This window comes from Ictidomys tridecemlineatus, chromosome 6 (assembly GCF_052094955.1).
Source record: "Ictidomys tridecemlineatus isolate mIctTri1 chromosome 6, mIctTri1.hap1, whole genome shotgun sequence".
Taxonomy (NCBI): domain Eukaryota; kingdom Metazoa; phylum Chordata; class Mammalia; order Rodentia; family Sciuridae; genus Ictidomys; species Ictidomys tridecemlineatus.
The window spans coordinates 125,928,127-126,072,305 of record NC_135482.1 but is presented as its reverse complement, the minus strand read 5'-3'; the positions used below and the strand labels follow the sequence as shown (position 1 = coordinate 126,072,305).

General features: G+C 34.3%; 1 protein-coding gene across 3 annotated transcripts; it reads right to left on the bottom strand.

The window, feature by feature from the left end:
• Positions 1 to 42,177: 42,177 nt before the first annotated feature.
• Positions 42,178 to 106,600, bottom strand: LOC120888413 (ankyrin repeat domain-containing protein 26-like). Of its 3 annotated transcripts, none has more exons than XM_040281357.2 (18): positions 106,469 to 106,599; positions 103,127 to 103,163; positions 98,525 to 98,593; positions 94,046 to 94,127; positions 86,633 to 86,706; positions 83,114 to 83,219; positions 78,746 to 78,816; positions 76,638 to 76,774; positions 72,036 to 72,069; positions 71,564 to 71,702; positions 66,607 to 66,829; positions 63,874 to 64,057; positions 60,629 to 61,471; positions 59,013 to 59,165; positions 58,201 to 58,473; positions 57,291 to 57,433; positions 46,643 to 46,718; positions 42,178 to 43,233 (listed from the first exon to the last, which is right to left on the bottom strand). In XM_040281357.2, exons 3-18 carry the CDS (start codon positions 98,543 to 98,545, stop codon positions 43,198 to 43,200), a joined length of 2,595 nt encoding a protein of 864 aa, XP_040137291.1. In that variant the 5' UTR covers positions 98,546 to 98,593; positions 103,127 to 103,163; positions 106,469 to 106,599; the 3' UTR covers positions 42,178 to 43,197. The 3 variants fall into 3 exon arrangements, with proteins under 3 accessions (XP_040137291.1, XP_040137293.1, XP_040137294.1); XM_040281359.2 differs by having other exon boundaries at positions 86,633 to 86,703; XM_040281360.2 differs by lacking the exon at positions 46,643 to 46,718 and having other exon boundaries at positions 106,469 to 106,600.
• Positions 106,601 to 144,179: the final 37,579 nt, after the last annotated feature.

The following is a 144,179-nucleotide window of genomic DNA, read 5'->3' as shown; positions in this document are numbered from 1 at the left end:
TAATTTAGCATTTTTCAATATGAGGAGAAAATGAGCAGACAGAATAAAAGAATGAATGGAAGAAAGGAGGAAAGGAAGGGAAAATATACAGAAAAAAAGTTTTATATTTTCTAATACTTTGGATTATAATTTACCCACTCAGAGAATGTGTTCAGTCATGCATATGGAGAAAGATAATATAAATTCTTCTTGTGCGATTTCTTGTTGATTATTTAGTTCTCTAGGATAAGACTGATTTTTTTTCTTAATAATTATAGTTCTTTAAAACTCAGAAACATAGTTTTCATTAAATAAGTTTGAGGAAGTTTCTTCTAAAGTGAGAAAGATATAAAGAATAATTTTCATTATATCTATAATGGAGAAAATCTATTTATTTAAATTAGAACATGTGCTGACCTTGACTCACAAGAAATGATGTTATATCAAGTGTCAAAACATTGTAGCTGCTTATTGAATTTTCTAGTTTTTTTAGTCATATTTAAAATAGTTCAGACCAATTAATAGCAACAACTTTAATTTATATGAAACTATAGACTTCTCTTGACATGTTACATTTGATGAGTTAAAAAAAAAAGTACTTGACATTTTGTCACAGAAAAGTTAATTGCTCTCCAGTTCCAATTAGGGTGACACATAATTTGAATTAAATTCCTTAATGTGTTGTTCTAGGATTAAAAAAGAAGATATATAAACTAAAGTGACCATGATTTAGAAGTTTAGTTCCTCAGTCTACATGGAAAGCAGTAAAGCCGGAAATTTCCTGCCTGATGATGACTACAAATATATTACAGGGTAAATTATCAATTTCACTTGGTGTTTAAGTTCAAAAATACTGAATAGTATTACCTTTAGGGTAAGATTTCTAAATAAAGGTTCATGACTGTGAGTCTTAACATTTTGTAATAGTAATAGTGAAAAATCCAAGAAAGAAGAAAAATCATGTGAAGTAAAAGAAAATGTAAACTAAAATTTCATAATGTTTCACATTTTTTTGAATGATTCTTACCTCAGCTCAACTAATTATAGCATATGCTGAGATTCTAACAAAACATAATCAGCAAAGACTTTAGGAGTCATGAAAGAGCAGTGCAGGCTAACACAGCAAGAGAAAAGGAGGGTTTTTACTGGACATTACATTATGGGGAAAATATATATGGCAAAACTGTGAATAACAATTAAAAAATGGCAAACAGAATACAACAATAGTACATTGACGTTGAGAATCCATCAGTTATAAAAATAATTACGTAAGAAGCCTCAGTATTGGGCTGGGGTTGTGGCTCAGTGGCAGAGTGCTAGCCTCAAATATGTGAAGCACTGGGTCGATCCTCAGCACCACATAAAAATAAATAAGCAAAATTAAGATATTGTGCCCACATATAACGTAAAGAATATTTAAAATAAAAATAGAAGGCTCAGTGTCATAATCCAGCTTTTACCTTCACATAAAAACTTTGATAATATTACATTAAAACTAATAATGGTCCTTTTGTTTTTAAAATATATGTTTGTATATTTGTCTTTATGTTATCTCTTCACATTAACTATTCAGATATAAAATTAAGTAAAACAACTAGTAAGATGGAAGGGTGAGGTAGATATTTTGGGAAATGGGAACACAGATTGTGTTAGACTTTAACTGGTGGAAAGAGATAGGACAGGTGGCCTTGGAATCTGGTAGGATACAGGCCCCTTTGCTTAAGACCCCAGGGAGCAGAGGGTAATCTTGAAAGGAGGAAGCCTCCATCTCCCCATCTCATTTTAGAAAGGTAGTATTGTTGTTTCCACTCAATCCATGACAGAATATTTACCTGAATATTAAAAAAACTTGGAAATTCTGAAAACAACTCAAATAACTTTCCCCCAAAGAGCATGTGAGTGGTCAGATGCCATGGCAAACACCTAGAGATCCTGGAGGCTGAGGCAGGAGGATGACAAGTTTCAGGCCAGACTCAGCAACTTAGCAAGGCTTGTCTCAAAAAATAATAAATTAAAAAGGCTGAGGATGTAGCAATGTAGCTCAAAGGTACAGTACTCCTGGGGTCAAGGCTCAGTAACAGACAGAGAGAATTTTTGTGCAGGAACCTGCAACAAGTTCTATCAGGAAAAGATATTCCCTAAGATAAGTATGGAACCACATTGAGTTGAATGATAGTATTGATCTGCTTTTGAAATTTGTATTTTGTCTTTTGTTGAGCCCCACATCAACAAAAAACAGAGGCAGAATTAGCAAAAGAAGAGTGAGTATAAACAGGAATCACTGGTGAGCTGTTAAGTTGGTAATCTGGTTGAGATAATGTGTGTCAGATTTCTGAACAATGAGTTTACTTTCTTTAGAAAGAGAATTTAATTTAACATACTGGCTCCTCACTCTCTCATTATCTGCCTCCTGCAGACCATAAACATATATGAAATGAAAACTTGTCTTTAGTCAGCTTTCCATCATTATAACAAATATCTGACATAATGTTCTTGTAAGGGAAAAAAAAAGGTTTATTTTGGCTCACAATTTTGGAAGTTCTAGTCCACAATGAGGTGAATCTGGTTTCTTTAGATCTTTGATGGGAAGATAGCACACCATGGCAGGAGTGTGTGGTGGAGCAAAATTACTCACCTTGTGATGGGAGTTAAAGAGAGAAAGAAGAGTCAGGGGTTCCACAATCTTCTTATAGAGCATACTCCCAATGACCTAAATCCTTTTTCTAGGTTCCATGTCTTAAAGTATTCATCACCTCCCAACAACACTAAGCTAGGGAGTAAGCCTTTGCCACAGAGGCCATAGTAGAACACTTAAAATATAAATTACAAAAAATGGAAATAATAAATAAAAAGTGATAGTATCCTGTTAGAAGCCTGTATAAATTGTGAGTTTGTTTGAGCCATCATAAGCAGAGAGGCTACTCTACTGGAAAAACCTGGGTGAAATTTCCCCATTCAAGAAACCCCGGATCATGCTGATGTCCTGACTTAGCTCAAACCCAGCCACCTGGAAATGGTGTAACCTGCCAAGCCCCAACTTGTTTTCCCCATTCTTACCCTGTTTCCTCAAGAAACCTGCTACACAGAAACCTTTTGGTGCATTTCCCCTTAAATAAAGGATTTGGGCCTTTTTCCTTTTCAGTTCCAGTTCCCATCAGGGCTGGACCCAGCAGGTGCCCCATTTTTAAAACTAGTCTTCTATTCCTTATTGATTATTTTCAGACTTTTTATTTTCCCAGCCAGTTCACACCTCCAAGAAGGGATCTGCTCTTCTGGGGTTCTGGCAACCCCAACACTATCCCTGTGTTTGTTTGCCACAGTAGTGGAACAGATTTATCAACACTGGTGTGTTTTGTATTAACAATTTTTTATACAGAACTTAATTTTTATTAGAGTTTATTTTATTAAATAAAGCCCAATTAATTTTTATCTCTGTTAAGTAATGAAACTAATCTTAGAAAAAAGAAATTTATTATATATAAAAAGTATAATTTTTTTGCTTCATACAAAGTGGAATATTGCAACCAGAAAAGTGCATTTAACATAAAGATAATATGTTCAGTAATGTTAACCATTTCATATTGTCTTTGGAGTTATTGTTCATGGCAATAACTTTACAGTAAGGAAATTGTCCATGACAATTAAATTTACAGATAATGAATTAATTTTTATTTAAAAAGAAATTTTGCTTATAATTTCTTATATTTTTCAGGATGTAAGCTTTCAAAAAAGAGATGTGAAATACTGTCAAAAGATAGTTCTGATTAATTTATCAGTTAAATATCTTCTAACAAATGTCACAAATGAATAGTTAATATTCTGAACCAATAATAGCAATTATTTATTAGAGGAATAAGTTCCCTGGCCTGCAAATCACATTTCAAAGAGCATGGCACAGAAACATCTCTACTCAACTTTTCTGTTCCTTTTTTTCCTTTTGTAAGCACTTATTTAAAGAGAAAAAACACAATGCTGTATATTTAATTATATTCAAATCAATAAACATGCAAATTATTATTAAGTTTAATTTTCTGCTAGAAAATAAAATATGGAAATTTCTAAGTGGTAAACTTAGTCTCTTTTTTTTAAAATATTTTTTTAGTTGTTGATAGACCTTTATTTTACATATTTATTTTTATTTGGTTCTGAGAATCAAACCCAATTACCTCACAGACGCCAGGCAAGTGTATTACTGATGAGCCACAACCCCAGCCCAAGTCTCTACTTTTGAAAAAAAGTAATATCTTAATATTGATAAAATAGAACTCATTCTTAAATATTAACCATAGGAGAGTAGATAAATAAGTTTCAAAAGAACTTTATAGCTTGCTTTACAAATATGCTTAATTTCAGTGTTTGAATCATTATTCCTCTGTGGTATCATTTTTAAGAGAACACCAACCTCTTCAGGCCATAATATTTTAATTGTCTGCTATTAAATTATATGCATGAAATGAAAATTTTCATGGCTGTCACTTGTTTATACCTCTTTTTAAACTCACTTCTTCTAATAAAATTGATTAGTACAGACAGAACATAAAATGTACAGTATGTAATCATTTACACATATTCAGATTCTAAATTAACCAAGGATGATGAAACAGATTTATTGAAAGAAAAAACAATAGAAGTCCAGGTAATTTGCAGTTAAAGTACACACTTTACATCAATCTTTTTCAATATTGAAAGAAAATCTTAAAATTTGTTAAGTGCTAACATATGCAAAGTGAATGAGTACAGATAATTTTTTTTGTTTTTTTGTCCTATATATGAACATTTCACATTGAGCTTAATAATCTTGTCTATACAAATTTACATTCGTATATAGAAGCATAGAGTCACTGTGTGAGACTGAAATTATATAGGTCTCATAATCCATCAAATTACTGCCCATGGTTAAAGAGGTAATTTTCCAAACATGATTAATGAGAAGGGAAAGAAGAAGAGAAGAGTTGGGAAAGTGAAAAAACATCAGAGCACATCTTAGAGAGTATTGTGTGTGTGTGTGTGTATGTGTGTGTGTGTGTGTGTGTGTGTGAGTGTGTGTGTGTGTGTGTGTGTGTGAGAGAGAGAGAGAGAGAGAGAGAGAGAGAGAGAGAGAGAGAGAGAGAGAAAGAGGAAGAGAAAGAGAGAAAGAGGGAAAGAGGGAAAGAGGGAGAGGGAAGGTTATAAAATCAGGACAGAGACAGGGAGAAGAAACTGGTTTATGATTTTTGATGTGTCATGTTGTGATATGTATGTCATATTTTTGTTTGTTTTTATTTTGATCTGTTATATTTTGTGTCTTGGTAAAAATATTTTGAAAGCCCATGATATAAATTGGATTAGAGAGAATTTTTTTAGGAATTGTACTTAATAATTATGTTTGTTTATGTAATATTCTTTTCTGAACATGTTTTCTTTAGAGAATATGGGTAATTGTGTACCCAGATTGTAGAAAGACCATGTTCTTTGAAATAGGCAGGTAAGTTTGGTGATCTCTCAAAGGTTGTTTTTTTTGTAAGTTTAAATTCTTTTTAAAAAATTTTTAATTTGTTATATATGACAGCAGAATGCATTACAATTCATATTACACATATCGAACACAATTTATCATATCTCTGGTTGTACACAAAGTAGAGACACACCATTCCTGTCTTCATACATGTACTTAGGGCAATGATGTCCATCTTATTCTACCATTATTCCTATCCCCATGTCCCCTCACTTCCTCTCCCTCCCATTTGCCCTATCTAATCCTCCCATGACCCTTCCCACCACTACATTATGAACTAGCATCCTTAAATCAGAGAAAACATTCAGCATTTGTTTTTTGGGATTGGCTTAACTTCACTTAGCATTATATTCTCCAATTCCATTCATTTAACAGCAAATGCTATGATTTTATTCTCTTTTAATGCTGAGTAATATTCCATTGTGTGTGTATACCACAGTTTCTTTATCCATTATTCTTCTGAAGGACATCTAGGTTGGTTCCACAGCGTAGCTATGTTGAATTGTGCTGCTATAAATATTGATGTGGCTGTGTACCTGTAATATTCTGTTTTTAAGTCTTTTGGGTATAAACCAAGGAGTGGGATAGCTGGGTCAAACAGTGATTTCATTCCCTTTTTTTCCAGTGAATCTCCATACTACTTTTCATATTGGCTGCACCAATTTGTAGTCCCACCAGCAATGTTTGACTGCCATTTTCCCTTACATCCTCGACATCATTTATTGTTGTTTTTATTCTTAATAGCAGCCATTCTGATTGGAGTCAGATGAAATCTTAGAGTAGTTTTGATTTGCATTTCTCTAATAGCTAGAGATGTTGAACATTTTTTTTTCTTATGTTTGTTGATTGTATATCTTCTTCTGAGAACTCTCAAAGGTTTTGTTTTTCTTCTCTAAATCCAATTTTGTCATTGTGTTTGTAGTATAGTACATATGTGCGTCTTTTGATCATCTATCATCTATCAATAAATATACATATCATCATTATTTTAAACAAATTTAACATTACTATATTAAATAATTACAATTAGTTTTTTTTGGCAAGGATTTCACGAAAACTTGGCCTTCAGTTTTCAGCATAAATGATTAGGGAGGCTAGAAAACACATTACCATTAAAAGGAGAAATTTTACTGACATTTAGGAGTATGCTTTAATCCCAGTGGTCTCATTTTAGTCAAATGTCACCACAGTAAAATCACCATGGAAAGACATGTGAAAGGAAGAGCAGAGAGCTATACTACTTGACATGATTTAATTCTTCCACAGGAGCATGGCTCTAAACTTTATCTTTTCTTTAGAATATGTGATAATTTGATAGAAATGTTTTCATCACTTAAAACATTGGTTTTAATACTTAAAACTTGTAACTGGAAGATGACTTCATTTTCCTTAATGTAAATACAGTATTTCATTGTCTATCTCAGAATAGTCTACACATTGAGAAGATTATGGATGTTTTAGCTATTCTCCTGGGATATCACTAATGTTTTACATGTCTTAAATATTGCTATATTTTTGTTATAGCTAAAATATATTTTTGTTACTTAAAAAGAACAAGATAACCCTTCTAAAATAAACTCTACAAATGAAATGGCCAAATAGGAAAAAAAATGGCTACGAGTGACACAAGTTCCTAAAAATATAATTAAAAATTTAAATACTAGCAAAGAAGAGCAATCTGAAGGACAATAGCAGAGTATAAAGAAAACACAAGGCCAAAAAATTAATAAAAATCCTAACTGCATCATTAGTCTAGAGTGGTTCAAATCCACCATTAGAAAGAAAAACATAAAAACTGTGCCAAAAATATAAACAATGTACAGTCCATTTAGAAAAAAAACAAGGAAAGTGACTCTTCTGATGAATCTCACTCAGTGAGAACATTTTCCCCAGTAAGGGTTGGGACTGCACAAGAGTCCTGGAAATTTTAAGAGCTCTGTTTTACAGATCTACTTTTGAATTCTGGTCTGCATAACATGAAGATAGAAATACATGAATTGTTTTACATGGAAACTCAATTAAATTATAAACTTAGAAAGTCCATGGCAAGATACTGCTCTAAAGTTACAACTTGTCTCAGTCTGAAACACATTCCTGCTGCTTACATCCAGTTTTGATGTTCTTTTCCATTTAACTCTTCAATAAATAAATAAGTTTAAGTGCTATTCTGCTTAGATGGTTAATGTTTCTCTCTTTTTTGAAATATTCTCAAGGAATGGAGTTATTTCTAATATGAAATAGATATAAATAGAAAATTATTTATTTCCTGTTTACTTTTATGTAAAAAAGTAAAGTGAAAATGTTGAGCAATTTCTAGATAAAAATTAAATTAAAAACATTGATCAAAAAACTGAAGAGAGAAACTATTTTCATAAGTTTTATCCCAAGATTACAATTTTTGATAAAACTTACCACTATAGCTGTTGTTTTGGGAGTTTAAAATGTGTGATTAATCTTTATGTGCAATATGGGAAATACAAAAAAGAACTGGAAACCTAGACAGCTAAATTAAAAGAATTATTTTCCTTGAAAGTTATAGAAAAGTTTCTCTTTCCCAATCTGTGAGGATATTTAGACACTATATTCTTTGTTCATTTATTTTTGCTTCCCAACATGTGGTTCACAGTATGCTTGTTAGTCTGGGGAGATATCTTTGATAAACTCTTTCAGTAGTATGAGGGGAGAGTCTTTAATTAAAAAACAAACATAAGCAATCTGTCTGTCAATATTTGAGGTGCACAATTCAGAAGAGCTTATAATTAGGTCTCTAGGGAATATGCAAAGAGGAGGAAGGATTATCAGAAAAAAAGTTGCAACAAAAGGCTATTACTAAATACTTTTCGTTACCAGAGGGTTCGAGAATCGGCATGGCGGCTGCCACATGTGAGAGCAGCAAGGACTTTCCAAGCGGCTGCATCCCCGGCTCTTCCCTGCCCCCCACCCAGGGAGCGGGACGACACTGCCAAGAGCCCACATCCAGACCTGACCTGGAGGCAGAATCTCACAGGCTCTTGCTCCCTGTGCCCAGAAGCAGTTTGAGTCTGGGACACTCCCCAGGGCCATCTGGGGCTGCCTGGGATGCTACAGCTGGCAGAAGATGCTACCGGCATACCTGATGTTTGGTCATTTTCAAGGCCAAAAACTAAGCTACAATGGTTCTCCCACACCTGGAGGCTAATGAATAATAAGCACTATTAAGGCTTATTTCAAATGTACAAAAAACCTTGAGATAATGTTCTAAATTGTTCAGAAGGTTGTTTTCTTAGTGGAATGCTACAGGATTTTCTTTAGCATCATTGCCGGAGTTCCTGCCTTTGTCCTGGTGGCAGTGGGGATGAGGGTGGAAGAATTTCCAGTGTTGCTGAGAACCGAATGAGACTTTGGATCAAGCTAGCTGCCTGCAGAACTTACCTGGACTGTGATTTAAGCTAGCTGCCTGAAGAACTTACCTAGACTATGATTTACCTGGACTGTGAGTTAATCTATTGAGACACTGCTTTACCTGGACTGAGACAACAAACTGTAATCTACAACAAATTGTAACTTGGTATCTTTGCTAATGGTGTCATTGCTGGTATAATTTTTCCAAGGGCTTCTTGCATGGAGCCATCAATTGGCTTGGTATTGTGGCATTTTTTTATTCTCCCCTTCAGCTTGTAGCAGATTATTTATGGTGTTTGTGTAAAAACCACTATGGTCATTATTTAAATTAAACAAAAGGGGGAAATGTTAAGGTCTGTAAACAAGCCAAGATGGGGCCTGGCATTTTGACAAGGGGAGTGGTTTGTGAAGTAATGCCAGCAAGCCATTAAGTGTGGAGATTCCTTATTGGTTGACTGCTGTATCTAGTTTATGTTAATTAAGATAAGCTGTGTGTAATGTATATATACCCCTCCTGTCCTACAATAAATGGCTCCCACTCCTGCTGTATCAATGTACACAAGTTGTTCCTCACCCCCCGATTATTTTGCTGCAGCTGCACTGCAGCAGCTTTACATAAAGAAATTGTTCAGTGGTACTACCTCAGTATATTTTGGTTATTGCTGGAGATTTAGAGATTTAGGGCAAGGACTTATTGTTATTTAAAAAGGGATCTTAGAGCTGATACTGTGCATATCATTTTCCTTGGACATGGTAGATCATTAACCACCTTCTGCTAAGTTTTCCTATACCAATGATTCCTACATTTTTATTCTGTATTCATACTGCTACTATCTTAACTTGAGTGGACAGGTTTCTTCTCATATTTTTTTCTGCATTCTCATATTATACTTCCCTTCAAAATATATTGACAAAATCAAGTCCCTTCTTTCCAAATCTTAAATTGAGGAAACATATTTTATCTGACATATTTCCTTGGATCTGAATGAAGAAAAGATTCCCCTGAAGCATATGGTTTTGATTTCCTGAGAAGCATAAAATTTGAGATAAAAAGAAGATTAAGAAGGTAGATATTTAGAATGCAATTAAGAGAAGATGATATTGCTGGTCACTGTCAAAGTTATTGAAAAATAAAATTTTATTAAATTAAATAAATTTTAAACCAAATTGATTAATTTTTTTAAGTGAAAGCACTGGGGGCAATGTGTACAATCTTAGATGAGGACAGAGATTTTTTAATAATGAATTATATGATGTAATTTTGAGGCTGAGGAATGATTTAATTTTGTCATTACTGTGAACTAAAGACACAACAACAATTCAGAGGAGGAAAGTTTATCTTGGCTTGTAATTTCAGAAGTTCAATCCATGGCTGGATTGTAGATAACAGTGACAGTGACTGGAGAGCAGTCTGAGACTGGGGTCCCTGATGACTTCATGGCTGTGGCATACTTGATGACTGAGAAAGTTTTTGTGCAAAGACATAGGATGCCCAGTTGCTATGGAGATGTCCTCAATTCTAGAGTCTTATCAGCTTCTACCTTATTCTAAGGCACAGCAGCTCCAGGGAATGAAGGAATTTCCTTGCTAAGATTACCACAATGTTTCACCAGTTCAGCTGCTCCTGAATCTGCCTACAAATTAGCAACTTTAAACAATGAACTTTGTTGAGAGCTGCACAATTCTCCTAACATTGCACATTGCAACTGTAGAATGTAACTGATAAAATAGTTGCATACTGTTGCTAACTCTATAAATTTCATGAATACAAAGAATAATGCTTGCATAGTCTTTAATCTGATTTGGAGACATATATAATAAAGATTGTTGGTGTAATTCTTTAGACCTACTTGTCCATTAGAGAGCAGCTCTCAATCTGATCTCAGCTGTTTTATCTTCAAGATATGCATGGGATGACTCTTTATCTCTTCCAATCTCCCATTGCACCTTGCCAGAACCTGCTAGTTTGGCCGAGCTGGTCGTGGCACCGGATGATTCCATAACTCTGTGCCCAAGATGATAGAAAACATCATGGCAGAAAGATGCAGCAAAGGAAAGCAGTTTAGTTCATGAAAGCCAGGATAGTGAGAAAGAGAGAGAGAACAACACTCACCAAAGACAAAATGTAAAACTCAAAGGCACACTCACAGTGATCTATTTCCTCCAGCCACACATACCTGCATGAAGTTCCTGATCAGTAATCCATATCAGAAGATTAAGCTACCAATATGGTTACATCTCTTATAACCTAATAATTTCATCTTTGAGATTTCTCACATTGTCCCACCTATAAGGTTTGGAGCAACACCTCATAAACATAAAAAAGAAATACAGGTAGTATGATAGTTTATGGGTTTGTGATTTTTTTACATAAAATTATGCAATTTGCATTTACATTTATGTGAAATATGACTTCCTTAAGGATATTTCTATATTGTTTTGTCATACGTATATGCTTTCTGACCTGTTCACAAGTTGTATTCTTCCTCACTTAGCTCAGTGGTACTACCTCAGTATAGTTTAGCTATTACTAGTGATTTAGAGATTTAGGGCCAGGATTTACAAAAGGGCTTCATTGCAACCAAGCACTCTTGATAATAAGAAAACTTCATAATGTTTGGTGTCAGCAATGTTGATAGATGTGTTAAAACTTCCTTCTCTTGATGTTTTATATTCTATTCTAACCATAGTCACATCATCACTTTGCCATTCCCAAAGCACCTTCTTGTCCATACTACTCTTGAAGAATGTTTTCAATAAATCTTGGACCTTCAGTGATGTTCACATTTATCTCCACATATTGTGGCTTCTGTAAAGGTACTTTTAGTACAACTTGCCACCACATCTCAAAGATAAAAAAGAGGATATATAGGTAAGTCCTCCCTGGATATCCTAGACTGCATATCATCACATAATGAGGATATGTATGCTTTAATGAAACAAAAATTGATAATACTCTTGACAATCTAGAAAGATGGTTGAGGATGAGGAGATGAAGAGCAATCAGGCAGACACGACAGAAATAAGGGAGTTGACTACTTGAGAAACTGCAGAAAGTGGGAATGAAGGAGGGTAGTTTGGGGATTTTTAAAGAGTGGTTGAGCTTGAAAATTAGTGTTGGGGCTCAGATATCAGGGGCTTTTGTGGGTGGCAAAGACACTACTAGAAACATACATCTCATTCTTGACTATTTTATGAATGTGTAAATCAATCTACCTACTCGTAAAACTAGTAAATTTCTCCTATTCAACTCTGCATCAATTAACACATTTCGAAGATTTTGTTCTACTCTGAAATGTTTGTTTGTTGGTCTTTTCATTTTTTCTTAAAGCCTAATGTGTCTTATTCTCAGTAACCACTCAATGTTTACTGAAAGGAATATCATGGTTTTTTATTATAAAAAATTAAAAGCTATCACACATTGCTATTGGCCAAAAACCACAATTGGAAGGAACACAGAAATCACCATCATTACACCTAGAGTCCTGTGTGTTGTGGGACACACACACAAACTAATGAGAATCTATAGTGATGAATGTATGTTTTGACAATAATCCAAGCTCTTAAAGTCGAAGACTTTGGAATAGGCTAAAGACATTCTACTTATTACCTAGACTTTAGAAGGCTTATCATATTAAAGGAAATACTCTGATGCATTGCTTAGTATGTTCAAATTGTACTAAACCAGAAGATTATTTCCTCTTTACATGAATATTCTGTTGAAATATTTTTTGATTATTTAATTTAAAAATGCCTTCACAATCAAAGTAGTACAAATATATAAATACATAAATAAGGTTTAATGAACTTTCACAATTTTCACAACACTTCTAAGGGAGGTATTAAAATCCACAATATAGTAAATGAGTTTGTGTATTAATACACTGAAACATACAATTTTGATGAGAAAGACCTTGACATTATAGAATATTATTCAAATTGCAATACTATTACACATACAAGAAAACACACATTACATATATTATAGGTACATGTAATATCATATATATGTACACCTATACATATACATAAAGAAAGTCCTTAAAATCTAGGAAAACAAATGATTATTGTTTTTTGTCATGTCAAAAATCATGATGAATGTTTATTGACATATAAATATGGCCCCCACATTTCAAAAGTCTTCTTTGGGTTTTTACATTTTAGTGATAGTTTAAATATAATGCTGACTGGTACTGAAGAAGTTGCTAACTCACATTTTTCTATACCAGGGTAGTAAAATTTCTAGAAATATGAAAGCTTAGATATTCTAGGCTTTTACATAATTCACACAGAATATCCAAAACTATTCCATGTTAAAATTGAGAGCATGGGAATGGCATTTTATACAAAGACTATTAACAGAATGAAATAACTTTAAAATTATATTTGACAGACACATCAGTATTGTGATTTAAGCTTTGTGTAGTTCAGTATCTAATATTAGGAAATGTTTTTGGTTATATCTCTAACTCATTTAAAAAAAACAGTCATTTGATTTTACTGGTAGTAACATGAACTATTCCCCCCCTCACACACACACAAAAACTGTTTATTATGTTAAGCAGTTACCAGTAAAGGGATATAGCAGGCAAATTAAAATCTGTGATACAATTCTAATCTCCAAAATGCACCACATTAAATCCAATTTTCTGATTAGGCTACTGATTGATATTCATGATTTAAATTCAAACTTTTAAGCTAGTTCTTCATAATTTAAACATAAGTAGTTTTTTCTGATTTTTCTATTTTTATTATATGTTTTTAACATAATGTGAGACTTTTATTCTGCAAGACTCTTTGCTTACAGCAACATTTGTTATGTACCTCTTTAACTATTGTAGCATTCAATATTCTCTATTGGTTTACTATCTTCACTGTTCAGTTTTATTTTTCTCTTTTTAGACATATCATAAAATGTTCTAGTTTCTCTTTACTTTCCTTTGAACATATTAATTTTTTCCTTCATCAATACTGGACTCAAGATTTTAAATCAATTTTTTAAATTTCTTCAAAAATAGATGATAACAGGTCTGGCAAAATTCACAATCTCATACATATTTTGTTTGTTTTTTTCTAGGTATGAAATATCCAAAATTTACTTTTATATTTTACTTCATTTTATTTTTATTTTTACAATATCTAGCTTTAAGCTCTTAGGGCTTTGATGAAGAAAGAAGAAGATGGGGCCAAGAAATGCTAGTCACTTCACAGGCATGGTTGTCAAAGTGGCCTAAGATATATTCTTGTCCTGCCAATTGTCAACTGTTTAAAACTGGATTTTTTTTCTTTTTGAACAATTCAAATTTCTCCTCAATAAAATGCAGAAAATATCTGACTTAAAGTATTGTAGAGGATTAGTGGCAAGTGGCAATTTGGAACAATATACTTAGTAAAATGCTTTGGCTAAGAGAAAGTGCTTAAGATATACTTTTTTTATATACTTGTTTGTTTTCTTAAGAATATCTTCTATCTTGAAAATCATTCAGGGTTTCATTGTCATTTTGAAATAAATTTAACAATACATTTATGTGATGAAAGAATCCACTTTAACACCTGTCTTCATTTTAAGCAAAACTAATTGTGAAGATCATGAATAATATTGCTAGTCAGAAAGCAGTATGTCAATGCTGCTGTGCATATGTCATAGCGCCAGAATGGTATTATGTGTTCAATGTAAGAGACACCTGTTGGGATTGCTGAAAAAATTTTCTTGAAGTTAGTGTTTCCTTTTAAGGCAAGTTAAATATTCCCATGGCTTAAGTATCTTTAAGATATAATTTTAAAGGAAGCACTTATTATTTTGAATTCAAAAGCAAATGTTCCTTATGTTTTTTTATTCTTTATGTTTCATTTTATAAAGAAATTGTTTTAAACTTTATTATCATATCTTTAAAAATATTCTGAACATTTATTTGGATAAAGTACCCTAAATTTTATAATGATGAACCTCAAAAATGGAAAGAAAACTATTATTTAAAAAATAATATCAGTGCTGGTGCATGCCTGTAATTCCAGCCGTTCAGGAGGCTGAGACAGGAGGATTGTGAGTTCAAAGCTAGGCTCAGCAATGGCAAGGTACTAAGCAACTCAGTGAGACCTTGTCTCTAAATAAAATACAAAATAGGGGATGTATGTCAGTGGTTGAGTGCCCCTGAGTTCAATCCCCACTAAATAATAATAATAATAATAATAATAATAATAATAATAATAATATCAGTGATTCAATATCAAATCAACTCCTTTGTTGGACTAAGACTAATTCTTATCACCTTAATTTCAATAAGACTTTTAAACTTAAAATAGTTTTTCAATTCATTACATATCTCTCTATTTTTTATCTGCAGTTTCTTTGAATAACATGTCAAAGTTTCAATGTACAGAATTTGTACATTTTGTTATTTTTCTTAGTGTCTCAAAGTTTTAATAACATTTCTATGACAGATTGTTGGTTTTAATTCTTATTGTTCACTATCAGCATAAGAAAATACAATTGACTTTTTAATATATGCCTATTACATTGAGTATCACTTAGTATTTCCTAGACTGTTCATCTTACATTTCATTAATTGTCTTGTTTCAGTTCTGAAATCCTACACTCCAAAGCTTAATAGAAGTATTAAAAATAGACCAAGTTGTCATTTTCTAAACTTTGATCAACATTGTGTTTTTCATCATTACAGAAAATTTTCTTTCTGATTCTCTAAAGTTTGGTTTTTAAGATTCTTGAAGTGTTCTCATAATATCCTCAATTATTTTTACTGTGGAAAGAAAATTTAACATGAGATCAACCCTCTAAGCAAAATGTTAAGTGTGCAATATAGAATTGTCCACATGTCTAACTATAGGCACGATACTGTACAGCAGAGCTCTAAAACTTACTCATCTTGCATAACTGAAACTTTATATCCATGGAACTACTTCCATTTCCCCATTGCCCTTTTCCCTGGCAACAACTATTCATTCCCTGCTTCTATGAGTTTGACCATTTTAAATATCATATGTAATTGGAACCTTTCTTTCTGTCACCGGTTTATTTTACTTAGAATAATATTCTTAAGGTTAAGTCATATCTTATTTACCATATTATATAATATTTTTAAAAGGCTAAATAAATACATAAATTTATATATTTGAAGTCCATTTATCTATGAGTGAATATTTAGGTTGTTTACATATCTTGGTTATTGTGAATAGTACTATAATGAACATAAGAGGTCAGAGATATCTTCAAGATTTTGATTTCATTTCCTTTGTGTTTATACTCAAATGAAGGATTATAAAAACATGGTAATTTTTTTTTTATTTTCCTAGCATTTTATTTTTTATTTTATTTTTTTACCATATGATTTTTTAATATTTTTTTAGTCATACATGATAGCAGAATGTATTTTAACATATAATACATACATGGAATGTGCATACATCAATCATATTTTCTATTCTATTCTTCTGCCCATCCTATCCTCCCTACTTCTTCCCTCCTCTTCCATTCTTTCTCTCTATCTAATCTAATGTGACACACTTTTTTTTTCTTTTTCTCATTACAACATCTTATATGTACTCTGTATAACAATGAGGTTCTTCTTCCATCTTCCGTGAAACTCCCCTTCTCCCTCATTTTCCCTCCCACCTCTCTTCCCTATTTAGTGGTAGTCTTCTTCTCATGATCTTCCTCCCTATTCCATTTTGAGTCATCCCCCTTTTATCAGAGAAGACATTCAGCATTTGTTTTTTAGGGATTGGCTAACTTCACTTAGCATAATCTGCTCTAATGCCATCCATTTGCCTGAAAATGCCATGATCTTGTTATTTTTTTTTAGTGCTGAGTAATATTCCATTGTGTATAAATGCCACATATTTTAATCCATTCATGTATTGAAGGGCATCTAGGTTGGTTCCACATTCTAGCTATTGTGAATTGTGCTGCTATAAAAATTGATGTGGCTGTGTCCCTGTAGTATGCTATTTTTAGGTCTTTTGGGTATAGTTCCAGAAGGGGGAATAGCTGGGTCAAATGGTGGTTCCATTCCCAGCTTTCCAAGGAATCCCCATACTGCTTTCCAAATTGGCCATACCAATTTGCAGTCCCACCAGCAATGTATGATTGTACCTTTTCCCCCACATCCTTGCCAGCACTTATTGTTGTTTGACTTCATAATGGCTGCCATTCTTACTGGAGTGAGATGGTATCTTAGAGTAGTTTTAATTTGCATTTCTCTGATTGCTAGAGATGGTGAGCATTTTTTCATGTATTTGTTGATTGATTGTATATCCTCTTCTGAGAAGTTTCTGTTCAAGTCCTTGGCCCATTTGTTGATTGGGTTATTTGCTTTTTTGTTGTTTAACTTTTTGAGTTCTTTGTATACTCTAGAGATTAGAGCTCTATCTGATGTTTGAGGGGTAAAAAATTTGTTCCCAGGATGAAGACTCCCTATTCACCTCACATATTATTTCTCTTTCTGAGAAAAAATTTTTTAGTTTGTATTCATCCCATTTGTTGATTCTTGGTTTTAACTCTTGTGCTATAGGTGTCTTATTGAGACATTTGGGGCCTGTCCCCACGTGATGAAGATTAGGGCCAACTTTATCTTCTATTAGATGCAGAGCCTCTGATCTGACTCCTAGCTCCTTGATCCATTTTGAGTTGACTTTCGTGCATGGTGAGAGAAAGAGATTGAATTTCAATTTTTTTTGCATATGGATTTCCAGTTCTCCCAGCACCATTTGTTGAAGATGCTATCCTTTCTCCATTGCATGGTTTTAGCACTTTTGTCTAATATAAGGTAGTTGTAATTTTGTGGATTTGTCTCTGTGTCCTCTATTTCGTACCATTGGTCTACCAGCCTGTTTTGGTGCCAGTACCATGCTGTTTTTGTTACTATTGCTCTAAAGTATAGTTTAAAATCTGGAATCATGATACCACCAATTTCACTCTTCCTGCTTAGAATTACTTTAGCTATTCTGGGTCTCTTGTTTTTTCCAGATGAATTTCATGATTTCTTTTTCTATTTCTGCAAGGAATGTCATTGGGATTTTGATGGGAATTGCATTGAATCTGTAAAGTGCTTTTGGTAATATGGTCATCTTAATAATATTAATTCTACCAATCCATGAGCAAGGTAAATCCTTCCATCTTCTAAGGTCTTCTTCTATTTCTTTCTTCAGGGTTCTGTAGTTTTCATTGTATAGCTCTTTCATGTCTTTTGTTAAGTTGATTCTCAGGGTTTTGTTTTGTTTTGTTTTGTTTTTGAGGATATTGGGAATGGAGTAGTTGTCCTCATTTCCATTTCAGAGAATTTGTCACTGATATACAGGAATGCCTTTGACTTATTGGTATTTACTGCCACTTTGCTGAATTCATTTACTACTTCTAGAAGTTTCTTGGTTGGATTTTTTGGGTCTGCTACGTATAGGATCATGTCATCGCCAAATAGTGCTAATTTAAGTTCTTCTTGTCCTATATTTATGTCTTTAATTTCTTTCATCTGTCTAATTGCTCTGGATAGTGTTGAATAGAAGTGGTGAGAGAGGGCAACCCTGTCTTGTTCCAGATTTTAAAGGGAATGCCTTCAATTTTTCTCCATTTAGAATGATGCTGGCCTTAGGCTTAGCATATATAGCTTTTACCATGTTGAGGTAATTTCCTCTTATCCCTAATTTTTCTAGAGTTTTGAACATAAAGGGGTGCTGTATTTCATTGAATGCTTTTTCAGCATCTATGGAGATGATCATATGGTTCTTATCTTTAAGTCTATTCATGTGGTGAATAACATTTATTGATTTCCATATATTGAACCAGCTTTGCATCCCAGGGATGAATCCCACTTGGTCATGGTGTAAGATCTTTTTGATATGTTTTTGTATCTGATTTGCCAAAATTTTATTGAGGATTTTTGCATCTAAATTCATTAGGGATATTGGTCTGAAGTTTTCTTTCTTTGAAGTGTCTTTATCTCGTTTTGGAATCAGGGTGATGTTGGCCTCATAGAATGAATTTGGAAGTACTCCCTCTTTTTCTATCTCCTGAAATAGATTGTAGAATATTGGTATTAGTTCTTCTTTAAAGTTCTTGTAAAACTCTAGTGTATATCCATTCAGTCCTGGGCTTTTCTTGGTTGGTAGTCTTTTGATGGCTTCTTCTATTTCCTCACTTGATATTTGTCTGTTTAGGTTGTTTATATCATCTTGACTCAATCTGGGTAGCTCATATGCCTTAAGGAATTTATCAATGCTTTCACTATCCTCTATTTTATTAGAGTGTAGGGTTTCAAAATAATTTCTAATTATCTTCTGTATTTCTGAAGTGTCTGTTGTGATGTTGCCTTTTTCATCCTGTAAGCTAGTAATTTGGGTTCTGTCTCTTTTTCTCTTTGTTAGCGTGGCCAGTGATCTATCAATCTTATTTATTTTTTCAAAGAACCAACTTTTAATTTTGTCAAGTTTTTTAATTGTTTCTTTTGTTTTGATTTCATTGATATCAGCTATGATTTTAATTATTTCTTGCCTTCTACTGTATCTGCTGCTGATTTGTTCTTCTTTTTCTAAGGCTTCGAGGTGTAGTGTGAGGTCATTTATTTGTTGGCTTTTCCTTCTTTTAAGGAATGAACTCCATGAAATGAATTTTCCTCTTAGTACTGCTTTCGTAGTGTCCCAGAGATTTCAATATGGTGTGTCTGAGTTTTCATTTACGTCTAAGAATTTTTTAATTTCCTCTTTGATGTCTTCTGTAACCCTTTGTTCATTCAGTAGCATATTGTTTATTCTCCATGTGATGTAGGACTTTTTCTTTCTTATTTTATTATTGATTTCCAATTTCATTCCGTTATGATCAGATAAAATGCATGGTAGTATCTCTACTCCTTTTTAATTGCTAAGATTTGCCCTGTGACATAATATATAGTCTATTTTTGAGAAGGATCCATGTGCAGTTGAGAAGAAAGTGCATCTGCTTGATGTCAGGTGGTATATTCTGTATATATCAATTAAGTCTAAGTTATTAATTGTATTATTGAGCTCTATGTTTTCTTTATTCAACTTTTGTTTGGAAGATATATCCAGTGGTGAGTAGATGTGTTAAAATCACCCATGATTATTGTGTTGTGATCTATTTGACTCTTGAACTTGAGAAGAGTTTGTTTGATGAACATAGCTGCACCATTGTTTAGGGCATATATATTAATGATCATTAAATCTTGTTGGTTTATGGTTCCCTTGAGCAGTATGTAGTGTCCTTGTTTATCCCTTTTGTTTAACTTTGGCTTGAAGTCTATTTTATTTGATACAAGTATGGACACCCCTGTTTGCTTCCAACGTCCATATGAGTGGTATGATTTTTTCCCAACCTTTCATCTTCGGTCTGTGTATGTCTTTTTCTATCAGATGAGTCTCCTGTAGGCAGCATATTGTTGAATCTTTTTTTAAAACCAGTCTACTAGCCTATGTCTTTTGATTGGTGCATTTAAGCCATTAATATTTAGGGTTACTATTGAGATATGGTTTGTACTTCCAGCCATATTTGGTTATTTATGTTACTTAACGTGATTTGTTTTTCCTCTTTGATTAGTTTTTCCTTTGCTGTACTACCTCCCACTGTTGGTTTTCGTTGTTATTTTTCATTTCCTCTTTCTGTAATGTTTTGCCAAGGATGTTTTGAAGAGCTGCTTTTCTAGCTGGAAATTCCTTTAACTTTTGTTTATCATGGAAGATTTTTATTTCATCTTCAATCCTGAAGCTCAATTTTGCTGGATACATGATTCTTGGTTGGAACTCTTTTTCTTTCAACGTTTGAAATATGTTGTTCCAGTATCTTCTAGATTTCAGAGTCTGTGTTGAAAGATCAGCCGTTATCCTGATGTGTTTACCCCTAAATGTAATCTGCTTCCTCTCTCTTGTGGCTTTTAAGATTCTCTCCTTATTCTGTATGTTGGGCATCTTCATTATTATGTGTCTTGGTGTGGATCTCTTATGATTTTCTACATTCGGTGTCCTGTAGGCTTCTAGTATTTGGATTTCTTTTTCATTCTTTAAGTCTGGGAAGTTTTCTAGTATTATTTCATTGAATAGATTGCTCAGTCCTTTGGTTTGGACCTCTATACCCTCTTGTATCCCAATAACTCTTAAGTTTGGTCTCTTTATGTTATCCCATAATTCTTGGATGTTCTCCTCATGATTTCTTAACATTCTCGCTGAGCTGTCTATGTTCTTTTCAAGTTGAAAAACTTTGTCTTCGTTGTCTAATGTTCTATTTTATAAATGTTCTACTCTGCTGGTAATACTCTCATTTGAGTTTTTAATTTGGTTTATTATTTCCTGCATTTACAGGATTTCTGTTTTTTTAATATCCTCTATCTCCCTTTATAGTTGATATTTTGCTTCTTGGATTTGTTTATGTAATTCATTGTTGAAGTGATGTTTCATTGTCTGAATTTGCTGTATAATGTCTTCCTTGAGACTCCAGATCATCTGAAGCATGTATATCCTGATCTCTTTATCTGACATTCCATCAGCTGCAGATATTACCTCATCTAATGTTGAATTGAACTGCATTGTTTGTGGTCCTTTCTTTCCTTGTCTTTTCATACTGCTCATGTTTCTTTCTAGCTTTGTAAAACTGTTGTGTTAATGGTTTCCCCTTATATATTTATATTGTTCTTGTATAGCTCCAAAACCCTTCTTTTGCTGAGAAAGACAATGGTAACAGTTCCTAATATCAACAGTACATCATCTAAGCACAAGTTTTCATTATTCATACATTTATAGTTAGAATCTAAGTCTAAAGATATTGGTTTCAATTATTATTTTAAAATATAGTCATCAGTTTCATAAAGGGCATACTATATCTTGTGGCATATAGAAAACTGAATTTCAGATGAGGATGTTATACTTAGAGGGAAAGGAGTGAGGGTATGAGGTTAAACTAACTTAGCAACTTTGGAGAACTCTAACCAATATACTGGTAATTTATGGAAGAAAGTATAGACTCAACCTCCTATTTGTATTTAGATAGTTACCCTATGCATAGATAGTAAAAGTTAGGGGGTTGAAAGTGGGATAGAGGGAATAAGAATGAAGAAAAGAAAAAAAAAACAAGGAAGAAAAGAGAAAAAAGAGAGAAGGAAAAGAAGGTAAGAAAGAAATAAGGAAAAAATGGGGGGAAGTGGGGCATATGCAATTCCTCTATATATTATGTTGGTGATTCAGTTGTTCATGCACAGTTCTTGGTTTTGCATATGTTGAGGTTGTGAAAGAGAAAGAAGAAAAGAGAAAAAGAAAAAAAAAAGTCTCTCAGAACTCTGTTTTCCTTTCTTCCAGTAGGTGGCATTGTCTATTCCTAGCTTGAGCCTCTGTGTTCAGGGTGGTGGATATAGCCAGTGAGAAAGGATATGAGCCTCCTCCTGTATCCTCCCTACTCTAGCCTCTGAGGTGGAAACCAAGTGCCTGTACATTTGTTGTTTTGTATTGATAGCTACATCCCCCAAAAGCTTGTGGGAAATATTTTGAGTTATTGCAGCTAAGGGTGGGCTAGCTGGAAACCGGGTATCTGGATCAGCCACAGAACATGATGGTAGCCACACTCCCTTTGATGGGTTTTAAGGGTTGATGGGCTTCCTCCTCTGGTCTGGTCTGGCTTGGCGCTGGGCTTCCTCCTCTGGTCTTGGTAATTTTTGAAACTTTATTAGGAACCTCTCTATTGTTCTTCTTAGGTGCTATAACATTTCACATTCTTACCAACATCATAAAAAGGTTTCAGTTTCTCTACTTCTTAACCAATAATTGGTATTTCTCTGTTAGTATTCATATAACAGCCAGCCTTGGACTTGTAAGGTAGTATCTAATTGTGTTTTTATTTGAATTTTCCTTATGATTAATGAAGATGAACTTTTTTCCACATATTTGTTGGCCATTTTTATGTCTTCAATGTAGAAAGGTCTGTTCAAGACCTTTGTCCATATTTTAAGATAGATTTTTTTTTCTATTGGTGTTTTCCAGTAAGTAATAAGCATCTCTTAGATGCTTATTTTAGACATTAGCCTCTTATCAAATATATGATTTGCAAATATTTATTACGATTCTGTAGTTTGCCTTTTCTCTCTGCTGTTTCCTTTGGTGAGTAGAAAGTTTTTAGCTTGGTGTGGTCCATTTGTTTATTATTGGTTTTTTTTTTTTACACTTTTGATGTCATATCCAAGGAAACATTACCAGTAACTATGTCAGTAAGTTTTTCCTCTACACTTTCTTTCAGGAATTTTACAGTTTGAGACCCTACATTTATGTCTTTAATCCATTTTGAGTTGAGGTTGGAATATGATGAAATAAGTCTTCTATTTTATTCTCTTACACATGTATATCAGTTTTATTAATAACATTCATTGATGAAATTTTTATTTCCCTTTGGGTGTTCTTAGTAACTTTGTTGAATATTCATTGACTATATTTATGTAGTTTCATCTGTGTTATCTTATCTATTTGACTGGAATATGCATAGTTTTTTTATTGAATATTACCTTATTCTAATTGGCACCATTTAAAAATTTATCTTGAAATTGGGGTGTGTCATTGCTTCATCTTTGTTCTTCTTTCATAAGATTGTTTTGTTGTTCCTAGTTCTTGGTGGTTTCATAAAATTTTTAAATTTTTTAAATATTTTTCTTAGTATGTGATTTGGTTTTTAGTAGCGATCTAATTGAATTTGTAGATTGCTCTGGAAACTATGGAGATTAAAATAATATTAAGTGTTCCAGTCAGTAAATAACAAAGTTTCTTTCCACTTATGGATGACTTTAATATTTTTCATCAATGTTTTCTTGCTTTCAGTGTACAAATTTATCACCTTTTTAGTTAAGTTTATTCCTGCATTTTTGATTCTTGTGATTTTTTTTAATGGCATAGTTTTCTTCATCTCCTTTCTGGTTAGTTTCTTATTAGTGTGTATACACGTAACAGATTTTTGCATGTTCATTTTGTGTTCTTCAGTTTGCTGAATTTGTTTTTCTGTTCTAAGAAAAAGTAAATAAATAAATGAAAGGCAATTAATTGGAAGTTTGTAGTGGGCATGATCTTCTGTGTAGAAAACGCTGTGCACTCCATGGGATAACCTTTACTTTAAGAGTTGTTTGTTATTATTGTCATGTATAACTTTTCCCAGGTCTCTACTGAAATCCCTGGATAATAACAGAAACTCTCTCCTCTAGATGTTGAGAATTTGACTGTTCACTCTGTTGTAATGCATTTGAGGTTTTTTTAATTTTGTTTGGTTTTTTAGTTAATAGTTCCTTACCATGAGCATGAGATAAGGGAGAACATCTTAGAAACAAGTGTGATGGTGAAAGGCAGGTCAGGACATGGCAATCAGCAAGCAGAGAGAGACTAAGCTCTATCCACCAGGGACAAAACGTGAACCCCAAAGGCATATCATAGAGATCTAGCTCTTTCCAGATACTGCCTCCTGTTACCACCTAGTTCATGCATACAAGTGGATTATCTCACTGATTAGGTTATGTTTCTTATAATTATTTCACCTCTGAACATTCTTGTATTGTCTCACACATGAGCTTTAGCGGGACACTACATATACAAACAATAACACCTGGAAATACTATATTTTAACAATATAAACAATAACTTATAAGATACCACATCCATTTTCAGAATTAAAAAAAATGGTCAAGGCCAAGAAAAATGAATAATAAATATAAATATAATAAATTAGTATACATATTTCTTATTTCAACTGTGAAAAACATGCATGCTCATGTATGTACATGTTTGTTGATACATACATAATATAACTGTCCACTGATGTCCTTTAAAAACATTAATAATTAACAAAAGTCTTAGATCTCAGAATAACTACCATAATTTTCCTGTTTTCTCAGTGAAGTTAGTCAACTGATTATAATTCTATCAACACATTTTGCTGTCAAAATGGTATATTTCTCCAATGCCATTGATTTTCAAACAAAGCCATCTGCATTTATTTTCACCAGCCAGGCTGCATATTTTACAAGAATATTTTTAGTATTAAATTTCAACAATAGTAGGGCTTATTATCACAAGTATATGGAATTTAACTTTAAATTAATAAATTAAACTGTAATATGTAAATTGAAAACAATCATTTCTCAATTTTAAAATAATTACATTCTTTAATTTTAGGCCAAACAAAATTAAATTTTAAAACATACAATCCAAATGTCATTTTATACATTTATATGACTATCCACTGTGAAATAGAAATGTGTTACATTTGCAAGACCACTCTAGTTATATTAATGATCTTATGTTATAGTATTTAAGTAAAATGAATCCTTTGAAAACATTTTTATTTAAAATAAAGCAAAACTATTTAAATACATGCTAAACACTAAAATAAAATTACTGGTAGAATATGGATTTCCCATTTCTCATTGCAATTATAGTGAATGCCTTGACATCTGGTATGGGTAGAGAGTAGATTCCTGGAGATGCCCTTTGGACCAAGAAAAAAAATTAAGGTGTGTTAGAGTATGTAAACAAGTCAGGATGGCACCTGGTATTTTGCCAGGGAGAGTGGTTTGTGAAGTAACGCCAGTGAGCCATTAAGTGTGGAGATTCCTTATTGGTTGACTGCTGTATCTAGTTTATGTTAATTAAGATAAGCTTTGTGAAATGTATATATACCCCTCCTGTCCTACAATAAACAACTCCCACTCCTGCTGTATCAATGTACACGTTGTTTGTCACCCCCCACCTTTTGCTGCAGCCGGACTGTGGCAAAGGTGCAAGACATAGAGGAGTCCACTGGTCTCTGATCTCATCCCAGGCTAAACTCAAATAAATTGGAAAGACACCAATAGATCATAACTGGTTCCATCTTTTCCTTATTGCCTGGGCTTTTAACATTACTCCTCACATGTCAAGTAGAAGAGCACTGATCCAAATTTTCTCTTGTTTTTATGCCATCTCAATAGAAGCATCTGGAAATCAATCTTCATGATGGGGAAGTTCAAGCCCTTCCTCTCTTATAATCCTAAAAATAAATTCTTAATTTATGATTGTCATCTAGTATATGGTGGATGTAAGAGATGATTCTTTGAACTTCTACTGAGTTTCATTGCTTTAATATTTGTTTTGGTTATTTTCCATGGAGTTTTGCAGAAGACTCTTTACTACTCCTATTATCTACTGGCTTTGTAAATTCACTTACCTTACACTACTAGTTTTAAGATTTTATGAAAGGCTAACAGTTTGCAGTTTTTCATACTTATACATTTATTTAACGTTCTTATGATTCAGTATAGTCTGTTGGATGAATTTAATAAATTCATGCTTACTTTTATATAGTATAAAAATAATATTTGTATATTGTGTACATAGAAAATAATTTTAACAGTGTTTTTATTAAAATATTTGTGAAGTTATCTACATCATATAATATTTAGTTTTTCTGATTTTACTATTACAGAAAACATTGAATTAAAATAAACAACTTGATTTATTGAATCATTAAATAAACATAGTGTACTCACAGAAAGAGGAAATAATAAACATTGATGTTCAACAAAAATAAACTTAAAATATGGCTTGTTTGTTCAGCTGAATGCTCTTATAGAATTTTTCCTACTCTGAGGATTTAGGTTCCATACATTTAAAAATTATCATGCAAATTCACACTCAAACTCTTATAGTGGGAGGTAATATATTTAAATACCTAATAATGGAAGGTGGTAAATGAGTCATATGTGTTATAACATCATTAAATAAATTCCTAGTAATGAAAATTGTATTCTAATGTGAACAAATTATGTAAGTCTCTTTAAGTGTAATTACAATATGCTTTACAAAGAACTTGTAACAATTTTTAATTATATTTACTAGGATGATTATTCAAATTTTCTCCCTTGGTTTCTATTTGATGTTATTAATTTTGAAAAAGAGTAAAAAGATGTTTGTAATTTTAATGTTGTTTATCTACATGTGATTAATTGAAGTTCCTGAAAAAAGAAACAAAACAATAGACAACAGAAAGATAACTACTTAATTATTTAAATAAATAAATAAATAATTATTTTTCTATAATTGGAAGGAAGGATAAATCTGCAAAATGAAAGTTTTGTATGTGTAAGAGTTTTTGCTATGACAAGACATATGCATTTTTAAATCATTATTTGATGCAAAATTGTGCAGCAAACATCTCAAGATTTATGGTAAAAAATGGTATTAGAGACACAGGAGTAAAATAACATCAATGACAAAAATATAGAAATCAAAGAAGTAGCACAGTTTTTCACATGTCAAATAGTTTAAAAATATGTATGTGCTACAATATGGCATTTTATTTTAGAAATACCAAATGTTTGTGTATGTGGGTACTGAAATGGTGATTGATGCTGTTGAATTTTTGGAATGGTGGAAGCCATGAAAGAAGAGACATTGGAGATACTGAGAATGAAGGAATTTTATTTAAAATTGAAAAATAATCATGTCAGCATCAGGAGTTTTATTTTGAAAAGAAGGAAAAAATTGGTGCAGTAGCTATAAAAATTTGGAGTATCCACAAATATTTACTTTTAAATCAGTGGTGTAACCATATGTGCTGTCTAAGAAAAAAAAAGCTGGACTCTGGATAGGAAGTTTCCTACAAAGACTATTGTACAGTAGTAGTAATTAGAATGCTCCAAACTCAGAATTTTGCAGTTTGTCTCAAAATCAAACTTAGTAGTGATTTTCTTTTATCAGTAATAGAAGGAACAAAACAGATAATAACAGAATCTTTTTAGGTGTAGCTTGTCCAGCAAGGGGAAATTATTGGTGTGACTAACAGATAAAGGTTCTGTTTGGTCAGCCAGTTCTTAAACTGATAATGTAGCTTGTCTCCCTCTCCTTTTCTCTCTTCCTTCTTCTCTCTCTCTCTCTCTCTCTCTCTCTCTCTCTCTCTCTCTCTCTCTCTCTCTCTCTCTCTCTCTCTCTCTCTTGCTGAGTCTTGGAGGCTTGAAGAGTTCAGGGTCTTATAGAAAAAAGAGAAGTATTGAGTTAAGTTCAATTAAGACAAAGTGGTGGGCAAGAAATGGGCAACAATGAGCTCCTAGTCAGTGTCTTTGATCCTGCAGGAAATATGATGGACTTTGTTGGAGTGAGTCCTCAGGAGGCAACAGAAAAGATCCAGCTGGGGTGTGGAAGATGTGACCTTTGCAAGGACCAAGAGGTCAACTTTTCTACAATATAAGAAAAAGGAAGATTTTCTCCCATTACATTTAATTGTGGATGTTATATTTTCTTTCTGAATTTTATTTTTCAAATTATTTCTATATTTTTCATGAGTTATTAGTAAGGATTTTTTGTATGAGTACAGTAATTTTTCTATGCCATTGTTTATCAAAGTATATTTTAGCATTTTTAATATTGTCTGATGTTTTATTTAATCATTATCTTATTTACAATAAAGGTCCTTTGGGTATTACATTCTTGAATGCAGAAAGAAATATATGTAATATTTAATCTCCCTGCTCATTTAAGAAAGAAAAATAAACATGATATTTTAATTTTTGGTACATCAACACATTAAGATCTTTTTAAAATTTTCAAATGTGGTATAACTATTGTAATATTGTTAATAGCTCATGTTTTTCAATTATAAATTACATATGTCAAAATGATAGAATATGTAAATTTTGTTTATAGAGGTACTATTGCTATAGTTAATAAGTTCTATTATTTTACTGATTAAGACTGAAATAGACATGCAAACAAAGAACAGCTCCTCTCAAAGCATTTTTTAACTTTAATAATATACATATATGTTTATGCAATTTTCTCATATGATTTTAAGCATAGTAAAATAAATATTAATTGTTAGGTTTCTTTTAAAACCCAATTGTCTCACTTAATAATTTGTTGTTTCCTTTTCCATCACAGCTTCATTTTTATAATTTTGGTGGATTTGTCAATCATGATATTCCTCTTCTTTGTCCCAGACTGAATTATGCAAAGGTCCCAGGCAGGGTTTCACTATGTTGCAATAGTTGCTAAGGCTGCCTCTGAACTTGTGATCTTCCTGCCCGGTTTTCCTGAGCAGCTGGGATTACAGACATGAGACACCACACCCAGAAGAAATGTACTCTCTATTTCTGTCATTCTTCTTTGTATTCAGATTTTGAAAAACATTTTTCACTGTCAATATGACATTTAAAAGTGAATTTAACTTCAAAAGTGAATTCTTTCTTCTGGAATTAATTAATATATTATATATTATATAATATTTTACATATTACATATATATTTTCTCATTTGAGTTTCCTTCTCATTGTCAAGCATTTCCAACACCTGATGCTATATTCTGGTATTTAGATGATTGAAATACATATATATGTGTGTGTGTATCTCTATACAGTGCCCGGATGATTAAGCTTATAAGAGTGAAATGAAACACTTCATATATTTAGTATTGAAGATAGATGGATTTAAGAACTTAATCATGCAATTCCTGATCTCTTTCCTCCTACAGATCTCTAAAAGGCCAATTTTACAAGATTTTTAAATTATTGACTTTATACTTGCTCATTTGGACCTTATGTTATTATACTTAATAGATTGTAATTATTTTTGTTGTTATGTTTTCTACCGGAAAGATTTAATCTCAATTTTCATAAACAGTGCAATTTGAAACTGATCTTTTGCCTACTTATGATGATGACAGTTTTAGATCACTTCCCATTTATTCTTTGCTATGTATTGAAAGAGTTGTCTGATAAATTTTTAACCATTTCTAAGGTCATGTATTTTTATCTGCAACACTGTCAAAGTAAACCACACAGGAGTTGCCACACTTCTGTTTTATCAATAAAGTGAATTTTTATTCATCATATATTTTGTTACTTTTTGAAAGGTACTTCTGGAAATGAATAATCATTAATTTCTCAATTTGGTCCATTATCACCACAGGAAATATCAGTAGTTGAAAAGTTTAGTAGTGCAATAATTTTAGAACATAGAATGGTAATTTTCAGGGAATACTTAAACTGTCTTAATAGAGGTATGTAGTATAATCTTGACATAGATAATTTTCTAAAGTGTTCTACTTCTGAGCTGTATCCCCAGAAATTTTTTCAATGCAATTTAATTTTTTTTTGAAATTCAAAATATTAAATCTTGAACTTCCTCAGTTTCAGTAAGAATAAAGAGTTGCTTAAAACACCAATTTTGTTTTAAGACAATTTCACCTGAGCTTCCACCAATGCTAATTATATTTCCCCTAATACCAGAAATTTGACAGCATGCTTTGTCATTTTGTAAGAATAATTATAATATATACTTTATTCTGAGTTTCATATTGTATAATTAGCCTTTTGGACTAAAGTGATTTTTTTAAGTCATGCCCTGTATTTCACATTTGTATTGCTCCCTTTGGTAAAATTTTTCTTCCTAAATAAAAAATGGTTTTTAGTGCTTATGAAGAATGAGCAAAAACTCTGTTATTGAATAATAATGAGAGTGGTGTTTATGATATCTGTCTTGCACTGTATGATCACACCATTTATAGAACAGCAGCTTCATTACCTACACATTAATTTGTTTGGGGATTTTGTAACTATTGATTAATTTTAGAGAATTGAAAATATCAACATTTTAGGAGCATAGGAACCATACTGAAATACTGTAATTCATTTTAATGCTTTTTCATTTGGAGGCACTGAACCCAAGAGTCTTGCACGTGCTTAGGAAAGTGCTCTACTGCCGAGCTGCATTTCCAGAAAATTTTTCAATGCACTTAAAAAATAACTTATATCAGTATCCCCTCATTATTTTTCCCTCAATGTTTTAAAAAATATTGCCAAACTTCACATTATGGGATTTATATTACTAAAACAATGAGTGAAATGAATGATTTTTTTCCATTATACACATTGCCACACTCTGATTATTCCTATCTCAGCATGAAGGTCTGCCAATCCCAACATCTTCACTTTTGCTCAGATACTTCTTAATAATACTAATTTGTGTTTATTACTCTATAGATACAAAAGAAATGGCATATGTATCATACTCCAACTATTTCTCTACCAGGACAAAAGTCCATTGATCCTTCCATTTCCTTCTATGCTTGGATATCTTTAAGGCTGTTATTCTGATTGTTCTTATCAATTGAGAGAGGTAGATAAATTTTCTTGGAAATGATAATTACTTTTACATGAAGAGCAAGAAAGGATGTGGTGTATGAGTGGGGTCTTCAAAGAATTCTTTTTCCCCCAGAAATATTTCAAATATAAGACATGATATGTAGCTAAGAACATCAACACATTTTCTTTTTTTATATTTTTTTTTGAGAGAGAGAGAGAGAGAGAGAATTTTTTTTTTAATATTTATTTTTTAGTTCTCGGCGGACACAACATCTTTACTTGTATGTGGTGCTGAGGATGAACTCGGGCCGCACGCATGCCAGGCAAGCGTGCTACCACTTGAGCCACATCCCCAGCCCAATACATTTTCATCTTTAATAAACTTTGAGAACATAGTTACATGCAAACCACCTCATAATTACTTACATCTTTTCAGTCATACACACAGCATGAGGTCCTACAGATAGGTACTACTATTACTGTGACTGTGTAATTAAGATAACTGAGCTATGAAGGAAGTTAATTATGTTCCCATGTTCACACAGCTAAGGAGGAGCTAAAACTTGAGCATATGGCAGAGATTGCACTATTAATAATAAAGTATTGTAAACTGTTGTTTCTCTCTTGTTGCTTTTTAAATTTTGTTTTTACCATTATATTATTTGAAAGGGACTATTTGAAATAGTCCCCCACTTCTGCAACATTTACACAGGAAAAGAGCAATAATTTTTTTTTTAAAGAGAGAGTGAGAGAGGAGAGAGAGGGAGAGAGAGAGAGAGAGAGAGAGAGAGAGAGAGAGAGAGAGAGAAAGAGAGAGAGAGAGAGAATTTTTAATATTTATTTTTTAGTTCTCGGCGGACACAACATCTTTGTTGGTATGTGGTGCTGAGGATGGAACCCGGGTCGCACGCATGCCAGGCGAGCGCACTACCACTTGAGCCACATCCCCAGCCCAAGCAATAATTTTTTATCTGAGTTCCTTTCTGAAAGGAAAGAACTTTCAACTCATGCTATTACAAAAGATCCACTAAATTAAAAAAAATTTAAACCACAAAAATTTTATATAAGTTGCAAATCAATATTTTAGGAATAGCTAACAAATACACATTATTTCTATTAAAAGTCAGCTATTTCATCTTCCTTTAAATAATTTAAATTTTTATCTTATAAGATTTTTTTCAACTTTTGTATTTCTCTCATATCTTGCTATGCCCCTAGTGATATTATATTTATATTTATCCATACTGAGAGAGGGAAAATCCAGAGTTTGTTGTATCTGCAGATAGACAATTTTTACCTGTCTTGAAAATTTGCCTCTTGTATCTCCTTAGGTATGTGCTATTTACCTGCTCTTTGCTCTAAGAGCATTCATTATGTATATATTAAATATTCTGAGATAAACATATTTAAGTGTAATATATATCTAATTAATATATTTCACATTTTTTTCTAACCTTTATTTATCCCCGTTATAGTACAACTCTGATTATATCTGTTTTTTTCTCTTATTTGTATTCCAAATCACTAGTTCCCTTTAAATTATTTATTTACTTTCATTAATCCTTTTGATTTAAAGCTTAACCCATTTTACATCATCGTTCCAGATGTGGAACACCTATAAAAGTTAAATATAATATAGAATATATTAATGTATAATTGTAATATAATAGCATAATTAATGTTAATATAATATATAAGCTTTTGATTATGATTTCCATTTTTTTGTAATTATAATTTAATATATATGACAGCAGAATATATTATAATTCATATTACACATCACATATAGAGCACAATTTTTCATATTTCTGGTTGTACAGAAAGTAAAGTCACACCATTTGTGTCTTCATACATGTATTTAGGGTAATGATGTCCATCTCATTTGACCATCTTTCCTACTTCCATGTCCTCTCCCTTCCACTCCCACCCCTTTGCCCTATCTATAGTTCATCTAATCCTCCCATTTTCACCCTCCCAACCCTCCTTAGATCAGAGAAAACATTCAGCATTTGATTTTTTTTAGCACGGTGTTCTCCAACTTCATCTATTTACCTGAAAATGAGATGATTGAAAGAGGGCATCCCTATTTTATTCCAGTTTTTAGAGGGAATTTACTTTTATATGCTTTTAATGTATTTTTGTCAATTTCTTGAAATATTCACAGCATTTGAAAACTTTGGACTTAGTAGGTTAATTTGTATTTTAAAAGATTCATGTTTTTAGCATTGAAAAATACATGTGTTTAAAGTATAGAATAATTTCCCATTCTTTGTCTAAGTTCTCTCATTTTTAAAATATTTAATCACACTTTTTCCATGTTCATGTCTAGTCACCCCCATATGTGCCCCTTTCATATTTTTTAGCTTTATGTTTTCTTTTGTAAATTGATGTTGTTCTTTGGTAAATTCTTACTTCTTTTATGTTTGTCTATTTTTATTGGAGCACAAGACATTTGGTATAAAATCAGCAGAGGTAACTCAAATTTTTTTTAGTGGTATGTGGGTATAGATGAGGCTGCTGCCTTTCCTTGTCCTTCTTTGTTTTCCTCAGGTCCTTGTCTTTTCCCTTTCCTTAGTCTCCATCTTACTCTGCTTCTTTTTGTCTTCCATCTTATTTATATTCAGAGATTTCTCTTTAACAATCAATTCCACTTGTGCTTGAAGTGAAATTTCTCTCCAGTCCTAACAATTTTATTTTTTTTTCATTTAGTTTTATATTTTCATGTCTCTCAACAACTTTCCCTATTTATAGTTTCCTTTCTCTTATGTTTTTAAGAATTTTTCTTTTGTATTTCTACATATTTTAATCTCATTGTGTCTAATTATTTATATCCTGTTGTTTTTCTTTTTGATCTCCTTTCACAGAGAAAATTAAATCATTGGCTACTGATTAATAAATGGAAACCTATTTTTATGAAATTTAAATATTATATGTTAGAATTTCAACATTTTGCTGCTGTTTTCATCATCTGTTTTTTTCCTATATATTCATTGTAATATTACTGTATTTTTTTTGTGTTAATTTATTTTATTTTAGATTGTTCCTAGGCAATGGGTGAAACAGGTTTTTAAAGAAGTTATATGAAAGCTGTTCAGGATAAACCTGAAGAGGAACAACCAGAGTCACCTTTTTTGTTAAAATCCAAAGACATACTTTTTTTGCCCAAATTACAAAGTGACAGACACTGCTTTCTCCAAGGTGACTTGTATAGGTCATAATTTACATTTTCCTGAACAACTTTTCTTAGACCAAGATAATCCTAGAAAAATTCTGATGGAATTCAAATTCACTTCACTTGTTGTTTCAAAGAAAAAGGTGTGTGTGTGTGTGTGTGTGTGTGTGTGTATGTGTGTTTTACTTTTGTAAAATATTTTACTATATTTTTTCCTGAAATTCATTACCTTGTACTGTTCTAACACTTCATGACATATTTTACTTTTTTCTTCTGAGATTCTATCTAAGGTTTTTAAAATAACCTTTATCAAATTTTGGAGTCTTTGATTTCTTCTGTATTCTAGTTTCACTGCATATGAAATTTGAAAGTTTTCTAATCTTTTTCCATCTCCTTCATTGCTTTTTTAATGTGAAGAAATTGACACTATAAGAGTGTATTAAGCAAGAAATCCTATTAATAAATCACTTTTTGGCTTTAAAGAATAAATATAAATGTTAAGCCAACGAATTTACACTGTAAGCTAAAACGTATAGAAAAAAATTGGAACTCATTTTTGAAGCTGAATGTAAGGTAACATTAAACTGTGTGTAATATAGCCTTACCCTAAAAATTACAAATTTTGTAATTTGATTCTTTCAGGTGACAAGAAAAAGACAAGTTTCAGTATCCTTACTTGTAGAAATTTTATTCTGAGGCTAGTGAGGAGAACAACAAAATAAAATAAACTGGCTTTCCAGTGCCAGCTTCAGATACTTTAGATAACTTGATTTCTCTTTATAATGCCTCATAAATAATCTGCCATAATTTTTATTTTGTTTATCTATGGGTTACCTTGTGGTCTCTAATTCAACCAGTGATGCCTTCTCTACATTTTCCCCAACAATGTTTGATTGCTGTGAACTATATCTACAGTCTTTTACTTGCTATCATTCCTCTTTATGCCTTTAATATTCTGCTGTCTAAAATTTTGCTATCTCCCATTAATGTGCTCCCAAAGATACTTTCATTAAATATCTTATGAGAATGCACTCATAACAGGTAAAATAACAATCTCAGCTAAATCTTAATAAATTCATCTGCTTTTAGAGTTTGGAGAGAATGACAAAGCATACTTGGAAAAAATTTTGTTTGCCTTAACTTTTTACAAAGTAGAAGACAACCATGACAAAGATATATAAGCATCTGAAAAGATAAAGTGTGTGGTTTTCTTTTTGTTGGGTAACAGGGATTGGACTCAGGGACACTCAACCACTGAGCCACGTCTCCAGCCCTATTTTTATTTAAAGACAGGGTCTCACTGAGTTGCTTAGAGCCTCCCCATTGCTGAGGCTGGTTTTGAACTTGTGATCTTCTTGTCTCAGTCTCCTGAGCCATTCGGATTACAGGTGTGTGCCACTGCACTTGGCTAAGTATGTGGTTTTCTTCCTATTTTTTTTCCTATTTTGTTGAGTGGTGTCATTCATGGGAAGTAAGAAAACCCAAGGTGAGAAGGGCTGCCACCAGAGGCTCACTTTGTTCCTGTCATTAATCTAAGTTGGGAGCACAAAGACCCTCATTGATCCCCTTATATAATCCCAACCCTGTATCATATTGTAGATTGAATTTGTTATGCATATCAAATGTGCAGGAGATTTATCCTAAGGCATCCTCATGTCTGACAAATGAGCAGAACCTCTTTAAAGGTAAATTCAGTCTGTTAGCAAAGTTAGTGAAGAGATTCTTATAGAACCTTGATATAGGCTACAAAAGAATGATACCTATATAGTTCATAACAGTGCCTTTAAGTGGAAGGACTCTCCTTGTTCACATCCTTTTCTCCAACATTTATGATATTGTATTGTGCTGCCTTGTCATCATGGCTTGTTTCAGCTTTAGGCTAGCTCTAATTGAGTATTCTCATGGCAGTTATCGGTATCATCAAGTTCCCACATATGCACCTTTATCTCCTGCTCTTTCAAACATAGTTATATTTCGCCATTGTAGTATGATCCAAATCTCATTAGTTCTCATATCTTTTCTGGGGCATGTAGAAACATGCATGTCTTTTGCAAAAGGACACCACTTCCATATTGTATAGAAATCTATCCATTAGTGCCCTGGTTTTGCTCTTATGCAGACTGTTAACACAAAACCAAAGACAGCTAAACCCATCTGAATGTTATAAAAAGTGTCTTTTTCCGTTTTCCCTCCTATGATTCTAATTCTGTTCTGTTCTTGTTCTAGTCTTCTCACTAGAAGGAGTGGAACAATGCCTTCCATAAGGGCTGCATTATTTCATACTGTGAATTTTACCTTCCTTCTGCATACTATGAAGCTATTTTCCAAATTGGCTAAGTGTGTCTTGAATTATTAAAGGAATTTTTGGAACTTAGAAAATATATCACACTTGTTTCAGGTATCTGTTGCTGTACATCGGTCTAGCCTAAAATTCAGTAGTCTAAAACAAGATCCACTTACTATTTTCAAATGACTCTCTATGTAAATTGGGCCTGGAAAAGAAAATCTTCTGCATCAGGTGATATTCAATGAGTGCATAGTCATCTGGCTGATTGACTGTGCTGGAATTTTCAGGATGATTTCTGTACATGGCTGGCAGATAATGCTAGCCATTGGCTTGGAACCGAGTTTGGGTTATTGGTGAGTACCCTTGTTCTTCTAGAAACTTTTCCATGCAGTTTAAGATATCTTTATCTTTAAATGTGGATTCTAAGAATCCAAAAATTATTTAATAAATTTTCATCACAGAAATTAAGCAATATCTCTTTTGGTACATTCTGTTAGTCAAAGCATGTCACTGGGTCAGTGCATGTTAAAGGAAAAATGTTCCACTTCTTGATCGTAAACATGTAAAATAATTTCTTTCCATCTTTAATTTCCAAGCACTATTAATGAAGCCCAACTCCAAGACCACTGAATCACTCTGAACCATCTCCAAATTTAATCTGGCAAATCAACATTCAGCAGTTAAATTTGATATTTTAATCTTCTTTTGAGAAGCTCTAACGTTTTCATTCATTGTACATGAAGATTTAGGAGTAAAAAAATATTCCTGTTTAATCTCAAAACATATTATCCATTCAGAAATAATTTAATTAAAATCAGAACTACCCTTTTGAGACAAGGAAGCTGACGACACTAAAATTAAATTAGCAGACCTATGGTTACTCTGGGAATCCCTAAAACTGATAACTTCCTATAATCCTAAAAGAATGCCTGTGATGAAGTTCCACTGACAATCAGGCATAATAATTTGGGGTGTTCCCACTAATTTCACACTCAATAGGAAAATGTGTAAGCAAAGAGATCTAACTAGTAAAATGTCATATTACTTTGGAGGAATCAATTCTGGTATTCTAAGGCACAGCAGTGTGAAAATAATAAATAATAGTGCATTATATATCTGAAAATAGAAGAGAAGATCTTGAATGTACTCACTATAAAGAAATTCAATAAGCTAAAAATGATGCATATTCTAATTACCTTGAGCAGGTTATTAATATATACATGAAAATATGTGTTGATCGGAAAATAATAAAAATAAATAATAACAATAACAAATATTGTCAGTTACAATAAAATTATCATCATGTGAAACTTTGAAAAACCTGGAAAGCCGAATTCATCACACAGATTAGTTTTAAGGATGGCAATAGTGTGTCTAAAGTAATCTGTCTGGAGCAGAACAGCAATCCCACAACATGAAAATGTGTTGGTAATATTAGTATTACACTGACAGGTCTGGGAAGGGAAATATCCAATGTAATAGACTGCTTCACAGGGGTAGGGAGTCATGCCAACTGGAATATAAAATCCTTCTCTTGAGAAAACCAGGTCTACAGTTGGCAGGGTCACAAATCTATAATGAAGTGGTAGAATCTTGCAGCAGAAAGAGAGTCTATACTTGTGTGTTCAATCTATGATGTTGGAGAGGTACCTATAATTAATATAATGACTAATTCATACAATGATCAAGGCAATCTGGAGAGCAGAATCTAGATTACCATTTTGAATCCAGTTGGTCTCATCAGAGAATGGGCCTCCCATGGGTGAGCAATCAATATCCACGATGTTCCATGGTTCATGGTCCATGGTGAAGGTGTTGCTAATTTGCAATAGTCCTTTCTCACAATTTTCCTCATTGAGAACAACCATTAGCCACATATACCCCCAGAGAAGCTTGTGCTGAGTCTGAACATCTACAGTAGACACCGTGGGATATAGTTTTATATCCTTAAGCCAAAACTTGGTAATCAAAGGAATCCTCTCTAAATTGGGAATTTTATATCCTAGTGGTTTTTCTTCAGATAGTGAAGTTTGGGTGGATTTTTTTTTACTAGAAAAGCTGCTATTTTCAGTGGCAAAGCTACAATGTTCAAGGGGGTTGAACTAACCTTAATAATCCATGTTCATTTGACAAATGAGGTTTTGTGGATCCTGACAACCATAGCCATACAGTCAAATCTAAAGTAACCCCCAATTAATTAGGCCTTGGCCTCCATAGTTTAATCATTGATTTCAATAAGTTCTCAACAGCCAGTAAATTCAGATGTGATCTCCTGTTTTAATCGAAAGAAATGTTCATACTTCTTATATAAAATGCCATGACAGGCACAGGGTGAACGTTTCTTTCCCAAAAGGCACGGAAAGGAAGGCGTCTCTGATCTTAGCTTTATACAGCAGTTTTGTCTTCACTCTCCCTGATTCATACCACACACTGCCTGGCCTCCCGGGCTTCCCTTTGGAATCTCAGTGAAAACCTCTAGGGCCACATAACTGTAATCAACATAATTTAATTACTAATAAACTGTAAGGCTTGATTTTTTTTTACCATATGACCAGTGTGGACTAACTAAATAAGGTGACATAAAGATTATACAGGTTTTACATGACATATAGACTATATGAGTGAAACTTGTGTTGATGATTTTAATATTTATCATACTTTTTCTTTTCTAATTAAAACTCATGACTCATGACCCAGTAAATATCTTTTATTAGATATCTTCACTTAAATATTAATGAACTCATTTTTAAATTGCTTTTCAAGACTTTATTTTCTCATAAAATGTAACATGACACTCAAAAGAGAATGAAAATAAAAGAAAAAATAACAAAGTAGAGGATATCATGCAGAGATCATGATTTGCTTGTTAAAATTATTCAATAAATGCTAAGATGTTTATTGTGGCAAAAGTACAAAATGCAATATATTTTAAGACTTGATTTAAAAACTAAGAATGATGAATATTAAATTTGGGATTTTCAAGACTATATATTACAAATATACCCACACAAGGATCTTAACATCTCTTAGTTCACTTAACCATAAATTGTTGTTCATTTCTATGCTATGTCTGTCTTTGAGAATTACACAGGTATTTTCCCTATCCTCATGATTTACTTAATTACCAAAAGACAAAATTATCTGGAGTTAGTTATTGAAGCTTTCAGATGAAATACAGGAGAAATCACATATAATAAGGTAAAAGGAGAGGGAATTTTAAGTGAATGGACAATAATATAGTTATTATTTTATTACAAAGTAGCAATTAGTTGCATAGCAAAATTCAGAACAATTAGATACAAGACAGTGGGATTTACAATATGGAGTTAAAGATGAAAATGTTTAGAAAATAAATTCTAGCTCCAGAAGAATAAATTCTGTAGATCATATGCTGAGTGTAGCACAAAGGACTTACTTGCATGAGTACCAGAAAGTGAACCAAGGAAAGATAGGAGAGAAGCCTGTCATCATCAATCTCAATGGCTGAACAATTTATGTGGCCTGAAAGTTCCTGTCTTCCAAGTTATAAACCAAACAAAAGAGGATGCCCCTTCATATATTTTTTGTACAATTAAGTTAGTCTATTCTCAGAAAAGATGTAAATATGGTCTGTGTTGCTTTAGTAGACTATTTTAGTAGACTATTTAGTAGACTATTTTCCTCACTGTTATAGGAAATCAATTCATTTAGACATAAAATAGTGGATGACTTAAAACCAGAATAAAAATGTGAAAGAGTTACAGTATGATAGAAAATACTAGGACCAATACTTCAATATTGATGTATTGAATTAGTTGATTCAATTAACAAGTGATATAGACAAACAAGTATCTGAGTTTTAATTATTAATATAAGTTTATTATGGCTCTTTGGTATTTTTTCAAGAAGTTGCTGAATATGCAGATTGGCAGATTAAGGAAGACAAGGAGTAATTTATAGGCATTTAACTCAGGATGTAATGAATCTCTAAACATGAGCAGGAAACCTTTTTCTTCTTACACAAAATTATAAAGAGTTTTTAGCCAATATGCAATTCGTTTGGGGAATAATGGGTTAGTGAATGATAAAGCATTTATTTTGGATAATATAATTTTCAAATGAAAATTACTTTTCATAAAAGGGATTATTAGAAGATACACTCATAATACTGATGAGCAACATTTTCTTCTAAGTCTGAAAACATGTCGAACAATTTTTGATAATACTTAATTGATGCTGAGAGCACTGAACTTATATAGAAAATATTCTGAATCATTTCTAACAATTGGTAATGAAATAGTCTCTCCTAAGTGGAACAATAAGAAAACTATTCAGCACTTTTGCACTTTCTTTTTTTCCCCTTTTCTAATAACTATGTACTTTAGTGCCTCCCATATCTTTACCTTTGTTTTTCATGTTATTATATTTGGAGATTTTTAAAAAGCCATATTATTCCACTAGTTTTCATTATGTGTGATTTTCTATTATTTGATTTATTTAAAATAATGGAATCCAGCAGTGCAATTTTGCTGACATCTAGAATACTCCTACAAATAATGCCAACTCATGGGTCTTTAAATACAAGCTTTTAATGGCATGCATTCATAGTGTAGATTTCCTTTATCATCATCACAGGAGGCCACTAATTCACCTTGGATCAATACTATGGACATATTACTTTAAAATATTTTACTTTAAATATTTTTCAAGATTGATTAAAATGAGTTAAATCTTTTTATAAAAGAGAACAATGTAGACAAATGAGAATGACATCTTTGCTTATAGAATATTTCTGTGCTCTATGGTATCACAGGTGTTAAGTTAAAATAGTTCATCAAAACATTGCCATAAAGAAGGACAATGGGATTATGATGAAGACTTAATTGTTCATGTTATTATACATCTTTGTTTTCCTAGAACACCCACTTCACAAATTTCTACATATTTTTAAGATTCATTTTATACATTATTAACACTAAGATTTTTCTGATTAAATTAAGTGAATTGTTCTAGTACCCTTCAAGTCACCCTTGATTTTCTAGATAACTGTTGAATGAAAGCGAACATGACTTAATAAGAGAGATAAATAGAATGACATTTATGTTATCTACAAGTGCCTTGTTATTGTATGTGAAGTCTCCAAGGAAGACAATGGATTTTTAAAAGAAGATGACTGAATGACCTAAACTGCAAATATCCTATATATACACTGAGACAGCAAATTAACGTAAGTGATCTCTCTCTGAAATACCTTCTCAGACTAAGCATCTAGTCTCAGACCCTTTACATTTTTTTTATCTTTCTATCTTCACACATATGATAATGTATTATCATTCTTTTCTAATTTTCTCCTGTATTTAAATAAAAAACATTAAATAATTAAATGCTTCAAATTTATGGTTATATATTTTAGCTCCAACATATCTCTTAATATTTGACATCCACAATAAATAAAATAAATGAAATAATAAATTAACCCATTTTTACCAGTTAATAATCTCTTTGGAAAGCTACTACATTCTGGGCTTTCTTATGAGACTTCCAACCTGAAAAGATGAGAAATCAAAATTCAGAGTAATTTGGTGAAAACACCAAATATGGTGAATATGGGAAACAATAAGAATTCTCATTATATTCTTGTTGGTATGCAAAATGGGTAGCCATTGCAGGACAATCCAAAGTGTCTTTTTAAAAAAATGAAACATTCTCATACTCTATGATTAATGTATCAATCAGTTTCATTGGTATTTACCAAAAGGAATTTAAAACTTACATCAACACAAAAACAGACTTGGATGTTGAAAGCAGTTTTATTTGCCAAAACATGAAAGTATTCCAGGTGTTCTTCAGTTGGGTGAGTGGTTAAATAAACAATGGTACATCCAAACAATGGAATATCATTTAGCACTAAAAAGAAACAAGATAGCAAGTCATTAAGAAAGTAGCAAAACTCGAAAGAATCTGATGATAGAATATATTATAATAGAATGTATTAGTGTTAATGTATCAGTTATGAAGATAGATACAATGTTATCATTAATATCATTTTTTGTGTGTGTGTTGTACTTTTGTAGTATGTTCCGAATTGTAGGAAATACTAAAGTAATCACAAATGGTGGTTATGTTAGCAATTTATTCCCAAGTGGCTCAGGGGGCAAATGTTTCTTATACTAGAGGCTGGAACTTTTATAATATTAAGACTATTTACAAAACATCAAAATTGTATAAATGAACAAAGAGAAAATGTGAAAAGCCTTAAGTGAATTTGGTTTCTCACCAGGAAAAGGATATAAGTTAATGCATAAACCATTAAAGTATTTAAGTTTGATGACAGTATAATAATTGTAATACTTTAAAGCACTGGCCCAGCAAAATACTGTCTGTATAAATTTCTAGGTCCATATATGGTGATACAATTTGTATCATAAAACTAATCCATCATTAATGTTATATTTAGATCCATCCAGTTAATATTGATCACTCGATTGTTTCAGTGCCTTTTAAATATCTGGCATTTAGACAGTTTGAGGACATTAAGATCTTTGAAATACTGGTTCACACTTGTACTTCCAATTTAGTGATACATGCAAAGAAAGTTTCAAATATTGTATGAATTTGCTCACATATCTATGTGACAAACATTTTCTTTTAATAAAGTTTCCACATCACACATTCAGTGGGTAAAAATTTAAATGTCAATGGTCTCACAGATACAATGTTATCATTAATATCAATTTTTTTCTGCTTAAAACTTCTGTGCATTCCTGTGATGTTTCCAAAAGTAGATGTTTTCTTGGCTTATTAGTAGATTTTAAGGCAGAAGTTCTAGTGGGTCAAGACACAAATTCTGTAGCAATCAGAAAGAAAAATAATTATATTCTTCATTTCAACATTTCATAGTTAACTAAGCAAGAATCAGTAAACAAAAAGTTAATTATCCATGTTAATAAGAGTGAAAACCATGTGTGCATGACTACAAGGTAACTCTGAAATACAATTTTCTCAGCGTTGCATTCTGAATTATCAATGTGGCTAAGGATCAGAACTTCAGGTTTTCCACCCTGCATTCAGGAATTCAACAGCCTTAAATGTTAAAGAATTTGGCAATCTCTGAGTGACAAAATGAAGGTGATCCAATCAGATCCCCTAAGTTAAAAAAAACAAGGACAGAATATTTCCTTGCAGAGTCATGGGTGCTATGAGAGGTATAAAACAAGGGTACTATTGGGACAGAGAAATGACTTCTGTCCCCATTTTAGGTCAATGGCATAGATTTTGGGGTTGAGGTGACACGTGAAGAATAAAAAGGAAGTATGAGAGTAGAGGTCCCTGCAAAGAGTGAGAGGTGAGGAATACAAGTATCACAGCGTGACTTGAAGCTAGAGCAGAGGGGCAGAGTAGGGTGTGTGCAAGAGATAAGCTGAAGGACCTGATGAGAATTCAATTGGTTTTGATATCTGAAATCCTTGCTAGGAAACTGGAACTTTTGTTGAGAGCAAAACCAATGACAAAGTCAATGTCAGGGTATTTGAAATGCTTGACCAAGTGTTCCCAGATGAGTTTGGGCTTTTGGCCCTACACCAGATAGAAGCGGGTGATGCCTTTGTTTTCATAGTGGTGGCAGAAGTGAAAAAAAAAGTCAATCTAGAAAAAGGTATGTACAGACAGTCTGAGCCTTTACAGGCCATGAATGTGAGTAAATGATAAATGAGTTTATTCTTCATTGGGATTTTTTTTAAAATTTTCATTTGATGTTTGCAAAAAAAAAAAAACGATTTAATTCACATAGAAATCTATTCACCAATCCAAGGAAAGCCATGCCAACTGCTATTTTTTTTTTTTTTTCAGAAATCAATTAATGATTCCAAATTCAGCTAAAGAAGGTGTGTTGCCAAAGTCTCTGGCCAACTTCTCATTCATCTGAAATAAGGCAATTATTATTTATATTTTCAAACAAGAGAGATTATAATAGAAATGATATATTACTTAGAAAATGTAGCTTTTAAAATAAAACTAGAACTAGGGACTAGAACTAACTGAAGATGGCTTAAAATAATTACACAAACAAAATAAATTCCTACTTATTTTAAGTTTAGATAGAGAATATGGATGTACAATGTAGTTAAACTCTACAATCCACACTGATCTATTAAATATAAGTTATTTCATATGGTGCTGGCTTTAGCTTACTAACAGGCAACAATTCAAATCCTATTTTTAAATGGCAATACAGTGTGATTCTTAGCAAAACTCTGTCCTTTAGAAACTTCTAATAAAGTTTTTCACTTAAATGTTGTTTTCCTTAATATAAACTTTTCATTCTTTACTTTCAGAAAATTGAACATCTAACATCTTTTCAATGCTATTGTTTTTTTCTGCCCACTAAATTAAATACATATGTGAAGAAAGAGGTATTATCATAGCCTCATGTGAAAATTCTACTGGATAAATTTTCAAAATATTGTTATGTAGAATATGACTAAACATCTCTTCATTAACATGGATACACAAAGATTCCAGAAAATTCACTTAAGAGACAGAATAATGCTAGGTGCTATGCACATGCCTATAATCCCATTGACATGGGAAGCTGAAGTAAAAGGATGGCAAGTTTGAGGCGAGCCCAGAAAACCAAAATTATAAAGGAGTATGAATGTTTCTCAGGGATAGTGCATCCATGAGTTCCATCACTATAACCACACATACACACACACATACGGTATAAATATTACTTAGAGCCAATTTAAACTTGTGTTTCTTTCATTTGTGATTTTTTATATTTGTAAACAATATGTAGCTGTTTAACTGTAACAGATTTATTCTCACTATTTGGGACCAAAGTTTTTGAAACATTTTGCTAATTACACTTATGTGTTTACAAACATGTGGAAATGCTTCAAAGTGTACCCCATCTGGACTGTTCTTCATAAAAACCCTGTTTTCTTGCTGATTCCTGAAACAAGGTCAAAAAGAGAATACTGAACATACTAAGTACTTTGAGGTGATAAAAATCCTGTGATGTCCAAAGCCTTTAAACAGTTTAAATGTGAAGGCAAATTTCTTGGACTGACAGGCTTCCAAGGCTTGTCTTCTCTTTTTCAAAATGAAATGACGTGAATACTATCTTTGGGGGCATTATAATCACAGATATTAGTGGAATGTATAATGACATAGTCAACATGCAGATAAAATAATTTGATCAACCTTCTTCCTCGGTATCTTTCTTTTCCCTTTCCTCCCTTCCCCATTGAAGGCATTCTGCAGGGATGACAGAGACCCGACTTTGCATCTCAATAGAGCAATACTTTTTGTACTCCTGTTAACATTTGCATGCTTTGGCAAACTAATGCTCTGCAAGGATATCTAGGAAGTATTAGAGTAACTTTCAGGGATTCTTCAACCTATTTATAAGCACTAAAAAATAAACATGTCTTTCTCCCAGAAAAACTAATAGAAAATGTCCCCCCCCAAAAAAACCTATTCCTTTGTATTTCTTTGCATTGTGTCTCCACTTATGCATTCATTCATCAATGTCTTATTAAATGATACACTGCCTGATATATTCTTGCATGAATGAATGAGAGTAACTTATATTCATATCATCTTTAACAATTTACAGAATTAATTTTTTGTGGTATATAGTGTTTCAATTTCTTGGTTGAGAGTTTCTTCAATTTTGAGGCCTTTAATTTTTTCTTTTTTTCAGAAAAAAATATGCATGTAAGCTAACAAGCTGATGGACAAAAAACATCAGCTAGCTAGGACCTTATAATTATTTAATTTGTTCCCTTTTTCAGCACATTTGACTACATTTTTTATTTTTATAAATTTGCTCTTCTCTTGATTTCACTTGAATGCAAAGACAAAAGAAAACCTCAGAGTGAGGCCTGATTTAACACAGGCCTGCACTCTTTTTCTGTGAGTTAAGTAGATCATGAAAACTCCATCAAAGCTCTAAACCAATATTTATTTAGTTAAACATTTAATTCAATCAAAAAGTCTACTTCAAGTTCATGATGAAAGGACAGTTAAAAATACCATTTCAGCTGAATAAAGTTAACAAGTGTCTCTTAAAAATAAGAACTCCAGAGAATTTATGAAAATTGAAAAATCTATTTGCAATTCTTTAGAGTTATAGATTATTGTGACCTTCACTTAACATTCATAAGCAAAATAAACAACTCAGTATTTCAACAAAGTTAAAACAAGACAAAGCAGAAATCTGAAACCCAAAAGATAAACGAAGCATAACTCACCTCAGCCAGATAGTCCTCAATGCTTTGACATGAAGGCCGTGGGTTGGAAGTAGCACCTGCTATGTTTTCTCTCTGGCTGATGTTAGACCATGACACAAAGAAAAGACCACTGACTCCAATTAAAATCCAATTAAAGCAAGCTTATTATTTTGACAGGCCTGGCTGCCTCTCCCAACAAAAAAAACCACAGGAATAAGACAGCACCGCATTTTTCTTGCAGCCAGCTTTATAGCCCCGAAAGTTACACAAGGGAGGGGGGCAGTTTACAGAAAACAAAACTCTGATGAGCACAACACAAAGGCTAGTTTATATTTTTGCTGGCCCTAACATCAGAACTTATGAAGGTCATTAGAGCCTCAGGGAGGATTGTTATCTGGTTAGGAAAGGCCAGGCATGGGTGAGTTCAAGGCACAGGCAGGCATTCCAAGAAAATTTGGAATTCACAGTAATTTATAGTAAAGCCAAAATTAGCTTTTTATGTCTTTATGGTGAGATGGCTCCCAAATTTAAGAGGGAATCAGACTGGTTTATTACTGACACATAGAAAACATGAAAAAAACAAACCACAACACTATAATAACAGAACCAATGGACAGTGAAATGTCTGTTGTGTATCCAATTGTCCCTTTTAAGTCTGACACAAGGACATCCTGGGACAGGCCCCCTACAGCGAGAGCAGGGTAAACAATCTCTCAGTTTTTTATTTTTTTTTCCACTGGAAATATGCTACTAACCTCCTGAAGGCCCTTACTAATTCTCTGAGGACTGCAAAAGGCACATATTTGGTATTTCATTTTTTTCTCCAATACCACTTGCATTAAAAAAAATGCATGGGAAGAAATAGAATTTCTTAGTGAAAAGAGTCTTAATATTGAAAATCCATCAAAATAGAGTAGGGAATACAATACATGTTTTAACTAGTTCTGAAGATGTATCTATATTTCTTGGGGCCTCCTAAGAAGCAAAAAATTCAAACAATACATGTGGAGAATAATGGCTGGCAGAGATGTATGCCTTAACTGATAACACTGCTGCTATCTTGAAAGGCTCTTCTCAAGAGTTTCTTGACTACACCATTAGAAATACTAGTATTTAAACAGAAACTATGTGAGATGATGGACACCTTAGTTTATTTGACAACAAAGACATTTCACTATGCTAAAGTATATTAAAGCATCATGTACTCCTTAAACATATACAACTAGAAAAGAAAAGTGAAGCTAAGCTAGAAATACTTGTATTATTAAGCCAATTGAAGAATTAAAGACAGTTTAAAGCAGTGCACTACCACCAAAGCCAAGATATAGCCCAGAGGGCTCACAACAGCCCACATGGGATCCAGGATTTCAGTAGGCCCTGCTCACCTCTGCCCTTGTGGGGGAGAGGAGGGCTGGGAATCACACACCTGTTCAGAGGCCAGTTGTGCTGTCTGCTACACCTGCCAGAGCATAGCCCTTGGCATAGGATCACCCCTTCCTAACAGCAGACTTCTGCAGGATGTCAAGCCCAGTAGCCCAGATTCATCCACTCCAACTTATGCAGGTCCCAGACCCAGGATGCAGTAGCATCCATTGAGGGACACCAGCAGGATCTGGAAGCCCAACGTCAAGGTGAGGTACAGACATCTCTACAGGTACTATAAGAATATAGGGAAGAAACTGTAATATCTCAGATCTACAATGCAAGAAAGGACGACACATAGACAACATAAAAAAAACAAGGGAGGAAAGTGCTCAAACCAGGACAGTATAATTACTGAACCTATGGACAGCAATGTTGATGAAATGTCAGAGAAGGAGTTCAGAAGATTCATAATTAAAATGATCTGTGAATTAAAGAATAATCTAAATAAGCAAATACAAGCAAAAACTGATCACTACAACAAAGAAATAAGAGAGCAAATACAGGTAGCAAAAGATTACTTCAAGAGAGAGATAGAATCCCTGAAAAAAAGTGGGGTCAAAAATACTTGAAATGAAGGATACGATCAATTAAATAAAAAACTCAATAGAAAGCATAACCAACAGACTAGATCACTTGAAAGAAAGAACATTAGATAATGAAGACAAAGTATACAATCTCAACAATAAAGTTGATCACACAGTGAACATAGTAAGAAAGCATCAACAGAACATCAAAGAATTATGGGAAAGCATAAAAAGACCAAATCTAAGAGTTATTAAGATAGAGGCAGGCACAGAGTTTCAAGCCAAAGGAATGTACAATCTCTTACATGAGATAATATCAGAAAATTTTCCAGGTATGAAGAATGAATTGGCTAACCAAATACAAGAGGCTTACAGGACACCAAATGCACAAAATTACAACAGATCTACACCAAGACACATTATAATGAAAGTACCTCACATACAATATAAAAATAGAATTTTTAAAAGCAGCAAGAGAGAGGAATCAGACACATATATGGGGAGACCAATTCATATCTCAGATTTTTCAATCCTCAAAGCCAGGAAATCATTGAACAACATATACCAAGCTCTGAAAGAAAATAGATGCCAACAAAGAATCTTATATCCCACAAAACTAAGGTTTATATTTGATGATGAAATATAAACCTTTCATGATAAACAAAAGTTAAAAGAATATATTACTAGAAATCCTGTACTACAAAATATCCTCAGCAAAATATTCTAAGAAGAGGAAATGAAAAAAAAAATGATGAAAATCAATACAGGAAGGAATTATACTAAAGGAAAATGTAGTCAGAGGAGAAACCAAGTCACATTAAATACCAAAAAAAAAATGGCTGGGAATACAAATCATGTCTCAATAATAACCCTGAATTTTAATGGCCTAAACTCACCAATCAAAAGACATACACTAGCATATTGAATTAAAAAAAAAATGGACCCAATAATATGCTGCCTCCAAGAAACACATCCCATAGAAAAGCCTCTCACAGGGGCTCTCATTCATAAATTTAAGCTTCATGGAGCATGTGACAGGATTTTACACAGTGGCTTGTTGCAACCCCAGCCCAGGACACCGGGAAATCAGAGTTGCTCTTTGCCGCGGAAGCCAGCCAACAGTGTGGAGCTGGGACCCACCACAGACGTGCAGAGTCTGAGGCCCACAGAGTTCTGGCAGCACTGAGATGCAGGCTTATAATTGATTCAGTGCTGGAGTGGGTCAGACTGAGACCTGTGCCACCACACGACACTGGACCCAGGACCGGAATTCTGGACATAGGGTAGGAACAGAACACCTCCACCTCACTGGACACCCTGGCATGGAAATGGGCCAGGGAAACATACCTCATCAACTTTTGGCAGGTGTAGCAGACAGCACAACTGGCCTCTGAATAGGTGTGTGATTCCCAGCCTGCCTCTCCCCAGCTGTGATAACTCAAAACCTTTCTCACCAGCTCTTGGTGGGCGTGAATATCACGCCAAGTGCAACTGAGAAGGGGCCTGATCTCCAACTCTCCCTCCCTCAGCTGTGATATACCAAAACCTTTCTCTCGCCAGCTCTCGGTGGGCGTGGCTAGCAGAGGAAATACAACAGAACAGGTTTCAGGTTTCCAACTCCTCCTCTCCACAGCTGTGATGACTTGGTGACTACCCAACACAGAGACAGCGCTCAGTTGATCAAGAGCACAGGGCAGCCAGGGCACCCACATGCAGAGTAAATCCAGGGCTGCAGACAAGAGATACTTCAATTGTGGCCTGGTGGGCAGGAGAGGGGAGGGGGATAGAGACCGGGAGCAACCCAAAGAGACCAGGATTAGAGAGGCACCAGGCAGGTAAGGGAGAGCCACCTCACATGGATTGCTTCCACCACCCTGAGGGCAGAGACTCAACCTGGATTGCACAATGCTGCCTACTGGAAGAGAAGAAAACAGAATTCTAAGAGTGCATTTGTTTTCTTTTACCTTCTTTCTTTTTTCCTTTTTTCTTCTCTCCTTTCCTCTCTCTTTTGTCATTCCTTTCTATCTCTCCCCTTTTTTCTTCTGCTTTTCTTTTTACTTTTCTTCCTCCTTCTCTTCCTCTCTCAACCTCCCAAGTGTTACTATTTCTACTACATGTAATTTACTAAATGCAAATAGGTGTTTGTTTCTATGCTTCTTATTGTTCTCCCATGTATTTAACTACGTAAAATGCCTCCTGTCTATTCTACTGCTAATACCCCCTTCATTAGTTTTCTCCTCCAAAGTAGCTAAGATATATTAACCCTATACCCTCACATCTTTCCCCCTTAAAAAGTCCTACACCCGACCCTGAGTTCTCTATATGCTACCAGAAATTGTATGCCTTTTATGAAGCTAATGAATATATTTTAAATTTTAATTGAATCCAACATCTCTAGACATAGGGACTAACTATAAATATATTAATAACAAAAACTAGCTCATAAATGATGTATAGTTGATATTGGGAATTGTTTACATTGTCTCCCATCACAAAGGAGAGATCAAAACTATACAAGAGCAATAAAACCTATAGGGGAAAAAACAATAACCCAACAGTCACACAGAGCTGAAAAGAAATGTGAGGAACATGAAAAAACAAGAAAAGAAAGGACCACAAACAATGCAAGACAATTCAACATTAGAGAGATGACATCTACAACAGAAAGAATGTCAGATAAAGATTTCATGATATACATGGGTCAGATGATCTAGAGTCTCAAGGAAGACATTAGAAAGGAAATGCAGACAAAGAAAGATCACTTTGACAATGAATTACATAAACAAATCCAAGAAGCAAAAGATCAACTCTACAGGGAGATAGAGGTTAAACAAAACAAACAAACAAACAACAACAACAAAAAAAAAAAACAGAAATCCTGGAAATGGAGGAAATAATAAACCAAATTAAAAACTCAAATGAGAGTATCACCAGCAGGATAGAACACTTAGAAGACAGAACATCAGACAACAAAGACAAAGTATATCATCTTGAAAAGAGTGTAGAAAGATCAGAGAGATTGTTAAGAAACCACGAGCAGAACATCCAAGAAATTTGGGATAGCAAAAAAAGACCAAACTTAAAAGTTATTGGGATAGAGGAAGGTATAGAGGTCCAAACCAAAGGAATGAGCAATGAAATAATTTTAGAAAACTTTGCAGACATTAAGAGTGAAATGGAAATCCAAAACCTAGACTCCTACAGGACGCCGAATTTTCAAAACCACAAGAGATCCACACAAAGACACATTATAATGAAAATGCCCAACATACAGAACAAGGAGAGAATTTTAAAAGCCACAAGAGAAAGGAAACAGATTACATTTAGGGGTAAACCAATTAGGTTAACGGCTCTTCTTTCAACACAGACTCTGAAAGCTGAAAGATTCTGGAACAACATATTTCAAATGCTAAAAGATAATGGGTTCCAACCAAGAATCTTGTATCCAGCAAAATTAAGCTTCAAGTTTGAAGATGAAATAAAAACCTTCCATGTTAAACAAAATTTAAAAGAATTTGCAGCTAGAAAACTGGCACTTCAAAACATCCTTGGCAAAACATTACAGAAAGAGGAAATGAAAAATATGAAAATCAACAGTGGTAGTTAGTACACAAAAAGAAAAACTAATCAAAGAAGAAAAACAAATCAAGTTAAAAAACAAAAATAAACAAGCATGGCTGGAAGTACAAACCATATCTCAATAGTAACCCTAAATGTTAATGGCTTAAACTCACCAATCAAAAGACACAGGCTAGTAGACTGGATAAAAAAAATATCCAACAATATGCTGTCTATGGGATACTTATCTGATAGGAAAAGACCTATACAGACTGAAGGTGAAAGGTTGGGAAAAATCATACCATTCACATGGACCTTGGAAGCAAACAGGGGTGTCCATATTCATATCAAATAAAATAGACTTCAAGCCAAAGTTAATCAAAAGGGATAAAGAAGGACATTATATTCTGCTCAAGGGAACCATTCACCAACAAGACATAACAATCATTAATATATATGCCCCAAACAATGGTGCAGCTAGGTTCATCAAACAAACTCTTCTCAAGTTCAAGACTCAAATATACCACAACACAATAATCATGGGTGATTTTAACACACCTCTCTCACCATTGGACAGATCTTCCAAACAAAAGTTGAAAAAAGAAAATATAGAACTCAATAAAACAATTAATAGTTTAGACTTAATTGACATTCATCCCATGGAGTTCATTCCTTAAAAGAAGAAAAAGCTACAAATAAATGACCTCACACTACATCATAAAGCCCTAGGAAAAAAAGAACAAACCAGCAGCAAATGCAGGAGAAGGCAAGAAATAATTAAAATCAAGCTGAAATCAATGAAATTGAAACAAAACAAACAATTTAAAAAATGACAAAACTAAAAGTTTGTTCTTTGAAAAACTAAGTAAGATTGACAGACCCTTAGCCATGCTAACAAAGAGAAGAAGAGAGAGAACCCAAATTATTAGCATATGGAATGATAAAAGCAACATCACAACAGACACTACAGAAATACAGAAGATAATTAGAAATTATTTTGAAACCTTACACTCTAATAAAATAGAAGATAGTGAAGGCATTGATAAATTCCTTAAGTCATATGATCTGCCCAACTGATTCAGGAAGATATACACAACTTAAACAGACCAATATCAAGTGAGGAAATAGAAGAAGCCATCAAAAGACTACCAACCAAGAAAAGCCCAGGACTAGATATTCAGATATACAGCTGAGTTTTACGTTATACAAGATATTTAAAGAAGAACTAATTCCAATACTCTTCAATTTTTTTCAGGAAATAAAAAAAGGAGTATTTCCAAATTAATTCTATGAGGCCACTATCACCCTGATTCCAAAACCAGACAAAGACACCTCAAATAAAGAAAACTTCAGACCAATATCTCTAATGACTATAGATGCAAAAATCCTCAATAAAAATCTGGCAAATTGGAATCAAAAACATATCAAAAAGATCATTCACAATTATCAAGTGGGATTCATCCCAGGGATGCAAGGTTTGTTCAACATATGGCAATCAACAAATGTATTTCATCACATCAATAGACTTAAAGATAAGAACCATGTGATCATTTCTATAGATGCTGAAAAAGCATTTGACAAAGTACAGCATCCCTTTATGTTCAAAACACTAGAAAAACTAGGGATAACAGGAACTAACCTCAACATTGCAAAAGCTATCTACGCTAAGCCTCAGGCCAGCATCATTCTAAATGGAGAAAAACTGAAGGCATTCCCTCTAAAATCAGGAATAAGACAGGGATGCCCTCTCTCACCACTTCTATTCAACATAGTTCTTGAAACACTGGCCAACAATTAGACAGATGAAAGAAATTAAAGGAATAACTATAGGAAAATAAGAACTTAAACTAGCACTATTTGCTGACAATATGATTCTATACTTAATAGACCCAAAAAACTCCACTAGATAACTTCTAGAACTAGTAAGTTAATTCAGCAAAGTAGGAGGATATAAAATCAACACCCATAAATCAACGCCATTTCTGTCTATCAGTGACAAATCCTCTGAAAAGACAATAGGGAAAACAACCCCATTCACTAAATCCTCAAAAAAAAAAATACTTGGGAATCAACATATCAAAAGAGGTGAAAGATCTATACAATGAAAACTATAGAACCCTAAAGAGAGACATTGAAGAAGACCATAGAAGATGGAAAGATCTACCTTGATCATGGATAGGCAGAATTAATATTATCAAAATGACCATACTACCAAAAACACTCTACTCTCACCATGCACCAAAGTTAACTCAAAATGAATCAAGGGTCTAGGAATTAAACCAGAGACTCTGCGTCTAAGAGAAGAAAAAGTAGGACCTTATCTTCATCATGTGGGGCTAGGCTACAACTTCCTTAATAAAACACCTATAGCATAAGAATTAAAACCAGGAATCAACAAATGTGATGATCTCAAACTAAAAAGTTTTTTTTCTCAGCAAGGGAAATAATATGTGAGGTGAATAGGAAGCCTCCATCCTGGGAACAAATTTTTACCCCTCACACATCAGATAGAGTGCTAATCTGTGATATATAAAGAACTCAACAAGATAAGCACCAAAAAAGCCAAATAATCCAATCAATAAATGGGCCAAGGTCCTGAACAGATACTTTTCAGAAGAGGATATACAATCAGTCAACAAATACATGAAAAAATGCTCATCATCTCTAGCAATCAGAGAAATTCAAATTAAACTACTCTAAGACACCATCTCACTCCAGTAAGAATGGCAGCCATTATGAAGTCAAACAACAATAAGTGTTGGTAAGGATGTGGGGAAAAGGGTACACTTCTACATTGCTGGTGGGACTGCAAATTGATGCAGCCAATTTGGAAATAAGTATGGAGATTCCTTGGAAAGCGGGGACTGGAACCACCATTTGACCCAGCTATTCCTCTTCTCGGACTATACCCAAAAGACCTAAAAACAGCAAACTACAGGGACACAGCCACATCAATGTTTATAGCAGCACAATTCACAATAGCTAAACTGTGGAGCCAACCTAGATGTTCTTCAATGGATGAATTAATTAAAAAATTGTGGCATTCATAGACAATGGAATATTACTCAGCACTAAAAAATAATAAGATCATGGCATTTGAATGGAAATGTATGGTATTAGAGCATATTATGCTAAGTGAAGTTAGCCAATCCCAAAAAACAAATGCCAAATGTCTACTCTGATATGAGAGGGGTGACTCAAAATGGGGTACATAGGAATAACATGGGAAGAAGATTACCTGTAGATAGGGAAGAGGGGTGAGATGGAAAGGGAGGGATAAGGGGAATTTCATGGATGATGGAAGGAGACCCTCATCGTACAAAATGCATGTATGAAGATGTGAATTTGGTGTCAACATGTCTTATATACAGAGATATGATAAACTGTGGTATAAAGGTGTATTAAATTTGTAATTCAATAATAATAATAGTAATAGTAATAATAATAATAGAGCTCATTTAAAAATTTTTAAAAAAGAATAAAAGCTTAAAAAAGTAAAAAATAAAAGAGAATAAGATCATGGCATTTGTAGGTAAATAGATGGAGTTATATAAGATAATGCTAAGTGAACTTAGCCAATCCCCCAAAACCAAATGTTGAATGTTTTCTTTGATATATGAAGGCTAATTCATAGTAGGATGGGACAGAGAGCATGGGATGAAGAGACAAACTCTAGATAGGGCAGAGGAGTTGGAGGGGAAGGAAGGGGGCTTAGGGTTAGAAATGATGGTGGAATGTGATAATCATTATTATCCAGAGTACATGTATGAAGACAAGAATTGATGTGAATATACTTTGTATACAACCAGATATAACAAATTGTGTTCTCTCTATATAAAAAGAATTGTAATGGATTCTGTTGTCACATATTAATAAAAAAATCACATAAAAGAAGACATTTTCAAGCATTTGCTCTTACCATCTACATATTCTAAGTATGACCTGGAGAAATCAAGCATTTGGCACTGAGAAATAATTCAGAGCAACAACCACTGGGGCAGAACAAGATAAAGCTGAGTTGGTGATTAAGAATTGAAGACAATCAGCTCTCAATTTTGTTATCAAGGAATCAGAGTTGTGACCTGCTCTGCTGTGTGACCAGCACCCTAGCTTCATACTAGAGGTTCCAAACCTAGAAGTTAACTAGTGAGATCAAAATAAAGACACTTAATATATAAAGAGATGGCCATTCCTGGCTCCTGCCTTGAGCCACCTGGTGGTAGCGAGGTTTACACAAGAGACCAGCAGCAAAGAGGCAGGAGCACGCCAGAGAGTGGGATTTTATTGGGAAACAAAAAAATTCAGGGGAAAATTCCATCCAATGAAGGTCGAGGAGGACAGCATTCCAAGGTCAGGGTCAGTGATTGGTTTCCAGGCCAATGGTCAGTCACACCCCCACACGGACAAGCCCTCACATCCAGAAAGGGTGGGGAAAGTTCTGACTCAGCTGGTCTGAGCGCCTCACACCCAGTCAGGGAGGTATCTCAGTCACGTGTGAGAATGGCTTCCCACAACCTGTCAATTCTGATTTTAATTGCCCCTAACACTGACCATAGAATTATTTTTAACCACATTGTAATATATACTTCCTTTCAGCCCTGTGATAATCTTTCCCTATATCAAAAGTAGACCTTATGTAGAGAGGAAACAATGCAAAGGTCAGTTTGTCTCTAGGTACCATCTAGGGTTGACATCAAGTGTCACAATGAAAAAATTGTTAATTTACCAAGTATCAGAATGTGCTAAGATGGGTAGTACTAGCAATACAGTACCCCTTAGGCTTTAAGTCGAACACTTTCAACCAATAATTAAATTTTTAATGATTCTATTGTAAACAAAACCCTGTAAGTAATTTGGTCACAGTATAACTGTCTGAATTATAAAGCTTCAGAAGTACTGAGGTGAAAGTCTTGTAGAAATAGAAAATAGAAAGAAGAGAAAGCCATACTAAAAAAATGTGAGGGATATAATCTTCCTGGATCAATATTTCAAAAGTAAGTACTGTCTGATTAGATTTTGCCTACTACTACTCTCATACACCTTTCTCAGTAAAAGTTTTGCATTTGAGACAAATTAATGAAATTAAGGTATTTTCTATTAGTGTACATTTGGACATACTTCTGGATTTTGTATTTTTTACATGGAGTTTATTGTATTCTTACCTTTGTATTTCATCAGAAATTTTATTTTTAATTTCATACACTTGAGATTCTAGCTTGCCAATTCTGAATTGCATCAACTCCATTAATGAAATCTTATAATATTCATTCATCTTCTCTAAAATTTTCACAGCTGTATAAAATGTCTAAAGAAAATTGAAAGGACATTTTTTAAGAAAATATTTTTATAGTAGATGAAAATAACACCTTTATTTAAATTTTATGTGGTGCTGAGAATTGAACCCAGTGTCTCATATGTGCATTGTAAGTACTCTACCAACTGAGCTATAACTCAAGCCCGAAATGACATATTTTTAAAATAACCATTACCCAAAAAATTATTTGCATATTTTATTGCTTTAGTTAGAATTAATTATTCAGAGAGCAATTTTTAAACAGGTGGGCAAAAGATGCTGGAGTTTTTTCATCAAAGTAAATTGCCTTTTTTTTCTTTTCTATTCTTTGGCATTGAAACACAAGGCCTTGAAAAGGCTACAGAATACACAAACTATCTACCACTGAAATAAGACCTCAGCCATGAATCATTCTCATAATAGTATCAGTAATGTGAAAAGTAAAACAAAAAATTGTAAAATCATTTCAAAATAAAAAAAATCATTTAACAATTCAAAAGGATGATATACTTTGACTTCACAGTTTTTTTCCTGCTTTCATTGTCTTATTAATACAACTATACTTAAATATTGAATGGGTCTCAAAGTCATTTTTTGAGAGATGAAGTCAGTTTTTACAATGATGGAAAATGAAATATTTAAAAATTCCATCTTGCTCTGCAAAATCTACAAAAAAAGTTTCCTCAAGGAATGTAGATGACCCACATAAAATGCAAATATCCAAAATAAAATTTTCAGTGAAATGAATGAAAGCATATTATAGATAAAAAAAAAATAACCTCTGAAAACAGAGATGCTTGTTTTTGGTTTTCCTTTAAAATCTCTCTTGTTCTTTGTCCAATCTCCCATCCATGAGGCTCTCCTTGACCATTTTTAATTTTATTGTCTTGCACATATATTTTGAGATTTTCTACATCTTCTTCCAATTTCTTTTGATTGCTCTGTAGTTTTTCACATGTATTTTGAAGGTTTTTCAAAGCAAGTGTAAATTTTCCATCCAACTGTAAATATTTTAAATATGTAGCTTCTATGTTTGTATTGACAATGTCGGCCTGCATGAATAAAACAACAGTGTTTCATAATTTAAAAAAAGCATGTTGATATTATTTGAGCACAAATTTATCCAAAACCACAAAAATCTCTCGACACATGTGAGGATTGATGCACAATTCTCATGTACAAATCTCAGCATTCCTGAGGGTAGTCAAATAGTTTGTTTTTTTTTAACCACTGATTAAACCCAGGAGTGCTTCACCACTGAGCTGTATCCCCACTTAATTTTGAGACAGGGACTTGCTAAGTTGCTTAAGACCTCACTAGGTTGCTAAGACTGGCCTTGAACTTCTGATCTTCTGGCCTTAGTCTTCCAAGTCACTGGATTACAAGTGAGAAAAGATGCATGATATTATAAAAAAATATAAAAATGAAATTCAGAATTTATGAACAAATGCACTAAAAAGGCAATTAAATTATAATAAAACTAATTATACTAAAAATCCAAAAAACTGTCCACGGAAATTTGTATGCTAATATATTTTACATTATTGAAGCAGATGCAAATCAATGGTTGACAAATACAATTAATACATACTTTACAATTGATTTGATCTAGTTTCTTCTTCAAACCCTGTACCTCATCTTCTACTTTAAGGTGATTACTGGATGAATGTTCTAGTGAAGCCTCTGACATTGGTTGCTCTGTCAGATTACCAGCCAGTTCTTGTGGAAGTTGTCTCAAAACTACCTGAGGAGATATGTCTATTAAAGATTTTGTAAATCATTTCACATTTTGTTAATCAATTTAAAACTGAAAGGGACTTTGAGAAACATTATCATTAATTCATCTATTTTCCTCCTGTGTATAAAATTCTATTTATTTCTGAATTCCAACAAGGATATAGAAGGTGCTTTCTCCCTGCCTTGTTACTGTCATGGTGCTTAGACAACAGATTCAGCCCTCTGTCCACTTCTCACTTGATGAAAGGCTTCACAACCTACTGAATTCTCAAACAGAAATGGTTATGCAGGTCTTACTAGGAGTAGTGAGTGCTATACAGAAGTCTACTTAAAAACTGAGTTCTAAACATATTCAATCCTATACACAAATCCTATAGACTACCACTTCCTAAAAATGTGAGGCCCCAAGCAACCTGACCTTTACCTTCCTCTCTCTCTTCAACTCTTTCAACCCTCCCCTCTTCTCACCCTATTGTAACTGCACAAAACTCTACTTGCATTTGTTGAAAATGGGAATTCATTGCCTAATTAATGAGTCTGGGAGCTACAATTATCTTTGTACTAGAATAGTTCATATCTGTTATATGACAGCAATTGAACTTTGAAATGAAAAGTATTAGCAAGTTATCTGAATATAGGCAATAAATTCCAGATACAACAGGAAAATTAAATCAACATGGGTTTTGCTACAATGCATTGCATTTGTCCCAAATTAATATTTAATGACAGCAGATCCTTTTATAGTGTTGGAAGGAGATGAGGATAAAAATATTGATCCAGTTATTTTCAGAATTAAGTCAAATTTATGTGAATAAAATCAAATTACCAATTAGAAATGTATAAAATGCTAGTGCAGGAAGTCTATTAAAAACTATGTCATCTACATTTCACTTCAGCTGGGATATTTGGAATGGGTTTTCAAAGTAACCCACTGAATTTAAACTAGATATGAGCATTTCCATTTATCTGTTTCCTCATGGTCTTAAAAAGTATGGCAACATGAAGACTTTCAAGTTACTATTGAGGGCTGCACAAGACCACGGATTCCATCTCCAACACCAAAAAGAGATATTGTTTCAGCAATGTTAATTCTACATTATTAATATGACTTATCCACTTGAAACTTCATTTGTATGTAAAGAAACAATGCCTAGTAAACACACAATGTCTCAAAATAAAACATCTCCATTTACAAGGCTTTAAATTATGTCCCTTTTTTTAAATGTTAATATCAGTTTCATGTAAGGCTAAACTTTTTGGTTTTAGTTAGCACACAATTTTATTTATTCATGAGAATTTTATTTATTCATGTGTGTTACTTCAAAACATGTATACAATGTGTAACCTTCATTAGCAGACTTATTACTGCACACATGAATCATTTCATTGTGTTGGAAATCAGGCTTGCCATCATCAAATTTCACTGAATTCTCCTTCAAAGAAGATCCATATATCTTGCTGAATACTTACTTTTCTCTCAGATTTCTTTTTATATTGATTTAATCTTTCTTTGAAGTGACAATTTGTATTCATTAATTCCAAATATCCATCTTGAAGCTTGCAACTGGAGTTTTCAGCCTCATCCTGAATTATTTTTATGGGATTATATTGCTCTTGGGTACAAATGAGCAAGCCTTGTGTATCATCAACTTTGTTGCGAAGGTCATAGAACTGTTGTCTTAGCAATGTAATTTCACTTTCCATTTGAGATAATCTCTCATCTATAGATTCCCGTTCTTTGTATTTTTGACTCTGTTTATTTTGATATATGTGCTTTATTTCATTCATTTGGCCTTTTTCCTGTTCTCTGAATTTTATTCCAGGGTTGGCAAATTTTGGGGACTGAATCAGCCTCCTAACATTTTGTTTTGAAATTTTGAAATTTTCCTTTTCCTTTAAATCAGGGCATCCATCTCTTGATCTCTGGGAAATAAGTTCTTGTTCTCTTTTTGATGTCTGACTTCCATCACAATGTTGTGGAGCAACAGTCTGACTGACAGGGTATGATTTGACTTCTGTTTCCTGTCTTTTGGTGTTTTGTTCTTTATTTTCCAGTTTAATGTTTAGCTTTGTAATCTCAGTTTTCAGAGCATCAATCTGTTCATTATTTTGCAATGTTGTTTTTCTAAGTGTTTCCTCAATCAATTCGATTGACCTTTCAAGGTCATCATATTTCTCTCTTGAAATGTCCATGACATCTTCCTCATTCTGACATTTCATTTGGTTCATCTCCAGACTCAGCATATCACATTTATCCTTCAATATGTGGAATTCATGCAAGAGCACTTTCTCTGTTTCATTCTTGGTAGAAACCTAAAGAAAATCAAGGAGACGTTTAGCTAGCACTCAATGAAATAACATGTCACAATTTTCTCTGAAACTAAAGTTTGAACATGTACATATATGCAATGGAAGGGTTGCAATACATGGATATCCAACTGGAGAAAAATTAGATGTAAATCTCAGAGTTCACAAGGTGTATTGAAGAAAATGAATCTATGAGTGTAAAAAATGATATTTTTAAAGAATTTCAAAATTGAAAAAGCCTTTTTCTAAATTACAATGGATTCGAGATATAAGGTAAGTGATTATGAACTTTGACCATGTTAAAACAAAGTTTGTGGGTTGGGGTTGTGGATCAGTGGTAGAGCGCTTGCCTTGCATGTGTGAGGCACTGGGCTCAATCCTAAGAATGACACATAAATAAATGAATAAATAAAGATCCATCAACAATTAAAAAAACTCAATCAAGTTTGCATTCTGATACTGATACCTCGTGTATACAGCCATCCAATCCATAATAAGGGTCTTAGCTCCATACACATTTGGACAGTTAAAATTTCCCTAAGTTCTTTAAGTTCCCTATTCCTGAAAATATTCTACATGTACTCTATTTTTTCAACATTTTTTGCAGTCAGTTATAAGAATTGTAGCTATTGATAAATGAGAAATCCAGACACTGTACTTAATTAGCATTTTGCATATACCAAGGAACTTTTTATCACAATTGGAAACATTCAATGATATAAATATGAGCAAGCTGCTTCTAGTGCTCTTCCATTAACTAGTTATGTCTCTGCTGTAAAAATAAAAACACAAAAGAAGGCTTGTGTTTCATAATACTAGTCATAAATAAGATCTCATTTGTTGTGCTCTTCTCAGAAAATCCTGAGGTTGTTTTCTGCTCAGTAAGATTTGTTTCTTCTTCTTTTTTTTTTTTTTTTTTTTTGGTAAAGTCTGAAACATGAGCAAATGTAAAATAAGGGAAATGAACTGACCTCATTTATCAGGAATGACATCCTTACCAATAAATCATTACTAAGTAAAATAGTATGATATATCATTGTCTCCAAAAGTTTTTTTTTTTTTTTGTACTGAAATAGGACATTACTTGGAGAAAACTGTTTTTCTTCTCCTACATGAGAAAGTGCTATCCAAACTAGGGTTTCTGCTGGCTATGCTTTGCCTGCTTACTTAGTGGTGGGAGTAATAATCTAACCTCCATAATAATATACCAAGAGGGTGAAATAACACCCCCAAACTAGAACAGTTGTGTTAGTAACAAGGCTTTTGAGATTATGGGAAAGCCATCAATTCCTACAGAAATTATTAAAAGTTTTTTCCCTAGATGTGGCCAATGCTACTACTGGACTTCTGCTGACAAATGGAGTTGAATTAAGAACATTAATTAGTACAATGGGACCAAAATGCCACCCTCAACTCAAAAATAGGGTACATTAAGGATATACATATATGGCTTTAAAATTCTCTACACTTTTCTACAATGGATCTAGTTACTGTTCCATATATTTTCATACACGCACACAACACATTCACACAAAGAGACAAGCATTTGAAAACAACAGAAAATAATTCAAGAAACATTTTGTTTTTTTTTACCATGCATCTCTCCTTTTGTTTGGAAAGGTGATTTTACAGAATTCTATCTTGTAAATTCTGGCATTACATTCTCAAGAATATATTGCCTCTAGTTGTCCTTGGAGTTGGCTAACACCTAAAGATTCATTTCAGTACAGTGGGGAGAAAGTCTAAAAGTTTAATCAAGAGCAGTATGTGTTAAAAAAAAACACCTACTAAAACCAAGTAGTAGTCTATTAAACTATACAGACCTTTATCCCATATGAATTACTCAAATTTTAACTGTAGAAATTACAGGTAAATTTGTCACATAGAAAAAATTTTCTTAAAGTCATAAAACAAAATTATAAAAAAATTTAAGAACTCAGTTAATTTGTCCCATGATTTTTTCAAAGCTCTTCATCCTGTATCTGAACATAAAAATCCCTAAATTAACATGTGTGCTACTGATTGAACTCAACTTACCTTTTATTCTCCTATTCAGAAAACATATGCTGAGCATCTATATGATGCCAAGATAAGGAATAAATAAATTTAGTGATAAATGTTATGATTTCATCTTAGGAAGAGACATTTTGTTTTAAGACCAAATAATAGAGAGTCACACACTGTGTAACAATGCTTTGTGAGACAACAGACTACATATTTCAATAGTAGTACCAGAAATTTGTGGAAGATGTACACATTTTGTATGAGCACATGCCAGCAATGATTGCATAATGAAAGCCAATAACACATTTCTCAGATCATGTCCCCACCATTAAGTGAAACATGACCAATAAAGGGATAGTATAAATAAAGTAAGAAATTCGAAGCAATACTAAAAACGAATTTACCTGAATCGAGTTACTTTTTGCAGTCTTTAATTCTGTTCTTAATGTCCCAGAAGACAGTTGAAGTTCCTTATTCAATTCAATTTCTTTATTATATTTATGATCTTTTTCTCTTAACTGGTGATTCATTTTTTCGAAAAGCTGATCAAAATCTCTTAATTTCTTCTCTTTTTCTTTTAAGTCATTCCTGCAGTTCAATATGATTATCTTAAAAATTTATTTTGTCAGAAAACAAAAGGTACATTTTGTGTTCTGGTTCTTCATAGGTTGATTCGTTAGGTTAATAAAAATTCTATGTCCTAAGATTCTTTTCTCACCTTTTAAAATTTCCCCTTCAATCTTTTGAAAAACAAACTAGAAATAATAATAAAAGATCTTTCTGTCAGTTAGGAAATGACTCTTACTAGTAACTCCAGTAGATACTATTGGAGAAGGACTTTTGAAATGAATTCATAAATTAAGTGCTTGAAATTATTTGGGGTGGGGAATCTGGGATGTGGATCAATGGTAGAGTGCTTGCCTGCTGGGCACCCTGTGATCCATCCCCAGCATTGCCAAAAGAAAAAACAATGATCATTTTTGCACTGTTATAATTCTTCCTTAGTTAAAAGAGATTTAAAGACTAATTGTTTACAAACAAGTACATAAATTCACTAGTACTTACCTTTTATATTCATGAAATAAAACAGCAATCACTGCAATTGATTGCCATTGTAACATACCACCTTCAGAAGTTGTTCACATAGCATCTGTCTGCACATTAGCATAACGCAAGACCAGGCTAAGGGGTCCAGTTCCCATTTAATGTTTCTTTTAGGTAACACTTTCAATTTAGCTTGTTTATCATTATGTATTTTGTAAACAACTCAAAATCCCATTTGAAACAAGGCACAACTGTTATCCCAATATTGAAACCTTCAAATAACTCTCAGACCACATACTGCCATTCCAATTAAGCCTTTATTGCTGGCCAGTGGTGGACACTCTACTCTCTAAAAATGAAATTATCAGAGTGATGCACCCTCACTCCCAAGTTTGGTTTTATATTTAAACCAAAAAACCATAAAAGGGATGTTAGGGGTTTAGCCAATGCAAGCAAGCCAAGTTAACAGAAGCAGGAGAATGCAGTCAGGCAGCAGGAGGCTTATCCAATAAAAATAACCCCAGTTCCCCAGTTACAGAAACAGAGAGTTTTGTGTTCTTGAGGATTTCCACAACAAAAGGAAAAACAGCTTTCTCCAGTCATGACCTTTCTAGTTGGTGTAGCTGTTTCACAAAATGGAGTTACTAAACAAAATGGAGTCACTATAGACAAGACTTCTGCTCATCATACAACCTTATATTTAGTCCAACGATAAAGAATATGTGTGATTTCAACATAGAACTTTGACCAAATTTTATGAGAAAGTAAAAAAAAAATGTTTTCCATTTCAATTTTTTTTAATGTATGTTAGGATTCAAACCATAGCCCAGGATGTAATTCCACGGGAGCATACTTAGTTGCACCAAACTTTGGATCATTTGATCCTAAGCATCAGAAAAAAAAAAGTATAAATATTTTAAAATGCATTTTAGGATATGCACAAAAATGACTTCTTCATAAGGCAACTCCCCAAACCAAAGGCCAAACGTTTTCTTTGATAAGTGGATGTTAGTCCATAATGGGGGGTGGGTCGGGGGAAGAATGAAGGGACTTTAGATTGTGTTGAAGGAAGTGAGAAGAGGAGAGGGTTTGTGGGAATGGGAATATCAGATGGACATTCTTACTCCATACACATGTATGATCACATTACTGGTATGACTCTACACCTTGTTCAAGCATAGGAAGGACTTGTGCTCCATTTGTATATAATGTGTCAAAATGCATTCTATTGTCATGTATAACTAATTAGAACAAATTTTTTAAAAATGGTCATTTCATTCTCTTTGGTGGAATTATAAACTAATATAAAATGTCTTGAGAGCAATTTAGAAATGTTGATCAAATGTCTTTTCATGAAGTTATTCTTTTTAACCAAATAATTTTATATTAAAAATTTATTCAAACTAAACAGATATATAAATTAATTTCCATGATATTAAGTCATTTGCAGGAAACAGTAGGAATCAGACAATTTTTAAGCAAAATAAGTCGAATTCATAAGGTTAAGCTTCATATGTTTTCTCTCATATGTGGAAACTAGAAAGGCAAAAGATAAGAAAGTTGTGGGGTGATCTCAGGGAGATGAAAGGAGCCAATTGTAGCAGAGGGAGAAGGGGAGAGAAAGGAAAAAGGTAGGGAATAATATAGATCAAATTATATTGTTATATAGTGTGTAACATGAATATGTAACAAAAATCCCCCCATTTAAACAAGTGCAATGCATCTATAAAAATATGGAAATAATAATTTTTGTAAATGAGGTTCTGTGAAGCATTGATTGTAATAAAAAAATAAAAATATGAATGAAAAATCCCAAATTCCACTTATTTAATCAATAGTGAGATCCTTCTGACAGTGAGATTTCTATATAGCCATTGAATTATGATTGCAAATAACGTGAATTTAGTTATTAGAAGTAATCAATATGTCACCTTTTTGTAAGGATTTCAGACTCTACAAGTATAAGTAGTTTTCTCCATTGCAAAATGTCAGGTAAATTTTTGCAGGTAAATCAGCAAAAATTACAAATATTCCCTATGTACCTTTAGGGTGAAGAAAGAGTTCAAACCTTCTTTCAATCTAGGGTATCATACCTCAAGTGGCAGAGTTCTTGTTTCCATTTTATTTCTCTCTGCTCTAACTTAGTTTTCACATTTTTCATTTCTGATAATTTCTCTTTCATTCCACAAAGTTTATTTTCCAGTTTTACCACTTCTTGCTTATGTAACAAACTCTGTGAACAGTGACTTTTTTCAAGTTCTATTATTCTTTGACATGAATCAACTGAATTTTGGATTTTTGGTAGGCTATGAGGATCTGCATCGTGGAGAAAACAAGATAGAAATAAAATACTTGAGTATTTTCATCTGTGAAGGATACTACATCTCCCCAAGTATTCCCCTATGACATGAAAGCCATTATACTAAGTTCTACAGATAAAACAGATGAGAACCATGCTCTCCTTTAGCTTAAAGTCTAGTGGAGAAGACTTACAGTGAAGAATTCAGCCTAGATAGATGACCTAACAAAGCATAAAAACAAGATCATCTAGGGTCAAGCTGATTATATGTGACCTAACTGAATTCCAAAATATAATGCAAAAACAGAAGAGGCTTGAAAGATATTTTTAAAAACAAAGTGCACTTTTAGGAGGAAAACTGAAAATGACCAAAGAGCATGGATAACACAGGTTTGAACTCTGTGGGTTGTCACATAGAAGATCAATCAACTACTGGAAGCCAAGAAAAACAAAATATAGCAAAGAAAACGACGATCAAACCTCTATCCTTAACTTTGGATGTAAGTGTTCTCAACTCCCCAATTAAAAGATGCATATTGTTAGAATGGATTCAAAAACAAGATCCAACCAGATGTTGTTTGCAAGAAACTCATCTCATATGCAAAGCCACTGTATTATTAGTCAGCTTTTTCACTGCTCTGACTAAATGACCTGACCAGCACAACTGTAGAGGAGGAAGAGTTTATTGAAGGACTTACAGTTTTGGAAATCTTAGACCATAGAAGGCCATATCCATTCCTTGGGGCTTGAGGCAAAGCTGAACATCATGATTGGAGAATGTGTTGAAGGGAAGCAGCTCAAGTTATGATCAGGAAGCAGAAAGAGACCACTTGCTGCATACCAATAGATACCCAAAGCCACTCCCCAATCCCCAAATCCTCCAGCCTCACCCTAACAACTTTCAGTTACCACACAGTTAATCCCAAACAGGGGATTAAATCATGGATTTTGTTAAGACACTTACAAGTCAAATCACTTCTCCTCTGAACCTTCTTGCTCTGTATCACACAGGAGCCTGTTGGGGACACCTCATCCCCAAACCATGACAGATAGCCATAGACTGAATGTAAACTCCTGGAAAATTTTTCCATTCTTAAATTCCAAAGGGAAGCAGAAGTAGCTATTCTCATTTGACAAAGCAGATTTGAAGCAAAAATCACAAGAGACAAGGAATGTCACTACATACTAGTAAAATTTCAAATCAACAAAAAAATATAAAAATAGAAAGTATGTATGCCCCAAATGATAGTGAACCTAATTACATTTAAACAATGCTTCTTTAAATCAGCATACTATAGTAAAGCAGCCACATCTGTATTTATAGCAACTCAATTTACAATGGCCCAACTATAGTACCAACTTCAATGTCCTTCAATAGATGAATGTATAAATAAATTGTTGTGTACATACACAATGGAATATTACTCAGCATTAAAAGAGAATAAATTTATGGCATTTGCAGGTAAATGGATGAAGTTGGAGAATATCATGCTAAGCAAAGTAAGTCAATCCTAAAAAAACAATGCTGAATGTTCTCTCTGATAAGTTAATGCTGATCCTTAATGGGGGGTCGGGGGCATGTGTGAAAAATGGAGGAACTTTGGGCAAATGTTAGAGAGTGAAGGTAAAAGGGTATGGTGGCAGGAAAGATGATGGAATGAGATGGACATCATCACCCAAGGTACATGTATGACTGCACATATGGAGCAATGCTACATCACGTATAACAAAAGAGAAATGAAAAGTCGTGCTGCAATTGTGTACAATGAATTGAAATACATTCTGCTGTCATATATGCCTAAATGAATAAATAAATAAATAAGTAAACAATGTTTCTTGATGCGAAATATCAGATAGACACCAAAATAATAACACTAGGAAATTTCAAAAACATCTTTGTCACCAATAGACAGCAAATACAAGGGCAAAAATAGACATTGAGACCTAAATAATACTCTAATTCAAATGAATTTAATAACTACTCATATTTAACCACAAAATAGCTGAACTCACTATCTTCCCAGCCATGCATGGAACCTTTTTCAAAATAAAACATATTCTAGGTCACAATGAAAGTCATTGCAAATATAAAATAAACCTTATATAATTCTATGCATTCTATCAGATCATAATGAAATGAAACTAGAAATCAATAGCAAGAAAAATAAGAAATCACATAAACTGAACAAAATCAAACAATACTCTTTTAAAAGAGGAGTGGATTATAGAAGAAATGAGAGGATAAACAGATAAATATTTAGAAACAAATCAGAACAGAAATACAACATATCAAAATCTCTGGGTCAGTTTTGAGAAGAAAATTCATAAGTACTGAGTGCCTTCACTAATGAAATAGAAAGTTTTCAAATAAAGAATCGAGTGTTCCAACTTTCAAGGTCTTAGAAAAGGAAGAACAAACTAATTCCCTAATAAAAAGCATATAGGAAATAACCAAGATAAGAGCTAAAATTAATTGAGAATGTAAAAGACATAGGATCAATGAGATATAGTCAGCTTTTTCAAAAGATAAATAAGGTCAATAAACCCTTAGCCAAACTAACAAAAAATGACAGAAATCAATAAAATTGTGGATGAAAAATGAGATACCATTAGCAATATTTCTGAAATCCAGAGGATTATTAGGAACTATTTTTTCAAGTTTCTACTGTAATAAATTGGAAGATCTAGAAACCTTGGCATATTTCTAGACATATATGAGCTTCCAAAATTACACCAGGAAGACATCAGAACCCCAAACATATCAATATAAAGTAATGAAATCGAAACAGCAATGAATAGCCTTCCAACAAAGAAAAATCCAGGACCAGATGGGAATCCCGGCTGAGTTCTAACAGACCTTTAGTGAAGAACTAACACCAATCTTTGTCAAACTCTTCTACAAAACTTAAAGAAAGGGAATACTCCCAAATACACTCTACGGAGCCAGTATATTCCTGACATATTCAGGAAAGAAAACTAAAGGAAAATATCCCTAATGAATATACATGTAAAAATCCCTAATGAAATATTAGCAAATGGCATTAAAAAAACATCAAGAAGTTAACATACCATGAAAAAGGTTGCTTCCATCCCAAGAATGCAAGGTTGCTTCAACATAGGAAAATCAATAAATGTAATTCACCATATAAATAGAATAAAGAAAAGAATCATATGATCATCTAAACAGATGCAGAAAAGGCTTTGATATATAAATTTAGCACCCACTCATATTAAAAATGATAGAGAAACTAGGCAAGGAAGAAACTTACTACAATATTATGAAGGCTATACAAAAACAAAGTCAATTACACTGCATAAAAATGGAAAGCATTTTCTCTAAAATCAGGAGCAAAGAAAAGATGTCCAATTTTATCAATCCTATTCAATGTACTTTTTGAAATTCAAAGCAGAACAATCCTGCAAGATAAGGACATTATAGGGCTATTAATAGTAAAAGAAGAATGCAAATTTTCTTTTTAATATTGACATTATCCTATATCTAGAAAACCTCAAAGAAACTCCACCAGAGGATTTCTAGAGCTGATAAGGAATTCAGCAGAGCAGCTGGTAACAAGATCAACATTCATTAATCAACATCTTTCCAGTATACCAAACATAATTCTGCTAATAAAAAAATGAGGAAATCTATCCCATTAAAATTAAGAAAAATTTAAAAACTTAAAAAAATTTAAAAACTAAAAAAATTAAAATGCCTAGGAATTGTTTTATTTAGCTTTTCTCACTGTGACACAAAGATCTGACCTGAACAATGTAGAGAAGGGAAAATGTATTTGGGGCTCAGGGTTTCAGAAGTCCATACAAAGCTGACTCCACAGGTCTGGGCCTAAGGTGAGGCAGAACATCATGGCAGAAAGACTTGGTAAAGGAAAGCAGTTCAGAACATGGCCACCCACCAGGAAGCAGTGACAGCGCCACTCAACAGGTAGTCCTCAAGTGACCTACCTCCTCAAAGCACACCCTACTTGACTATTGATTACCACCCAACTAATCCATTTGAAGAGCATGGAAAATGCTACAAATACATTGAAAAAATAATTTGGCAGTATCTTATTAAGGGCATATAAAGGAACATGAGAAGACTTTTACAGGATTTCTTAACTATCTTGATTATGGTGATTCATGACATGTGTTTAATACATAAGTCAAAACTTGTCAAGTTGCACATTTTTTATATGTGCAGTTTACCTTATGTCAATAATGCCTCATTAAATCTTTTGAAAACAAAAAACTCTGTTGTAAGAAACACCTTAGTGACTGGGATACAGACAGACACAGGAGAAAGCTAGATGTTTGAGGTCTTTAATCTTATAGCAAAGAGAAGTAATACTTGGGTTTTAAGGAAGGGGTAAGCTATATCAGAACTGAATTATTTTGAAGTATATGATTTGGTTGCAGAAAAAAATACACAGTTGGAGGAGGTGGGTAGCAGGGAAAGGAGGTCTAAGGTTACTACAGAATTCATATAGAGATAATGGCAAGCTGATATGATCATCCTTCAGGCCCAAGGGAACAACAGAGCCAAAAAAGGAGTGGGGTGCCATTCACAAAGAAAAGTGCAGTGGGGATGATCCAGGGGTGTACTTGAGAGTGTATCACACTTCTCATTATATTTCAATGCAAAGCACCTTTCTGAAATGAACAATACTGTAACACATCAGTGTTCTATGGTTCAATACTAAGTAATGTGTACATCTATTACTATAGTATACCTCATTATGCAAAGGTCCTACCTTCAAATGACCTGCTTGGTTTTTTAACGTATGCACAAATATCATAATAATTAGGGCAAGTCCCTTGAAAAGCTGTTGAGGCTATGACAGTTGGCTGTGATTCATCAAGGTCTTTCATAGCGTTTATTTCTTTTTTGACCTATAAAACAACAATCCAATATCAAAATGTACCCAAATACATATAACATATACTCAATACATACAGAGACAATTATCCACCAGTGTATATATACCTGTGCAAAAGCACAGGTAGTTTTTCAAAGAACTGATTTCTGTCAAAAGGAAACCTTTATCAATGGTTATATTTTCTTACTCATTTTCAAAGTTAAAGTCTGTACATAACAAAAAATTTTCTATTTTTCACTTTACCTTTTACAATATATTTTTAATTTATATTTTTGTATTGTGTCACCTTGACTTTCATAATGCACTTTAACAATAAAATATTATCTTGTATTATTTGTAACAATACCTTGCTCTTTTCATTAGGTGTTTTCTCTGTGTGCCTAAAAGAGAAAATGAAAGAAACATATAATATTCTTTCAGAAAAATTCAAAGTATATAAAATGCAATAAGCCTATTATCTTTCATATATAAATTCTCTATATTTTTAATTTATTTCTTGTACCCATACATTTTATGATCATGTTCCACAATCGAGATTCAAGTGTAAACAAAAAGAATAGCATTAAGAGATGAAGAACACTACTACTAATTGTCTCAAAACCAAAACTTAAGTTTAGATCACCCCTTCTGACAGTAAAAGCAAAATGAATAATGGCACTTGCATTATTTGATAGAAATGTGATAGTGTTATTGTCAAAAATAAAACTCATTTTCAAAAAATAAAACTCATACAAGTTACTAAACCCATTTGTAAAAGCAAACTTAAATACTTGTGGGAGGGAAACCTTGTTGCAAAAATTATAGGGTTCTTGTTTCAGGACCTACAATGAAATGACTGTACACAAGTCTAAGCAAAGAATATATGCTAAATTTGGTATAATTTACATTCTTCCAACAATTCTCTGAGGTAGGTAACATTAGGTATTTTATAAAAAAAAGAAACTAGTCAAAGAAAGGCCAAATAACTTGCCAAAATTCATGCATCTGCTTATTGGCAAACTATGAATTTAAACCTAGATTTTCAGTGTCCATAACATAGTTTCACATATTTATATGAAAGCAACATTTCTCATTAAGTGTTTGAAAGAAAGAAAATAAAGGACCAATCTATATTATTACTCTGTACCTGGATATAATTGTAAATAATAATTTCTGCATCTTGTGATTATTTAAAAAATAAAATGACTACATACATTGGCAATTTTGGAAATCTAGTTTCAAAAAATTAGAGGCTTATTTTTTCCTCAACAAATTAATCATCATGCATCATTCATCTATTCAATGATTTACTCAAGCATTCAACCAATTGCACAACCAATGTGCAATTGAATATGCACATAATGCATATTCAATTGTGTTGTTGGAACAGGGAAACAAGGTTCTGATACTTTAAAACTTCATAATCCAAAAGGAATAATCTGAACTCTTTGGTCAATATTTTACTTTTGTATTGTACATAAACACAGCACACAGATTCTAAGTACTATTTTGATACCCATGATATTTTAGAGTACTATACAAAATCATAGCAATGCCTGATGATACTGTCAAGGCAGAAGGCATGATTACACTCTCTTGCGTATGACCTGTGTATTTGAGTGTTTTCTTCTATATAATTTTTTAAAAATCTATCTATAATAGTTGAAATTTTGGGTAATGATTTGCATGTTCAATTACATTAGTGTATCCAATATCTGAACCAAAACACAATGAACAACCACCCTTACTACAGAAAATGTACAAGTAAATACAAATTCTAAGGACCATTAGAATTTATAATTCTATAACTGAATTGTAGAGATAATTCATAAGCAGTTGTAAGACAATTTATTATAAATCTTCAATGGAACCCTATGAAGCTTTCTAATATTGGATATGCAAACTCAGTTAACTGAGTGTGTCCTCTAATGGATCATTTCCAAGGACATATGAAATACACTAAAACTTATATATATATAAACTTTTAACTCTTTAATTTGACTTCTTCTTTAGTCTTTGTTCACTTTTCTATTGCATTTCCCTAGAAAAATTCTCTAAGGAGTTTCCTTCAATGATCATTTGAAGTTAGGCTTTCATGGTGACAATGTATTGAAACTATTCCGTGTTAAAGTCACTTGTTTTCATCTTTGTGAATCTGTCAGCAGCAATGATATTACTGAGCATTCCCTTCCTCTGTCCTACAATATTCAGTCTTCTTTATACAAAAGTATTGAGTTCTGGCAGAGATCATGATGAGAAATGGAACCCAGCCCACTCACCCAAGCCCTCTGGGCCCCGTAGGCCCCAAGCAGAGGATGAGCTGGGGGCCCTTGGGACAAGCCCAGGTCTCTGCCTGGCAGACACCTGGACACTTACCCTAGTAGCAGTATTGGGACTGCCCGCTGGCTCACCCAGGACCAAGTACCCGCCTCTCCCCGCGCCTGGATGACCTTATGGTGGTGGCACCCAGCCTGGCTGAATCCCATCTGTCCCAACCAAAGCCACTGCAGAGGATGTGGAGCTTTTGGGTGGCAGTGGGCTTGGTGTGGTGAGAAGAATGGCATATCTGGTACATATTAGGAAGAGTTTTTACATGGACTCCGAGTGAAATGGGGGGCCGCTAGAATGCTGCAAGCAGAGAAATGACAATCTAATTTGGTCTAACTGGTCCACTGTGATAAGAATCAATGGAAAGTGAATTTAAAAAGAGACAAGGAGACCCATTTGCTGACTATTTAGAGAAACAATAAAATAGACGAGGCTGGAGGGTCACAAAAGGTGGGAGGAAACCCAGGGGAATGAGTGATATCCTGAAAGTCAGGGGGAAAAGTGTGCTAGAGGAGGTTTCCATGGAGTCCAATACTGCTAATAGGTAAGTAAGTAAGGTTGTATGGAAGAAATTGTTTCTAGATGTATGCAAGTGAAAATTGGAGGGAAAATTGGCAAAAACAATTTTGGAGGAAAGGCTGGAAGGAAAATACTGGAGTTCAAACATGAATGGAGGGCTTGGGATGTAGCACAATGGTAGAAGCCTTGCCTAGTATGCTCAAAGTCCTGGGCTCTATTCCTGGAAATACAGAGAACAAATAATATAGAAAAAAATAAACAAAGGGAAAAGGAATGTAGCTCAGTGAGTACAGATACTTCTATAGCCCCCTAGCTAAGTGGCACAGTTGGCCATGAACTAATGTGTGTATGTGTGTTTGTGTGTGTGGGTGTGTGTGTGTTTTAATTTAACTGCATATTTTCAATCCTTACATAATGATTTCAGAGTAGGTTTGTGATGCTTTAATTTTTTTCAATTACATATGTACCACCAAAACACACTAAATGAAGTTATTGTTAGTTCATAAAATTATAAACTAAAGTAAAATAACCCTTAAAATAACTGAGATACATATTATATAAACTGATTACCATTTGCTCATATAGACACAGAAGGAAAAAATATAGAACAAATATAGACAAAATATATTTCAAAGGCACTAATTCGTGCTTAAAGCAAATCTCCTATTTCTAAGATTTTACAGTATGCAAGTACAAAGTTATTATTTATATTAAAAAATTGAATTATATAACAGTAATAAAACATAGCAATGCCAAACAAAATCTAATGTATAAACTCAATCATTTTAAGTTGTATGTTAAGTCACTGTTGAAAAATATGGTGTGATGTATGCTCCCATACATTACCTTTAAAAAAGATAATGGCATAGATGCAATTGACCTTTACAAAGAAGATTTCACTTCATTAGCTAATATTGAATTTAGCACAAAAATCCACAGATTAGTGCCTGTGGGCCAATTCCATCATTTTTCATATTTTCTAAAGAAAGTTTTGTTTTCATTTTTGTGTTGCTGGGAATAGAACCCAGAGTCAAGGGCATGCTGAACAAATTCTACCCATAGGTATATTTCCATCCTCTTAAACAAATTTTTAGTGAAATGCACTCCATACCCATCCAGTATTGACTATAAGGTGTTTCAGACTACAATTGCAAAGACACTCTGGTCCACAAAGACTAAAATATTTACTGACTCTTTGCAGAAAAAGTTTGCCAACTCCTACTTCAGTATATTGAAAATTTGATGGAAGTTTTAATAGATTTTATTCAAATTAATGAAGTATTGATGAAACATTGACCCCCATGTGCAGTGCATTCACAATATTCAGATTAATCTGACGAGTCCTTATTTGAGCACTTGGGCATTGGGAACAGGTACCCTGGATCTACTGGTGAGTAGCACTACTATAACAAGGCAGAGTGCCAGTGCAGCAGGCAGCTTCCTTTTGTAACTCAAAATGAGTATAAAAACAAAATTGTGATTAAGAAGTTTCATTGAAATAACTGCCTTAAATTTACTTTACTTGTAAAATAAACAGTACACTAGAGAGCTAATTTCATTTTAAGTGCTTTTGTGGTTCATTATTTTATAGATATGACAATTTAATTCTTTCCTTATTGAAGACAATTTAAACTAACTCCTATTTGATATGACAATGCCACACTGAATGTCCTTAATATACACATTTAATATATACTATATTAAATGTTCTCAGCATATGCATTGCATGTCTTCAATGGGCATATTGCATATATCAGCTTTATTCATCTTTGTACATTTTGTATAATATAAAATACATGTCTTTAAAAAATGTGTTTATGTACACATTTGTAATCATGTTTTCCTGTTCCACAAAGATAAGTAATACAAGTGAAGCTGCAGATTTATGGAATAATATTTGAAATTTTGATATGTTACTAAATCACCCTTACAAAAGTACTGACAAATTTCATTTATCAACAGGACATGAAAATGTATTTATCCTCTTAATTGACAAACTTAGTATCCTTTTAAAATAAACGTGTTAATATATATGAGAAAAATGGCATCTCATGATTTATTTACTACTGGGAGTATTGCCTTTGCCTTCCCATCACTTTCTTCATTTTTTTTAAGGAAATACCTTTGGTGATCAGCATTTCTGTTCTTTTTTTGTTCAATGAATTCATCACCATTGTCATCAGTGTCCTCCTCACTAGGCTGCAGGATTTGTGACACTTCCATCTGACTAATTTTATATTTCTTCCTTGTTATTTCCACCTTTAATGAAAAAGTTCAATGCCAAGGATAATAGTTACTTTTCAGTAAGAAAAATTATTTTGTTCGCATCACTGATTTCATCAATCGACTTAGTTTGATTGTCATGACATTAGTTCATAATAGTCTTTTTGGTTTTTAATTTTATATAACATCATTGAATTTTTATATAGTAGGATATATTGGCAATTAACCCCATTATCTACGTGGAGGTAAAACTAATGTATTCATGGGAAATTGGAAGTCTCTTCCACTTTGATTTTTTCCCCCCAATATTTATTGGTTTACTATAGTTGTCTATAATGATGGGATTTGTTACCCAATCATACATGTGCCAAATATAGACCAGTATTGCTCCTTAGCACTTCTCCCCTCCCTCATTCAACTCCCTACTTTCCTCTAATCTAAGAATCTTTAATTTCTATGAGGTTTTCCCTTCACTTTTTTTTTCCTTTTTTCTCTCTAGCTTTCACATGAGAGCAAAAATATGTCCCTTGATCTTCTGAGCGTGACTTATTTCACTTAATACCATGGTAACTATTTTATCAATTTTCCTGCAAATGACATAATTTTATTTGCTTTATGGCTGAATAAAATGCCATTATGTAGGTGCACCACATTCTCTTCACCCGCTCATCCACTAATAGAAACCCAGGCTGGTTCCATAGATTATTATGAATTGTGTTGAGTTAAACATAGCATGCTCATATCACAGTAGTATGGTGATTTTAACTCTTTAGGAAAAATACTGACAAGTTGTAGAGGTGTGTCACATGGAGGCTCCAGGCCCAGTCTTTTGAAGAGCCTCCATAATAAATTTTGTAGTATGTGTGTGTGGCAGATAGCTATGCTGTTTCCACAGTGTGACAATTGTGATTTGTGCTCATCAGTACAGTATGATTTAATGGTATAGCTTTTGTTATGTGGTGATTCTATTCCTATTCTTTTGAGAAGCTTACCTACTGATTTTATAAAGATGTGGTAATTTACAATCCCCCCCAAAAAAATAAAGTGTTCCTTTTTCTTCACATCCTATCCAGCATTTATTATTATTTGTATTATTGACAGCTGCCATTCTGAGAAGTGTCTGTTTAATTCATTGGCCATTTATTAATTGGGCTCTTCTATTTTGTGGTATCTAGGTATTAATCCTCTGTCAGAAGAGTAGCTAGCAAAGATTTTCTCCCATTCTGTAGGTTTTCTTTCACATTCCTCATTGTTTTCTTTGCTGTGCAGAATCTTTTTGAGGCCATCCCTTTGAATAATTCTTGGCATCATTTTATGAGCTTTAGGGGTCCTAGTGAGAAAGTGGTTGCCTGTGCTTAAATGTTGGAGTGTTGACCTGATGTTTTCTTTCAGAAATTACGTAGGTTTTGTTCTAATTTCTAGGTCTTTGATCCACTATTGAGTTGATCTGGGGGAGAGGCTAGGACACTTGGAAAAACAGTTTTCCCAGCACCTTTTGATAAAAAGGCTATGTTTCCTCTATTATGTTTTGGCACCTGTGTCAAGGATCAGATGCCTGCATGGGTGTGGGTTTCTCTCTGTCTTCTCCTCTGTACCATTCATGTATGTGTCTTTGTTATGCCATTACCATCATTTTTTGTTAACTAGAGCTCTGTAATATAATTTGAAGTCAGGTATTATGATGCCTCCAGCATTGCTTTTTTAACTTGGAATTGCTTTGGCCATTTTGAGCCCTCTTTTCTTCCAAATGAATTTTAGAACTATTTTTTTCTAGTTCTGTGAAAAACATGATTGGTGTTTTGATGGGGATTGCATTGAATTTTATTGAATTTTTGACACTCTGGCTACCTTAAGAATCAATTTTTTTCTTCAATATTCTATAGTTTTCATTCATCTTAGGATACTAAAAGACTATTCTGAAAGACAATTTCATTTGGATTAATCTAAATTGTTGAAGCAAAGAAAGTAGCATGAAAAAATGGGTTTGAAATTTACATGATTTCATACCTGTGGCTGGTTATTTTCAGGGTCATCAAACACGTTTTTCTTTTCTTCTGTTTTCACTTTTAAAGATCGTTCTGCCAACAAATGTATATGTCTATTTACACTACTTAAACAGTTATAAGAACAATCAGAGTAAAATGAAAATACTTTTTACTAATAATAACATTTATTTTATCAATTAGAAATTGAATTTAAACGTTACCTGCAAAGTTATTATTTATAATATGTTACTTTGCACTAAAACCAATGCCTTGTGCATGTTTATTTTTGACAGGTGAATTTATTTTGGTATTATTATATAATCATATGGGCTATATAATATTCTAATTGTGATGCCATTTTTGTGGACGTACACAATGGAGATTCACCGTGGTGTTTTCACAAATATATACAGGAAAACTTTGTCACATTCATTCCACTACATTCTTAGCATACTCTCAACTGCTGAAATTCATCTGCTTTAGTACGTTTGATTTTCTTCTGAGATGGGGTCTCATTGAGGTGCCCAGAATAACTTGAAACAAGCCATCCACCTGGCCCTGAGCACTTGGGCCTATAAAGATGTCCTCTGCTGAGTCAGTGAGACTTGACTTTTTTAGAAGATATTTCTACTGACCCCAAACTTCAACTAACCACTTGGAGACAACTGATGTTAGCTTCAGTGCAAACAAATACCCCAATAATTCATCTACAAATTTACCCAGTGAACATAAAATGACAAATCCTCAGAAACAAACTTTTCATTGCCATAGAAACATAAAAATCCACACTCTACATTATTCTCTACTTCCTAATAGTAAGTTTTAACAAAGTCCTATGCATTTTTAATGATTTCCAAAGTGCCTCGTACTTTTTACTCCTTTACAATGAACACTCTTCCCCTTTTGTTTGTCCACACTGCTGACAAACTTCTTTTCTACTCTACAGATGTGGTATTCTATGAATTGTTCCTTGTTGTGGGCTGTTGTTCTCTCAATAAAAAGGAGCTTCTTTCCTAAGGGCAAACTTCAGCATTTTTCTATACCTTTATGGCTTAAACTGTAAATTAATTTCTCTACATGTAAATTTCATTCACTTGTGAACAGGAGAAAATCTTTTCAGTCACGTTTGTGTACCCAGTCTTTGTTTCTTCAACCTCATAATTATACTTTGAGTCCCTGGTAAGTGCTAATGTATATAAATAGTGTGGGGGATGATTTTGCTTGAAGTAGTCCTAAGCTGAGAGTTAAAATATGAGCACTATCCAGAGAGAAATAAAGGATGAGAGCATGAAAGCAATTAGAAGAGTAGGGTGTGTGTTTGTTTAAAATATTGGGATGGTGAGGAGGAATGGCAGAGGACAGGGAAAAATGAAGAAAAGGATAAAAATAGTTGAAAAGAACTCATTCTATCAACATTTTCTAGGGAAGTTTAAGGTGCTAAGACATAAATATTCTCAAGAGTGGTTCACAGGTAAACATGCATCAGAACAAAATAACTCTAATGTTGTGGGCATAAATGGAGGGAGATGAATAAGTATAAGACATTAGAGCAAAATAAAGATGACAGGGGCCTAAATGGAGAGAACATTCTCAGGATTACATAGGATCCTACATATTTGGTCCCCAGGGAAGATTATGTTTCACTAAATTAATAAAAGTACAAATCAAAGTCTGTGGAAAATGAGACTCTGATCATGACTATTAATAGAGCTGAGAATAAAATGCCCTTTGATGTGGCCCAGGGTCTCCTTATTGTGGTGACATTTTGTTGTGTGCATACCACACAAGCCCAGGGAGCAGGCTACATTTGTGTTGGGATCCCCTGGCCCTGAGTGGCCAGGCCTAGAAGCCTTTTTGTGGTGGTGACTCATGGAGTCAGCTCATCACCAAAGAGGGAGGGACTCGTGGTTTAGTCGAGCAGTCTTGGGGTCCTGGTGAATGAGGGTTTGTGAACACAGGAAGCCAGTACAGTGCTCCCCAGTTGTGTATATATATCACATTTCTGTTCACATTCATCTCTTGAAGCTTACCTTGGTTTATTCCCCATAGCTTGGCTATTATAAATCATGCTGATTTTAGATCTTTTGGATATATTCCAAGGAGTAGGAAAGTTGGATCATATGCCATTCATAGTGTTTTTGAGAAATCCTCATAGTTTTATGAGAGGCTGCACTAATTTGCAATTCCAACAACAATATTTGAGTGTACCTTTCCACCCCATATCCTTTCCAAAGCTTATTATTATTTGTGTGCTTGATAATTTCCATTTTGACAGAAGTGAGATGAAATTCCAGTGTAATTTTGACTTGCGTCTCCCTGATTGCTAGAGATGTTGAGCATATTTTCATATATTGTTGGCCACTTATATGCTTTCATTTGAGAAATATCTGTTTAGGTCTTTTTCCCATTAATTGATTGGGTTATTCCTAAAAAAAATGTGCTAACTAAACATAACAGAGTATTAGTAAGCTATAAAAAAGACTAAAATTATGGCATTTGCTGGTAAGTGGGTGGAAGTGGAGACTATCATGATAAGTGAAATAAAATAGGTTTGAAAAATCAAAGGTCAAAAGTTTTCTCTGGGGGCTGGGGATGTGGCTCAAGCGGTAGCGTGCTCGCCTGGCATGCATGTGGCCCGGGTTCGATCCTCAGCACCACATACCAACAAAGATGTTGTGTCCGCCGAGAACTGAAAAATAAATATTAAAAATTCTCTCTCTCTCTCTCTCTCTCTCTCTCTCCTCTCTCATTCTCTCTAAAAGAAAAAAAAACGTTTTCTCTGACATGTGGAAAGTGAAAAAGAAAGGAAAAAGGTGTGAGTGAGGGAAGTAGGATTCCATTAAAGTAGAAAAACAATTCATGGATTTCATGAAGGAGGCTTGGGGTAGGGGAGAAGTGATGGAATAAGAGAAGAAAAGCAGAATGAATCTGATTTAAGATTCTCACATCCATATATGATATAATACAGTGAATCTCAACATTATGTATATTTGCAAGACATTAATGTAACAAAGGAACAAACATAGCCAGGTGTGGTAGTGCATGCCTGTCATCCCAGTGGCTCAGGAATAGGAGGTGGAAGGATGACACTTTTGAAACTAGCCTGAGCAACTTAGTGAGAGTATAAGCAACCTAGTGAGATCCTGTCTCAAAATAAAAAAAAATAAATAAATAATGTGGGGAATGTAGCAATCCCTAGTAGCACAAATAAATAAATAGACAAGATAAACACATACTATGCAATCTATATACGGGGTAAAAATGGGAGTTCATAACCCACTTGAATCAAATGTGTGAAATATGATACGCCAAGAACTATGTAATGTTTTGAACAACCAATAATAAAAATTTAAAAAAAAAAACACATACTCGAACAAAATAATAGAATAGAGGGGAAAAAAGAAGACCTAGTAACAGGTGAAGAAAGTCAAGGAGGGAAAGGTAAAATACTGGGATCCAAACTAGGGCAAAAATATTCCATAATTTCATAATTATGTCTAAATGAATCCTAAGTTTATGGGGCAAATATACTGAAGTCACATGAAATTCACCCTCTCAGTTTCTTAATTTCTGCCTCCTCCCCATCTGTCAAGAGACATACTCAGATTATAAACAAGATTGACGTTTCCCCATGATCTAGTTATAGCCTGAACTATGATCCAAGGGTCTTCAACGACATTTCTCTCAAGAGAGTTCCATTCCTTTGCTACCCAGTATGTGGTCTAGGGAGCAGGAACATTGAAATCACCTTAGATTGTATTAGAAAGGTAGAATCAAAGAACTGCTGAATCTGAATGTTCATTCTGGACATTGTCCCCAGCAGATGATTCATTAAATGTTGAGATTCTTGGACTATACTGATTTATTTCCAAGTTCTCTACCTCAAATTCCTATCTGGAGCTAGCCACAGGCTCCTCCTGTTCACATCCCTATTGTAAGCTGTATACAAATCACAGTTTTCAGTGGACATTTGAACAAATGACGACTTTGGCATTCACTTCAAAAGCAATCTGTTTTTTTTTCTCTTTCCCATTCTGTTACTCTCTGCTATTTTCTGTCCTAGGAAGTGTAACATTTTAGATGATGATGTTAAATTATATACATACATAGCAGTGTGTATAGGTTTATATGTAGTTATGGTAAACAAAACATTGCTCTGTATGATCAGAATCAATTCAATGGTTTTGCAACAGTAAGAAAGACAGCAAAAGAATTGAAAATCCCCCTACCTCCCAGACAAACTGATGCTATAAAACTTATTATTAACTTCTCACTGTTTTTTCTTCAATACAATTTCAATGGTACATTTCTTCAACTATTAGAATATACTGGTGGTCAGGTTGAAAATAAAAACCCCATCTCATGAATTATTTTCATATATAATTCTTACCTTCTACATATTCTTTAACTTTGTGTTTTTCTCGTTGATTTGCATCACCAGATAAGTTTTCAGATGAATGAATATGAAACATCTTCAGAAGACTCCCAAAACAACCCTGGTAAAGTAAATATCAATATGAGTGGCATAAAGATTTCTAATCACAATCTAATAAGATGTTGGAATTTATAATTTTGAGATCAATGAGTAAAAATTAGACAAATGCCTAATGAAAATCAAAATATTTCAATCCAGACTCTCATATACACTCTCCGGATTAAGTTGCACTTTTATCTTTATATGGAAACTGACACTGTAAAACCAGAAGGAAGCACAAAGAGACATATTCACTGACAACACACTAGGTGATGTGCATATTCCCACAGAAACTAACTTCAGTGTACCTGACCCAACATTTTATTTCCCACCAAAAGAGGATATTTAATAAAAACTGATTTAAAAAATAATTCTTACAAATACACATGCTGTTATTCATCATTGAATATTGAAATCATTGCAGTGACTGATATATTTTAGTGTATGAATAAGAAACTGGTTTTAATAAAAGAGTTTAAATTATGTCATAATAAAAAGAAATAGTACAGTATTGATGTTGCTTCTTTTAATCAGTAAGAATTTACAAAGTCTAATTATCTTTTGTTAAAACATTTCCTGATTTTTAAAAAAAATCTGTTGAAAAATGGCAAAGAACTAAGAAATAGGTTTACCTAACAGTACATAACCATCAGGTTGAGCATGGAATAATTTCCAGTTAAGGAAGAACAACAAAACATTCACCAAGGGGACCTGGGGTTGTGGCTCAGTGGTAGAGCCCTTGCCTGGCACATAAGTACTGGGTTTGATGGTCAGCACCATATAAAAATAAATAAATATGTTGTGTCCACTGAAAACTAAAAAATAAATATTAAAAATTTCTCTCTCTTTCTCTAAAAATAAATAAATAAATGCATTGTGACCATCTACAACTAAAAAAGTATTTTTTTAAAAAAGTTCCCCAAGGAAGAAATGAGGCACATAGACACAAAGCTTACTGACTGATACCTGAGTGGTGTGCAGCTATGTCAAGATATAGTGTGGCTATGAGATAACTGGAGTGAAATTGAAGGGACCCAATGAATAACAAAGGCATTCCTAAGACAAATGGACTGCAGCAGCGCCAGGCAAAACCTGGCTGAATTGGTGAGGAAAGCTGCACTCTGTTGAGCTCAATGGGAGAATCCCAGCAATCTCAGCAAAACCCAAGTCCAGTACAGTCAACCAATCAGTTTTGGCAAAGAAGAGACTTGGATTCTGCCTGATGTGTGCACTGGGATTCTTTCCTGCAGCTTCTCAGAGTGCCTGCCTGTGAGGCTTCATTTACTAGGGCTCCTATTCCCAGATTTTTTAATGAGAGTTCAGAAATTGCAAACTTTCTATTTTGACTCCAAGGCTCAACTCTGACATGAATTCACTGTGTCATCAGGCATCCACAAGTCATTCTGGTCTAGGAGAGAACCTCAGGTACAGATGTGCTAGGAGCTCTGAGCAGCTGAAGAAATATACCTATAATTTACCTAAGGAAAAAGACAGGGACTTTCATTTCAATGTGATCTTTGAAGCTATGTGACAGACCATTGCCTGGAAAGAATCGTTGTCCACACAGGTGAGCAAATATTCCAATTATGGTCACACCTAAATTTCAGAGGCACCTGGAGGAATCACCCTCACTTCCACCACCGTCATGGGTTCAGGGATGGCCCTGGGGTCTCTGATGAAGCCCAGAGAGGGAAAACCAGTTAGCAGTGCTCTTTAGCTGAGCCTGTCTGTGTCAGAGGTCAAGAACACTTGCATCTCCAACACAAAGTGGCCATCTTTCCAGTCATTTCCTGGTGGGCCACTCTGATAGTATGACCCTAGAAGAGAGAATGACTGGGATGTGCCAAATAGTAAGGGCACTAAAAGTTTTGGAAAGCTGGTAGGCCAGTCTATGGAGTGCAGGGCAGTGGGGCCAGTGCTCACTGCAAATTGGTGCTTTCAGTTTAGTGACAAGGAAAAAAAATTTGTGTGCTTTCAAGTGGAAGGAGATTCCTGGAGTGCTGAGACAGGGTCTGGTGAAAAGCTTCATTCCTGTTGTAGAAAACCATGCACAGATCTGCAATACAAGCTAACTTTGTCGTGCTCAGAAAGACAGGGAGGAAACCCTACAGGAGCTTGAGAATTGCATAATCCTGAGCACACTTGCTAAAAGGTCTTCAGAAGTGAGAATTGCAATATGGATCAGTCCCCAGGCTCCCTGTGTCGCAGGGTTTGTCAGGCAGCTCCAGTTTTTGCCAGACTCACATCCCTGGGTACAAAAGCAATTACAAGCATGAATATATCTCTGCAAATGAAAAATTTCCTTCAGCACCCCTTGAGGGTAGGAGGGGAGATCTGTCTTCATACTTCACCACCAGGATTGTTGTATTTGGACTTGAGCTCAGAAGAAACAAGCAGAACTACATTTCCTTACAAGAATCCCCTCTAGTTACTGGATTCTAAAATTATAATTCCTGGGCAGAGGCACATTTATGTGAATTGCAACAGCACATTGAAATCTAAAATATTTGTTCTCTTCTGTTAGTTGAGGAATGGAGATCACTTTGTATAAGTATTTCATTATTAGTTGATTTTTTTTCTAAGTTGCAATTGTTGCTGATAATTATCCTCTCCTTTCAAACAGATGTTGATGGGTAAACCTAGCACTTTGGTCATTCTCAGTGGGTCTTTGATACTGAGATGATATAACCCATGCCAAGATCAGGTTCCACAGAGAAATCTCCTCAGTTAAAACTCAACATATAACTTGGAAGAGAAATCAATCCAAATTCATGTACAAATCTTATCGTAGCAATTCAGCTCATGAGAGAAAACAGGGCAATAACATACTCCAGAATTTCAGAGTTGCCCCCAAACTACATGGTACGCTCTCATTCACTAAGAGGTCAAAGAAAACTGTTTAATAATTGTTACTAATTTCCTACATGGAAATGAGGTAGGAAGTTATTATAAGTTTCCTAACAGCAAAGTCCAATTCTGGAATGTAATATCCATGACGGAAGCTGTGTCTATAGGGAGCCTCTGCCCTACCTTGACACTGACACTGAAGACACAATGAAACCTTTGAGTCACTGGGAATAATAAGCATTTCACATGGTCGTGTTCAGTGGTTATGGCTGGTATATTTGTTCAAAATTTCATTGTTAGCAAGTTTTGTATTTAATGTTATTTCATTGATAATATAAAAAAGTTATACAAAAGAAAGCATAAGAAATCATTAGAAATAATCTGCCTCAATTCCAATGACAAAGTTTACCTTTCTGTTATGATTTCTTAAAGTATTTGTAAATTCATAACCAGTTAAATGCTTAAGTTCAGATGTGAGTGTCAGATTCTAAGGCTATTCTAAAAACTGATTTTATTTGGCTGACTCTTCATTATCAAAGCAAGGAAAAGTATAAAAAACAAGGAAATTAAAGTCACAGGTTTACATACCTTTGCCTTTTTCTTCTCTTTACCATCAAGAGTTTTTTGGCCTTCTTCTGGTGTCACATCTAAGTGTGGTTCTGCTAACAAATGTATAGTTTTTCGTAAACTACTAGACTGCTTCTTTTAAAGAGGGAATTTTATCAAAGTTACATAAATACCTCTAATAATAATTATATTTTCCCAAATACACATTTAAACTATCTTCATATTTATATTGTAATTAAATTGTTATTTGGGATAGGGTTGTCCTGAATTGAACTCAAGGCCTATGTACACCTGGCAAATAGTCTGGCACTGAATTTTATCCCTAAACCTTTTGTATTATTTTGAGATACCGCCTCTCTGAAGTGCCCAGGCTGGCTGGAAAATGCAATTGTCTCCCAAGTAACTGTGATTACAGAAGTTCTCAATATCTCCAGCAAATACTGACTTCTGAAGGAAGTACTTTTACTCATCCAAAATTCAAAGAACCTCTTGGGGAGACACTAGATGTCATCAGATCAATACACACAAGCATCTCAAAGATTCATCATTCAAGAAATGTTCTCAGAAACAAAATTTTTAAATACCATAGAAATATAAAGATCGATACAGTTTACTATGTTCTACCTCAGAATAGTAACTTTTATTTTTTATTTTATTTTTTTATTAGTTGTTCAAGACAATACAATGATCTTGACATATCATACATTTGATTCAAATAGGGTATGAGGGCAGCAGAATACAACTGACACTAGGATTGCTGTATGTATACACATGGATGTATAACCAATATGATCCTACAATCTGTACGCATGGAAAAAAGAGAATAGTAACTTTTAAACAAGCCCTATTCATCACCAGTTGTTTTCAAATTGACTGATATTTTTACCCCTTTATCAATTATTACCCTGTCCTTTATTTCTGAAATAATTTTGTCCTCTATTATGACAAATTTGCTTTCTTCTTTAGGATTCTTGTCTGCTTTAGAAAGTCTTCCTTGAGTGTGTCTACCATTCCTTTCTTAAAGTGGTGTTTCTTTTCTTCACATTTCCTTATCACTTTATCTGTTTTCTACTCTACATGTGTGACTTAAACTGAACATTATTTATTGCATGTAAATCACTTTTTATTGTAAACTGAAGGCAATCAATCAGTCACTTTTCTCTAAAAAGATTTTATTGTTGGATGCCATAATTATTCTGTGAGTTTCTAATAAGTGCTAATGTAGATAATGGTGTTGGAGATGACTTTTCTAGAAATAATAGTGACCTGAGAGTTCAAGTATGAGGATAGCAGCTAGAAGGAAATAAAGAATGAGCAGATGGAAGGCAGTTACAAGATAGGATAGCATCTCTAAATGGGGTCTGTATTTGTCTATCATATTGGGATTCATGAGGAGGAATGATATAAAGATAGTTGAACAGAACTCACCCTATTAAAGTTTTCTGTATAAGAGACTCTTCATCATGAGACTCTGCTCATGATGAAACCAATCAAAGTTCTCAACTGAGATGGGGAATGAATTCCAGCAACTGTTTATAAGGATTGTGTTCACCATATAGTTCTACTTTTACACATCATTCTATGTTAAGGGAAATCATGTAGGTATTTTATTTGGAACATTCTGATAGATGTATGAGACTCCTCAACCTGTAAGATAAGTGCAGTGGTAAATCTTACTGGTTAAGCAGATGCTTAGCATCTGGGAATGGGATTCAGTTGTCACTGTGTAAACAAAAGGCAAACAAGGAATAAAGATACAAAATAAGAGGAAAAAAATGAGTGGAACACATAGGCTACTTGGGATATATCAAACATAGTCACTACTCTGGGAAACAAATAATTGTTCTCTACAAAATACAATGCCAATATTCATTCCACTGTGAAACACAGTGGAATGAATCTGACATAGCTTTCCTATGTACATATATAAATACACCGTAGTGAATTTCAATGCCTCATACACCCACAAGACTGGGTTTCCAATAAGAATATGGTATCCAATTCCAATATAAATATATTCAGATATATTCTACTGCCATGTGTAATGGAAAAGATTAAATAAAATGAAAATAATAACAACAATGTAATATATATATATATAAATATATATAAAACGGGTATCAAATAACCTTTGACTCAACATAGAACACTCTCAATGTTATTACTCAATAGGCTGAATGTCATATTGGAAATAAAATTATTTTAAGAGATGAGATTTCAATATATATATTACCAGGGATATATCCCAGGGGTGCTCCACCACTGAGACATATGCCCAGTCTTTTGTTGTTGTTGTTGTTTTCTATTTAGATGAAACCGGATGCTTTTATGGTGTTGTGGGATAGACTTGTATTCTCTTTAAAGACAGGGTCTTGCTGAGTTGCTTAGGGTCTTGCTACATTGCTGAATGGCTTTGAAATCTTAATCCTGCCTTACCCTCCCAGGCCACTGAAATCATAGATGCTAGCTACAATACAGATTTTTAAACAGTGGTTGAATAAAGGCCTAATAATCCACATAATAAGGCCTAAAAATGTTGTAACTCCAACAGTGGCATTTAAATTATAGCAATACCTAAGATAAATGTTATAATTTAAAGTCTTTTTCTTATGCTTGTAAATATCTGTGTGTGTGTGTGTGTGTGTGTGTGTGTGAGAGAGAGAGAGAGAGAGAGAGAGAGAGAGAGAGAGAGAGAGAGAGAGAAAGAGACAGAGAGAAAGAGAGAGAACTTTTTTAATATTTATCTTTTAGTTTTTGGCGGGCACAACATCTTTGTTGGTATGTGGTACTGAGGATCAAACCGAGGCCACACGCATGCCAGGCAAGAGCGCTACCGCTTGAGCCACATCCCCAGTCCTAAATATCTGTTTTTAATCATTGGTACCAACATTGACACTGGTCTTTCTTGTGCCAAATATTCCCCTCAAATTTTGAAGAGTCAGAGAAGAATTAGTAAAGGGAAAATTGCCACAGTATCATATATTTTATTATCCCTCTTTCTAGAGAATTCCTACTGTAATATTTACCTGATTTGAGTGTCCTTACATTCTTCTTCCTCACTACTTTAATTAGAAGAGAATGTCTTATTTTAGTGGTTGTCTATATGGATTTCAGAAAAAATAGTATATACACACACATATATTTCATTCAATATGCTATTAATAATTCAGGATACAAATAGAAATGTAATTACCTTGCAGTCAAAAATTTTCTCTTGAGATAGTAAAAAACAAAAGGGACATATATAACTAAAGGTTCATAGGGCAAATCCATGCATATATTCCTGGTTAATTAGTATGAAGCTGAAACAGTGTGCTTAGCTTTGATAATGATTAGTTTTGTGTGTGCGTGTGTTTGCTTAGTTGTGGTTAACATAGTCATATGACTAAAATATATTAAAGAACACCAGGAATTAGGGTTTCATACAGCCTGCAGTAATATTTTAAAAGTGAGATTATGTATCCAGTGATAAAAATAAAATAGGAATATGTACATAGACCACAGTAAACATGCAGATTGATGGAAAGATATGTGACCTCTATTAAGAAGACAAAAGCAGGACTCTGGGAGTATAAATGTCAAAGCTGATATGAGAATATAACAGCATGTATTTTTAATGTGACATTATAAGAATTATTTAATACATAATGTTATATTTCTGTGTCCTGTTCCTCTATTTGTTCTTCAAGTTAACAAGTATCAAGTTGTAATAATGGCCTAGGGATTTGTACAGTTCATTTCTCATGCAAGAATGTTCTCTGCACTGATCAGCTTGGACATGTACTTTTAGAATGACAGCTTATATGAATATTCTTGTTTTTTCACACTTATTTGGGACACTGGTGCACTGACAATTCTTGCATCCTCTGGTTTAGACACTATATCTTTTCTTGATCCATTCATGTGAGAAAACATAGAAACCACATCTGTGAAATAATAATAAGCTTCAAATACTAAAATGTGGCAACCTCAAAGAAAAACAGAGGAGACGGATACAAGAGGGTGGATTAGCCTGAAGCAGCATTTCTTGTAGCTCAGCTCTCTGGGACTCTAGCAACCAGATTGCTCCTTCTCCCTGAGGTGGGTGAAAAGGAATTCCACTAATATTCAATATTGGACAGACAGACTTAGAAAAATAAAAAGTTTGGCTAAATTAAACAAGGAAAGAGGACATAATTGGAGATAAGCTGCTTGCATGAGGAGTTGAATTTGACACAAGGATGGAAAAGGTGGAGGAAATACTACTAGCTGCCTTGCCTGAAAACTACTGAGACTGGAAGAGCAGCCTGTCCTAGGAGAACCAGAGTCCATTCAACTCATTGAAAGGGTCCACATAAGACACCCCAAAGTTACCAGTGGTCCATAGGGATTTGAGCCAGGTGCCATCTTGGTACTACCAGAAAGTGGTGCTAATAACGACTGGGAACTCTAATCCAGGAGTTCGGGGCTGGTTTCCTCTGGTGTTATTTGAACCTAGCAAAAGCTTAACTGAGCCTTGTCAACCTGGGACAATCAGAAAACGAAAGCATTTTTCCAGGAGAAATACCAGTTGGAGGTGCTGGGGAGAATCCATTTCCTTCCAATCTCTTCCGTCATGAGGTTTGAAGGTGCCCACAAGGTCAACTACAGTAGGTTAAGTATTTGAAGGTGTGGGTACACAGGTGCTTGGTGCTCGGCCTACCACTCAGTGCTGGATGCTTGCCAACTGACCTTCTGGAGGCCATGAGCAACAGAAGCACCAAATGAAAAGATTCCCCTGTCCCATATTTAGAACCCTGGGGAGATTTGTGGGGTACAGTGTCCCTGACAGAAATATCAGTGTCTACTGAGTTGTAGAAGTGGATGGATTGATTCAGCTCCACTAGACAACCTGTCATGCAATAAAAGCACCTGGAGTCTTACTATACCTAAGTCCCATCCCTGAGAACACCATTTATGGGAACTCCTCTCACAGAACCTAGCAGCAAACACCTCCAAATAGTGAAGACCACAACTCTTCCCATTCCATGCCACACCAACAATAAGAAGGAAGGATTTGACAGCCTGCAGCCATTATGCACATGCTCAGTTTATGCCTCACAAAGAAATGAAAGAAACTCAATTGTGCACAAACAGTGAACATATATTCTTATTAATTATATTATCTACTGTAATGGAAATGACTCCCTTACTTTTTACCAAGATTTTCACAGAAGAAGAAATACAATCAATCAACAAATATATGAAAAAAGCATTCAACATCTTTGGTAATTAGAGAAATGCAAATCAAAACTACCCTAAGATTTCATCTCACTCCAGTCAGAATGGCAATCATCAAAAATACAAACAACAATAAATGTTGATGTACATGTGAGGAAAAGGGTATACTCATACACTGCTGGTGGGATTGCAAATTGGTACAACCTCTATGGAAAGCAGTACAGAGATTCCTCAGAAAATAGGGAATGAAACCATCTTTGATCCAGCTATCCCACTCCTCAGTTTAATCTCCAAGGACTTAAAATCAGCATATTATGGGAACAAAGCCATGCCAATGTTTATAACAGCTCAATTATCAATAGACAAACTACGGAACAAACCTAAGTGCTGTGCAATAGATGAATGGATAAAGAAAATGTGGTATGTATCTTCAATGGAATATCACTAAGCTTTAAAGAAGAATAAAATTATGGCATTTGCCAGTAAATGGTGGAGTTGGAGAATATCATGCTAAGCAAAATAAACTAAATCCCCCCAAAACAAAAAGTCGAATGCTTTCTCTAATATGTGTCTGTTAATTCACAATAAGCGGGGGGTGTGGCACTAGAGAGGAATAGATTTACCTTAGATAGAGGGAAGTAAAGGTAAGGGAGGGGATGTGAGGATAGAAAGAATAGTAGAACAAAACAGACATTATTACATGGCAAATGTAATTCTACAACTTGTACACTCAGAAAAATGAGAAATTATATCCAATCTTTGTATGATATGGCAAAGTGTATAAATGCATTCTACTGTTATTATAACTAATTAAAACAAATAAAAGATTCACTTTTTTCTTTCATTGCTATTTATTTTTTTGAGTGTGTTTTATATTTTATATATATATATGTCTGTCTTCTCATTTCTAGGCTTTTTTAATGAAAGTATTTTTTTTGCTCTGCATTTTGAAGGCTAGGATTTTCAATTAGTGAATTTGGATTTTGTTTTGTATTGTCTATTTCACTACTCTATTTCATATCCTTTCTCTTTTCATTGATAACAGCCAAATTCTACTATACTCTTTCATTCTTCCTTGAAATTTTTACTTCTCTATGTACTATTCCATCTTCATAATTAACATATCCTACATCACCACATAAAATTGCAAACACATTTCTATTTTTTATCTCTACTTCTTTCCTCTTCATCACATTATTCTTAAGAGATTTTCACACTAAAACATGTAAGGAGTCCAGTGGTACATTTTGGATTTGACACATATTTGAGATAATGGATGCCTTTAAAAGTATTTTTCTTATGCTCATAAAGGCAATTTTGTACAAAGATGAATGCCCATGTTGATACTGGTGTATTTTGTACTCAACCTAAACTTCAAATTTGGGATACAAAATAGAACCTTTTCAGAGGTTTTCATATATGACCACCATATGAAGTGTTTTCATAGATGCCTTTTCGAGGAATTTTTAAAATGAATTCAAGTAAAAATCTGTGTCCCTGGAACATGACATTACTTCACAACTAGCTACCTTTGTTCTTGCCTTCCTCCTTTCCTCCACCCTTCTGGTTTTCAAAGAGAACCTCTACCATGGTGGTCTCATCTGCCCATGACCAACACTATGATTCCTAATTCCCCAAAGGTGCTAAAAAAAACCCCAGCATTTCATAGGTTGTTCAATTCTGTATGTGGCTGTTTACAGATGGTGAACCAAGGTACCTCTGCATGACCTGGGACTTCATTCCTGAAAGCCTTTCTCACTGGGAGGAAGACAAGAAGAGTGAAACAACTTGGCACTACATCTCACACCAAGTTTGGCCCCTGAAGCTCACAAGGCTTTCTGGCATCTCTAATATGCTACTCTCTCATTCTCTCTCTCTCTTTCTAACCCATCACCTGAGTTTTCCCCCTTCACACTGCACACCATCTTCTTTGTCTCCATTTACTCCCTGAACTCTGCCTTGCCCATTCTTCAATCCACCTTCTACTTTCCTCTTCAGTATTTCCCAACATTAGTCTACTCAGGTTTTGAAATCAAATTAATTCTTGGAATCATCTGATGACACTCTGAATTTTACTGGTCACTCAAAAGGTACGAGATATACCACTTGTTACCTTCCACATTGCGTAAGCACTACTTAGAAGATTCATGTCTTCAACTATTCAAATATTCTGCTGCTTAGGATTTAAATAAATATTGTTTCCACTCAAAAGTTTTTAAACTGTTTGGCTCTTACCTTCCACAATATATGTTTCTTTTTCAAATGCATCCTCAGAGAAATCATCAAAGCAGTCTTCTGAACAAATCTCAGAGACGCTCTGGTAAAATTAAAATCAAAGTTGATTTTACTTCAAATTAATATCAGTAACCAATTCTGAATCACGATTTAAAAGCACACATCTCATTTCCACTTTTCACATCAGTAAGAATAAAAATCTAGACAAGTCTTGTCTTCCAAAATTGAACATTTAAAGAGAACATCATATATCCTCTCCCATAAAGCCTAACTTTCATCTTCACATGACTACTGACTATAAAACTCAAATGAGAGGACAGAACACATTCTCCCAAAACATACTATCTGATGTGCATAACTGCACAAACATACAACACCTGTAAGACCTAACCCTACTCAACATTTTCTAGCATAAAGGAGCGAATAATACTTAAAATATAATAGAATACATTCTTACATATTAACCCAATATCAGCCAGCATTAAACATTAAAAACATTTCTATGACAGGTTATTTTGTATTAGAATCACATTGGTCTGTAAGACAATTTGAATTATGTTTTGTTGAACAGAAATAGAGCAATGTTACCTTGGCCTCACTTAGCTAAACAAACACTTTTGAGATCAAAATCTCTTTTGGAGAAATCGTTATTGAGAGTAATACTCATTTGACATGATGCCAAATTAGTAATAAAAAGATTTCTTCATTTTGCATTTACCTAACTTGTGCATAACAATGAAGTAGAGTAAGCAGCACTTTCCAATTAGGAAACCAATGCAGAAAAATGGCAGTGTGAAGGTACACTGGGCTTCTCAGTGGCTCCCTGAATTTGACACAAATGAACTAGGTCTGATGGCATGATGAGGTGACTGCAGGAATACACTGCAGGGCAACTACAGAGAGCCAGACATCAGGGAAACCCAGAAATACTGTTTATTTGAAATATAAAAGCATTGACAAAGAAGTAGACTGCAGCAATGTCAGGACAAAACTGGCTAGGCTGAATAGGGAAAGCTGCCCTCCAGGGATCCCAGTGAGGGAAGCTCAGCCATTCTGACAAAAGCTCATGGGAGGGTTTTTACTTTGGTAAAGTGTTTGCCTCATCTGCATAAGGCCCTGGGTTCAATCGGCAGCTCTACCAAAAAAAAAAAAATGCTCATGGGATTCAAATCAAATGACCTCACAGAGACAATCCCACATAATTACAATTACCTTATTGTACAGAAAGGCACCAATGCTTTTAATTGCTGTTTCAATTTCATTACTTGATATTGTCCTGCTTAGGATTTCTTTATCTTGCTGGTTCAATATGGGCAGGTCATATGTGTTTAGAAACTTGTGCATATTTTCCAGATTTTCTATGAGATTGGAGTATAAATTTTCAAAATTGTCTCTGATAATCCTTTGGATTAATTTAGACTGTGTGTTGTGATGTCTCCCTTTACCTCTGATTTTGTCAATTTTCTTCTTTTTATTCTTTCTTTTGGTTAGTTTAATTAAGGGTTTGTTGATTTTACTTATCTTTTCAAAGAACACACTCTTGTTACATTTACCATATGTATTGTTATCTTATTTTCAATTTCATTGATTTCCACTCAGATATTATTTCTTAACTTCTACTGGTTTTGGTATTAGTTTGTTTTTTCTTTACTAATGTCTTGAGGTGGAGCATAATCTTATTCATTTGGGAATCTTTCTTTTGTTTTTTAATAGTATGTATATATACATACTATTAATATATATTTTTTTCAATAAACCTTATTTATATGCAGTACTGAGACTCAAACCCAGTGTTCCACACATGCTAGGTAAGCACTCTACCACTGAGCTACAATCCCAGGCCCTCCAATTTTTTGAAATAGGCTCCAATGCTATAAATTTGCCTCTTAGAACTGCTACCATACTTTTCCAAAGATTTTGATATGTTGTGTCTTTGCCTTTGTGTGTTTCTTTTTATTTATTTTTATTGATTTTTAAAAAAATAAATGACAGTGAAATACATTATAGTTCTTATTACACATATACAGCATGAATTTTCATATCTCTGAGTGTATATAAATTGTGTTGACACCAATTTGCGTCTTCATACATGTACTTTGGATAATGATGTCCAGCACATTTCACCATCCTTGCTAATCTCCTGTCCTTTTTCCTCCCACCCCTCTACCATATCTAGAATTCAGCTATTCCTCCCTACCCAAATATGAGTCAGCCTCCTTATATCAGAGAAAACATTCAGCATTTCTTTTTTGGGGATTGGCTAATTGCACTTAGCCTTATCTTCTCTAATGCCATCCACTTATTTGCAAATGCCATGATTTTATTCTCTTTTATTGCTGAGTAAAATTATATTGTGTGTGTATGTATATATATATATATATATATATATATATATATATATATGTCACACTTGTTTTTAAACATTCATCCACTGAAGGGCATCTAGGTTGACTTCACAGTTTAGCTATTGTGAATTGTGCTGCTATAATCATTGATGTGGCTATGTTCCTATAGTATTTTAAGTCTTTTGGTTATAGACCAAGGAGAGGGATAGCTAGGTCAAATGGTGGTTCCATTCCCAGATTTCCAAGGAATCTCTATACTGCTTTCCATAATGGCTGCACCAATTTGCAGTCCCACAGCCTAACACTTATTGTTGTCTTCATAATAGCTGCCATTCTGACTGGAGTGAGATGATATTGTTTTGATTTGCTTTTCTCTAATTACTAGAGATAATGAACATTTTTTTTTCATATATTTGTTGATTGATTGTATACCCTCTTCTGAGAAGTGTCTGTTCAGGTCCCTGGCCTATTTATTGATTGGGTTATTTTTTTTTTGTGTGTGTGTGTGTGTGTGTGTGTGCTTAGCTTTTTGAGTTCTTTATATACCCTAGAGATTAGTGCTCTATCTAAGGGGTAAAAATTTGCTCCCAGGATGTAGGCTCTCTGTTCACCTCACAGAGGATTGTTTCTTTTGCTGAGAAGAAACTTTTTAGTTTGAACCCATCCAATTTATTGATTCTTGATTTTAATTATTGTGCTATAGGAGTTGTACTAAAGAAGTTGGAGCTTAAACCCACAACCACCTCAATGTTTATAACAGCACATTTCACAATTGCTAAACTGTGGAAGTAACTTAGACGTCCTTCCATAGATGAATGAATGAAGAAATTGTGTTACATATACACAATGGAATATTACTCACAATTAAAAGAGAATAAAATTATGTTATTTGCAGGTAAAAGGATGGAGTTGGAGAGTATCATGCTAAGGGAAAAAAAGTCAATCTCAAAAATCAAGGGACCAAATGTTTTTTCTTATAAATGGATGCTAATCTATATGGGGGAAGCATAGAATGAGTGGAGGAAACTTGAGTTGGGAAAAGGGAAGGAGAGAGGGGACAAAGGCATAGGAAACACAATGGAATGATGTGGACACCATTATATGTACAATTGCACAAATGGTGTGACCCTACTTCATGCACAACCAGAAGAGTGAAAAATTCTGCTCCTTGTGTGCATAATGAATTGAAGAGCTTTATACTGCCTTGTATAACTGATTAGCACTAATAAAAAAATCCTGAAAAAAAAGAAAGAAAAATATCAAAATATATTAGAAAATGAACAACGTCTAGCAACAGCAATTAATGCTCAATTAGGAATAAGTTAACTTATTCTTCAAACAAAGCAATTTAGAGTCATCCAAAAGGAAACAAAAAATTATCAAAGCCTATTTATGCTGAATATACCATTTTAAAGGAAAAGCGTAAGGAACAAAAGTTAAAATTATAATAGAGAGGTTAAGAAATTCACTATTGAATAAAAAATGCCAAAAATCATACTTTAAAAAAACTGTTGGTGATACATAATCATGTTGTGTTAGTCAGCTTTTTCACAACTGTGAATAAAGGACCTGGCCAGCACAATTGTAGAAGAGAAAACATTTATTTAAGGGCTCATGGTGTCAGAGGACCTAGTCCATAGGAGCCTGCTCCATTTCTAGGGGCTCAAGGCGAGGCGGAACATCATGGCAGGAGAGTATGGCAGAGGGAAGCAGAGAGAGAGAGGTCTCCACTTGCCAGATACAAAAAATATGCACCTCAAAGCCTTGCTTCCAGTTCCCACCTCCTCCAGCACACTTCAGTTACCACTCAGTTAATCAGTTAATCTCTGTCAGATGATTAATTCACTGATTGGGTTAAGACTCTCACAACCCAATTATTTCTCCTCTGAACCTTCTTATACTGTCTCACAGGTAAGCTTTTGTGGGATACCTCATATTCAAACCATAACACTTCTGAACAACAAAATCAACTATTTCTACCTAAAACATGGGTTGTGTTCATATTTTTCACTCTACTCCAATGTACATAAATTAATATACTCCTTCCCATTAATTTAATATTTGGCCTGAGTGTTTTAAAGAATAAACTACTATACCTCCCTCTCATGTCAACCACATGTATATTTGCTTTCACCTTAATTGAAAATTCTGCCATATGGAGTTTCTCTTCCTTTACAGTAAGTAAAAGTGGTGTGTAGCCATCCTGAAAAACAAAAAGAACAATTTATTAACAATTTTGCTTATTTCTCAATTGAACTGAAAATCTTATAACAGACCTCAAGAACGTAAACCTATACTATATAAAATAAATGAAGAGTAGCCTCTTCCTTCTACCACCCTGCACTTCCACATGAACTTCTCTTTCACCTTACAATGCATTATGTGATTGCCACCAACTCCCATCAATACAAAACATTTATTTAGAGCAAGGACTATGTCCTTATTCTCATGACCCCACTCCCAAAACAAAATAGTAAAAGGACTTAAGTAACCTACTGAATTAATGAGCTAAACTTTCATCTCTAGAGCTGGGCTTATCAACCCATATTCCAAATAATTTCCAGTTTTACTGAAATACCAAGCTTCATCAACAAATTTCCTTGATTCACTATCAGAGAAATACCACAGAATTGTGCATTATGCATCCATTATTAAGGAAATCTCTGTACCTTTGCTAACACCAATTTGACATTCACTTACAGAATTACAGGGATACAGTTCTGAGAGTTATCCAATAACATGAGATGTTCCTGCAGGCTATGCAAATGCTGTTAATTCTCTTTTATATAGTTCAAGATCCTAGAAACAATATAGGCATTCCTGCTCCACTAGAAAAATGCATTTTTGTGTCGAAAAAGAGAGGCTTCAAAAAACTAGGCTCAAATCTCCATGTTGGACTAGGCCTCAACTTTCTTAATAAGACTCCTATAGGGGCTGGTGGCTCAGCAGTGGAGTACTTGCCTAGCACATATGAGGTTCTGGGTTCAATCCTCAGCATCACATAAAAATAAGTAAATAAAATAAACATATTTTGTCCAGTTACAACTAAAAATAAATATTTTAAAAAATTAAATAAAAAAGACTCCTATAGCACAAGAATTAAAACCAAGAATCAATAAATGGGATGGATTCAAACTAAAAATTTCTTCTCAGCAAAAGAAACAATCTATGAGGTGAACAGAGAGCCTACAGAATGGGAACAAATTTTTTACCACAAGCACATCTGATAAAGCACTCAAAAATCTCAACACCAAAAACCCAAAAAACCCAATCAATAAATGGGCCAAGAAACTGAACAGACACTTTTCAGAAGTGTGTATACAATCAATCAACAAATATATGAAAAAAATGTGCATCATCTCTAGCAATTAGAGAAATGCAAATTAAAACTATCTATCATCTCACTCCAGTTAGAATGGTAGCTATTATGAAGACAAAAAACAATAAGTGTTGGTGAGGATGTAGGGAAAAAGGCACACCCATACATTGCACAAGGGACTGCAAAGTGTGCAGCAGTATGGAGATTCCTTGGAAAACTTGGAATGGAACTACCTGTTTAACCAGCTATCTCACTTCTTGGTCTATACCCAAAGGACTTAAAAACAGCATACTACAGGGACACAGCCACATCAATGCTTATAGCAGCACAATTCACAATAGCTAAATTATAGAAACAATCCAGATGTCCTTCAGTAGATGAATGGATAGGTAAACTTTGGTATGTATACACAATGGAATATTACTCAGCATTAGAAGATAATAAAACTGGCATTTGCAAATAAATGGATGGAGTTGGAGAATATAATGCTAAGTGAAATAAGCCAATCCCCAAAAACCAAGGGCTGAATGTTTTCTTTGATATGATATGAGGATGCTAACTCATAATGGTGATGGTGGGGGGAGCATGGGAGTCATGAAAGAACTTTAGATAGGGTAAAGAGGAGGGAGGAAAATGGAGGGACATGGGTGTAGAATAGAGAGTAGAATGAGTTAAACATCATTACCCTAAGTACATCTATAAAGACACAAAAGGTATGAAAATACTTTGCACAACCAGAGACTTTGAAAAAATGTTCTCTATGTGTGAAATATGAAACGAATTGTAATCTGCTGTCATACAACAAATTAGAATACATAAATAATTCAATAAAAAGAGAGAGGCTTCAAAGGAGCATTGATTCATTTGGTACCTGTTCTCCTATTAAAAGATGAAAGATATTAATCTTAAATGTTAAAAAGTTAGTACAAAATCATCCTGGGACAATAATGCACATCAACTTTACCAAATTCTTTTTTAATTCTGGTTCCATTTAAATTGCTACTTAAAGCTATTTATAATTTTAGACAAAATAGAATTCAGAAATTTTGTGTATCAACAAAAGTTTTATACTGATCTACATGAATTATTTTTAGCATCATAAAAGACTAAAGCACCCACATCTTTAAGAGACAAAGCTGAGTACAAAGATATAATACTGCTTGAACTATGTGTATGCTCTCTACATCTTACTATGAGTAACCTAATGAGGCTTATAGAAATTCTAATGGGAATATAACTTATGTCATACATATAAGTAAAAGGTTTGAAAAACATCAATTTATAAATTCTAAAATTCAATTTCATTTCAAAGAGATTAATCTATTCCATAAGCCATATTCTTATAAAGGAATAGAAACTATCATGAATACCATGAAATTTTAAAAAATATATAGTATAAAACAGGAGTTATAAATTTTTTATAGGGCAAAATATGGGATTCTGAGTGAATGAATGCTGTAGTTTGCCAGCACAAACTGGAAAACACCCATGCCTGCATGAAGGGGCACCTGAGCACAGTGCACCACACAATAACATGGGCTCAAAGAGAACCCATGTGGTTCTTCAAGACAAGCTTGAACTCCATATTTCCACACCAGTATCCTAAATTTTAAATGTGGAGTCGACTTATATACACTTATATTAACTAAATATATCCATAAGATAAAAAAGTTGCAACATTTGCTACTCTTCTAATCAAGAAAACTCTGCTTATGAACAACATTTATAGGATTTACCAATTAGTTACATTTAAATGATATGAATCAATTTTTATTCTAAGTATGTAAATATAGTTCATCCCTCACAGAAATACTTTGCTACATCTATCTTAACCAGAGGTGTGTTGTTGTCACTGTCACAGAGGTGAATGTTGCATTTGTTCTTTACTAGAAAAGCCTGGCCATAGGCACATGCATAATGTAGAGGGGTCCTACAAAAGTTAGAAGATTGGTTAGGGGGTCATAGAGCTCCTACTTAAAACAGACAATGATTCATGCCATTGTGAACATTAGATAGCATGTAATTCTTCTCCCTTCAGAACAATTTCTTCAGAAGAAACAACAATATTTACTAAATTAACAGAAGATCAGCTCATTCTAGCTGCCTATTCCACTGACTTCTTTCCTTTCCCTCGTCCCCGCTGCTGAGGATCAAACTGAAGGGCACTCAGCACTGAGCCATAACCAGAGCCCTTTGGGTTTTTTACTTTCTGCTATTGTCTCACTAAGTTGCCCAGGCTAAAATTGAACTTGCAATCTTTCTGCCTCACCTTCCTTCCCAAATTACTTGGATGATAAAAAGGCACCATTGCTTCTGACACCAGTGAATCTTGATTTTTGTTGTGTTTGTTAATAATTTTTCAAATGTATTTTAAGGACTACATATTTCAATGTTTAAATGTTTCTTCATACATAAAGACCCATCACACAATTCATGGTGCCTTACCTTAATTGAAAGTTATAAAACAATTGGTCAATGGCAGTTCCAGTCATATGAGTTACATTTAAATAAATTTTAGTTATAATAAGTACTATAGATAAAGAGTACCAAAGATAAACAGCAAAAGACCAAATTTAAAGCAAAGTTATTCTTGCTTTTTTTTTTTCAAGAAACATAAAGCTAAAGGAGATGTATGATTGAAATGGATTAGTATCTTTCACTTACTTTGTTCAGGATTTAGATTTGTAGCACATAAGTAAATTGGATATATCCAATACAATAACAGTATTATTGTGATCTTAACTTTTTAAATGGGTAGTTTACAAATTCTTATCTCCATAAGTGCTTTGTTTGAAAAGTGGGAGAAAATGCTTCACTTCAATTTGAGTTCTATTACTTCAGTTTTAAATCTACAGTCAGGGAAACACAAAGGAGGACCAGAGAGAGAGTAAAATATATCAATTATATAATAGATATTCAGGTGGTGAGCAAATAAAATGAAAGAACAGATAAAGTATACTTGGGGAGTTCAGTGTGTGGTGTTTGTATCTTTGTTTGTTCTCTACTGGGAATTGAATCCAGAGGCACTTAAACACTGAGCCACAGCCACAGCACTTTTTTTTTTTTATTTTGAGACAGTATCTCCCTAAGTTGCTAAGGACCTCTCTACCTTGCCAGGACTGGCTTTGAACTTGTGATCCTTTTGCCTCAGCCTCACATGTTACTGGGATTAAAGACTTACACCAAGGCACCTGGTGGGGAGTTCAGCATTTTTAAACAAAAGTTTTGTAAATAAAAACAATACTTTCACATTAGTAATAATCTTGTATATTTGCTTTCTTTTACTTTCATAAGAATGTATCTAAAACAAAATGATAACTACAATTGCATTTATAAAATAAATCTGTATGGAATGAAACATACATGTGAAAGAAATGTATAGGCAGTAACATTTATAAGCACCGATGAAAAGATTACCTTCTCAAGAGGCTAAAAGTCGGCTGAAGACATCCATCTACAGAAAAAACACACATATACACAGAAGTTAGTAGAATGAGAAATTTTTATCAGCACAGGATTCATCTCCCTGCTCCTCCCAAAGATTATTAACAAGAATTTCTCACTAAAACTTTTACACATATTCATTGTAGAAATAACAGGTAGGAAAAAGGAAAAATAAAAGTTAATGTGGAATTTTACCAGAAATACCCATATGGAAGGTGAAAAAAACCAGAACACAGAAAATGCCAAAATACTGCGTTAATACAGAGCATATTAATAACTGTCAACGAAACTAAGGTAGGAACAACAAACAGAATGATAAGGAAGAATTGCCAATATTGAAAATAAAATAAACATTAAATGAAAGAGAAAAATAAATTTTTACAATTTGAATGCTAAAAATAGCAAATTTTACTACATTTTGCACATATTTGTGCCTAACATGAGACCACAATCTATTTGTGTGTAAGTATAATCGATCTTCATTTTCACTTGATATTCAAAAAGACATCTTCCCAGGTCAACATACATCTACATCTTTGTCATCTTCAATGGTCACATAATATTTCATGCTAGAAATGCACTGCATTTTCTTCCTACAAGCAATTCTATGAGTCCTTTCTAACACATTGCTATTTTAAGCTGTGCTCAGAAAGACAATCTGTATGCATCTTTTATTATACCCTGAAGATATTTATTATAAAGAAATAGATGTGTACAGAAATATATTTATTAAAATGTACAATACTATCATTTAATTGAGAATTCATAAGCAACTCAACATTTAAACAGCAGTGTAAATACCACTACTCTTCATATCACAAGTTTTGTAGCTAAAAACTGTGTTTTATTTATCATTAAACTTAAATTCCTTCTCTTATCAGGGACACAAAGTACTTTTTCCTATATCCATAGGTCAATTGTGCATCTGGAAAAAAATAATTTTCCTAATTTAAATTAGGGTTCAGGGGTTCTGGGATACAGCTTAGTGGCATAGAACTCGAATAACATGCTCAAGGCAATGGGATCAATCTCCAGGAACAAAATTATAAAGTAAAAGAGAAAAAGAACAAAAGGAAGGCTTCTTCTTCAGTTCATTCTTTCCTAAGGATTTGCCCACATAAAATGTATACAGAAGGATTTGTGTTTTCTTCTAACATTTTTCTCATTTTGTATTATTTAAAATTAATAATCCATATTGTATCAGGGAATTATTTTTGTGACATAAAAATCCAGCTAGTTTTCTACAAACAATTATCATGCATTTCATTGACACATAACTCTTTTCCTACTAGTATGATATGTCATCAGTAGCACATTCTAAACTTTTTCGGATATTTGAGTGTTTCTTGGTTTTATTTTGTTCCACTCATTTATCTGACTTTTTGTCTGTTGGCAAAAAAATTCTAACAGTTCATGGGGAATTTGGTACACAGAAGGGTAAGTCTTTATTACAAACATTTTCTTAGTGTCATCATTATCCTAAAAGTTTGTATGTAGAACTCAAAAGTAATTAAATTCTGACATTTTTATTTCATTATTTGAATTTGTTAATCATAGAAAGAGCCACACTTCGGTAATAATGAATGTATCTCTTAAAATACACCACACCAGGGCTCAGGCCCTGCCTATTCCAGGTCTCTTGAGAACAAGGCAGAGAAGGGGCATTAGGGCAGCAGCTTGCATCTGTGCAGCCTGGGCATATCCTGCCTGCTGCCATCTTGACCATGGTGTCTGAAAGCCTATACCACTTGGATGCTTTGAAGAGATACTCTGATCTCCCTGCCTAAATAAACAAAAGAACAAGAATGCATAACTATAGGAAATGATACCTGGACAGTATAAATCTGCAGATTTGCATTCAAAGTATTGAGGGAATGTTCCTTAGTGTGGGCAGCCTGAAGTGGTGAAAGATTGAAAACCGACAATGTGCTTGGTACTTTGGAGAATGTAAATGCTGCCATGAAGGACCTCTATTCTACTCTCTCAGAACTCATTAAAGTTAACTTTGCACTTGCAGAAAAAAAAAAAAACAGGGATTCTCAATAATCTTGTAGGAAGACGTTGGGGTGATTAAGAGACATTGAGAACACATGAACTAGTGAGTAAAGCACATGAGAAGTAAGAAACACATAAAGAGGAGTAGAAGTGGCAACCCTAAGAAAACTAATGTAAAAAGTAAATGCAAAACTAAACCCAGAACAGGGAACAAAGGACCATGGGCCCTCATCAAAGACCCTTATAAGTCTCCAGAGTAGACAAAATGTAAACATAAGTATATAGCAATAAAGTGGTGCAGTTATATTATAAGTGACATTTTTTTATATAATGAACTTTCCTACCTGGACTTAATATATTTTTTTCTAATTTTTATTGATTCTTCTTAGTGAGACATAATATTAGGGTTAGGGTTAGGGTTAGGGTGGCATAAGCATGGGCTGGGTAAGGACACAGGTCAGCCCCCTCCAGCCTCAGGCAGAAGCTCCTTCTCGCTGACCCTTCCACCTCTTCCCTGGTCCTTTACCCTAGGAGGCTAGCACAGAATGCCAAGTCCTCCCTAGGGCAGGACCCAGGGACAGAGGGGCGGACCTGGCACATCTCCTAGCTCAGACACTTCCCTTCTGGGGGATGCCCCAACGTGTCAGGAGGTATGCTCCCACCCTCTGCCAGCCCCTCCAATGGCTCCTCAGCCCCCTTGATGAGATCCCTGTGGTGAACAACTCTGCAGTGCTTGCTCCCCAGCCTCCAGAGGGAATACATCAGAACCCAGGAAAACAGCTACATTTTGTTTCCGAGTCACTGCTCATTAATAAGGCCTGGGTGTCAGACTACCCCAAGGTCTATAGGTACTAGGTGCTGATGAGTCCCTGGGAGTGTGAAAGCCAAGCAGTCCTGTGAAAGAATACCTGGCCACCTTTCTGCCCTGTGTTCCGGGGAATGGCCAGGATGGTGCAGGCTTCTTCCCCATCGGCTCCGCCTCCCCCAATAGGCCCCTTGCCTCTGGGGCTGCGGGCCTCCAGACTCTATTACCTGTTCTTCTGATCTCTGTCATTGACATGACAGATCCCTAGAACATGGAGACGCCTCACCTCATCTAAGTCGCTATCCCTGGCAGCTTTGTGTTGTCTGCCTGTGGGGTTGTACCCAACCACCTTTGCTCCTACTCAGATGGTGCCCAGGGTCTTCAGGACGCTGTTGAACCTTGTCACGGGGTAGGGATGGCGGTCAGAGGTCACCTACTGTGTGCCTGTTGGGTGGGGAGAGGCAAGTCCTCCATAGGGCAGGACCTAGGGACAAAGGGGCGGACCCAGCACAGACCTAGAACTTCTTGGGAATGGCCCCAACTTGTCAGGAGGCGCGCTCCTCTGCCCTCTGCCGCTTCTCAGCCTCTTCACTGCTGAGGTCCTGGCGGGCTCCACTCCGGCGCCGACCCCCGCAAAAAAAGTCGTTGCTTACAGTTGCGTGCCCAGGCACGCGCACAGGAACGCCACCCGAACTGTCTAACCGGCGGCACCAACTGTGCTCATACCAGACCCACCGCGTGAGCTTCAGCCACCTCGGGGCTCTTCTGCCCACTTAGAAGGTGGAGGTGTGGGACACCAGGTCCCAGAGGCTGTGGCGCTGGAAGAGGAAGTAGAGCGTGGCGCACCTCAGGGACCCAGTACATAACTGTAGAAGGAGAGCTGGCCCTGCCTTCGCCAAGCGCAGCTTGCAGTTCAGCACGGGTGGAGCTGGATGAAGATTAAGCCTCCTGCTGCCAGATCAAAAATCACTAACCTGGTGGGCTGGAGCACCAGGGGCTCTGGAGGCAGAGGCAGGAGGATCCCGAGTTCAAAGCCAGTCTCAGCAAGCTGCTTAGCAACTCAGTGAGACCCTGTCTCAAACAAAATATTTTAAAAGGGGCTGGAGATGTGGCTCATGGTTAAACACCCTAGGTTCAACCCCCAGTACCAAAAATAAAATAATAAATTAAAATAAATCAAATTTTAAAAAAATTTACTGAGCTCAGTACCCAGAATACCTTCCACAAGCTCCTGCAAGGCCAGACCAGAGCTACCCAGGCTCAGCACCACCGAGGCTGCTCTGCTGCACTCCACAGTCTTGCCTTGCTGCCCAGGGGACACCAGGACCCAGAACCTCTTAGTCTCTGAGAGTGCTGTTGGTGCCTGTCTTTCTTAGGGTTGTGCTCCTGCCATGTACTCTTTCTGGCCCCAGGACTCTATCAGCCTAGGCGGCTCAGTATTGAGCTGGAGCCTCCATTCATGTCTCAGGCCTGCTCAAGGCCAGGACTGTCTACCACAGGCCAAGAAAGAGGCTTTACAGCCCAGCTGTCCCTCTACCCCAGGGGATAGCCCCTCTCAAGCAGAGGTCCCTTCTCCCTTTGTAGCCACCTTCCAAACCGAGGGCAAAGGCACTGCTGGGAGGTTCCAAGGGAAGGCACAGGGTCATTCCTTGGTTAAAACTGAGTTTAAAGTAGGCTGGAATTTATAATGTAAAGATTATAAATCTTTTGTTTTTTTCATTATTATTTACTTACCTACTTACTATTAACAATTGAACCTGGGGACACTTTAGAACTGAGCTACATCCCCAGTCTGACCTTCAACTTGTGATCCTATTGTCTCAGTCTCCTGACTTGCTAGGATTAAAGGTGTACACACATCCTGGAATATGGCCTCAACACTATCTTCTCCTTCCTTTCCCCTTATTCTTTCCTCTTCCTCCATTCCCCCTTCCTTTCTTCACTTCTGCTGTTTTCTTTCATTTTTCTTTGTACTGCATATTGCACCAATGTATGCTGTGCACTGAGCAGCATCCATAATCTTTTTCAGTTTTCATTTTGAGAAAGGATCTCACTAAATCGATGAGGCTGGTATTGAACTTGCTCTCCTCCTGCCTTGGCCTTGAAGAGATTTGCTAGGAGTAGAGGAGTGCACCAAATGGTCTGATTTTTTCCTTTTTAAAAACAACATCTTAGTCTTAATTTTTCATGATTGATGACATATTTTTCACTTTATGAATTCTTTCTTATTTAAATAAAGCCTTTTAAACAATTTACTTTGCTAAACTATTTTACAAAGATACTGTATATTTGACAATTATTTATAAATTTATAAACTGAATGTTTTCTAAAGAGAGCTTCACCTGTATTCTTCACATAAAGCTGAATTAATGTCTTCATGTGGCTACAGACACTGTAAAACCAGAACAGAAGGAAGAAGCATATCCACTGACAGAATACCCATGGATGAACATTATGTGCACAAGGAAATAACCACTGTGTACTTAACAATACTTTTCCTTCCTACCAAAAATAGGACATTTTAAAAAAAGTAACCAATGGGCTGGGGAAGTGGCTCAAGCGGTAGCGCGCTCGCCTGGCATGCGTGCAGCCCGGGTTCAATCCTCAGCACCACATACAAAGATGTTGTGTCCACCGAAAACTAAAAATAAATAAATATTAAAAATTCTCTTTTAAAAAAAAAGTAACCAAATTTTTATAAACACAATTGCTTTCTACAACACTAAAGATTCAAAATTTTCTGTTGACAGAATGTTTTAGTGTTGATACTTGTGTGAAAAGTGTTTGACTTATGTCATGTTGAGATTGACTACTGCAGTTGCTTCATTTAGGTCTTGAGGGTTTAAAAATGTGCAACTAACTTTTGATAATTCACAGAAAATCTAATTTAATAACATGACAAAGTAGTAAGATACTGTTTCTATATTTGACTTTTACATTACAGCACATATACATGAGGCAGAGTATACAACATTTCCACCTAAGAAAGAACTAAACAAAGGACACCAAGCAAGAAAAGACTTTAGCAAGAAGCATACAGTGCTTACTAACCCTTCTGAGTTTGAATCAGATCAACTATTGTGAGGCTGCACAAAGACATAAAGAGGTCGTGGGAAAACACTAGAGTCAATTACAGACAACCAGTGGCCAGAACATACCCAGAGACATTGGCTTTTAGACTAATAATGGTCTTCTTAAAAAAAAAATAGTCTTCAGTTGGAAGAGGAAGAAATTGACTGGGTTGAAGATGGGGAACTGCCCTATGACTGAATGAATGGGGGAGTCTCAGAGATCCACAGAAAGACAGCCTCTTTTAAAGTTAACAAACCATAGAAGAGGGAATTGGTTTGTGCCTGAGATGTCAAGGGAAGATAGATGAACTGTGAAATCTACCTGCAGATTCAGTGTCTCCTCAGGAGCTACCACCAACTGGGTTCTTTTTCTAGGCTTTCTTCATGATAGATCAAAAGCCCAGCCTTTTTATTTTATATCTCCAAGACCCAACTGTGAATGATTCACCATGTCAGAAGACACCTACCAAAGAATCAAGCGGAGTCTAGGAGAGAAGCTCAGACACAATCATGTGACAGCTCTGAGCAGCTGGAGGGATGATCTTGTGGTCTACCTCAGAGATAGAAGCCAAGGATACTTTTTAAAATTTATGTAGTGTTTGGAGCTATGTGACAATGAGTTCCAGAGTTGGATCTGGTAGAAAACTTACTACATGCAGCTCAACACAGGTGAACAATATTCTCTTTCCTGATCACAGTACCATGTTCAGAAGCATTTGAAAATGTTGCATACACTTCCACCACAAAGGTTCCAAGCAATTCCCTGCATAGCCCATTAGAGCCCTGAGGGAGAGCCCCATTTCAAAAGATTCCACTGTGGGAACGTCTGCGTGAGAGATCAGAAACCCCTGCATGGCTCATAGCTCCAAGACACAGCAGCCACATCCCTTCACAGTCATGGTGTTTCCCACCTCATAGTCTGAGCTCAAGAATATGCTTGAATCAAATGTATGAAATATGACATGTCAAGAGCTTTGTAATGTTTTGAACAACTAATAAAAAAAAGAAAAAAAATTAAAAAAAAAAAGAATGAGACTGACACCACGAATGTGCCCCAAAATGGTTAACAGTAGGTTTGGTCTTGCTGTTGGACAGTCTGTAGAGTCAAATGCAGTGGTCAAATGCAGTTCTACAGGCAGACCACTTCTGCTATGTTTAGAGACAATAGAAAGAAACCTCGTGGAAACTGGACTCTTGCACACCCCTAAATTCACTGACTGAAGGACTCCAGAAGTGAGATCTATACTATAGCCTGGCCCGCAGGGTCCACAGGTAGAGGGTTTATCAGGTAACTCTTATTAGAGACAGACCACATCTGTGGGTACAAAAACAAATACTGAGCACGATTATACCTAGGTAGCTGCCAACTTTGCCTCAGCACACTTTCAGGGCTAAGAAGGAGAGGAGCTCATCATGCACACCACTCCCAAGCTTGGCCTGTTTGGGCTGCAAGTGAGAAGGAAGAATTGAATACAGTTTCTTCCAAGAAACCTCCCATAACTACTGGATTCTAAAACTAATATTACTGGATGGAAGTTGTTCCTTTTAATTACATCACCAAGAAAAAATATCAAAATGTTCTTGTTGTTGCTCTTGATCTTTGGTACTGTATATGGATCTCCTTCACTATTTGCCTCTCATGTTCTTTCTAATTTGTGGAATCTTTTGGTCTGTTTATTTTTTTTTCTCTTTAGAATCATACTCTAATGAAGTCCCATCCTTTCTCATGTTTTTCTTTTCTCCCCATTTATTCTTCTGCCCCTGTTCCCTGCCAGAACTTTATTTTTTCTTTTACCTCTTTATTTACATGTTGTTAAATTTACTGTCACTAAAGCTTATTTTTTCTCATTCAGGTGCATATTGTTATTTCCCACTTCTCCAATTTTATTAATGGAGTCATTATTAGTTGATATATATTTTGCTTCTGTGTTATTACTATTACTGGTTATTCTTTCCTCTTAGAGGATTCTGGTAAGTGAACCTAACACTTTAGTCCTGTTCAGTTGGGGCTCTAACACTGAGATATATCTGTGTCAAAGATCACATCTCAAAGAGAAAATTGCTCACTAAAAGGATCCACATATTATAGTAGAATAGAAATGTATCCAACTTTATTCACAGACCTCAGCATAGTAACACAGACAACATGAGAAAACAAGATAATACAATACCTCTAAAATTTCACAACTCCCCAATAACTGAATCTATACATTCATATCATAATCCTCACTGAAGAAGATGGACAAACATTGTTTATTAATATTTACTCATTGTCTACACAGAAAGAAAATGAGCTAAGCAGGTTCTGTTTACACCCTAATAGCAAATGTAGCATGTTGAACAAGCACTAAGTTTTTATTTTTATTTTTTAAATATTTTATTTATATATGACAGCAGAAGGCATTTCAATTCTTATTACATATATAGTGCACAATTTTTCATATTTCTGGTTATATACAAAGTATATTCACACCAAGTCGTGTCTTCATACCTGTACTTTGGATAATAATGATCATTACATTCCACCATCATTAATTACCCCATGCCCCCTCCCTTCCCACCAACCTCTCTGCCAGATCTGTCTGTTCCTCCCATGCTCCCTCTCCCTATCCCACTATGAATCAACCTCCTTATCTCAAAGAAAAAATCAGCATTTTGTTTTTTTGCAGATTGGCTTACTTCACTTAGCATTCTCTTCTCTAACTCCATTCATTTACCTTCAAATGTCATGATTTTATTCCATTTTATTTCTGAATCATATTCCATTGTGTGCATATGCCACATTTTTTTAAACATTCATCTATTGAAGGGTATCTAGGTTGGTTCCACAACTTAGCTGTTGTGAATTGTGCTGCTATAATTATACATGGTGTCTCTGGTTGTATTCCTAAGTCCTTGATCCATTTTAAATTGAGTTTTGTGCCTGGTGAGAGATAGGGGTTTAATTTCATTTTGTTGCATATGGATTTCTAGCTTTCCCAGCACCATTTGTTGAAGCGGCTCTATTTTCTCCAATGCATGTTCTTGGCACCTTTATCTAATATAAGATAATTGTAGTTTTGTGGGTTAGTCTCTGTATTCTTTATTCTGATCTATCATTGATCTCCCCCGAGTCTGTTTTGATGTCAATATACCATGCTGGTTTTTTTTTTTTTTTTTTTTTTACTATTGTTCTGTAGTATAGTTTAAGGTCTGGTATAGTGATGTCACCTGCTTCACTCTTCCTGCTAAGGATTGCTTTAGCTATTCTGGTTATCTTATTTTTCCAGATAAATTTCATGATTGCTTTTTATATTTGTATGAGGAATGCAATAGGAATTTTAATCAGAATTGCATTAATTCTATATAGTGCTTTTGAAAGTATGGTCATTTTGCTAATATTAATTCTGCCTATCCAAGAGCAACTTAGATCTTTTCATCTTCTAAAGTCTTCTTTGATTTCTTTCTTTAGGATTCTATAATTTTCATTATATATATTTTTCACTGTTTTTGTTAATTTTATTCCCAAGTATTTTATTTTATTTTATTTCATTTTTTTTGAGGCTATTGAGATTGGGGTAGTTTTCCTCATTGCCCTTTTGGAGGATTTGTCACTGATAGACAAAAATGCCTTTGATTTATGGGTGTTAATTTTATATCCTGCCACTTTGTTGAATTCATTTACTAGTTCTAGGAGTTTTCTGATGGAAATTTTAGGGTCTTCCAGGTATGGAATCATACTATCATCTAATAGTGCCAATTTGAGTTCTTCTTTTCCTATGTGTATCCCTTTAATTTCTTTCATCTATCTAATTGCTCTAGCCAGTGTTTAAAGAACTATGTTAAATAGAAGCAGTGAAAGAGGGCATCTCTGTCTTGTTCCAGTTTTTAGAGGGAAAGCCTTCAATTTTTCTCCATTTGGAATCATGTTGGCCTGGGTCATAGCCAAGATAGCCTTTATGATATTGAGATATATTCCTGTTATCCCTAGTTTTTCTAGTGTTTTGAACATAAAGGAATGCTGTTTTTTGTCAAATGCTTTTTCTGCATCTATTGAGATGATCATATCATTCTTAAAGTCTATTGATGTGCTGAATTAAATTTATTAATTTCCTTATGTTGAACTAAACTTGGATCCCTGAGATAAATTCCACTGTATCGTCGTGGATGATTTTTTTATATGTTATTGTATTCAATTTGACAGAACTTTATTGAGAATTTTTGCATCTATGTTCATTAGAGATATTAATCTGTTTTTTTTTTTTTGATGTGTCTTTGCCTGGTTTTGGAATCAGAATGATGTTGGTCCCATAGAATGAGTTTGGAAGTGCTGCCTTTTTTTTTATTTCCTGAAATAACTTGTAGAGTATTGGTATTATTTCTTCTTTAAAGCCTCATAGAACTTGACTGTGTATCCATTCGGTCCTGGGCTTTTCTTGGTTGGCAGACTTTTGATGGTGTCTGCTATTTCCTCACTTGAAATTGATCTGTTTAAATTGTAAATATCAATCTGATTCAATTTGGGAAAATTATATGATTCTAGGAATTTGTTGATGCCTTCAATATTTTTGATTTTATTGGAGTACAGGTTTTCAAAATAATTTATAATTATCTTCTGTATTTCTGTAGTGTCTGTTTTGCTATTTCCTTTTTCATCACCTATGTTAGTGTTTCAGTTTTCTCTCTCCTTCTCCTCATTAGCATGGCTAAGGGTCCATCAATTTTATTGATTTTTTCAAAGAACCAACTTTTGGTTCTGTCAATTTTTAAAATTGTTTCTTTTTATTTTTTATTTTATTGATCTCAGCTCTGATTTTAATTATTTCCTATCTGCTGCTGCTTTTGGTGTTGATGGGTCCTTCTTTTCCTAGGACTTTGAGATGTAGTATTAAGTCATTTATTTGTTGACTTTTACTTCTTTTAATGAATGAACTGCATGCAATGAACTTTCCTCTTAGAACTGCTATCATAGTGTCCCAGAGATTTACATATGTTGTATTTGTGTTCTCATTCACCTCTAAAAACTTTTTAATCTCCTCCTTGATGTCTTCTGTAACCCATTGTATATTCAGTAGCATATTATTTAGTCTTCGGTTGTTGGAGTGGATTTTATTTCTTCTTTTATCATTTATTTCTAATTTCATTCCTTTATGATCTGATAGTATGTAGGGTAGTATCTCTACTTTTTTATATTTGCTAAGAGTTTCTTTGTGGCTTAGTATATGGTCTATTTTAGAGAAGGATCCATGTGCTGCTGAGAAAAAAGTATATTCTCTCATTAAAGGTTGGAATATTCTATATATGTCAGTTAAGTCTAAGTTATTGATTGTATTGTTGAGTTCAATAGTTTCTTTTTTCAACTTTTGTTTGGAAGATCTATCTAGTGATGAAAGAGGTGTCTTGAAGTCACCCAAAATTATTATATTGTGTTCTATTTGACTCTTGAACTTGAGAATTGTTTGTTTGGTGAACATACCTGCTCCACTCTTTGGGGCATATATATTTATAATTGTTATGTCTTGTTGAAATATGATTTCCTTGAACAGTACGTAGTGTTCTTCTTTATCCTTTTTGGTTGACTTTAGTTTGAAGTCTACTTAATTGATATGAGGATGGAAACCTCTGATTGTTTTCACAGTCCATTTGAGTGGTATTATTTTTCCCAAACCTTCACCTTCATTCTGTGAATGTCTCTTCCTATGAGATGAGTTTCTTGGAGGCAGTATATTGTTGAATCTTTATACACACACACACACACACACACACACACACACACACACATACACATACTCTGCAAGTCTATGTCCACACATATACTCTGCTAGTCTATGTCTTTTGATTGGTGAGTTTAGGCCATTAACATTCAGGGTTATTATTGAGACATGATTTGTATTTCCAGCCATTTTTTGTTTATTTTTGGTATTTAATGTGACTTGATTTCTCCTCTGATTAGATTTTTCTTTAGTGTAATGCCTCCCTCTGCTGATTTTCATCATTGTTTTTCATTTTCTCTTCTTGGAATATTTTGCTGAGGATGATTTGTAGTGCAGGCTTTCTAGTTGTAAATTCTTTAACTTTTGTTTATGATGGAAAGTTTTTATTTCATCAAAAAATCTAAAAATTAATTTTGCTGGATATAAAATTCTTGGTTGGCATCCATTTTCTTTCAGAGCTTGGTATTTGTTGTTACATGATCTCCTGGCTTTGAGAGTCTAGGTTGAAAAATCTGCTGAGATACAAATTGGTCTCCCTCTATATGTGATCTGATTCTTCTCTCTTGTGGCTTTTAAGATTCTATCCTTCTTCTGTATGCTAGGTATTTTCATTATAATGTGCCTTGGTGTAGATCTGTTGTAATTTTATACAATTAGAGTCCTGTAAGCCTCTTGTATTTGTTTTTCCAATTCATTCTTTATGCTTGGGAAATTTTCTGATATTATCTCATTGAAGAGATTGTGCATTCCTTTGATTTGAAACTCTGTGCCTCCCTCTATTTAAATAACTTTTAGATTTGGTCTTTTGATGCTTTCCCATAATTCTTTGATGTTATGTTCATTCTTTCTTACTATCTGTGTGATTAAATTTATTTTTGAGATTGTATACTTTGTCTTCATTATCTGACATTCTTTCTTTCAAGTGATCTAGTCTGTTGGTTATGCTTTCTATTGTGTTTTTTATTTGATTTATTTTATCCTTCATTTCAAGGATTTCTGACTTTATTTTTTTCAGGGTCTCTCTCTCTTGAAGTAATCTTTTGTTACCTGTATTTGCTCTCTTATCTCATTGTTGGAGTGATAAATTTTTATTTGTATTTGCTCATTTAGGTCATTCTTTAATTCACAGATAATTTTAATTATGAACATTTTGAACTCCTTCTCTGACATTTCGTCAACTTCACTGTCCATAGGTTCTGATATTACAGTGTCCTGGTTTGTTTGGGGCACTTTTCTCCCTTGTTTTTTCATGTTGTCCCTGTGTCTTCCTTTCTTGCTGTGTGGATCTGAGATATTACAGTTTCTTCCCTAAATTCTTGGAGTACCATGCAGATTGGGCTTCTAGACCCTGTTGGTATCCTTCAATGGATGCTATTGCATCCTGGATCTGCGACCTGTGTAAATTAAAGTGAGTGGATCTGGGCCACTAGCTTGACCCCCAGTGCAAGACTGCTGGTAGGAAGAGGAGGTCCTGCACTGAGGCTAGGCTCTGGAGAGTGTCTGCCCTATCAGGAATGGGGTGGAAACAGTCCTCTCCTGGCCTGGGCCCTGAAGAGACCAGTGTGGGTATATCTGGACAGTCGGGATTGACTTCCCATGGTAGTCTGCTGGTAGAAAGGGGTGGTCCTGTGCCAAAGCCTTGTATATGACGGTCTCTGCCCTGCTGGGGGAGGGGTCAACCTGGCCTACTGAGATCCTGGAACCCACAGTGGACTTGTGTGGGCAGTCTTGGTGGGATCTCGGCTCCCTGGGTAGTCCACTGGTCAGAAGGGGTGGATCTTCACCAGAGGCTAGGCTCTGGTGCGTGTCTGCTCCATGGAGAAAGGGGTGGACCAGGCATGCTGTGAGGCTAGGCCCCATAGTGGCTGGTGTGGGTAGATCTTCAGCAATAGGTTTTCATAATGAGTTATCTATTCCCTACCTTTTCATAGACAGTGAAGTCAAGAAAGAATAAAAACTCTGACCTTGGCATAAGGGACTGGAAACATGGGACCATAATTTTGAGCCACTGGGAATGACTATTCTTTAAAATAAATGCATTTAGTGGCCATTGCTGTTACATCTGTTCATAATTTGAACTGGTTATTTATGAGTCCCAAATTTGACCTAACATCTTCATCAAGTTACCGTGAATTCTAAAAGCATTTTCCAGTCCACAACCATTTACAATGATTTTAGACATATACATTAAGTGGAAATCACTGCATTGTAAAAGACTATTCTCAAAAAAATCCAGTATAATCATCAATGTATTTGTATTCTAGTGTATCTTCAACTGTTATTTTGAAATTTTGTTTCTGAGAACTTTGCATGTATTTGGAAGCATGGAAATTCACTCTTCATTGTTTTCTACCTTCAGAATACTAATTTTCAATCAATCCCTGTTTATTTTTAGTGGTTCCCAAAATGACGGATACTTTTTACATTTTTTTAAAAAAAATTATTTATTCTAATTTGTTATGACAGCAGAATGCATTTCAATTCATAGTACAGAAATGGAGCATAATTTTTCATTTCTCTAGTTGTACACAAAGTAGAGTCCCACCATTCATGTCTCCATTCATGTCTCCATTCATGTACGTAGGGAAATCATATTCATTGCATTCCACCATTTTCCTACACCCACGCCCCCTCCCATCCCCTCCCTCCTTTTGCCATGTCAAAAGTACCTCCATTCCTCCCATTCTCTCCACCACCCCCATTATGGATAATCATACACTTATCAGAGAAAACATTTGGCCTTTTGTTTTGTTGGATTGGCTTACTTCACTTAGCAAGATATCCTTCAACTCCATCCATTTACCTGTAAATGACACAATTTTATTCTCTTTTAATGCTGAGTAATAGTCCACTGTGTATATATACCACAGTTTCTTTACCCATTCACCTTTGAAAGGCATCTAGGTTGGTTCCACAATTAAGCTATTCTGAATTGTGCAGCTATAAACATTGATATGGCTGCATCACTGTAGTATGCTGTTTTTAGCTCCTGTGGGCATAAACCAAGGAGTGAAGCAGTTGAGTCAAATGGTGGTTCCATTCCAAGTTTTGCAAGGTATCTCCATACTGCTTTCCAGATTGGCTGCACCACTTCACAGTCCCTCCACCAATGTATGAATGTGCCTTTTCCCCAAATGCTTGCAACATTTATTGTTGTTTGTATTCTTAATAACTGCCATTCAGACTGGAGTGAGATAAGATCTTAGAATAGTTTTGATTGGAATTTCTCTAATTACTAGAGATGTTTAACATTTTTCCATATATTTGTTAATTGATTGTATATTATCTTCTGAGAAGTGTCTGTTCAGTTCCTTAGCCCATTTATTGATTGGGTCATTTGAGGGGTTTTTTGATGTTAAGTTTTTTGAGTTCTTTATATATCCTGGAGATTAGTGCTCTATCTGATGTGCATGTGGTAAAAATTTGCTCCCATTCTGAGGCTCTCTATTCACCATACTGATTGTTTCTTTTGCTGAGAAGAAGCTTTTCAATTTGAATTCATCCCATTTATTGATTCTTGATTTTATTTCTTGCACTATATGAGTCTTGTTAAGGAAGTCAGGGCCTAATCTGACATGATGAAGATTTGAGCCTACTTTTTCTTCTATTAGGGACAGGGTCTCTGGTTTAATTCCTAGGTCCTTGATCCATCTAGATTTGAGTTTTGTGCATGGTGAGAGATAGTGGCTTAATTTCATTTTGCTGCATATGAATCTCCAGTTTGCCCAGCACCATTTGTTGATGAGACTATTTTTTTTTCCATTATGTTTTTGGTGACTTTCTCTAGCATGAGATAAATGTATTTATGTGGGTTTGTCTCCATGTCCTCTATTCTTTTCCATTGGTTTACATGTCATTTTGGTGCCTATATCATGCCATTTTTGCTTTTATTGCTATGTAGTATAGTTTAATTTCTGATATTGTGATGACACCTGCTTCACTCTTCTTGCTCAGTACTGCTTTGGCTATACTGGGTATCTTATTTTTCCAGATGTATTTCAAAATTGATTTTTCTATTTATATGAGGAATGTCATGGGTGTTTTTATTGGAACTGTATTAAATATGTATAGTGCTTTTTGTAGTATGGTCATTTTGACAATATTAATTCTGCCTAACCAAGAAAAAGGGAAAGGTTTTCATCTTCTAAAGTATACTTGAATTTAGTTGTTTAGCATTCTGTAGTTTTTATTGTAGAGGTATTTCACCTCTTTTGTTGATTCCCAAGTATTTTATTTTATTTTATTTTTTTGAGGCTATTGTAAATGGGGTAATTTTCTTAGTTTCTATTTTAGAGGATTTATGTGAGGAACAGAAACACATTTGATTTATTGGTGTTGGTTTTATATTCTTCTACTTTGCTAAATTCATTCAGAATGCTTCTAGATGTTTTCTTGTAAAATATTTTGGATCTTCTAAGTATAGAATCATGTTGTTGACAAACAGTGATAGTTTGAGTTCCTCTTTTCCTATCTGTGTCCCTTTAATCCCTTTCTTTCATCTGTCTAATTGCTCTGGATAGAGTTTCATGGACTATGTTAAACGAAAGTGGTAAAAGAGGGCATCTTTGTCTGGTTCCTGGTTTTAGATGAAATGCTTTCAATTTGAATTCATTTACAATGAGGTTGGCCTTGGCTTATCATAGATAGCTTTTACAATGTTGAGATATATTCCTATTATTCCTAGATTTTCTAATGTTTTGAACATGAAAGAGCACTATATTTTGTCTAATGCTTTTTCTGCATTTATTGAAATGATCATATAATTTTTATCATTAAGTCTTTTGAAGTAATGGATTAGACTTATTGATTTCCATATGTTGAACCAAAATTTGAACTATCATTTTGATATAGTTTTGTATTCAATTTAAAGTTAGTTTTCATTTAGCTAAAAACTAATAAACCTCAGCATTTTTTCTCTTTTTTTCTTATCATTTGACTATCAAGTTTGTGAAATCCTCTGTGCATGTAATTGGATATCTCCTTCTTATAATTTGTGATAATTCTTAGAACAATTATAATCATTGTTGATATGAACTATTTGTTAATATTGAGTTAATTATAGGTTTTAATACTTGGTTAATATTTGTAATGCATAAAAGAGAATAAAATAATGGGATTTGCAGGTAAATGGACGGATTTGGAGAATATCATGGTAAGTGAGGTAAGCCAATCCCCAAAAACCAAAGGCTGAATGTTTTCTCTGATAAGTGGATGCTGACCTATAATGGGGGTGGGGGGGAGCATGGGAGGAATGGAGGAAATTTGGATAGGGTAATGGGGAGGGAAGGAAATGGAAGGGAGAGTGAATAGGCATAGGAAAGGTGGTGGAATGACACAGACATCATTACCTTAGGCACATGTATGTATGAAGACATGAATTATGTGACTCAATTTGTGTACAACCAGAGAAATAAAGAATTGTGCTCCATATATGTACAATGAATTGAAATGTATTCTGCTGTCATGTATAATAAATTGGAACAAATAAATAAAATGAATAATTAAAAAATAATTGTAATGCAGAGATTTTTAAAATTTCTTTTATTTTTGTTATGTGAATGTATTGCCTATATCCAGTACGATTGCTAAATTTTTATAATTATTTGTAACAAATTATCTGAAAACAATGACAATTGTATTTCTTCTAATATCATGATTATACATTTTGCCTTTCAGGCTGCTTTATTTTAATGTCATCATGAGGATATATATGGATTATTTAATCTTTATCTTGTTGATTTTACTTTTTTAAGTAATCAATTTCTTTATTCAATAATGCCTCTTCCTTTAAATTCTAATTTATGAATTATTAATATAGATGCCACTTGCATCCAGCACACATAGCAAAGTAAAAGTCACTAGGGGGAAATTCCCAAGATATTAGAAATGAAACACAGACACACCATTTACCTTTAAACCAAGCTCCAGAATGGCTCCTCTGCCCTTGGCCTCAAGCTCTCCAAAGGGGACAGAGAGGAACTACAGGAGAGTCTGGTGAGAGAGAGCCAGCATGCTTTGGAGTGGACTTTTGTTAGGGGGACTCTAAATTCATAGGAATTTCTGTCCAATATAGGTAAGGGGAGGCAAGATTACAAGGACAGGTGAGGTAATTGGATCCCTGGGGATGTGGGAAGGCATGTGGCTGCATGAAGACAGAGTCGCTAGCACCCTAGAAGATCAGGGTAATCCAGATCACAGCATGAGCGCTGGATGCCGGTCAGCAGGGGAGTCGGAAACTGTCATGTGCTAGTTTGGCTTTTCACACTAAGGTTCTTTTAGTTACAGTGTGGTCAGAAAACTTATACTTAATGTAATAATTAATTTTATTAGGTACAATTTTAATATTTTTCCTCTTTGACTCATCCATTCTCTTCATAATTTTCTTTCCTATTTTCTTTCCATGCCTGGAATCTTTTGTAATTTTCTGTACTTTATGTTCAGTTCACTGCACAGTGAATATATTGAAATTATTTTTTCATATAAGCAACTAAATTATCAAATAAGGTTCTCATAAATGAGAGATGCCATTCCTGACCAAGATTTGATAATAATTTCAAAGATAAAGGGATCACATGACAGATGACAGACAGGTATATGTCCAGGCCATTCTTTCCTTCTTGGCCTTTATTGTGTGGGTCCCCATAGAAGTGGGGAAATATATTTTCTGCCTCTGTCATTCAACACTAGCTGTCAGATTTTGGCCTTGCATTTTTGAGTCTGTGATATGCATTCTTGAAGGAAGAAGAAATGTTGAGTTCATCTTAGTATCTTCTCTTCCCTTTCCTATCTTGTATCCCCAATGTCCTGGCTATGTTGTTTAGTCTTGGTGCCCTCATGAATTATATTTACACATTATATTTTCTTATAGTTATTCAGGTTAGAAAGTTAGATCCAGATATTCCTCTGTGGCCAGAAGTTAAATTTGTGTGCTTTATTTTAACTTTGTTTTTAATATGAATGTTTTATAATGAAAATATATGTCATCACTGTTCTCCTTTTTGTTTGTATGTGTGTTTTGGTGAATACACACTTATATAAATAGATGTTATAATTAATACATAGATTTGATTAGGCCAGCTTTTTAAATGTGTATATGATGTGCTCTTTTTATGTGGGACATCTCTCTTCCCACTCAGTGCTTTTCAGCACTAGGAATTTGGTAGCCTCCACCTGTTGGCTGCTTTTTCCCTTGCCCCTCAAGTTATAATTCCTAGAAAGCATTGTATGAGGAGTTCTAAGTATGCTTCTTGGAATTACTGATAAAGAATTTTATTGGAAAAGGCCAATAATTGCTGCTTTTAGAAAAACAGAATTTATAATGTAGTATAAAAAGGTAGGGAAAGATCAGAAAGGAAGGGACAGAGAATTTCAGTAAGCTTAGGAAACAGTGAACTGGTGGGATCGGCAGGTCACTCAGTGTTGTCTCTTTTTTATGGCATGTCTGCAAATGTTAACATCTGTTTATACCCATAACTGCAAGAATTTGAGTACATTTTGTACTTTCTGAAGAATTCAGAAATAACCCTGACTTCTTGTATATTTTTCCATGCAGGGTGACCATCCACTTGTTTCTTTACTCCTAAGTATTCAAGGGGAGGAAAGAGGCATTGCCTGCTGGCTGTAATCATTATTCTGCTTGGGAACTAGGTAGGGGAGGGAAAAAGAATATGAATTTTTTTAGGGAAATGGTGTATCTTAATTTTCTTCATGAAACAAAAAAACCTTCCATCATAAACCAAGAGTTGAAACAATTTGCAACTAGAAATTCTGCACCACAGAACATCCTTGGCAAAACATTCCATGAGGAGAATACGAAAGAAAACAATAAAAATCAGTAAAGGGAGGTATTACAATAAAAGAAAAATGAATCAAAGGAGAAACTAAGTCAAGTTAAAAACTAAAAATAAAAATTATTGGGAATCAAATCATGTCTCAATAATAACACTGAATATTAATGGCATAAACTCATCAACCAAAACACATAGACTGGCAGATTGTGTTTAAAAAAGAGACCCAACCATATCCTGCCTTCAAAAGACTCATCTCATCTGAAAAGACATCCATAGACTGAAAGTGAAAGGTTAGGAAAAACATACCTCTGAAATGGACTGTGTTAGCCAGCAGGGGTCTCCATAATCATACCAAATAAAGTAGACTTCAAGCCAAAGTTAATCAAAAGGGATAAAGAAGGATATTTCATACTGTTTAAGGGAGCCATATATCAACAAGACATAACAATTATGAATGTATGTGCCCCAAACAATGGAGAATGTCTGTTCAACAACAACAACAACAAAAAAAAAACTCTTCTTAATTTCAAAAGTCAAATAGACCACAACACAATAATACTGGGTGACATTAACACATCTCTCATCACTGGATAGCTCTTTCTAATAATAGCTAAACAAAGAATTCAATCTATAGAACAATAAATAAATTAGACTTAACAGATGTATATAAAATATTTCATCCATCAACAAGTAAATACATTATCTTCTCAGCAGCACATGGGTCTGTTTCTAAAATAGACCATACATTATGCCACAAAGTAACTCTTAGCAAATACAAAAAAGTATAGATACTACCCTGCATTCTATCAGATCATAATGGAATGAAATTAGAAATCAATGTTAAAAGAAGAAATAGAAGCTACTACAACACCTGGAGACTAAATAATATTATTTTAAATGAACAATGGATTGCAGAAGACATCAAAGAGGAGATGAAAAAATTCTTAGAGGTAAATGCAAACACTGATACATTACATCAAAGTCTTTGGAATACTATGAAGGCAGCACTAAGAGGAAAGTTCATTGTGTGGAGTTCATTCCTTAAAAGAAGAAAAAGTCAACAAATAAATGACCCAACATTAAGTCTCAAAGCCCTAGGTAAAGAAGAACAAATCAACACCAAAAGTAATAGAAGACAAGAAATAATTAAAATTAGAGTTGAAGTCAATGAAATTGAAACAAAAAAAAATTGACAACAAAAGTTGGTTCTTTGAATAAATTAAAATTGATAAAACTTCAGCCATTCTAATGAGAAGGAGAGAGAATGCTCAAATTATTAAAATCAACGATTAAAAAGGAAATATCATGATGGATATTACAGAAATACAGAAGATAATTAGAAATTATTTTGAAAATTTTTACTCATATAGCCTACCAACAAAGAAAAGGCCAGGACCATATGGGTTCAAAGCTGAGTTCTACAAATCCTTCAAAGAAGAACTAATACCAATCCTTCTCAAATTAGGTAAAGAGGGAACACTTTCAAACTCATTCTATGAGGCCAATATCACCCTGATTTCAAAATAAAAAAAAGACATATCAAAGAATGAAAACTTCAGACTGATATCTATAAAGAACATAGATTTAAAAATTCTTAATAAAATTCTGGCATAATGAATTATTAAGTAAGCTCACAAGGATGACTAATTTAAAAAAATGGTAGCAAGTGTTCAGGAGATACTGAGACAATAAGACCCTTTTCATTTACAGGGAAGAAATAAAACATAAAACAAAAATTTTCCGAGTTTTTGAATGTATCTACTAAATTACATCATAGGTATGACTTTGACCCAGCAATTTTACATCTATATGAAATGAATTAATATAAGCACCCAAAACTACAAATTTATCTTTTGAAACTCTGAAATGGAGAAACAACATAAATTTACAACAGCAATATAATGTAGCTTTAAAATTAGCATATTGAGGGCTGGTAATATAGCTAAGTTGGTAGAGTGCTGGCCTTGCATGCACAAGACACAGGTTCAATCCCCAGTACAACAACAACAACAACAACAACAAAAAGTTGCATATCAAGGCAGTGAAACAAATACACAAATAAATTGATATGAATGACAACCTCACCATAGAGAATGACACAAATGTAGCTTTAAAGGAAGATGGCTCACAAACAAGAACATATTATCACTTCAAATCCCAAGGGATTACTGCATGGGAAAAGCAATCAGAAAAAAAATAATAATAATTTTCCTAGGAATTCATCATTTAAAGAATTTATAATTTAACCATCCATATCAACAAATCTCATTGTTATTGATACATATGAATGAGTACACATCTCTCTATAAAAAGTCCTTGTAATGCATGGACAGTTTCTTGCTTCTATGGGTGGGTGGGCTCCATGAAAATAGCAGGCCTCTGCAGACAAGCAGCTCTTAATAGCTGGCTCTGCCTGTGGATGTTCCAGCTGACTGTGGAAATTCACAGCCAATTTCTGCTCCAAGTGTTCCAGTCTTCTGAACCCAAAGTACAAAATGCATCTCAGACAATCCCACAGCAGCTTCTGCTAGTGGTCTCTGCTATGGTGACCTCCTGGGTCCAGGCTATTGGTCCAAATTTATGCTAATGCTTCTTGCAAATGCACCTACACAATTGGTTATCACTTAAGTCTGAACCTCTAACTTTGCCCTACCTTCAGTTCCACATTCACCATCTCACCATGGTGCTGGGGGGCAGGGCCCAGAGACAGGCCCAAGCAACCTGACTCCTGTGAGCCCTGGCCAGCATCTGCAGGACAGACTAGGCCAAGGGCCCAACACCAACTGTTTTCACTCTAGCGCATCCAGAGTCACCCCTGGAAGAGCATGCTAAGCAATAAGTGGAGTGATAACTAATAACTTCCATTCTCAAATGTATAACTAATACAAGCATCAATGGATTTATACTTGAAAATATTCATTTATTTGTGCATAACTTGAATAGCAGAGATTGTGTATTAACTTGTTTATAAAGTAGAGAAATGTCTCAGAGCCACCAGGCAAAGAAAAACACACATACATACACACACACACACACACACACACAACCTTATCTATATTGCCTTGATAATTAAGTTTGGACAAAGGTATTTTCAAAATGTACCCTATTCAGGGCTGGATATATGATTACCTTCAGTTTATGGTTAGACATTAATGCCTTCATAGTATTTAAGACTTTTTTTAACATGCTTGCAGCTTTAAGTAAGCAATGCTAAATCCTGACCAGAAAAATTTGCAAAAAATGCAATAAAATCAACATTAAAAGAACTTTATACTACAAACCTTCACATTGCTGCTAAATGAGATTTCTTTGAAATGCATATCAGTTGAACTAGATCAGTTGAATTTTAGCTCCTGACAATATCATAACAAAATCCATATATAATTGTTCACTGGTCTTATCTCTATGCTTCCATCTGCTATCTTGTTATTTACTTTCCTTTATTTACCATGCAGATTTAAATAAGGCACATTCAAGGAGAGCTTACAACACAATGGCTTCTAAAACTTTCCATCAAGGTATGTGAATCTCAAGCCAGGAATGGGATGCCATCAAAGACATATCTCTAATGAACTTCAGCATCATAGAAGGTTTGGTATTTAATACCACTGTAAAATGAAAGAGCTACAAATCAGAATGGCCTATAAAAGAAAATGCCTACAAATTGATAAGACTAGGACCTCTGAGAATTAATATCCCAATAAAAATGATGTCTGATACCTTGAGAGTTAAGTTCCAACCTTTGCAGATATAATGCACTGTGTCAGAGAAGGGAAATCATTTGAAAACGTTAAAAGTTCAGGAAAGAATTATTAGTTTTCCCCAAAATCTAGAAAATTACATTATTTTACTTCTGTCCATAGTAAATCCATGTCAGAATAAACACACTTGAAGATAAAACACAAGAGATTCTTAACATTATTTTCTATGTCACATGCATTTTATATAATTTTTCCAATATAATATAGTATAGTATAATTGACAATGACACTATGCAACATTTGCTCATCAATTCTAGTATTTTCTCTTTCCCCAAAGCAATCTACACCAACAGAGTGAAGTATCTTGTTATTTTGCAAATTCTAAAATTTTTATTATATAACTATGATACACTTTCGAAGAGATATAGCACATAAGAAGAAAATCCTTCCACCTTTTCTTCCCCTAATTTTATTTTCTCACTATTATTTCTAAAATGCTAAATTTCAACAAAATAATCCATGTTTCCAGCACTCTCTGCTTGCATTACTAATTAACAATTTATTTCCCATAAACAATAAGGTCTATAAAAAAGACACATTTGTTTTTCCTAAAGTAAAATTTCAAACAGTTGGGGTTGTGCCCCAGTGTCAGAATACTTGCCTCGAACATGTGAGTTACTTGGTTCAATCCTCACCATCACATGAAAATAAAGATATTGTGTCCATCTAAAACTAAAAATAAAAAAGAAAACATTTAAATCATTTATGCCATTTAATAGCAAAGGAAGAGGTCACAAGCATGTTCTGTTCTGTAAATCAATTAATTCCAAACCAAAGTAGACATGGTATTGATTCCAGTGCCTGGAGATCCTGAGGCAGACTCACCAGATGATGAAAACTGAGGTATGCAGTATATGGGGGCCAACGTGGCATTCAGTAGCTTCAGGGCATGTCAAACTTCACAACTATCCTATAGTCATTGACAGCAAACACCTTCCCCGTTCTTGCCTCTGAACATTAACTTATCTTTCTACCCTCCCCCCAAAGTAGGTGCAGTCTTCCAGAAACAAAGATCCAAAGAGAAACAACCTCCCATGAGTATACAACAGAAACCACAGTTGTCTTTTTGCTGGATATCATTCCATGTAGGCCATGTTCTAGACTTATTTACAACCATAAGAGACTGTTACCTCTTCTTATTTAATGAAAAGACAAAACAACAGATTTGCATATGTAAAAGATGGTGCAGTAACTGGTTTGACTACTCTGGAACATAAAGCATATGAAAGAGGTTTATCTGCAACAGATTTCCAAAGGCATTGGTGCTCTGATGAGCAGTCAAAACCGCATCATCGATGTGTTTTCTAAATGACAATGCGAATTAAGAACTAATTGATAAAAAAAGAACTAATTGATAGATCTTCTCTCATCTTTATATATATATAGGTATTTTACCTATCAGTCCTGGATAAGAAATGTAAAAAAGAAATGCTGCCATCCAAAAGTAATGTGTATGGTTGATCATTTAAAGACAATTCTTTTTACCATTATGATATACTCTAAGGTACCAGATGCTGAATTTTAATCTTAGTATTATTTCATAAAGCAAAGTTTTCACAGTCTTAGTAATCTAATTGCTGAGATAATGACCAAAATAACTGCATTTTCTGATTTCTGCCACCTTAATTGTTTTCCTTAACTATTTTTATATTCAAGTTATTTTGAGATCTTAAAAATAATGCAATTGTATGGACTATTTTTTTACCTCTAACTTTTAGCTTCAATTCAGACAAGTAAATTATTTTCTGCTTAAATTGCAATTTCCTTTAAGAGACTACTTCCACACTGCAAAGCCTGAGTCTGACCATGACCCCTCACCAGAATGGCTTGTTTCTGACTTATGGTTGCAGAAGTTAGCACCATATGTCCCAAGCTCCAAATTGGATGCTCTTTCTATGATCTAATTTGCTTGTCAAAAAATGTTACAATTACAGATCTACACCATCTTTGTAACCTTAACATTGCATGAAATAGACGATTTTCCTCACTTTTTAAAAAAAGACCATGTCTAATAAATGTAAAAGGTTTGAAAAGTTCAAGTAAACTTAACTATAAATAAAAGAACCTGGTACCACATGATTGAAAAAAGAAAACACACACACACACATATACCCTTTTAAATTAATTATCCATAATCAATACCAAAAACCTTGTCTCCTGTTTAAAAGAACAGAGACAGCATGAAGTTCCATATTTTCAAACTGACTTGAAAATAATGAACAACTTATTAAACAGAATATCAACAACAACAAAATTTAAATCAAATTTTTTATGAAAACTGATCTTTGCAATATAGAGCTAAAACATCCATTTATTCCAAATGTTTCTGCAACTTCAACTGTATAGTTCTGAAATTTAGTATTAGCATCTAGGAATGTTAGGAATTTCCTACAACAGTTGTGTAAAAATAAGTATGTATTTGTTTTCATGATGGGAGGATAATATCTGACCATAGGAAGGAATAAACTCTACACCTTTTGTTCCTTTATTTTGTTACTTACAGACTTAAGAATTAAAATACCATTTAGTCAAAAAAGGTATTCAATGGCTGATTTAACAACTTAGATGAGACCTCATTGTGAGCCCTTCAAAGAGATTCCAAATTTTTAAAAACTAAAATATTTATTCAATAGACTGTAACTTCCTTTTCTGAGCCACAGTAATCCATAATGTGAATAAATATTTAGACTACATTTTAAATGTGTACAATGTAGTTGAGGGAATGCCACAGTTTCAGCATGTCATGTAGATATAATCTGATCAAAAACATTCCACTTTTATAATAAAAGCGCAGATAAGAAACAAGAAACACAATAGTTCAGCTAATAAGAGAAAAATTGATATCCAGGAAAACTGTAGCAGTGGGAAATGACCACCAGTTACATAAACAGTGGTAATTTTAAAAAGTTCTAAAAGCTGTATTTGTTGAAATAGACATCACATAAAGAATATATACCTACTTTAAACAAACATTAATTATGTTTCCTAAAAACTTACCATTTGTACAAAGATGACATATTTATTTAATAACCAAAAAAATTAAGTAACTTTTATATACTGACTGACAGGGAGCAATTTCGAAGTTGCTCCTTTAAGAGAGAGAGAGAAAGAGAGAGAGAGAGAGAGAGAGAGAGAGAGAGAGAGAGAGAGTGTGTGTGTGTGTGTGTGTGTGTGTGTGTATCATGTATATATACACATGATACATCCAAGTGTGTTAAGTTACCATTTGTGAAAAAAATATATACACATATGATTATACATGTGTTGATTAACTCTAAAAAAGTGCAAAAAGCTGATTATTAGATTACTCTCTGAGAAGTGAAAATTAACAGTTCCCAAGCATTTTCATAACATTACATAATATTAATTATTACATGGGATATTGGAACAAATGGAGAACCAGCTTTCCCAGGCTGGAGAGACACAGCATGTTGTGTATTACCTATTTTAAAAAATTAAAGTAAAATCAACTAAGCCAAATTGACCATGTAAAGCTTATAAATGGAGAGTAAAAAAAATGCAGTTTAAATATTAAAAATTAGCCCATACTAGAAAATCTAACTTCACAGTAAGTCATACTCAGATAACCCCTCAATCTTTCTAAAAATATGTTGCTGATGATAATAAAATTTATAGTATAAGGACCCAAAGTCCTTAAACCAATGGTCCTTGTTCCAAGCTTCACCACACCATGATGTATTTTACTATACTCTTGGTATTTTAAAAAAATTAAATGAAATTACATTTTTTACTCAAGATAAAAATGCTAAAACTAAGTCAAAATTTTATGCATGACTATACTAGACGTTTTAATTTTCTAACACATACCTGTATACACCAGGTAAGTCAAGAAATTGCAGCTAATATTCATGTGCATTTGATTTAAAAAGATAGAAATAACTTATGACTTTTTGCTTTAGTGAATGCAATTTGTTGGCTAGATAAAAATATTCAAAAGATGTGGGGAGAATAAGAGAAATTCCTTGGTGGTGGCTCAGGGTTAGAACTATACATGTTACTCTGACCTCAAGGAATAGAGGATGTGTGTTAGAGAGCACATTTTTGTTAAAAAATAAAATTTGGGTTTTTTTCCAGCTTTCAGAGGGTCCTTTAAGTTTGTTTTCATACTAAAACTATGTAGTACATACTTGTATTAGTTTTCATGGAACAGTTTAAACCAATAATTGCATGTTACATATTTGAGAATAGATTGTGTATAATAACAAATGACATGACTTAGGAATTCCAAGACAACAGGATGAAATTAAGACCAATAATATTTAAAAGTAGCTGGTGAAAAACTGGAACTCAAACAAAAAGACAAAGAGAAGCAGTTCTGGGTTGCTAGAAATAAAAAGATGGATTCAACACTTTTCCCAGAAAATGAAATATTCACTATTTCATGAATGATAAGGGAGATTCAGTGCCATTGAGGTATTCAAGAAGGTGCTAATACTGACTTCTACTTAGCTACTAATGTATTATCATTCAGTCAAAAATATCTGTGTGTGTGCCATGTTCCAGACCCTGTGTCCAGTACTAAGACTTCAATGATTCAGTCATCCAAACACTTTATAAAGAACTGGGAAGGGGAACAATTGATGTAAATATTTATTCACAGAAAGAAATAAACTATACCCATAGGGACAAATTAAGTAATAATCCAAACAATTAAGGATGACACCCTAATCTAGGAGCGTAGAAATGGACAAATGTGAGATTCATGAATAAGTGATTAAAAAAGAAAAGAAAAGGAAGGAAAACTGAAAGAGCTGTCAGGTTTTTAGGTTAGGCAAGTGCTTGAAAACAAAGCTATACCCTTAGCCCCTTTTTAAATTTCATTTTGAGACGGGGTCTAAGTTGCTGAGGTTGGCCTCAAAACTTGGAATCCTTATGCTTCAACCTCTCCAGTAACTTGGATCATTGGCATGTGTCACTATGCCTGGCTCAATAGAGACTTTAATTATTTCTAAAGGAAATCATAAGTTAATTTTCTTATCAGAAAGTCACGTAATGATTTTAAAGATGGATAGCATGCTTTGCTCTCACAGATTGAAAAACATATTATAAAGCTCTGAATGCTTTTAAAGTGTGTGAAGTGGCCCCAGGCTCAATGGTGCTAATAGTGTTCACCTCTCCATGAAGTTCAGATGGCTCTTGGGGAGAAAAATGTTGAGGCCATTTGAACCCATTATGTATATCCTCAGAGAGTGTGTGAGAGTGCTGTCAGAAAACCTATTGTGGTTGACAAGGCTCAGAAATTATAAATGTCTCTGAAATTTTTATATTGCTTCCATTTTCTCTTTCCCTGCTCCATAAGGGTCTCCACTGTGCCCAGATACTAAGTGAGAGTTAACTTTCATTAGTGTATTTTCTTTTCAGACTCAGGAAAGTCCAGGATTAGGGGACGCTAATGGAATCAACTATTTCATTTTTTCACATAACATGTGTTTTAAAAACCAAGAGTTTTGCAGGGCACAGTGGCATATGCCTATAATCCTAGCAGCTGGAGAGACTGAGGCAGTAGGACCCTGGCTCAAAACTAATGTCAGCAACTTAGTGAGCCTCTAAGTAACTTGGTGAGGTCCTCTCTCTCAATAAAATATTTAAAAGGGGAAAAGGAGACTGGGAATGTTGCTCAGTGGTTAAATGCTCCTGAGTTCAATCCCCAGTACCCCTCCCCCCCAAAATCAAGTGTTTTTCCTTCTTAGTTATGTAGACAAGTACCACATTATCTTCTGAGTGATAGTTTTCTTTGAGCCACAAGTATACCTTAAAAAATTACCATTTTAGAGTTAGTATGGACTTGTTGTAGGTACATGTAGGAGACCTTTGTGGTACATGCATTCTGGGTGTGCCTGGCCTAAGCCTGTTTCCCTGGGGGTAACAAATGCTGTGGGATCAACTGTACTCTGAACTGTCCTCCTGTATTCTTGTATAGGCTTTGTTGTGTATCTCACCATATGATGGTACTGATGTGTGTGTCTCTTGCTCCCTACTCAAAGCCATTTCAAACCACCAAACACGACTTTAGATGCACCTGGAGAAGAGAAAACCTGGGAGCAGCTAAAGAACAATTTTAATTAGCAAACAACAGTCTTTCAAAAATAAAAACTCACACCTGTAGTATTTTACAGTTTGTAAAGCTCCATCACATATTTGGAATCCCCATAACAACCCCATCTTATACATGTGTAAAGCTCAGTAATAAAGAGGCTTAACCGACAATAAAGTAACAACTAAATTGTGAAACAAATCTTAGTCCTGTCCAGTGTTGTTTTCTTTAGGCTACACCACCTAAGTAGTATTTTATATAGTGTCTGAGTATTGAATCAGGGACTCTAAAAATTTGTAAAGAGCCTGATTTGTGCTGAGCTTAAGAAGATGTTAAGATACTGATAAGATTATTAAACTATACAACTGACTACCACAAGTAAAAATGAGTAAAATGGTCAGGCCGAGGGTATATGGCTATATATCTACTGAAGTGGATAACCTTTAAGATCCTTTCCAATTCAGGGACTCCATGACTCTATGGTGACAATTATGCTATTTCATCCTGCTGCCAAGAAACCTGTCTATTGTTTTTCCTGCCTGTTACATACAACAATGGCAACAACTATTAGACCATGGCAAATTTATATCATAGTGTCAAATGAGCATTCCTGAAGTTTCTTACTTCTGTAATATTCAGAACTCAGGAGCACTCTACCACTCAGCCACATCCACAGCCCTATTTTGTATTTCATTTAGAGACAGGGTCACACTGAGTTGCTTATTACCTCACTGTTGCTGAGGCTGACTTTGAACTCACAATCCTCCTGTCTCAGCTTCCCAAGATGCTGGGATTACAGGTCATTCTAAAAAGATGCAGCTGCAGCGCAAGTTTCATTTTAAAGATGTGAAAAGAAAATTCCTTTAATGAATGACATACCCTCAAGCAATGTCCCTAATTTCTTCCCCTTTCTTTTCCCTTCCAGCTTCATCAGTCACACCCTCCTCGATCCACCATTGTCTTCACTGATTAATAGAGAGACTCATTCATTCATTTGCTCATTCTATGAATATTTATTCATTGAATCTATGCAAAACATACTTTCAAAGAGAATGCAAAGTTAGGTTCAGAAGGTTACTAGCTATCATGTGGGTAGAGCTAAAGAATCAATTCACATGAATTTAATATGTGTTTATTAAGCACTAGTAATCTAGTTTAGAGCTACCACCAAAGATGGCTGAGTTGATTCTTCAAACCAGGTAAACTGAGACTAGAAGTTACAAAATGGACTTTTTTATTTTTTGGCTATAAGGAAAATGAAATCCACCACTGTAAAGAAGGTACCCAGTGTCAAATGTACATACATATAGATGACAAGCATAAATAAATAAATACGTGTGTGTGTGTGTGTGTGTATGTTTATCACTATGAAAACTTTGTATTTAAGAAAACTCAAGTCCATGTGAAAATGTCTTGGATAAAAATACTATAAATAACCTTTGTATATAATTTCAGTAATTCTATCTTCCTATTAAGAGTCGTTAAAAATAGTAGTTTTCAAGAGAGTAAAATTTGCTGAAACCTGACCACTTGAACAACTGTTTTGATGTCTCTTTCCAACTTTATATATTGTCCAAAGTTGTTCCCCATTCTGTAATTTTTTAAAAATGTTTTAGCTTTCTGCAGTAAAGTTGTAGAAATGACCGAGTAATATTTTAAATTAATTACTCACTATTTAATTATTTTAAAAATAAGTATTTCAGATTGTTTGCTATGTTTTTTACAATAAGACTTAAGGTCGAACATTAAAATTTTTTGATCATTTATATAAAAAGTTAAAAGCAGTAAAATATTAATTACTAACACATTCTTATACTATTTTTATTAGCTACAATAATAACTTTAAACATTACAATTCACAAAATTCTTTGACAAAGAGAATTTTACTAGATATCTATGATGGTAAGTCCAGGAATACACTGTTACTGCTCCTACTTTATCTAAGAAGAATTAAAAATAAAGGGCTTCAAATCTTCATCCCATCAGATTAGGCCCTAACTTCCTTAAGAAGACTACTCAAGTGCAAAAAATAAAGTGAAGAATCAATAAATGGAGTGGATTAAAACTAAAAAAGTTTCTTTTTGGCAACAGAAACCATCAATGAGATGAAGAGAGACCATACATTTGGGGAGCAAATTTTTGCCACACACACATGTCAGATAGAGCACTAATCTCCAGGATATATAAAGAACTCAAAAAACTTAACATCAAAAAACAAAACAAACAAACAAACAAAAAAACCCAATCAATAAATGAGCCAAGGAGCTGAACAGATACTTCTCAGAAGAAGTTATACAATTGATCAATAAATATATGAAAAAACGTTGAACATCTCTCGCAATTAGAGAAATGCAAATCCAAATTACTCTAAGGTGTATCTCACTCCAGTCAGAATGGCAGTAATCAAGAATACAAACAACACAATAAGTGCTGGTGAGCATGTGTGGGGAAGGGCATACTCATACATTGAGAATGGAACTGCAAATTGGTGCAACCAATCTGAAAAGCAGTCTGAGATTCCTTAGAAAACTTGGAATGGAACAAACATTTGACCCAGCTATCTCACTCCTCAGTTTATACTCAAAGGACTTAAAAACAGCACATTTCAGTGATACAGCCACTTCAAGGTTTATAGTAGCACAATTCACAATTGCTAAATTATGGAACCAACCAAGATACCCTTCAACAGATGAATGGGTGAAGAAACTGTGATATATATATATATGTGTGTGTGTGTATATATATATACACACACACACAATATATATATATATACACACACACACAATATATGTGTATACACACACACACACACACACACACACACAGCAACAAGAGTAAATAAAATCATGGTGTTTGCAGGCAAATGGATGGAATTAGAGAGTATCATATTAACTGAAGTAAGCCAATCCCCCAAAATCAAAGGCTGAATGTTCACTCTGATAGGTGGATGCTGATACATAATGAGCGGTGGGTGAAAAATAAAGGACATTTGGTTGGGCCAAGGGGAGGGAGGAAAGGGGAGGGGGCATGGGGCTAGGAAAGACAGTGGAATGAGACAAACATTATTACACTAGGTACATGTGAGACTGCACATGTGTTGTGATTCTACATCACTTACAACCAGAGAAAAGAAAAGTTGTGCTCCATTTCTGTATGATGAATCAAAATGCATTCCACTGTCATGTACAACTAATTAGAACAAATAATTTTCCAAATGAAGGGCTTAAGATTATGGATCATATGTGACTAAACTGATACTCATATTAAAATGCTGTGTCTAGGTTTCAATTCTCTGATTTAACCTGAAGACCCCTTGCACTAGTTTATAGAATTTTAACTAGATCACCTCATGTTTGGGAGTCTTGTGAGCAGTTATTACTTCAACAAGGCATCCATCAGTGTGAGAGCCAGTTTGAACATTAATAATGTTTAATAGATAATAAAATGTTCTTTTCTCAGTGGAACAACCTTTTCATCACACTTCATTTAAAGAGCCCAGTTATATAATGTTACTCCTATACTTAGAATAAATAAAAAACAACTTACTGTAGTGCAATTTGCATTAAAATACTTGGCTAAAAGTAAGTATAAACACACTCAGGAATACTTCCAAACCAGCAAGTCTACCTCAGAGGAAAAGAAGACAAATAACTTTAAATAAAGCAGTGTAATAATGTGAGGCATTCTCATGCACATTAGATTAAAATTTAGCCTGCATATAAGTAAATGAACTTTTATCAAGGGTTATTTGTATTAATTCTTTAACATGCCAGGAAATACTTTGGTACTATTTCTTTTAAAATCATATGTGTCATGGTTGGACAGTTTACTAATATATGATTTTTGATATAGTTCTTGAGGTCAAATACTTAGGAACTAGAAACTAAAGTTGATGCTTATATTCATTTTTTAAAATATTTATTTCTTAGTTTTAGGTGGACACAATGCCTTTATTTAATTTTTATGTGGTGCTGGGAATCAAACTCAGTGCCTCACATATGCTAGACAAGTGCTTTTCCTCTGAGTCACAATTCCAGCCCTTATATCCACTTTTGTAAAACAAAAGTCATCTAACTCACTACTAGACCACTGTTGTTGTTGTTTTTAAAACAGGTGTAAATACTTTAGTCATACAAGTGGTGAGTCAAAGTTTTATCTAATTGTTTGCTTGACCTGCCCCACACTTATACAGGATTACTGCTGTTCACCAAATATTCTGGCTCTGTGGTTTTGGACACATGGCAGGACTGTAGGTCTCTCCCTATTTGAAATCATGTGAGGTCATGTGAATTGCTTTTCCAGGGAAAGTGAGCAGAAATTCAAATAGCTAGTACATAAGTGTATTCCCTTTCCTCTGGTAAAGCAGCACAAAGCATATGCTCAAATGGAGCTTCTAACAATCTAGTTTTCTCAGCAGAGTAACCTAACAATTTACACTGGGATTGGAACCTGATTGACAAATAAACTGTTTTTATATCAAGACTAGGTATCCTGACCAATATACTAATTTAAATAGGTTCACTTTTTAAAGAAGTTTTTGGGGCAAATTAAGAAAGCAAAAACTAAATTCCCAAAGAATCTAATCATAGTGCTTTAAAATATCACTCTCATAAATTATGCCTTTTAAATAAAGTAGTACTAAAAGTCTATTTTAAAGTGATAAAGTCCCAATCATGTCTGAAATATGAAAGGACATACTTTTCCATACAATTTGGAAATGGAATTTTTTTAAAGATCACTGATAAGCATAAATTTTATTAATAGCCTTGGAACAAATACATTAACAATTATTCCTTATGGTTATATAGCATTTTATAATTTTGAAAGAACTTTCACATACACCAATTAAACCATCACAAAATTCCTGTGAGGTAGGCAGGTGTTATTATTTTTTATAATGAGATCAAGGCCTAGAGGTGAAATAGGGTCATACTTGGTAAATAACGGAGCCAGGACTAGAACTTAGGCCCTCTGACACGTTGCCTCCATAAGAACATTCAAGTAATGAAGTCCATACTATATGATGAAATTTTTCTCTCATAAATTTAAAGTATAAAAGCAGTTAAAACAAACAAACAAAAATAATGCAGAGAGTTCCCCTCTCCTCTTCACTTAACTTCAGTATCTTTCATGACTATAGTGTAATATCAAAATCAAGGAATTGACATTGGTACAATCTACATACATTATTTAGATATCAGTAGTTCATATATGCGATTATGTGTATGGTCTATGCAATTTAATTATTGCTGTAGATTCTTGTAACCACCACCACATCAAGTTATGACTGTTCCATCCCCACAAAGAAAGTTTCTCTACATCTCTTTGTAGTCATTACATTTGATTTTTGTGTCTATGAGTAAAATATGGCCTTGTACTTGTCTTCTAATTCTAGTATATTTATTCTGTATTCCTAAGAATTTTCTACATCTAATACCACAGCTATACTAGTCACAAAATTGAATAGAAAAACAATTGTACTTTATTTCCAAACTGGTTTGATATTCAAATATTTGTATTCATAGATTCTCTTTTTCTCTTTCCTGCCTTATTGCCCTGGCTAAAACTTCCACTGCAGCACTGCATAGAAGATGAGGGAGTAGACACTCTTGTTTGTTTCTGATTTTGTGGGGAAGGCATTCAGCCTTTTACAATTAAGTGTGATATTTGTTGTAGGAATTTTTATGCCCTTTATCAGGTTGAGAAGTTTGCTTCTATTTCTGTTCCAGGGGCTTTTCAAACATATATATATATATATATATATATGTGTGTGTGTGTGTGTGTAATTAGCACTTATTAATTGTTTGGCACATAGTTGTTGTATATAATTATGGGGTTCAGTGTGACTTTTCAGTGTATATGTATAATGAGTAATGATCATATCAAGTAATTGCCATATTCATCACCTTAGATCCAGCATTTTACATTACTGTCTTAAGTTTAATATAGTTGCTGCTTCAGTATCCATCTTAGGCTTGATGTGAAGCTAGGTTTGTTGCTCACTCATGTCCTGTCACCTTTCTCCTAATTTAAACTTCCCCTCCTAGTAAGGTTGCATGTAATACATCTTTCTTGTGCTCAATGAGTCAAAATCCAACAGACCCTACAGCACTATGATTAAAACCTAATGGGTAAACCAGAGTCATGTGCATAAATTTCCCTCTGTGCATCTGATTCTTTAAACTAGCTAACATAGAACCCCTGAGGAAATGTGTAAAGCATAGCACCCCTTGATAAAGACTCAGAAATTTTCCTTGTTTCTGTCTCATGTTCCACCTGTTGGTTCAGCATCCAGCTGTCCCTGAACCTTTTGTGAGCAGCCCTAACCTCTCTTAAACCTAAGAGTAACAAACCTTTTTCATTTCATACATTTTGCCCTATTTCCTTATTGTGTCTCACCTGATGTTATGTAGTGTTCTTCTCAACATTATTTATCTTTTTTAATTAACAGTAATAATCATGAATGGGTATTGGATTTTAAGAAATGTTTTTTCTGCTCTATTGAGATGGTCATATGGTTTCATGCTTTACTAATATTATTTAATGTACTAATTGACTTTTGGAGGTTAAACTAACCTTGTATTCCTAGAATAAATCCCACTTGTTTCATGGTGTATGCTCCTTTTATGTGTTGCTAGATTTTGATAATACTTGGTTAAGGAGTTTTGCATTAGTATTCACCAGGGAAACTGAATTATAGTTTTCTTGTGCTGCTTTTGTTTGACTTTGGAAAGGTATAACTGGCTTCCTAGAATGAATTGATTCACCTTTACCACCAGAAGTTAACATTCCTGGCAGTTAGTGTTAGCATTGATTATGCTTGGTCATCAGAAATGAATGATAAGGGAAATAAATGAATGAGCCCAGAACAAAATGAAATTTAAAGATAAGTAAAATAAAAAATATGTCCAATAGTTGGTTTTTGTTGTTTTCTTTGCTCAAAAATGCTTGTCCTTTTCTCAGAAATGATGTAGTATACCACAAATTCAAAACACATGTAGTTTTCTGTTTATTCTGTTAAATAAGATACTCTTACTTAAAAAAACAAAAACAAAACAAAAACAAAACGGAAAGAAACACCTAAATCTCATTTATGCTACTTTCAATGGGCTTTATTCAATACTAACTGAGCTTTAAATTCATATTTTCTTACAGGCTTGATTAACATTCAGTTATTCCTTCTGAAGTGTTAGATTTCATATTTTCTGATTTGTTTCATGGTGAATGTTAGGTAGGGTTGCCTAATTCCAATTTATTTCGAGTGATTTTGGAATTTCTATTTTTATTTATTTGTTTATTTGGAGTACTGGAGATTTAATCCAGAAGCATACTACCACTTAGCCAAACCCCCAACCCTTTTTATTTATTTTTTTTAATTTTGAGACAATGTCGCACAAAGTTGCTGGGGATGGCCTTGATCTCGTGATTCTCCTGCCTTGTTCTCAAAGTTGCTGGGGTTATAACTGTACACCTCTGCACCTGACTCTAGAATTTCTATTCTTAAAGATGTCTTGCAGTTATTGTTTATTGATAAATTGAGTAACCTCAATGGATGGAATATCTAAGTGGATGGAATGGGATTTTTTTTCTAAATTGAATAGAATTTGATAAACATGAATAATCTCATTAAAGTACTAAAATAAGTCAAAATATTTACCAAATTTTATTGAAATTTATGTTCACAGAATTTCTAAATTAAGGGCTGGAGTTGTGGCTCAGAGGTAGAGCATTTGCCTACCGTGCTTGAGGCACTGGGTCAATCCTCAGCATCTCATAAAAATAAAATAAATGTATTGTGTCCACCTACAACTAAAAAATGAATGTTTAAGAAAAAAGGTAAAAATCCTTTAAAAAAATTTCTGAATTAAAAGTTTAAACACTTTTAAAAATACTTAAATGGATTGAAGTCCAGCAAGATTTGGGTTGACCATAGCATTTTGATCTGTTCCCTTTTTCTTTTCTCTGAGAAATTTATGGGTAAACCACCTCTTGTTCGATGAGAACTATTCTCTTTTAGCTATTTGGCATTTTGTTTAAAATTTTATTTTGAGAAAGGATCAGCTATTGAAAAGAAATCTTAAAATCACTTCTTTTCTGGGGAAGGATTTTCAAATATTTATATTATCATTGGAAGATAATTAGAATTTCTTGATTAAAAACCTAATAAAATTTCTTTTCTTGACAGTCATTTGCTATAAATTGCTTTGGTATCATTAGAACAGAAGACATCATTTTAGATACTGAATACAGAGAAAAATACAGTGACCTTTTTCAGTCTTTACTTTGGGTGTATGAGCCAATATGGGCTTACCTCTGTTTGCTGAGATTACTTTCTGGTCTTAGAGTCAGGAATACAGGTGTTCACATAGTTGATATGTTTGTGGTTTGTAGACCATGAATTCTGTATCAGCTTCCTATGTAGAAGTTCTAGAACCCAATTTGTGGTTCCTCTTAAGCCAATGTATAGGACTTAAAGGAATGTTTTTTTCCATGAATTATATTTTGACCTTGTTTAATGATTCTGCTTTCTCTTTTTTTTTTCACTTAATTCCAATAAATGTTATTTTTCTTTCTCAACATAGCAGGTTGTAGGTAAATGCAATCATGTGTATAGTTCCTAATTAGACCTATGTCCCTGTGTAAGTTTACACTCTAGCCTGAGAGATTGGTCATCACTAGATCGGATGGGACATCATTGATGATGTTTACAATATGCTGTAATGTAACTTTATCAGGTGATTTGGGTCACATGGTAGCAAATTCCAAAGGGAGTTAATAAAGATAAGAAAGACTGTTTTTATATTCCTTATTGAGTGAGAAATGAAAAGGTTCTCAAAATCACATGAAAAGTGAACAGGAAAGCTACTCCAAGAATTGCTGATTCTAGTGTTGGGCTCATTCTCTTACATTGTACATGTTGACATTGTGCCTTTTCTCAAAATAGTAGTACTTACAGATGCAGAGTAGTTTTAGAGTTGGGAGAGCTGGGATTGAAACTAGAGTCCAGCACTTAATTACCGCTATTGGTGGTACTCTTCCATCAAAAATTCCTTATTTAATTTAAAGTTGGTTTTGAAGTTATCAATATGTTAGTCAAAATAATAAAATACTGAAGATAATTAACTTATAAGTAGCTTAATATAATTTGTACTACAGAAGTAAAGGGCTTCCTATTGACATGATCCACTATGAAAAGTGCTGCAGGCTTACCTTGGGAAATATGGGTTCAGTGCACTGGATCTGTGACCTCTGTAAGATTGTACATTTCTGCCTAATGTTTATGTAACATCCTAACTTTTAAGGGATCCCCTTACTCAGAAACAGGCTATGCCAGGTTGTGGGGCTCCTTAAAGCACAGCGACGAATGTGCATTCTTACTGCCCCAGAGCATGTGTGGATCTGATCTGCCTTTTGGTGAATAAAGTTTCCATCTCATACTTTAAGATCGACTCAATGATTCATTGAAATCTCACCATAACACCTAGGCCCCAGAGCCCTGCAGCCTCTGAGGGCTTGTCTGCCTTTTCAGTAGGGCAGAGTGCTGTCAGTACCTCTTTTTCTTGGGATTGTGATCCTGACATTTTCTCTGTCCAGGCCCCAGGTCTCATCAACCTAGGCAGCTCAGAATTGCAGCTAGATTCTGCATTCATGTCACAGCCTGTGGAGGACAGAACTGCACACCAGGCCAAGAAACAGTTCAACTTTTCCTCTACCTCAGGGGATACACCCTCCCAAGAGGGGTCCCTTCTCCAGGTCCCTTCTCCTACTAACTGAGGGGCAAAGGCACTGGGGGATGGCCCCAGGGGAAGACACAGGGTCATACCTTGGTTAAGCCTGAATTTAAAGTAGACTGGAATTTCAAAACACGGAGTGACAGGTCTCCAAGAAAACTTCCTTAAAATAATCTTTCTACAAATCTCTCTCTCTCTGTTTCTTCCCCTTCTGCACTTCCTAGTTTCCAGAAGGTCTCCAGCAGTGTTTAGCACTTGCAGTAAGAGAGACAGTTTCCACGATTTCAGAGTGTGGCAATGTATCATGAGGTGTAAATTTTTGAGACAAAAAAGTACATTCACCAGATGAAATGAGAATGCATTTATGCATGCCTCCTGTACCTCCCCTTCTTCCCAGCTTTTCATTTATGCTTTCTTTAAATTTAGTTTCCCTTGGATAAATTGCTACTTAATACAATATTTATTGTGGAGCATTTTGGCAAGGTGTAACACATATCAATTACTTTTTTTTCACTGTTATTATTTGCTTGTCTATTTACTATTGAGAATTGAACCCAGGGACACCTTACAACTGAGCTACATCCCCAGGCTGGCCTTCAGCTTCTGATCCTCATGTCTCAACCTCCTGACTTGCTGGTGTCTACACCCTGGAATATGACCTGAATAGTATCTTCTCATTTCTCCTCCTCTGTTTTCTCCTTCCCCTCCCTTTCTTGCACTTGTGCTTCCTTTCTTGTTCTTTTTTTATTTTAATTTTTATTATTGTTTTGCATATCACACCCATAGTGAGTGCTGTGCACTGAACTACATCCATAGTTTCTTTCTTTCTTTTTTTTTAATTTTGAGATAGGAGCTCACTAAATTGTTGAAGCTGGTGTCAAGCTTGCTATCCTCCTGCTTTAGCCTTGATGAAACTTGCTGGGTTTAGAGGAGTACACATCCTGGTCTGACTTTTTTCCTTTTTAACAGTATCATTTTTAACTTTTCATAAATGATTATATTTTCTTCATTTATAGTTTGTTTCTTATTTAAATAATGTGCTTCAAACAATTTACTTTGATAATTTTTGACAATTATAATCTTGATGTTCTATAATAAATTATACTTGAAATGTACTAGCTACTTAATTTTTCCATAAGTTTATTTGTGCATTGTAAGTTCACATTTTTGTAGTTATATTTCTTCAATTTTTAAAATATACTAGTACTCATATTTTAAACAAAAATTCTCTCCAATTTTTTATAATATATGATTCTTACCATCCACATGTCCATTTACTCAATGTTTTGTTCTTTGATATGCATCACAAGATAAATGACCAACACTCTTCTTTGGAACACTTTTAGAGATACTCTGCTAAAATTGATATCAATAATGAGTTGCATAAATATTTCCTAAGCCCTCTCACAGAAGTCACCAAATTTCCTATTTTGAAGTCACTGAGTCTTAAAGATTAGACAAGTAAGTTCTTATTGAAAATTGAAATGTTTCTAAAGAGAGCCTCAATTATACTCTTTCCACACAAAGCTGAACTAATGTCTTCATGTGGCTATTAACACTGTAAAACCAGCATGGAAGGAAGAAGAAGCATGTCCATTGATATCATACCCATGAAATGTGCATATTTGCACAAGGAAATAACATCAGTGTGTTACCGCTGTTTACTGGTGATGAGTCTTTGCTTCCCAGAATACTGAAGTATAACACCAGAGAAGAACACCAAGGCAAGTGAAGAGTGGAAAGTGGAAGGCTTTATTAAAGGACAGCAGAAAAGACTTCTTCCCAGAGGAGGAAGGGGACCTGAAAGGAGGAATCCATGAAAGGGTGAAGCCTTCCCTTTGTTATAGCTAAGTCCTTCTTTTAGTTTTCCGATATTTATGTCCTTTGTTTCCCTTTATTTTTCAGTGATAGAATGTAGATGGGAAGGCCAAAAAGTAGGAGATAGATAGGCTGAAGGAGTATTCTGGGCAGGAAGGTCCAGGGGCAGTTTTTGATTAGCACCTCCCTGTTTCCTGGGAGCTGTTTCATTAACAGTTCCTTAGGATGGGTTCCTGGCCTTGAGGACATTAACATTTCAATTTCCTCAAGTGCTGCTCTGGTTTTCTGGACTCCATTCTTGATA

Bases quoted from the DNA above. Each gene is read 5' to 3' on its own strand.
- LOC120888413 (XM_040281357.2), bottom strand. From the start codon at position 98,545: ATGGCAGAATTTTCAATTAAG. The intron at 86,707-94,045 runs GTAAGAGCCAAA...TACATTTGTTAG, and splicing joins AGAAACATATATTGTGGAAG to CAGAACCACACTTAGATGTG. The intron at 78,817-83,113 runs GTAAGAATTATA...ATTTGTTGGCAG, and splicing joins AGTTAAAGAATATGTAGAAG to AACGATCTTTAAAAGTGAAA.